At 44.5% G+C, this 144,179-nt stretch overlaps 2 protein-coding genes across 3 annotated transcripts; both read right to left on the bottom strand.

The window, feature by feature from the left end:
• Positions 1-30,836: 30,836 nt before the first annotated feature.
• sicily (NADH dehydrogenase (ubiquinone) complex I, assembly factor 6 homolog sicily) lies at positions 30,837-50,624 on the bottom strand. Its single transcript, XM_077647987.1, has 9 exons — positions 50,390-50,624; positions 50,216-50,315; positions 50,039-50,119; positions 49,881-49,979; positions 40,736-40,838; positions 37,836-37,969; positions 36,870-36,965; positions 32,917-32,973; positions 30,837-30,969 (listed from the first exon to the last, which is right to left on the bottom strand). Exons 1-9 carry the CDS (start codon positions 50,551-50,553, stop codon positions 30,841-30,843), a joined length of 963 nt encoding a protein of 320 aa, XP_077504113.1. The 5' UTR covers positions 50,554-50,624; the 3' UTR covers positions 30,837-30,840.
• Positions 50,625-61,535: 10,911 nt separating this feature from the next.
• On the bottom strand, positions 61,536-128,073 carry S1P (membrane-bound transcription factor site-1 protease). 2 transcript variants are annotated; one of them, XM_077647986.1, is made up of 24 exons: positions 127,878-128,073; positions 125,033-125,184; positions 124,625-124,733; positions 124,376-124,452; positions 120,553-120,670; positions 119,850-119,960; positions 119,635-119,744; positions 118,434-118,550; positions 114,813-114,880; positions 114,608-114,710; positions 111,322-111,398; positions 108,462-108,536; positions 104,840-105,149; positions 101,312-101,494; positions 93,935-94,011; positions 93,726-93,821; positions 93,249-93,328; positions 93,104-93,139; positions 90,362-90,643; positions 87,597-87,674; positions 81,133-81,276; positions 74,285-74,407; positions 71,202-71,328; positions 61,536-69,696 (listed from the first exon to the last, which is right to left on the bottom strand). In XM_077647986.1, exons 1-24 carry the CDS (start codon positions 127,942-127,944, stop codon positions 69,318-69,320), a joined length of 3,099 nt encoding a protein of 1,032 aa, XP_077504112.1. In that variant the 5' UTR covers positions 127,945-128,073; the 3' UTR covers positions 61,536-69,317. The 2 variants fall into 2 exon arrangements, with proteins under 2 accessions (XP_077504112.1, XP_077504111.1); XM_077647985.1 differs by lacking the exon at positions 127,878-128,073 and adding an exon at positions 127,174-127,310.
• Positions 128,074-144,179: the final 16,106 nt, after the last annotated feature.

The following is a 144,179-nucleotide window of genomic DNA, read 5'->3' as shown; positions in this document are numbered from 1 at the left end:
ATGCCTTCTCTTACATTTTCTTCAGCAGGAATTTCGTCACTAATTGAAAACATTAAACTTTCATCCTTTGCAGGAACCGACAATATCAACGCTAAAACACTGATTAATACCAAAGATATATGTTCATCTCTGTTGTGCTTGTTATTCGCTCAGTCACTCTTCACAGGTCAACTGCCCATAGACTGGAAAATTGGGAAGGTCGTTCCAGTCTACAAATCAGGTAACAAGAACTCGCCACTTAATTACCGTCCCATCTCTCTAACTAGTATTCCCTGCAAAACCATGGAGCACGTCATCTATACCCATATCATGGCATTCCTTGATTCGAACAACTTTTTTCAACCTGCTCAGCACGGGTTTCGCCAGGGTTACTCCTGCGAGACCCAACTTGCTACGTTCATTCATACCCCATAAACGCCTACTGATAAAACTTTCCCAGTTAAATTTGCACCCCCATATTTTGAAGTGGATTGAAAAGTTTTTAACTAATCGTTCGCAGTTTGCCTCCGTTAACAATAAGAACTCTCACTCACTCCTAGTAACGTCGGGCGTTCCATGGGGATCTGTGGTTGGCCCACTACTGTTTCTCATATACATTAATGATCTGCCTTCAAATGAAACATCTAACATGCGCATGTTCGCTGACGACTGTGTACTTTACCGTGCTATTCTCACCACTGCTGACCAATCTTCTCTTCAAAATGATCTCAATGCTGTTCAGGAGTGGTGTAATAAGTGGCTAATGGAACTTAACCCACGTAAATGTAATCTTTTGTCCATTAGCCGGCGCCGTAATCCTCTAATTTTCTCTTACGAAATATCAGAAGTTCCCGTACAACTAGTTCAGTCATACAAGTACCTAGGCATAACAATTTCTAGCGATCTTTCTTGGAGCTTGCATGTTACTAACTTAATATCGTCAACAAACAAGACGCTAGGTTTCCTCAAGCGCCATCTTCACCATGCTCCGCAACATGTAAAGTTATTAGCTTACAAATCATTCGTCAGGTCCAAACTAGAATTTGCATCACCCATTTGGAATCCTCATCAAGCTTAGCTCATCAATGCCATCGAATCTGTTCAAAATCGCGCTGCTCGCTTCATTCATTCATCGTACTCTTATGACATCAGCGTTTCCTCCTTAAAAACAGCATCCGGATTATCACCCTTATCGCTCCGCCGTCGCATTGCCAGCCTGTCTTTATTTCACAAATTCTTCCACAGCCCTATGCACCTTATATTCTTCCCCCAGCACGCATATCTCATCGCACCAGCCATCACCTACAAGTTGCCCGTCCACGCTCACGCACCGTCACTTTTTCTAATTCCTTCTTTCCTCGTGCAGCCGCAGATTGGAACGGCCTTCCAAACAACGTTGCCATCATCACTTGCCCAAGTCTTTTCGCTGAAAATGTAAAAACTTTCCTGTTATTGTGAATGTGTGCTTTTAATTGTTGCCACCCCTTATGTAACACCCCTCTTTTGGGGCCTTTAAGGTAATAAAATGAAATGAAATGAAATGAAAATTTGTCCGCACATAAAAAAACATGCTCAAGCGCTCTACACAGCCAGCCCATGAACGCAGCCCCTGTACGCACGAGCAGTGGCTTTCCCGCACAGCTTAAAACATGATGGCGGACCTTCGCGCAACTCCGCTCCTTGCAGGAGCATATACAGGAACACTATATGTGGCCACAAATCGGCAAGCTTGACGTCACGAATTCAACCGGTAACGCGAAATATGTGTTAACTCATGTACTTGCGAGCTCCGTTTAAAAAGAGCTAGCTCCCGCGGCGGTCTAATGCGGCGAAGATAATTTCCAGAGGCCCGACTATTCGAGAGCACTTTATAAATGAAATTCTCATGAGCTGAGTTTACAGTCCGAGTCGCCATACTCAAGGGATAGTTCGCGGCCTGTTTAGTGCAGCACGGCTCGATCGCCTCCTTTGAGCAGCCGTGGGGACAGCGGAACTCATGTGGCGAAATTCCGCATTAAGACAGCGGCGCCACGATACCAGGTGCAGGGCTCGTGAAGGTGCGCTTCTCGCAATGAAAACAAATTGTTAATAGAATTTCATTCATTTAAGCCTTTCATCTGGGCTATGAAGCACGACGTAGTGAAGTGCTTCAGATCAATTTCAACTATCTTCGGTTAAATAACGCGCACCACTGAAATTTTATTACACGAGCGCTTTTGCATTTCGCCTCCATCGAAATGCGGCCGCTCCTACATCGCGAACTTGTGCTCATCAGCAAACGAACCGATCCCTCGAGCCACTGTGGCGGGTGTAAGCAGTGGCTCCGCCGAATCCGACTGCGCAGCAGTTCGAAGCCAGCCCGAGTCGCAGACACTAGACGCAGAGCTGGCCGTGGAAGTTGCACCATCAACGTCGCCACAAAAAACGTCCCTATGGCATAGTTGCCCTCATGCATCGCTAGCGGTTTATCTTAAACCCACCGTCATAAGTTTATGGAACGCGAGCTTGGCGGAAAAATTTATCTCTTTGCATCCAGGACACATTGTTCGACGTTTAACGGTGTACTGTGTAACTTGCACGCTCGGAATTAGGGCGCATATATACATTCAAGTCTCCGTGCAAAGACAGCGATGAAATTAAGTTTGCTCGCTAGTATTTCTTCGCAAATAAGTGTTAGTGTGGGAATCTGAGCAAGTACAAACACGTGCATTGCGCTTTATATTTGCCCACTTCTGGAGAGAACAGTCAGTCTCTCCATTGTACGGCAAAGCAAACTTACAGCTTCTCTGTTTGGCGGAAGCACAAGCAGTTAATCCTTCTTTTGCAGCATTTAGAAGTGAAACAGTTTGTATTGACAAACAAAATTATATTATGGAGTTCACATCGCGCATAACACAAAATAAACACACTCGGCATGTCAGAGAATTCATTATTGCTAAATATTGCTTTAAATATTAGTTTTTTTCTCGCTGACCGCCTGAATGCAATAAGCTACCTGCTTATGTTTCTGCAGCATCTCAAAATAAATTTTCGTCTCTGCTTTACAATCATTTATGTAGCATATAACATATTTTGGTTGTTGAATTGGTTTGCAATGGTTTGCTTTTAAGGAGTAAGCCTTACTTGCCCATGAAGCGAAAACCCGCGTGCGTGTGTGCGTGGGTGCGTGTGTGTGTGTGTGCGCGCGTGTGTGTGTGTGTGCGTGTGTGTGTGCGTGTGTGCGTGTATGTGTGTGCATGTGTGTGTGTGTGTGCGCGCGTGCGTGTGTGTGTGTGTGTGTGTGTGTGTGTGTGTGTGTGTGTGTGTGTGTGTGTGTGTGTGTGTGTGTGTGTGTGTGTGTGTGTGTGTGTGTGTGTGTGTGTGTGTGTGTGTGTGTGTGTGTGTGTGTGTGTGTGTGTGTGTGTGTGAAAGAATGATAACACTCGATGGTACCCATAAAAGATGGTGTCCTCATGTAACCTAACGAGTGGCGGTTAAATTAATGATTGGTCGCGCGAGGTTGCTGTCATCGTATGGCTGTGGCGCACCGCTGAACCGCTGCACCAATGCGCCAGGAGTGGTATGTGGACTCCCAGGGATCTACGAATGTCAAGTAGAGAAAAAACAATTCTGCAAATATGGGCATTAACCCATTAGCTATCGCGTCATACCCTTAAGGTGGAGCGCCGGCCGCGGTACGGCGGCAACTGCCGTCATGAACTTAGCGCGCGGATCAGAAGGGGTGCGGCGGTGTCGCGGAGGCGGCGGCTACATAGAGCCATGCAGAGGTATAATTGCCAGCTGCGTGGCATCGGGTTACAACACGCCTCAGCGCGCCGCGCCTGCGTTCACAAAGTGAGCGATCCTTCTCATTTCTCACACGTAAGCAGTCTTCTACCGATATTTTTTTAAGAGCGTGAGCTCTTATTCATCACGTTTTCGATTTCTTACCACCTCCCTTCGGCGCGAAATTTTCGAAGTCCGAGGAATTCAAAATGGCGGCCCCCATAGTAAATCGATATAGCAACCCAATTGGTGATGTCATTAGTATATCGGATTGGTGATTGATTGGTGACTAATTTTGTGACGTCATAATTAACTAGTCACGTGGCTGTTTAATCGGTTATAACTCAGTAATTAATGAGGTCATCATAAAACTAATTAGACTGAGTAAAACACGTTAGACACGAAAATTAACTAATGAAGTTAAAATTTAGTTACGGTTAGGCTTATATTTAATTGCTTATAATTAACCGATAACGTCATCATCTAACTAATGGCATATTAGTAACGGGCTCGATGAGTAGAACATGTTAGACACCAATATCGCCTAATTAGGTTAATATTTAGTTATGGTTAGGCTTAACATGACGGTTGTGACGTCAGCACTCGACAGCTCACAATTTCATACCTCATGGCGACCTGGCAGCTACCGCCATGAGGTAAGGAAAAATGGCCCTCTAAACAGTCGAAAAACTTTTTCGGCCCAAATTGGTAAAAAAATATCCGACCTCAAGGCGGTAGCCGCCCGCTCGCAATGAGGTACGGAAAAGTAGCCTAATAACGTGGTAATACATCGCATGGACGATAGATGGCGCTACCAAACAGCTAACGCTCGTTACTTCAACATCTTCCAAATGGTTGCGGCATATTTTTTTTTTCCACTGCGAATGGATTTTCATCACTCCTGTATACCTTAGTCCTGGAAATAACTTGTAGCATGTGGTAAATGAAGATGACGAGAAAGGTGCACGTCGACTGCACGGTGATGCTCTGTTCAAGGCAGACTGCGAGTCTGAGGAGGAGGGAGCAAGGAAGGAGGGAAAGAAGGAAGGTTGGAAGCGAGTGAGTGAGTGAGTGAGTGGGGAAGGGAGGAAGGAAGGAACATTTATTCCACGGTGCAAGAATACTCAGGTGTTGACACTGCGCCCGCTGGAGCGTCCCGATTATGTTCGCCCGCGGCGGAGCGCGCCTTGCAGTTCGGCTGCAAGCCTACAGATGGCGCCGATGTCAGCGGGCCCAGTCGAGCGGTTCTGGAGTCTTGAGATTCCGCTGCCAAAGCTCGATTTTCGCTTTGGTGGCGTGAATTGAATTCAAAACGCTAAGGAAATTCGGTGCTTGAAATTAAAATCAGTAGTGTGGCGGTCTTGAAAGTTCGTTTGCATGAAATTATCTTGTGTAAAGCAGTTGATGATATGGACTCGGTCGAGCAGCACTCGAAGCTCATTCACGTTTCGCTTCCTCGCTCAATTCATGTTTCATTCGATATAATCATAGATATAAACACAATAAATATAAGTGGGAGTCCTCGTGCCGTTTTCCGCTGACAAGGGCAGAAAATTATTGCACCGGAAAGTTTTTGCTTCAAGCTTATTGTTGCTTCTTCACTCTATATGAAGACCGTTCAAACACTGTTTCGCTGAGTCGGCTAATTTTCAAGATTCAGCGCACTAGTATAGCGCGGCTATTTACGACTCAAGTTTTGGGTAAAAACTTTCTCACGCCGGAAATGTATCAGACGGGATGAAAGGGCTCGTCGGATCATGGACCATAACCCACCACGAAAGCTTGAGAAAACGGCATTTTTATCCCGATGCAAATTATCATAGAACGGGCATAATCTTCAACAAGCTCCTTTCCGCTGGAGGCTAAATGGCGAGGCGGTGTATTTTTTGAAGCACCATCAAGTGCCAGATATGGCATCAGAGTGGCAGAGTCTGAGTAAAGATGCTGTCGCTTAACCGCTGGCTCCAAGGCTGTTTCCGGATCTGCCGGCATCACAGCAGGCAAGGAAGCTTGGAGAGGCTGCATCGCACCGTTGTCGTCGACTTTCGGCCGACGTCGCTTGGATGCTTGCGTAGGAGGTTTCCTCTTCCGAGGTGGCTCTCTATGTCTCTCTGGCCGCGTGAGATACTTAGGACAGTTCGGAAATAAGGTACGAACTGCATCTCTGGAAAGCACAGGCCTATTTTCCGCGTCAAGTAGCACTCTTCCATCGAGCTCCGCATAATATGCCCGGGATATCGCGTCCTTTGCAAAATGCTTGGCGCAGACGTGGTCAGTGGGCATTAACGTCCGGTCTGCCCATGGAAATCGCACGGCGCCACTTCTCCAAACGAACATTGTCGGACGGAGCTTTGAATAATTGCACACACTCCGCACGTGTCCGGTGTCCCGAATTGCAGTTCGGCATGAAGCACTTTCTTCCCATTGCGCAGCACTCAGCGCAGAACTCACCTGCTGTGGGCTACTCTGCCGACGATAGCCAAACACAAGGTCTTGGTGCAAATTAAAAGAACTTGTTGAAAACAGCACAGCAGTGCAGCCGCACACTCCGAAATGTGACAAAAACACGTGCGCAGTGCCGCGCCACGCCGTACCGAGCCGCCCAGCGTGGGCCCGCCTTTCGCAGCGCCCTCTAAGTTAGCGACCGGTTTCCATGACAACCCTTCCCCCTTTCCCCGAACACATTGTGGCGCGAGCGGGGCGCTCTCGCGCGTGGCGGAGGGAGAGTGTCAACACCTCAGTATGTTATTCTTACACCGTGACTTATTCAAAGAGGGTGTAGGTAGGGTCCTCAGTCAAAGACCCTACTGCTCTGGCCGACGCTGTGGAGACGGTGATGAGCACCTCCTGTGCTTCCAGGGTGGCTTGCAGCAGTCGCACCTCGAGGAGCTCGAGGATGCGGGATCGCGACGATGGAGGCGAAACGCAAGGCGTGCATACTGTGCGGTGTCAGTGCACAACCCCCATGCGGTCGAAACAAATCTGCAGCCCTACACTCGGTGTCCATCATAGCCCATGTCGCTTTGGGACATTGAAACACATACACCCTACCATACATATTGCCGCGAATATTTGCAGTGTGTTCGTTTTTCAAATCTGCCGCCACATCACTTTATCGCGTTGTTTGCTACGCAAGACGCGGCAAGATTTATCTCGATTGATCGCAGCCAGACAGAGCTGATTCTACGTTGTTCCGGAATGTTCTAGTAGCTTTGCGCTCTTTATCTCGAAAGTTCGCTATCAGCTTTAAATTGAGCACGGCCGACAGCGGCCGCCATTCTGTTCGACGACCGCCGAGCACGCTTGTCGCTTCGCCGCCGCCGAGTGATTCAGTCCATTTTGGGTGCAAGTCAGCCCAATAAACAGTTCTTTTAGAAGACCCTTTCGTCCGTCTTCATCGCTGCTTCGACTGCCGTCACCACTACGTGACATCTGGTGGAGGTGCGGGGTAGCCTTCCATGTTCCGGACGCCCCCTTCAAGTCGTGAAGCCAGCCCTGAGCGCTTCGCACCCGAGGACAAGCCAGCAGCTCAGCGAGCCAGCCGACGTCTCCAGGGAGAGGAGCCTGAGTTCGGGAAACTGCCGGACCGCACAAGACAGCGAAAAGACGCGGCTACGAGCACCGCAACTGCGCCGAAGATGTCGACACCGATCATACTGCAGCAGCCGCGGGTGCCGCCAACTTTCAATGGATCCCTAGGCGAAGACCCTGAAGAATGGTTGGATCAATTTGAGCGCGTGGCGTCATTCAACAAGTGGGATGATGCGGCAAAAATTGGACACGTGTTCTTCTCATTGGATGGCTCCGCACGCACGTGGTACGAAAACTACGAGTCGTCTCTTACATGGGAGCTATTCCAGAGAGAACTATTGCAGGTATTCACCAGTGTCGTGAGGAAAGAAAGAGCCGAACGACTCCTCGAGTCCAGGATCCAGCTTCCGAATGAGCCCGTCCGCGGTTACGTCGAGGAGATGAAGCGCCTATTTTGCCGCGCCGACCCCGGGATGACCGAGGAAAAGAAAGTTCAGTTTTTAATGCGCGGCGTAAAAGAACAACTCTTTGCAAGCCTCGTCCGCCAGCCGCCAAAAACAGTCGAGGAATTCATGCAAGAAGCCTGCACGATTGAGAAGACCCTCGACGTCCGAGCTCGGCAGTACAATCGTCCTTCCTCTGCCTGTGCAATCCGTTCGGACACGCCGGCCACCACCAGCGACAGCTTGCGGGAAGTTATCCGCGAAATCGTCCGAGAGGAGCTACGCCGATTACTGCCATCCTCCCCACAGCCACAAGCATCGACTCTGATGGACGTGGTACGGGAAGAAGTGCAACAGGCACTTGGCACCCCGACGGCCACGAAACCACAGGCCATGACCTACGCCGCTGCAGTAAGGACTGCCCAGCCCCAACGACAACCCCCACGTCCTCCCCGAGATGAGCCACTTGTTCCACAACGCCGCCTCCCAGCCCCCGCCCGCCCAGCCTATGACCGACGCTCAAGCCCCAGGAAATGCGACGCCTGGAGGACTTCCGTCAACCGGCCGTTGTGCTTCCATTGCGGTGCGGCCGGCCATATTCTTCGTCACTGCCCGTACCGACGTATCGGTCTTCGAGGATTTGCCATTAACGCCCCACGACCACGCTTCGGGCAACGTCCGCAGGAAATCGACGAGTACCTGCGTCGAGAAGAGTACACCCCGAACCGCTTTTCACGCTCACCATCGCCGTCAACCTCGCGCTTTGCGTCGCCACGCCGCAGCTACGCAGCCGCGGTACGAGGAAGGTCTCCCAGCCCCCGTAGGGGAAACTGAAGGCAGCAACCTCTGGAGGTGAGGTTGCTCAAGAGCGAAACGCCGAAGATCCTCCACCGACCACGCCCCATGAAGACGCTGCACCCGCGACGCCGCATGAAGAACCGGCACTCGCTGCACCGACGCCGCACACAATGAGAACCCCGACCACGACGCAGGCTGCCTTGAAAACGACGCCGCCACCCAGAAGAGCTACGACCACACGCCCCACACGCGACTCGCATACGCGACGAAGCCGTGACCCGACGCCAAGAACGACGTGCAATGCAAGAGCCAGGACCTCTGACTTAGAAGTGACTATCGACGGCCGGAAAGTTACCGCTCTAGTCGACACAGGAGCCGATTACTCGGTGATGAATGGAACATTCGCTGCGCAGCTGAAAAAAGTCACAACGGCTTGGGACGGCCCACAAATTCGCACCGCAGGGGGCCACCTCATTACGCCATCAGGACGATGCACAGCGCGAGTGACTGTCAAAGGACATACCTATCCTGCGACCTTTGTTGTGCTACCGCAATGCTCCCGCGAAGTGATCTTGGGTATGGATTTCCTTAATGAGCATCAGGCGATCATCGACCTGCGATCCAAGCTGATCACGCTTTCGCCGGACGAAGCCATCGCTTCGATGAAAACTCGGGAAAATCACGTTGCCCTGAGTGTCCTGGAGGAAGAAGTGAGCGTCCCACCCCGATCAAGCGTTAGCCTGACCGTAGGCGCCACGAAAGCCATTAACGCTGAAGCCATCTTCGAGGGCAACATGCAGTTGCTCCTAGACCGAGGAATCAGCATCGCAAGAGGCATCGCACATTTGCTCAATGGCCAGGCCGAAGTACTGCTGACTAACTTCAGCGAAGAATACCGTCACATTAACACAGGAACGACGATTGCTTTCTTCGACGAAATATCTGACGTACGAGACTCCTTCGCCCTCTCCGACCCCTCCGCAGAAAATTCGCCTGACCAAGAGAACTCGCCCACTTTCGACATCAACCCAGCCCTGCACCGGAACAGACAAGACCAGATCCGGAATCTGCTTCAAAGCTACAGTGAGTGTTTTTCGACATTGCCGAAGGTGCGACAGACGCCAATTGCCAAGCATCGCATTATAACGGATCAACACGTCCGACCTCTCCGTCAAAGCCCCTACCGTGTGTCACCACGAGAACGATAAGCCATCCGGGACCAAGTCGAAGAAATGCTTCGCGACGACGTCATCCAGCCTTCAAACAGCCCATATGGGTGGCACCGGTTGTTCTAGTGAGAAAGACGGCTCACTTCGATTCTGCGTGGATGACCGCCGCTTGAACAACATAACAAAGAAGGACGTCTACCCCCTCCCCCGCATCGACGACACACTGGACCGCCTCTGCAACGCCAAATATTTCTCATCGATGGACCTCAAGAGCGGCTACTGGCAAATTGAGGTCGACGAAAGATATCGCGAGAAGACAGCATTCTTCACTCAGGATGGGCTCTAAGGTGGCAGACTGGGCATGTTGGTGATTCATAATGGAAATGTACAGCGCAAATACAGACAAGGACACAAGAAAGAATGACATGGAACACACGAGCGCTGTTTGAGTTTGGTCTCTGTTCCGCACCAGCGAAGTTTCAGCGAGTAATGGATACAGTGCTGGCAGGCCTGAAGTGGAAAATTTGTCTGGTATATTTAGATGACGTCGTTGTCTTCGCCTCGAACTTTGAAGAGCACCTCAAAAGACTTCGAACAGTACTAGACGCAATCAAGTCGTCTGGCCTAACCTTGAAAGCAGAGAAATGCCACTTTGCTTACGAAGAGCTGCTGTTTCTAGGCCACATCTTTAGCAAGGAAGGAGTACGCCCAGACCCGCAGAAAACAGCTGCTATTGAACAGTTTCCACCGCCGGCCGATAAGAAAGCAGTGCGCAGATTTCTCGGACTGTGCGCATACTACCGACGATTTGTGAAAAACTTTTTGCGCATCGCCGAGCCCCTGACAAAACTGACGAAGGCAGACGTGCCGTTTAAATGGGAAGCGCCGCAAGCAGAAGCCTTCAAGGAACTTCAGCGTCGATTACAGTCCCTACCGATCCTTGCGCATTTTGATGAAAACGCCGATACTGAAGTTCATACCGACGCAAGCAGCGTGGGACTAGGCGCCGTCCTCGTCCAGAAAAGCGACAGGCTGGAGAAAGTCATCGCATACGCTAGCCGTTCCCTTTCCAAGGCCGAGGCAAACTATTCGACAACAGAGAAGGAGTGCCTTGCCATCATCTGGGCTACGTCAAAATTCCGCCCCTACCTCGCGTGGTGGTCAGCGACCACCACGCGCTCTGCTGGCTTGCCAATTTGAAAGACCCCTCAGGCCGTCTCGCTCGATGGAGTCTGCGTCTCCAGGAGTTTGACGTCACCGTCGTTTACAAGTCCGGACGCAAGCACTCTGACGCCGATTGCCTCTCACGGGCCCCTGTAGATGCACCGCCGCCGGACGACGATGAGGACGCCTTCCTGGGACCCATCAGCCCCAGCTCTTTTGCTCAGCAGCAACGCTCGAACCCCGACCTAAAACGCCTCATCGAGTACCTGGAAGGCAAGGTTTCTTCACCCCCCGCTTCATTCAAGCGAGGACTGTCTTCCTTCTGTGTGCAGAATTAATGAGGTCCTTGTGAAGAACTGCAGCGAGCGAAACAGCCTACCTCCTTGTTGTACCTGCTTGTCTCCGCAAAGAAGTTCTACACACTTCACACGACGAGCCGACAGGTGGACATCTCGGGTTTACTCGCACCCTCCGCCGCATTCAAGACAAGTATTATTGGCCCCGACTGCCTGCCGATGTCGCACACTATGTGAAAACCTACCGAGATTGTCAGCGACGAAAGACTCCTCCCACACGACCAGCAGGATTTCTGTGCCCCATTGAACCTCCCTCAAGGCCCTTCCAGCAGATTGGCATGGACTTGCTTGGCCCTTTTCCAACGTCAACATCTGGAAATAAGTAGATCATCATAGCGACCGACTACCAGACCCGCTACGCCGAGGCGAAAGCCCTACCGAACGGAACAGCAGCAGAAGTCGCCAAATTTTTCGTGGAGTGCATTCTTCTTCGACACGGCGCCCCCGATGCGCTCATCACGGACAGAGGAACAGCATTCACGGCGGAACTAACGCAAGCCATCCTGCGCGACAGCCAAACCAGCCACCGGAGGACAACTGCATACCATCCGCAGACCAACGGACTGACCGAGCGCCTGAACAAAACCATCGCCGATATGCTCGCTATGTATGTCGATGCCGAACACAACACCTGGGATGTCATCCTGCCGTACGTCGTCTTCTCCTACAACACCGCAGTGCAAGAGACCACCCAGATGACGCCTTTTAGGCTCGTCCATGGCAGGGAGGCCACGACCACGCTAGACGCCATGCTGCCCAACGTTACAGAAGAAGAGAACGTCGACGTTGCCACCTACATTCAACGCGCAGAAGAAGCTCGAATGCTTGCCGAATTACGGATCAAAGATCAGCAGCGATCCGACGCCAGACGCTACAACCTACGAAGACGCAATGCGGAATACAAGCCAGGAGACCAAGTCTGGGTGTGGACGCCCATTCGCCGCCGTGGATTGAGTGAAAAGCTTTTGCGCCGCTATTTCGGCCCGTACAAGGTTCTTCGTCGGCTGGGTGAACTGGATTATGAAGTCATCCCTGACTCAATGACTGCATCCCAGTGACGCCGCGTACGACCAGAAGTTGTCCATGTAGTCCGTCTGAAGCCGTATTATGCGCGCTAAAGGCCGCTGCATTTCCATGCTCTATTTTCGCAAGATCCGTTTTTTTTTCCTTACTAGTCGCATTATTTGTTTTAATGCATCGGGTCGATGCATCTTTGAGAGGGGAGTAATGCCGCGAATATTTGCAGTGTGTTCGTTTTTCAAATCTGCCGCACCATCACTTTATCGCTTTGTTTGCTACGCAAGACGCGACAAGATTTATCTCGATTGATCGCAGCCAGGCAGAGCTGATTCTACGTTGTTCCGGAATGTTCTAGTAGCTTTGCACTCTTTATCTCGAAAGTTCGCTATCAGCTTTAAATTGAGCGCGGCCGACAGCGGCCGGCATTCTGTTCGACGACCGCCGAACACGCTTGTCGCTTCGCCGCCGCCGAGTGATTCAGTCCATTTTGGGTGCAAGTCAGCCCAATAAACAGTTCTTTTAGAAGACCCTTTCGTCCGTCTTCATCGCTGCTTCGACTGCCGTCACCACTACGTGACAATATGGAAAGTTTCGCCAGCGGCAAGATCATAGAGCTTTGTCTGGCGCTAGAACGCTGGGAGCGACAGCGAAATTTGTTTGCAACAGCCCAGAGAGGAGGCGTTTCGACATCTCTCTCGCCTGATAAAAAGGTCTATATGCTATAAGAGTGGAGCATGGGGAGAAATAACTTTGTTCATAGACTAAGCCTTTTCTGTTACTTTTAATTTAGGACTCTGATTATACGGCGTTGCGCTGTGATCGCGCTCAAGCGTGAACAGCGCACGCGCCTATGAAGCGAAGCGGAGAAGGAAGCGTTATTTAGCAATACGACCGTTGACTGAAAAGGTAAGGTGACGTTAGTCTCAGCTATATTCTTCCCAAAAGCGCTGCGGAGTTTTAGGCACACTACCTGAACAGAAATCGCGAGGCCTAAAAGTGCTTAACCACCGCTGCTTTGTGTTCATGGAGTGCTAAATCCCACACAAAAGGGACCTATGCAGGCGCGGTCAAATTTCGCAACGCAGCCATTGGCGACGAAAAGCAGACGCCTTTCGCTCACACACAATCCTGCTCATTGAAACAATCGTCCTAAATTTCACAGCTTGACGTGCATTTGCCAATGCGGGGAGGTGATTCGAAGGGCTGCGGTAACTTTAGACGCGCCGATCTGTCCGGCGTCTGCACGCTGCTGTGAAGCGTAACGTGATGCCTTGAGTGAGCAGGATGGGATAAGCAAAAGATCGTCATGTGCGAGAAGTTCCCCTGGAAAAGTTCGCAGAACGTACGGCCAGCGGAGACTCACGTTGTTTAGCCCACAGTCTTCAGACTGCCGCGTTTGAACCCTTGTTCAAATGTAAAGGTTCAGGGAATCCGAAACATTTTTTCGAGTGGGTGTGTGTGTGTGTGGGGGGGGGGGGGGGGGGGGGGCAGGTCTTCTAGTTTTTTTAGATGTTTATTTATTCCATGCTTTATTTAAAAGGTTATTTAATTTTATTTACTTTTTGTTTATATTTTCAAACTTCGCTGTTCAAAAGTGCATTTGTAATGCGATTAAAACGAATTGAAATTGGCAACTTTATATATATAAAGATGTACACAGGAGGAGTGATCGACTGCATTAAAAAAGTTTGTTCGTACTGTTTCAATGCTAATAATCATGCTCATGAACAGAGCTCAGTCAATAATTTCTATTGGGGCATGATTGGTTTAGGTTACTGAAATTAAACGTTTTAAGACTGGGTATGGAGCCAACGAGCTCAGCCCCACTGTGCTTTACATTTATAACATCCTAAAATTGAACTCAGGAATCTGATCTGAGTGCAAGAAGTTGGAGACGGGGGGGGGGGGGGGGGGCAACCGCCCCCTTGCCCCAGTGTTCTGGAGTCCCTGTAAAGGTTAGAGAAGGCTGCACGTTTCTTATATAGCCGTGTGGCTGCGCTCAACTAGCTTTTGTTGTATTTATTCACCTGTATAAAGACATTTTCCAGCTAGGGACACATTACTCTCAACACGCTTGATTAATATCGTTCAAGCTTCAAGGTGTTGACAAGTTTGGACGTGTCTTGCCATCAAGAAGTCTTGCTTGGGAAAGCAACTGTCGCGGTGATGCAGTGTCCAAAGGCTCAGATCCTGTATAGACGTCTCTTCACCTACCAAATTCATAATAAAACAAAAATATTAGAGGGGACACAAGTTCTGCCTTACGGATATGACGCGACAGCGTTAATGGGTGAATGCCCATATATGCGGAATGGACATTCTCGACTTTACATTCGTAGATCTCTGGGAGTCTTCATACCACTCCTGGTGCAGTGGTGCAGCGCTTAAGCGATGCGCCACTCCCTGCGATGGCAGGTGCTGCCACCGGTGGGGCTTGTGCGACCCTGGTTGCAACCTTTCGCGACTAATCAATAACAGCCACTTGACGCGGTGGTCAGTATGCTCACAATCCGGTGGGCAGGTTGTGTAGCAGCTAACTGGTCACGTGTCCTAGGTGGCCCACCAAGGTTGCTTCGGGGATTTTTCGCTCACAACGCCGACGACGACGCCGGATTTCTTGCAGAACGGGAGCCTTAACGCTATCGCATTAATAATAATAATTTATTGAGCATTCTTTGCTGGTGGCCCGGGCATGCATGGGTAGCAAGAACGCATCACTGCCGATACCATGAACGCTTGCTGACCCTGACCTGGGGCCTAGTATGATGAAATGTGGGATGAAGCGAAAGGGAGACGAAAGATTATGGTAGCCGCTCAGCAGCCTTCACAACAGTTGAGATATATCACAGGCTTGAGGGGGTAAGGACCGGGCGATGATGGCAAGCAAACGTCGCCACAGCACGGAGGAGCGAGTAAGACTCATGACGCACTATCGTAAGCAAAAGACCCTCTTCCACGTGTGCCGAACTATGCCGCACTGCATGCGGGAGCCACCTGATGAAGCAGTCTTGGTGTCGAGACCCATGCCCGCATGCAGTGAGGCGTTGTTCGGCACGCGCGTGGGGTTGTTGCTCACGATAGTACAGGGCATGCAAGAAGCGGTTGTACTAAGTAGCCAGTCAGGCGGTTGGGCCGTGGGCCATGAATTTGCACTTGCTGACCTGGTGCAATCAAGCAGCAAAAAAGACGCATTGTGACGCTGGTACACGAGAAGAGACAGCCTGCCAGGATGAACGTCAGAGAAGGGCCGCAGATGAAATCTGAGTATGGGAGACGTTGCTTTGTGGTGTACTCCGGCGATAGAATGCATATGCAGCGCGACGCTGGATCCTGACAAGGCTGATATCAAAAGAAGCAGAGTTTGGTAGCCAGACTGCACAACAGTACTCAAGGATGGGAAGCACAAGGAAAATGTAAAGCCCCCGGAATGCAGTGGGAGGGCCGTGAGGAGGGTCTGGATTGGGCAAGTGTGCGGTATACTTGAGAAGAAAAATTGGCAGGGGTTGAACGTAGTTAAACCGAGTAGACGTGCTAAAGCATATGTTCATTCTTCAACTGGAGGGGACACTTCAGCTCCGCCTTAAGGATGACGCGATATCTTTAGTGAGTTAATGACCACATATGCAGTCCTCATACCACTACCATCGCAGTGGCGAAGCGGCGCAGCGGTTAAGCGATGCAGGTGGCTGTTTCTATCAAAGCCGCCAGTAGAGATTTTGCGACCCATGTTGCCCTTCCGGAACGACCCCTAGCGCAGCTGGCGCGACGATCCTCCGAATTTACCCGAGTTACTCGGGTAAGCTCGAGTAGTAATTCAGGTAGATAAGCAACGGCACAAGATCGAGAGAACGTACGTGACAAGAGGTGACAAGATTCTTGATCGGTGTCGGTGAGCGCATGAGTGCTTTCACACTAAAAAGACAAGCGTGCGTCCAGCTCAACGCCGAGCACTGTCATGGTGGGGATGCAACGAAAGGGCTGGCTTCCAAGGGTCAACATTGGCGACTTGTGGCGAGGGCGGCGCAGGGTTGAAAAAGTCATTGCAGAGGACCTGCTGATGTTTATGGGCAACTGGTTTAGCCGTGCCCAGGAGTGAGAGGTGTTGAGATCGATCGAAAGAGCCGGAAGGCTATAAAGTTGTGTAACCTTTGTTTACAGCTTCTGTAAACACTTCTGTGTCCACTTCTGTGTCGTCCGTGTCCTTTTTGCGCTATGTTTTCTAAGTAGAGAATGACCTTCTGCATATATGGGAATCAACCCATTCCGCTATCGTGTCATATCCTTAGGGTGGAGCTTAAGCGATCCCTCCAATTTTTTTGTTAGTCAGTTCCCCTGTTATATGCTCCGACGCAGCACAATGCACTATAAGTAAATAAATAAATATTACCGGCGGCCACCATGGCCAATGACCCCGCGATTATACGAAAAGACGAAGGGCTCACGAGGCCAAAAGATCGAAGTGCACAAATTGCTCATGTACGAGAAGTGGTGTCAGTGGCCCAATAAGTTCGTGTTAAAACAAATAAATTTCTTTTTTTAGGTTACTGCGTTCAAAGTGCAGAACATTGCAACGTGTCGGCAAGGCTATGATTCAGGTGATCCTTGAGCCACGCCCGCTCGACCTCCCGTGGTAAAGAGCTTGTTCTGTACTTCCTGCTTCCCCCTCACCCCGTGCATGTTGCCCTCCCTCGTCCTCACCTCACCGCTTGCGACTAGACTGATGAGGGTGAGGACGGCCCACGTCAGGGCACTACTAGAGGAAAGCATCCGGGCACTCGCTCGTACTTCGCACTGCGATGAGGAGGTTACGAGCTGAAGAGGCGCTAAGATGGCTAGCCCTAAAGGCGCGGTAACTGTCGTGCGAAGCCCTCCACATCTCATTTGGTCGTGTTTTGCGTTGCGAGGAGGAAGTGGTTATGAAGAGAGAAAAGACGGAGTGACTGCCGCGCGAAGCACAAATTGCGCACTCGTGTACGCGGACCTCGGTCGCTCTTACGAGCATACGCGATGTCAAGCGACGTCAATCACCACCCATCACTCCGTGACGCACATGTCACGTGACCTTTCACCAGTTTTGGCTGGAGCAGCGAGCACTGCAGCGTGGACGGGACAGAGCACGTCACGTGGCAGGTGCACCATGGAGTGGCGCGCAGTAATGGATGTCACTTCGCGGCGCGCTTTCCGAAAAGGGCGCGCGGCGGCCGAAATTTGTTGAGCCACAGTGCCGAGGGAAGGCGCGTTTTCGAAATTCGAAAAAGTGATATGGCTGTTACTAACGGCCGGCTACAAATCTCCAGTTTCAGTTATGCATCTAACTGTAATAGTTAAAAAGTTACTATTTGAAATCAGTTACAACTCAAGAACGAAGATGCGAATGCCCGTGAAAGGAGGCCTTTCAGCCAGTGGCATCAAAGAGTTGTCATGATGTCGCAATTAATCCACTTAAACCGTTGTTAATCCACCTGCATTCCCCCTGATGTCATGGTAAGGCGCAAGAGGAATAAAGGAATGCAGACACCAAATTTTTGGTTGGCGCATTCTCTGTAATAAATGTTGTGTATTGCCCCACACTGTAAACAAGAATCAACCAAAATGGGAGTTTAAATGGCTGGCGTCATACTTTCAACTCCATGTGTGGAAACATTTACTCTATCCTTATGGAGCAAGGATGTGGTAAATGACCTCTTTTACTCCCCGCACTGAATGACGGGGCATAAAGGATTCTGTTCTATTTTTAAATGGCGTTTCTTGGTCTCAATATTCCGCAAGTCTCCATTGGAGTAAAAAAAAACATTTTGCGCCATCCGTGCCGCCACCTAGCGTCTAGTCTGCTTCTGGTCAGTCCTCTGATAATGGCGGTGACACGACCACTTGGTTACCATCGTCGCTTAATCTTTCTCACTTCTGCTCCTTCACGGGCGCCTGCCGCGGAACAAGATATCGGCTTGTCACCGTTTTCCGCTACAATAAGCTACATAAACTGCCCTTGTGAAGCCTCCAGTGCTCTTACCATACCTGACCTTCCTTTGTTAGTGTAGCCACCCCGTTAGGGCCCCGCTTAGGCCTAATTCTCAGAGCTTTTTTTCTGTGAGGTTATCGCGGTGTGCAGCAGATTATAGTGTATTGCATGAACATTGAACTGTGAAATAACATAGTTTAAACGCCGAGATCTTGATTTGGCTGATGAGGCTACATTTTTCCTCAGTTATATTGAAATGCCAAGCCTAAAAGAAGTGAATATGAAAGTAAACGCTGCCATACCAATCTACCTTCAGGGGTGTCTTCATTTTCAACTTATTCTGCTCTTGTTTTTAGTCAAATATAGCGTGGTGCACGTCCGTGAAAACTGCTCCGCGACTATTTTTCAGTTTTTTGTAGCGATAGCTACATTACTCTAGCATTTCTAGTCTTCAGTGCGGAGCAGCTGCCGGCGAAACCGAGTGGGGGTGGGGGTGGAGAGGGGGGAGAGGGTGGATCACATCCAGGGACGAAGATGAAGGAACGTCCAGCGAAACGGAGCGGCGAAAAACTGAATGAAATACGACTGAGCGAGTTCCACTCGGGCAGCTACTGCCCGTTTCGTCTCATCGACGTGAAGGTTTCACTCGGCCGCCGATTGCTGGTGCGTCAGCGACGGCATAAATTTATCGGTCAGCCCACCGAGCAGAGTCGCCGACGCAGCGCCTGGTCCATGTCGCGCATCACCATTCATAGCACGTCACGCTGCTTTGCTGTGATGTCACTCATATTTGCTGATATCGTTGCTAATTAGTTATCACTCTATATATATATATATATATATAATATCGCGCTGGCGATGGGTCCAGATCGTGAGAATGAGCATTTATGGCCTCTTTGGAGCTGATTTAATACATATTTTAAGCTTTTGTTGCATCCAATAGTTTGCCGTGGGTGACCTTACATAAAGCCCATAACAACCTTTTAATATCTTTAAAATTTGGTGTCTCAACGCATTTAAAGCATTTGTCAGAAATCTGATCGAAGTGCAGTCTGAGACAAGGAGTGCGCTGCCCCTTCTTAAGAAATGTAGGGGGGGGGGGGGACCGCCCCCCTTTCAATGAACTGATTTGCACGCGCTCCAGTCTCCCACAGAAAGCTGTTTGCACAATTCCCCACATTGCGATGTCGCGAGCCGACAGGCGCTTACCTGCAGGCGCACGGAAGTGCTACAGTGAATACAGCAGGTAGAAACCAATTGGAGGGGACACTTTCGTTATTAATTCCCATATATGCAGAATCGGTCATTATGTACTTTGCATTCATAGATTCTTGGGAGTCCTGATATAGCATCCTGCCGCGGTTAAACGATGCGCCACCGCACTGCAATGGAAGGTGCTGCCCCCGGTGGGCCTTGTGCGACCCAGGTTACTCTTTCCGAGCGACCATTAATTTGACGGCCACCTGCCACGGTGGGCAGGTTGTGATGACGCCGCAAGGTCGCGTGACCTTAGTGGCCCACATGCCTCCTAGGTTACTTCTCTGGAGATTTTTCGTGGATTTTTCGCTCAGGGTCAACGACGCCGACGATGACGCCAGATTTTCTGCGACATGAGCTCCTTAACGCGGTCATGTTAACAGCAGGAAGGCTCATAGGACGGTTATCACTATGTAAAGAGAGATTCAGCGACAGCTGTGGAGGTATTTTCATTGCACAATATACTTAGGTGAAGATATTGACAGCGACATGCATATAAGAGGATTATAGAACTCATTTCAGTTTTCGCTACTACTACTACTACCCAGACGACGCAAACCAAGCTAACGGCTGTCGATGCAGTATTGTGAAACCCAGGCTATGGGCCTTTAATAGCTGTAACTAAAATGAAATACGCTATTATTACCCTGCGACTGCGCATCCCACCGCTTTAGCGATACCTTTCTCATTCCACGGTAACCCTCCTCCTTCTTCCATTGCATGGTAACAACCGCCCCGGATAGTTCCTGTAGACACCTCCTTTCAGTTACGCACTAGTTATACTAATCCTACTACAACACTGTAAAACACATAATACAGGTCTTTAATAGCTGCTGAACTCAAATTAAGTACACTACTACTACCTTTCACTGCACATTCATCCAATCTGGCGAACCTTCCTCATTCCACAGCAACAACCCTCTGGATGGTTCCCAAGGACACCTCCCTCTGCATACGCAATACTACCATTACTCCTACTACAATTCTGTTAAACCCAGGGTACAGGCCTTTAATAGCTGCCATTTTCAATTGAAATGCACTACTACTACCCTTCCATTGCGCATTCCTCCACTTTAACCAACCTTCCTCATTCCACAGTAACGACCCTCTTGATGGTTCCTGTGGACTCTTCCCTCCGGTTATGCACCAGTACATGTCCTTCTACAATGCTGCAAAACCCCAGAGTACAGGGCTCTAATAGCTATCGCTATAAAATGAAACACACTAGTCCTACCCTCGTCCTGCGCATTCCTCCGCACTAGCCAAACCTTTCATTTCACAGTAACGCTACTCCTTTTTCCACAGTAACACTCTGGATGGTTCCCTTGGCCACTTTCCTTCAGTTATGCACCAGCACCATTACTTTCTACAATGCCACAAAACCCAGAGTATAGGCCTATAAAATGACACTACTACCACCTTCCGACTGCGCATTCCTCCTCACTTGCCATACCTCCCTCATTCCACGGCAACCTTCCACCCTTTTCCATAGTAACAACCCTCCAAATGGTTCCCGTGGACACTTCCCTCCATTATGCCTTCCTACCACTACTTTACTACAATGCTGCGAAGCACAGGGCATGGGTTTTTAATAGCTGTCGCTTTAAAATGAAAGACACTACTGCTACCATCCAACTCCGCATTCCTCCGCTCTAGCCAAACCTTCAATTGACATTAACCAGGCCTCCTCCTTTTTCCATGGTAACAATCCTGATGGTTCCTGTAGACACTTCCCTCCGGTTATACACTACTATACCAGTATTCCTACTACAATGCAGTGAAACCCAGAGTACAAGGATTTAATAGCAAACGCTATAAAATGATATACACTACTACCCTCCCGCTGCACATTCTTCCGCTCTTAAACTTCCCTCCATTATGCACTACTACCACTACTTCTACTACAATGCTGCGAAGCACAGGGCATGGGTTTTTAATAGCTGTCGCTTTTAAGACACTACTGCTACCATCCAACTCCGCATTCCTCCATTCTAGCCAAACCTTCAATTGACATTAACCAGGCCTCCTCCTTTTTCCATGGTAACAATCCTGATGGTTCCTGTACACTTCCCTCCGATTATACACTACTATACCAGTATTCCCACTACAATGCAGTGAAACCCAGAGTACAAGGATTTAATAGCAAACGCTATAAAATGATATACACTACTACCCTCCCGCTGCACATTCTTCCGCTCTTAAACCTTTCCACTCTGCATTATATGGCTCTGCCCTCTACATACCTCCCGTGGACGCTTCTCTCTGGTTATGCACTACTACCACTATACCTGCTACAATGCCGCGAAACTCAGGGTACTGGGCTTTACTAGCTGTTGTTATAAAAGGAAATACTACCACTATCCACCGACTGCACATTCAACTGCACTTGCCATACCTGTCTCACTCCACGATAACCCTCCTCCTTTTTCCACGGCAATAAGCATACGGATGATCCCCATGGCAACCTCTGCGGCTATGCACCACAACCACCGTTACTAGTACTATGTCGCAAAACACATGGTACGGGCCTTTTAACAGCTGTCACTAGAATATCCGAAAGTGATTTTATCTACCCACAGAGGAAGAGATACTGGAAGGATTTTAACTCCTAGGCGATCCTTTGTGGATCGTTTGAATGTGTCAGCAGTCATCTTCATTATATCCAATCTCAATCTTAACGAACACATTTTTAATTGGATATACAGTTTTCTCACTAATCGGCAGCAGTTTGTTTTTGCTAATAAATGTTCATCTTATTCCTCTCATATCTGGGGTACCTCAGGGCACAGTCTTGGGCCCCCTTCTTTTTCTCATATGTATTAATGATCTGCCTGCTAACATGTTCTAACATTCGCATATTCGCTGATTGCGTTATCTACCAGCCTATTACTCACAACAATGACATTTTGCTTCTTCAGTCTGGCATTCAGCACGCACTAACCTGGTGTAATACATGGCTAATGTCCTTAAATGTGAAAAAAACATCTCTGCTATCATTCCGCCCACGTCATTCACAATCATCTTCAAGATATCTAATCGAGAATGCAGAAATCGCTTCAGTATCAACTTACAAGTATTTAGGCATCCATTTGACACCTGATCTAAATTGGTCCTTTCATATATCTCAGGTTGCTAACCAGGCAAATCGCGTCCTTGGTTACTTTCGACGAACCCTGTGACTAGCACCCCCATCAGTGAAATCCCGTGCTTATTTAACTTATCCGTCCCAAATTAGAATATGCACGCACGATATGGGACCCTCATCAAAATAACCTTTCCACTACTCTCGAATCTGTACAAAATCGCTCAGCTCGTTTCATTTTCTCAGCCTGTTCTTCTCATCTAAGTGTAACTGAACTAAAACGCAATGCTCATCTCACAACTTTAGCGAACCGAAAAATTTCCAGACTGTGTCTGTTTCATAAGTTCTATTATAATCCATTTCTGAACTCCATTATCAGCCCCGCACATCGCATCTCCAATCGCACAAACCGCGGGAAGGCCGTCTACCCTCCCCTGCCCGCACTTCTGTGCATGTCATCATTTTTCGTTCATACAGCAAGGGACTGGAATGACCTGCCAAACGCCATAATGGATCAGATCGACTCGTCATTCACATCATCCATAGAAGAAATGTACTGCTGTATATTCCACTCCCTCATGTAATACCCCTTCAATGGGGCCTTTGAGGTACTAATAATAAAATAATAATAATATCCGAGGTGCCATACTAAGGTTTGTTATATTTGAGGTAGTATCCCAAGTTCGCTCGTAGTCAGGCAAGAAGGTTGCCACCTGCCCACCGTGGCAGGTAGGTCGCCTGCCACTGGCTACTAGACAGTGCTCACCATTTGCACTTGCACAGACCCTTCTAATGCTGATGCATTGAAATGAAATACACTACTTCTACCCTCCGTCTACGCATTCCTCCCTCATTCCGCGTTAACCCTCCTATTTTTTAATTACAACCCTCCAGATGGTTCCCATGGCAACCACCCTCAGGTTACAAGATACTACAACTACTAATTATATGCCACGAAACCCAGGGTACAGGCCTTTAACAGCTGCCGTTGAAATGAAATACACTTCCAATACCCTCCAACTGGGAATTCCTCCGCTCTCGCCATACCTTTCTCATTCCACAGTAACTTTTTTTTTTCTAGAGTAACAACCCTCCAGATAGTTCTCGCGGACACCTCCATCCGGTTACGCATTACTACCACTACGACTAATACAATGGCATGCAACCCTGGATACCGGCCTTTAAGAGCTGCCACTGCAATATGAAATACACTTCTACTATAATCGGATACAACTAAATAACGAAGCAGCTTTCCCCATCAAAAGACGCCCTTCCAGCCAATGGCATTGGCCAATTCTCATCAGCCTGCTAATAGCGCGACAATGCAGGGAGTGACAGGCGAACGGGGAGTCCCCTCCTTCCATGGTTGGGGACACTCCCTTCCCTGCACTGTCACGCCGCTCCTTGCATCGTCAGGCTAGCAGGTTTACGAGAATCTGCAGACCTCATTGGCTAAAGGGGGTCCTTTATTTCACTCGAGTTGTATCGGACTACACTACCCTCTGACTGTGCATTCTTCCGCTCTCACCATACCTTCTTCATTCTACGGTAATCCCCCTCCTCTTTTCAAGGTAACAACCATCCAGATTCTACCCTGGCAACCACCCTCTGGTTACGCACTACTACTGCTACTGAAAAGGACTCGAAACCCAGGAAACAGGCCTTTAATAGCTCTTGCTATTAGATGAAATACACTCCTGCTATATACCTTCTCATTCTTTGGCTCTTACCATGTCTTCGTTATACCATAGTGACCCTCCTCCTGACCCTTTTTGCAAAGTAAAATCCTTCCAGATTCTTCCCGTGGCAACCACCCCCTGGTTATGCACTACCACTACTATTAGTATGACCTTAACTCAGGGAATGGGCATTTAATAGCCCATTCGACTACAGTAGAGTACAACTCGACTACAGTAGAGTACAACTCAAGAATGCCGTAGCAAATACGCCTCAAAGGAGATCCTACAGCTAACGCTGTTGACTGGTTGTCATGATGTCGTAGATAATCCCATTTCAAAGTGGCACCTGCCAGCCTCCTTTGACGTCATGCTAGATTAGCCATGACATCCTGACAAACGTTTCACGCCCCTGGCTGGATGGCCTCTTTCGAAGGGCATTCGCTGCTTCATTCATGTGTTGTATCTGACTACAGCTGGCCAGGAGCCCTTTAAAAGAAATTATGGTCGATAAGTGTAGTTACGCCAAATGCGAATTAGGTATGCTAGCAGTTCAGTTTTTGTGTTGTTTCCGGTGTTCAGATCCAGTGTTCACAGATGGCAGTTGTTTGGATAACGATAACGGGTTAGTGTCCATATATGTGGAGTTGGTCATTCTCTACATTCATAGATCGCTAGGAGTCTGCGTGCCACTGCTGGCGCAGTGGTACAGCGGTCAAGTGATCTGCCACTGCCCTCGTATGGAAGGTGCTGCCATCAGTGGGGCTTGGGTTGCTTGGTTGACATAGTGGGGAGATCAGCAGCCTGCCACAATACTGGCTTCAAATAAACACAAACACACAATGGCTAAATGTGGGGAATGGCCACTATAAGTGCTAGTGCACTAAAAAAACAAACCACAGTTACGTGCATGTATAGATTATCTCAAGCATGCGAAGCAAACAAACACTGGGCTAGGGAACTATAGCTGAATACAACTTAAGTCTGCAGTTAAGCTCTGCCCACATCAGGACCGCCATACAGAATTCGTCCGCAACAAAACGTAGTCCATTGTTAAAAGACTATAGACACTTAATTTTTGGTTGCGTTATCTTCTTTGCAATGATGCATATAATACACTGCTATATAAGGATCACCATGGCATATTTTCCTACAACTCCTAAATAATTTATGATCCAATTTCTTCTCTCACTTGCTTCAGTTTCAACAACTTAGCGATGGCTATGATGTCAAAGGTTAGTATAGATCACATGAGGTGAGGAAATACTACATTTATGCTTCGCTGCTTCGTAGTTTTAATTCACTACAATGCTAAAGCCAGCTTGCCTCAAAAGACTGAATCATAACAAGTGAAGAAGCAGCGATTATACTGATGTTTTCTTCATGCCTTACATAACCTATACTGACCTTTGATGCCACAGCCATCACTCGACTATTGAAACCAAAACAGGTGAGAGAAGAATTATAAATTTAGTGGCCGCAAGCCAATACCACATGGCAATCTATGTATACTAATGCCTAACACATCATTACAAAGAAGAACACTAGCAACCGAAATCTGACGTCAATACTCCTTTGAAGCTTTCCCTGTTACCTGGGTTACCTGATAAAGAAGGTAATAAGGTGAAACTAAAAGCTCAAGAATTTTGATGCCTCGGGCTTAACTTCCTTTACTGGTCTGATTAATCAGTGGAATGATCCAGACCATGGCCCATTGTTACCAACAGCTGTTTCTTTACGTTGTTTGGTTTTGGTTTATGGGGGTTTAACGTCCCAAAGCGACTCAGGCTAAGAGGGACGTCGTAGTGAAGGGCTCCGGAAAATTCGACCATCTAGGGTTCTTTAACATGCACTGACATCGCACAATACACAGGCCTCTAGAATTAAGCCTCCATCAAAATTTGACTGCCGCGGCCGGGATCATTGTATTCTACTGGCCACTTAATCATACTAGTCGAGAAACTCACACCACAAGGTCCACGTATAAAAATCCAGCACTCATTGGTCCAGAAATCAGAGGTTAGTTGATCCGCGCTGGGAGCAGGGACTCCAGAACTTTTTTTTTAGTGGATGGAAAAAGGAGGGGGTGGGGGGGCATGACTGTTTTTTTCACATTACCACTTAAGCCCGCACTCTGCGATTTCGGTGATCTTTGTCTAAAGCCTGCTTGCCTCTTGAAGCAACCTGTGTGGCCCTCCTAGGTGGCAGGTGGACAACCTTAGTGACATGACCTTGCAATATCATCACAACCTGCCAACCGGATTGTGCGCAAACTGCCCACCGTGGCAGCTCAATTAATGAGTAGTCGCACAAGGTTGCTCGGGAAAAACAACTTGGGTCCCACAAGCCCCATAGGTAGCATTGCCTGCCATCACAGGGCAGTGGCGCATCGCTTAGCTGCTGTACCACTGCGCCAAGAGTGGTACAAGGACTCCTGGCGATCTATGAATATAAAAAATAGAATGGCTAATTCTGCGTACACAGGCATTAACCAATTAATGCTATCGCATCATACCCTTACAGCAGAGCTCAAGTGTCCCCTCCAGTTTTAGTGCGCTAGCAATAAGGAATCTTTGCGTGAAGCCTGCTTGACCTTGAAAACTGAGCTACACACTGAAACCAAAGTGAAAACAAAAGTGCTAGGGCACCCGATTTGCTTATGTCCTACATTCTTGGTGAAAAATTTTGAATATTGGAAAATTGTAACATACTGTTATGGAAATATTGAAGGTAATGATCCATTCTTTCGATGAGTAGCAAAACCTTTCTTTTAAATTTTTTCCATCACTCACAAACGAGCAGTTAAGACTGCCATAGAAAACCAATGGAGAACGCTTCTGACAATAGCAAAAATGTTAATACGAAAAAAATTCAAGCCTGTCGATGAGAGATCTATGGATATAATGATTGTTATAGTGAAATCTTACAATATATGGAAAAAATTGGCGGTGGTTTAGCTCTGGTTAAACCTGGAGTGACGCGATTGCTACAGCTGGCCGAGTGGAACTTGCTCAGTTGAAGTGCAAAGTCGGTCATTCGCCGCTCCGTTTCGCTGGGCATTCCTGCTTCATCTTCGTCCCACTTGACACGGCGCATGCGCACAGCTGTTGCAGCTCGGTTTCGCCGGCGCGCCGCCGGCAGCAGCAGCTGTTCTGCACTACATGACCAACCACATGACCAACTACATGACGTGACAAGCCACGTGACCAGCCACAGCGCCGCTATGCCGGCAGCTGCTCCACACCACGTGACCAACCACGTGACCAACCACGTGACCGGGGTGGCGCCGCCACGCTGAAGGCTCGAAATGCTACCGTAATGTAGCTATCGCTACAAAATTGTGCTCAAACTCTTTCCAGTTCAAAAATGCTTCTGTCCAGAATTGTTGGGTATGTTTCGCCTAGCCATAATAAACCATCTATCATTTTTTATTTATTGACGAAACATTTATTCAATTTTAGATATATATTTTATTATGTGCTGCTTAAGGTTATTTGTTTAATTCATATATAACTTGTATTGAAATGGGCAGCTTTATAAAGATGCATGAATGAGAAGTGATTGACTGCATTAAAAAGGTCTGCGAATAGTCTTTTTCGTTACTGCTAATCATGCTCATGAAAGGGGTTCAGCCAATGAACGGCTTCTTTGGGACATGACTGGTTCAGGTTACTCAAACGAAAAGCAAAAACTTGAAGACTGGCTACATGAAGCCAACTAGCTCAGCCACACTGTGCTTTATATTAACAACATCCTATGGTAGGACACAACTTAAAAAAACAGTGGTTGGTATCTATGGGCCACAGTCCGTGGCATCCTGTATTACTCTGCTGATCAATTACAGCAGTGAACTAAATAGTGTTTAATGCAACAGCGTTAAAGGCCCCGTTCCACAGAAAATCCGGTGTCGGCGTTGTGAGTATAAAATCACGTGCATGGCTCTGGCAGGTGGTACCCTGAGAGCAGCCTAGGAGGCAGGTGGCAGTTAAATTAATGATTGGTCACTCGGAAAGATCTGGGTTGCACAAGGTCCACCGTTAGAAGAACCTTCCATCGCAGGGCAGTGGCGTATCATTTTACTGCTGAACCACTGCACCAGGAGGGGTATGAGGACTCCCAGGGACCTATGAATGCAAAGTAGAGAGTGACCTTCTGCATATATGGGAATTAACCCATCACACTATCGCGTCATACCCTTAATGCGGAGCTTAAGTATCCCCTTAAATTTTTTGCTCCTGTCTTGAAGCTGGCCACAGGTTGTGGGCACGTAATCGCACAACAGCACACACTTTTAGTCGGATATACACAGCGGGTAACAACTGCTCATGCGCAGAACGCTATGCACCTCAATGCGACTTGCTGGCATATGCATGCTACAAACCACAGCATGCACACTACAGACACATTACGGGCCATGTTGACAACTTAAGGGCATGCTGCTCGACCACTTTAGAAGAAATGCGTGTTGCCACTGCATTCTTCAACGCGGTAGCTGGCTCCAAATGGTGGCATTCGCTTTTATTTCATACACTCTAGTCCACATGTCAAGGTATGAGTGATAACTACCCCTTGTTTTTAGATAATTTGGTAATTTCAAGACCTTAAGTTTAGCTACATGCAGCGTACTTTACCATAGTGACGACACCCGGCAAAGCAGTTCTCCAGCTTTTCGTCAGCTTTTACATTTTCTTTTATTTGCATAGTTTGCATATAAAAAAAAAAAAAGGTTGGAGCCACCTTTATCATCAATAAATGCAGAAAAAATTTCTTCAACCCACCGCCGATGTGCTTTGACATCTTGTCACTGGACAGCACCACTGTGTGTACGTCCACATAAGATACGCTATGGCACAGCAGACTATAGCTGTGATGGCTGCACCATTTACACTGAACACAACATAGTGAGTGAGTGATGCGCATGCAAGCTTAAAAATCAAGGTGAAAGGTCTGGTCAACACAAGTGTTGCAATTCGCTCATGCAGGACAACAATTGGCACACAGAGGCTGATGCACTGGGAACACTAGTATATACCGACACAGGCAAGGGTCAATGGTGGCTAGCTCCATGATCTCTTTGCAAGTTCTATAAGTTGCTTGCTAACCTTCATTCTGATGCACCCTTTCACACCAGCAAGGACTCTGCTGCAGTTGTCACAGGTGGGTTGTAGCAATAACACCAACAAAGCCTTATCTATCCAACTCAGCATGGACTTCAGAACCGGAGGGAACATTCCAGAGGGGGAAGCGCCCCCCGTCTCTAAGTGCTTGCACTCAGACCAGATTTCAGACAAACACTTAAATTCTAGGACCTTATTAATGCAAAGCATAGCGGGGCTGAGCTAGTTTGCTTGGTAGCCAGCCGTAAAGCATTTCATTTGAATAACCTAAACCATCTGAATAACCTAAAGAGGTGTCATTACAGCATACTGCTCTGGGACCTCTTTCTGTATGATCAATCAGTGTATGTATTCCTTTCTCATGTATTTTAAGAAATAAACTAAACTTCTAACTTCAAAATCCTGTCCCAACAGACGTCGCTGATTGACATGACCTCTGTTCATGAACATGGTTAGCAGAACTGGAAAATACTGTGCACAGATTTTTATAATGCACTCAATCACTCCTCGTGTGTACATCTTTAAAAAGCTGCTCATTTCAACTTAGGTTTTATATGCCTTAACATACACAACTCTGAGCAGTACAAAACAAAAGAATATAAACAAATAAATTCTATTTAAACCATGGAATAAATAAATTAAAAAAACAAGGTTTGAACAAAGCAAAGTTCCGAAGCCTCCTGCAACTCAGTACTAGCTCGTTTCGCGTGCCAAAGACGAGCTAGACAGATCAACCAATTTTGACTTGTCCTTTTAACAAAAGGAAAGAAGTAGCCTCTTGGCACACATTTTGCCAGGCAAAAAGGATTTTAAAATGGGGACTCACATGAAAAATGGCCAGCACAATGATATGGCTCAGAAAGAGGCTTTCTGGTAAAAATAGAGATGACTATCATGAACAGAATGTCAAAATTGTATACCAAGTGGGTGAGACACAAACTTTATACGCCATACATACTCGCACGAAACTGAGTTCAAGGAAGACACGTGAGCGTATGTGCATGTAAACATTTCTAATTGACTTACCCACCTTTGTGCCTATCTTGGTACTATGGTTTAATGCATAAGTTGAAATAGGTATTAAACACTCAAGCAGGTGAAACTTACATTCAGTATAAAGCTGAATTCAGACATATTACAACTGCAATCAAAATTTGTGCAAAAGCTGCCTTCAGCTATCAGGTGAAATACAAACATTTCCATTTAAGCAGTACATACTTTGAATCAGAAAGACAACAGCAGAATATGAACCAAAGGAGTAAATCACAGGTCTAGCTATTAATTTGTATCTAGTATCTCAGTCACGATAGCTCTGCATACCAAAGCCATGGCACCAGTCACTAATGGGATATACTAAAGAGAGAACGGGATTGAAAAGTAGGCCCTAGACTTGCTAATGCCAGTTGCAGTTTCCAAAACACTGCAACATTTTTGCAGACTGGGAACTGATATTGCATAAGAAAGGAATGACTGAAGAGAGATAGCCAATGACAATAAACAGGCTACACAACCTAGCCTAAGGGCCTAAAAACTTCGTTTTACTTTGTGCCACCATAAGGATAATGGGAGCAGGCCATTGCGTAAATGCAGCCGTCCATCAAACACATTGAAATCAGCTTGACGCAGCTTTTCCAAATATGCACCAGAAGCCACCTGCAAGTAGTCACAACACAAAGAGCAGGGTACTGATGAGTCTTAATGTCACTAACAGTAAAAATACATAATAAAGATTGGAAGAAATGTATTCACCAGCTTGAGAAATGTTGGCACCAAGCAAGTTTTTAAGATACTATAAAAAACCGTTACCACATAGCAATTGCTTCACAGCAGTTTATAGTAGGAAGACTAATATCACTGAAAAATTAATACAACTCTTCTGTTCAATGCTTAAGCAGGTCTGTTCTATCAGTGCTTACCACATACAGTTGCCTGCAAAAACTTATGGACCAATCAAAAGAAAGCTCATCAAAATGAATGTATGCACCACCTGTCAGCTTGGTGTTTCATATCAAGGTCCACTGTTGCCCTGATAGCTCACTTCTAGTGCTTAAAAAAAATAAAAATAACAGCCCTCTTCAGCATTCTAAACTATGCTGTTTTGCCAAGGCTGCACAATAAGCTCCATTATGTTGCAAGCTTCGGCATGCATGCTGCTAAGCTGGCGATCGCATCACAACATAGTTATACATGTCAAAGCTAGGGACTCATGCAGCTCCCATTGCAAAGCCAAGGCAAAAGCACACAACACAGGGTAAGCTGCTTTGACAGCTTAGCTCTCTGGTATAATCCTGATCACATGCAGGAATCACGTAGACGCACCCCGTGCGAGCTCAGAAAAATGCCCAGCCACGCAAGCACAGGTCTTAAAAGCAGATGCAGCAATGACAGATGGCACAAATATGCATTTTGCTATGTGCCTAAATAGCCTACAAACTTTTACAGGCCACTAAAGTTTCGAATGATATGTTAAGAAAAAAAAGGTGGAAATAAAACTAACACCAAAGTGAGAGAGAAAAAAGAAAATGATAAAGTGTATTGTTGCAATAAAATGAGAGGAACATAGATTATAGAGTTGACAGGAGCTGATTACAGTCTGGCTGAAATTCAGATCAGGAAAAAGGCTTCAGCAGGCATACAAGGCACAAGACAGATAGCCAAACATTCATCAGAATGGAGGGAATATCAAGGGAAGGAAAATGTATTCGAGGGCAGCAAATTCTCAGGAGGAAAGTTAGATTAGGAAAGGTGCTGCAATAGGTTAGAGAGTTAGGAAAACTAGTGGAATATGGTCGTTACGGCTGGCTAAATCTTGAGTGGCCTTCATTCTGCAGTAGCCTTAACTCAGACAATAATGATAATGATGATGAAATGTCTTATGACAGCCCTACACTTTGCAGAGTGAAACTAGGTAGTTGTTGTGATAACCTCAACATCAGAGCTCATGGAGGATCAAAAGCAGCTCATTGAAATCTTTCTGTGAAGCAAACGGGTTGAATGTAAGTCTCCATGACCATTCCTGCTATTCTAGTTTATGAACAAGCTCACATGCCTCCATCCAAACGCATATTTGAGAGCCCCTGCAACCTTTAACTGCAACTGTTGCTATGTGCCAAAAGTCTAAATTTGCTAGTGGTACATACTACAAAGTTAGCTGTTTAGATAAGTTAATAAAAGAACTACTAGCACAAGCTGACTGCAAGCCACCTGAGCTTTGTTAGACAATGTATGTGTCTTTTTTTGCAGTAAACAAAAGAAACAATGTGACCAAATTTTAATAGTGAAGAGCTGCTGCATTGTGGCATTCCACTATCATAGCATGAAGCACATGATATGATATCAGTAAATGTCATGATACAATGTCACTAGATGTCATGATATGATGTCAGTAGATGTCATACCATGTGCCTAGTCAAAACAATAATTTGACAAGGCCTTAAAGTAATATATAAAGATGTATAACTTGTGCAGAGTCACTGTTCTAGTACCCAGCTTTTTCTTGAGCTCAATGACTTAGTCTGCAGTGTAAATGAAGAACATCACAATGAGATAGCAACAGCATCACATGCTAAAATTTCTCACATGCTCAAACAGGTAACTTACCGCTGGCAAATAGACTGCCCTTACAGAACTTGGTGTGTCCTTCTCCAAACTGCGAGCCTAAAAGAGCACAGAAAAGTGTTGACTGGAATTACACCCGAAGCTACCAACTGTTGTGTTGATCAGAGAAAATCAGAAAAAAATTCCCTCGGCCTAACCACCTACTTGTTTGAGCTCAAATTTCGAACAAAGGTGGCATTTGCCGGTCAAATTTGTTTTATATTACGTCTGGATGGGGTACTTACCTGATTCAGTCAGAATTAATGAAAAAAGAGAAAGACACTTACGACTGCTTACGTGTGAAACGGCGCAAGCCCGCCACTCACTTTGTGAATGCACTCGCTGCGCTATGATGTAACCCGATGACACACAACTGGAAATTCTACCTCTGCATGGCTCCAAGCAGAACTTCGTGAAGGCAGTCACTGCCGCACCGTGGCCCGCGCTCCGCCTTAAGGCTAGACGCGAGAGCTAATGAGTTAATACCCATATATGCAGAATTGGCCCTTCTCTACTTAACATTCATAGATCCCTGGGAGTCCTCATACCACTCCTGGCGCAATGGTGCAGCAGTTAAATGGTGCACTGGGATGGCAGGTCCTGCCACGGTAGAATTTGTGGAATCCAGGCCGCTCTTCCCAAGCCACTGCCCTGGGATGGCAGGTGCTGCCACTGGTGAAATTTGTGCGATCCAGGTGGCTGTTCCCGAGCAACCTCGCACAACCAATCATCACTAATTTAACCGCCACCTGCCAGGTTGCATGAGGATGCTATCTTTTATTGGTACCATCGAGTGTTAACACACACAAACACACATACGCACATTTTTTCACTCAACGGGGCAAGTAAGGCTTGCTCCTTAAAATCTTCACTGTCTGCTGTGACGGCGGACCAAAAGAGCAAGTTTTCACAGCAATGGTACCAGTAGCGCCGTCTGTGCCCACCGGAGGAACGAGTGCTCAGCCGTTACCCACTGTTGCGGCGGTGGGGAAACGCAATGGGGAGAATGTGGTTTGAAAGTGCTTTCTCAAATACTGTATTAAAATTGGGCGCAGAAAACACTGCATGCGACTGCCCCCCTCCCAGCACCTTGCGTTCCTTGAATGCATTTCTCTGCAGCCTCAGTCCTCATTTGTCGGGAAAGCTCGTGAAGGCGCTACCGGCATCATTATTGCAAAATCTTGCTGTTTTGGTTCTTCATCACCACAAGTGATGGAGATTTCCAATTAATTTTGACCGAATCAGGCAAGTACTCCACTCACATGTAATATAAAACAAGACTGACCACCAAATGCCACCCCTGTGTGAAATTTTAGCCCGAAGAAGCAGACCGTTAAACTGAGAGAATTTTTTCAGTTTTCTCTGATCGACGCAACAGTCGGTATGCTATGAAGTTATTAGCGGCTAGCCCTTTCCAGGCAAAGACGTAATCCTGCCTAAAGAAGCTGTTTACATCAAGTCAGTGTGTGTTAATGCAACTCCTCATGACACAGATAGTGACAAACATGTTCTCTGTGTACTGGCAAGGACCCATGCACCCATTGTGTACATCCTAAGAGCTCCCATAGTCACTACTAGGAGACAACTGTGCTGAAATTACAAAACAATGTGTTCTGAAACACCAGGGTGGGAAGAACAGGCTGCACTAATTTTAGACATGCAAGCAACTGAGGGACAAATTTCCAATCATGACAAAAGTTCATGCAAGAAAAAAGTCCTAGTATTACACCAAGTGGTCACTGAACACACGCATACCAACTAATTGAAAGAACCTGCCCTCCGTAGCATCTTAAAACCACGAGAGACAAAAGTGCTGATGGAATGCTCATGAATGCTACTAGCACCAAATACAACAGTGCAGCTTATTGTGATATTTCCTTGGTTCAGCACTGCAACAGAAATGAACCAAAGGTATGCTGTGAGTACGCTATCATCCTGGGGTTTGACGGCAGTGGAGCTGCAAATGCACCTCTGCATGTCAGTGAATTTCCAAAGACAGTGCAGATTGTGTGCTCAGCACGGTATAACAGGTGACAAAAATTGAAGGGAACACTTAAGCATTGCCTTAAGAGCGTGACGATAGCGGTAATAGTTTAATGCCTATATGTGTGAAATTTATCGTTCTCTACTTAACATTCATAAGTCCCTAGGAGTCCTCATACCACTCCTGGCACTGTAGTGCAGCAGTTAAGCGATGCACCAATGCCCTGTGATTCCAGGTTCTGCCATCAGTGAGGCTTGTGCGACCCAGGCTGAGCTCCCCGAGCAACCGCTCGCAACCAATCATTAATTTAAAAGCCACCTGCCACGGTGATGAGTTTGCTCACAATCCGGTGGGCAGGTTGTGATGATACCACACGGTCACATGACTTAGATGGTCCACCTAGGTTGAGTCTCTGGGGATTTTTCGCTCACAACACTGATGATGATGACACCACTGAATTTTCTGCAGAACGGGAGTCTTAATTCTGTCGCATTAAAAGGCTAAAGCACAGCTGTCACACCAGCTGGCACTTTTCAGTTTTTACTGAACTTTTGAGCTGGCACAGTTATCTACAGATTCTGGCACTGGATTAGCCGCTGAAAGGACACATGATAACATGAGAAATATAAGCCAGGATAACATGAGCTGAAATGACTGGTACAAACATCTATACCCTACCTGTCTCAGTCCTACCTATCAATTTCACCAGGTGCATTGCACTCTCTTTGTGCTCCTGTGTGTAAAAACTAAGTCGCAAGCAAATTAGCAATTCTTATTTTAACTGTTTCCTTGAATGCAAGCCACCATAAGAAATGACTGTGCCATCAAGTTTTATTTGTCACTGTATGCATAGGACTTCTAATCTTCAATATCTAGAAGGTTAAAATTTGGCAATGTTTCTTACACCGAAAATCAGGCAGAGTTTTTCCAGAAACTGCCCAATAATTATATATTTTATATGCTAGTTTTCCCAACAAAAAGCCCTAACAAGAATATTTCATTAAAAGAAAGCCAGGATATGACTACCACTAAAAATTTTTTCCTTCCTATAATTTGCCACAGTTCTTTAATTGTGTACATGACCACACTTAATGGCAGCAATTCCACATTATGTAATAGCATCCAACACAGCAGCTGCCCTGTGGAATGCACAACAGCATTACAGCAGAGCATTGTGAGCATGCAGCAGCACCTAATACAGTGATGCCGGTTACACAACAGGTCGATACCCGAATTCTGGAGGCTCACCGCTATAAGGTACTTTTCAAACTTCTCCTGCGATGCAGTCACGCATTAGGTGTGGGTGACAACTCGCAAGGACAAAGAGAGGTTTACAATGACCAATAACCAAATGAGGAGACATTTCAGAAATGGCTTGATGACAGCTGCTAGTTTTTACACTCAACTTTTAACAGTTAACACTAGAAACTACATTCTTTGATAGGCTTTTTGGGACTGAAAATAAGGCTAAAATATGCTATTTTCAATCTTGTCACTTAAATATCTCTGACAACTTTTCCTATCTACTTTGAAATTTTGCCTTAAAAGGGTGTAAATGAGTCAAGGCACTCACAAAAACTGCCAAAGGCAATATATGTGCGCAGTTTTGTATATACAGTGTTTTATTTATTGTTAATATTTGCAGCTGTCACTTACGCGCAGTTGTATTTCAAATTGTGCCTGGACACATTGTGCCTGTATCTTATAAATAGCGCACATATCTTCCCTATCCTTTCTTGCTATCGCTACCCTTGGTCCTTCTCCTTGCAATCTTCTCCCTATCCATTTTATAACCGCCAGCCACAGCTCGAGTGCTTAAACTATTAGATAGTAATTGCCGTGGCCAGCAACATCTTTTCCTCCCGTTTTTATTGTTTTGTATTGTAATAAAACCATCACTACACAACACAACAAAAATTCTTCAAAACAGCAGAAAAGAAATGAGGTAATGGTAAGCAAAAGCAATCTATACCTTGACTAAATGTTGATGAGCTGTAGAAGCAATGTCATACACCACTTCCTTTAAGTCTCCTTTCCCACGTGCAACTGACTCCTGAGACACCTTGTGCTACATGAAAAAACAGGGGCAACAAGAACAGCCGGCAATCATTCTAAAAAAAGAAAACTGACATATAAGTAGGGAAGCATTCCCAAGAACGTAATGTGTACACCCCAAACAGGATTGCAAGTTATTAAACAAGCAAAGCTAATACAGTAAAACCAGCAAAAAAAAAACTACATAAAAGCTAGTTTAAAAGTTCTTCATTTTTCTTTATATTACAGAACGCTGCACATTGTTAAATATGCAATAGTGCCTATTCCAGCAAAAAAAGTACAGCCAGATTTCACTACCTGCAGAAACGTGGAGGCTAACAAAAAGGGTTCAGCTTAAGCTAAGAACAACGCAGCGAGCCATAGAAAGAAAAATGATAGGTGTAACGTTAAGAGACCGGGAATGGGCAGAGTGGGTGAGGGAACAAACGCGGGTTAATGACATCATAGTCGAAATCAAGAGGAAGAAATGGGCTTGGGCAGGTTATGTAATGCGAAGGCAAGATAACCGCTGGTCCTTAAGGGTAACGGAGTCGGAGTGGATTCCAAGAGAAGGCAAGGGTATCAGGGGGTGGCAGAAGGTTAGGTAGGCGGGTGAGATTAAGAAGTTTGCAGGCATAGAGTGGGCGCAGCTGGCAAAGGACAGGGTTAATTGGAGAGACATGGGAGAGGCCTTTGCCCTGCAGTGGGTGTGGTCAGGCTGACGATGATGATGACGATGATGATGATGGCACATAAAAATGCCTCAGGGCTATACTTTATTGGTAAAATGTTATTCTAGATAAGAGATCTGTCTCATCACTAATGATGCACAACACCACATGAATTTTGGAGTGGCTGAGCATATAATGCATTTAAATACTACATTTATAAAGGCAGGCCTTACCTTGGCCATGAGCTCCGATGGGACATAAACACGGCCTCTTGAAGCATTAAAGGGGATACCTCTGATCAGGTTTGTTATTCCCTGAAGCTTCCCAATGTGGCTGGCAACATGGTCACATGCTACACTCTGCACACCTAAACAAGAAAGCCAACAGCAAATAAATATCCTAACTTGCAACCCACCTAGCCAATGGGAGGCAATTCACTGACGGCAAAATTCATAATACTCTGAGCATATTTGTCAAATACTTCAGTAGCACAGTAAGAATGACCAATAAATTTACTTTTAGTCGGCACCTCCTTGGACAAAGCTAATTCCAAGCCAGAATACTGCACAAGAATAGAAAACTGGATGAGATGGCACATGGTTATGAATGCTGACACCAGCAAAAAAAAGGACACACAAAAATAAAGTAAAGCTGAGTCCAGCATTGTCCTGTTCACTTCTTTCACTTATAATGTGTGTTTTAACTAGTAATGAACTTGCCATTTGAGTGAAATCTTGCAAGATAAAAAGTTTCAATTACTTTTGCATTTAAATGTACAGCAAGACATTGTATAAGCATTTATAATAAAATTTTGTCTGTTAATAAAACACTTGCGCTTTTATGATGTCATATCTGCCATGCCTCTCAACATAATAAGTTAGCATACAAATCTCTTGTCAGATCAAAGTTAGAATATGCATCGCCCATCAAGTCTATCTTATAAATGCATTTGAATCACTAAACAGAGCGGTCAGATTCATTCACTCTTCATATTCATAAGACATCAGTGCGTCATCTTTCAAAGTAGAATGCAGTTTATTACATCTCTCAGTTCGCTGCCATATTGCCTGCCTTTGTTTAGTTCATAAGTTTCTCCATAGTTCACTTACCTATGCACCCTACACTGTCCCGCCAGCCCCACTTATCGCACAACACATGTCATCCATTTCAAGTTTCCAAACCACCCACCCACACTGTCACCTTTCTCGCCTCAATTTTTGCCCATGTTGCTTCAAACTAGAACGAACACTCCAATGACAGCACTAGCATCACGTCTTTATCCACTTTTGCCGAAAATGTTACAGGTCACCTTTCATTGTGCTAACACTTCATCATCATGTTGGTTCCCACCCCTTATATAAAACCCATCACCAGGTCTTTAAGGCGATAAAATTAAATGAAATACAGATGTAGCCATAGTACCGAACTTTCAGACATACTTGAAAAAAAAATGCATGGTATACCTTCAAACTAAAATATACAGTCGAGCCCACCTGTACCGGCTGCAGATATAATGAATGCTCAGTTATTATGAACAAGTGGTGTGCTACCGTCAGAATATGCATTAGGGCAATGGCAATTCACCTCAGATACGTAAAACAGGTGCGATACATAGAGCACAGCAAACAAGGAGGCACTGTAAACTCGCCCCTCGAAGTTGAAAAACTCGCGCTTCCGGCAAATGCAGATATCTATCTAATGCAGGAACAATTTTGATCAGTGCTTTAGACTAACAATGGCTCGTGCACAAGCATGTCATTTTAAAGTTACTTTCTTGTTTTACTAAATAAAAATGGCGGTGATGATGACGACGAATTTTTATGGTGCAAGGGCATCTGTGGCCAAAGAGCGCCATGGCCCAAGGTATTTTCCGCCTGCATAAGGTGGGGTGAAAGACCCATTTCCAAAGCATCTCACCCTAAATAAGCTGAGAACCAGGCCAGGGGAAAGCTTGTACCCATTGTAACACCAGTGGGTACCAGGGAGCACATCGAACTCCGCACCTTATGCATGTGAGGCAGCGACTGTTCAAACGATTAAGCCACTGGTTCAATTGAAAACTGTGGCATTCCCTATAAGGCAATTATAAAAATACATCTGAACAGCACTGAACATATTTTGTGCTTTTGAATGAAGTTTCATGGGCAAAAAATTTTCAACTAGTTTGCAACACTGTCATCATCACGCCATTTAGCACTCTCATCATTATGCCATTCATCACCTCCAAAAATAACAGCACCAACAAACATGGTGCATTGGGCACTTAATGCCCTTTCTTGTGTATGTGGGTCATGGGTATATGTCAGATTTAGATGCACTGAAATTCAAGAAATATTACTGCTTTAGGGCTTCAATGACAGTTTGTGCAGTTACTACCTCCAATTCAGTGTTTGTCACTAAGGACGACTGCAAATAACAGGAAAAAATGATGGTCGGTTTGCTTTGTTAGGCCAAATGCGAATTAGGTGCGCTAGCAGTTCGGTTGTCACTTCGGTTCTGGTGTTCAGGTCCAGTGTTCACGAACGGCAGTTGTTCGGATAGCGATAAAGGATTAACGTCCATATATGTGGAATTGGTCATTCTCTACGTTCATAGATCCCTGGGAGTCTTCCTACCACTCCTGGCGCAGTGGTGCAGTGGTCAAGTGATGTGCCACTGCCCTTCTATGGCAGGCGCTGCAATCGGTGGAACTTGGGTTGCTTCGGTTGCTCACTTGCTGAAGTGGTGGGCAGGTGAGCAGCCTGCCACAAAACCAGCTTCAGACAAACAGACAGACAAGCAGACAAACACACAACACCTAAATGTGGGGAATGGCCACCATAAGTGCTAGTGCACTAAAATAAGAAGGTACACTGTAACTATGAGGAATCGTTATCATAAAAACTTCACTGCTGTTTGTTCAATTCCCCAAGGCAGCAGTGTCGTAGCCAGGGTGCATTCAGGTGTCAGAAGAGCCTGCAATACTTGCATGGTACCCTCATTTCCCTGCCACCTCCTCTCCATCAGGCACTTGCTAATATTCAATTAACTAGATGACACAAGACCAGTGGGTATACCTCTAGTTAAGGAGCTGTGGCAAAACACCCTTCCTAACCCATCCCAAAGAAAGTTAGGTTGTCAATAGGATGCTTACCCATACTTTGAAGGATAAGATATAAAGTAGACGAGACGCTTTTTTCAGCATATTCTTCAAGGTCACTCACAGTGTTATGAGGCTTATCCCCAAGAATGCTTTCCTGAAAAAGAAAAAAAAAAGACTGAATTTCAAGCAGGAACACTTTCACAATGCAGAGAACTAGAAATATGAACAGAATATTTACAAATGGCCCCACTAGTAAACGTTATTTTGAGACATCCATGAAATGTCCACATAACCAATCTTCATCAAACATTGTCTAGTAGACATTATTGTGACACAAGTTTTGCAGTATAATCAGATTGTCACTCAATGTATAGGGTTGTCCATTTCTAGTCTCCACACACGAGTGGTGTTGCTGCGTTCTTCGAACGAGTACGCCTGACATGGCCACGCATCGAAGCAAAGTGGCGCAGGCATAGAGAGACCTACAGCTGGTGCTTCTCGTCGGCTTCCACTTTCCTTTGATGTACACACTTTGATGTACAACGGACACACTTGCGCTCTGAAGAGCTCAGCCGTGCAGCTCGCATGTTTAAGCTAGAAGTGGACGACCCTGTAAATAGCAGAGGTATAATTAGATGACCTTCTGTGAACACTCACAACCTGACAAATTTTCAACACAAAGCTGCTTGGTTCCAAGACAAAGCTCGTCAAGCGGTCGTAATGCCTGCTGCCCTCAGTTCTTTTTGTAAAGAAAACTAAAATAAAAGTGATCGATCAACTGGTCAGTAGGTCGGTCAATTAGTCAACTGATTGACCAACCGACTGACTCACAGATATAACCTATACACCTCCTTCATGCCGTGACATCGCGAAGATGTGGCGCTGATCAGAGGTGGGCAACCTCATGAGGTCGACCTCAACCTCAAAATGACCTCAACCTCATGTTGTGAGGTGAGGTTAGGTTGAGGTGAGGCCGGCGACGGCTCGAAATTTTGTGAGTGAGGTCCGCAAATCAGACCTCAACCTCACGCGTGAGTTTGAGGTTGAGTGAGGTCGAAATTTTGAGGTCGAGACTTTTTGCAGTTGCCGCAGCTTACTCCGACGAGTGCCGCTTCTGAAGCGGAGTTGGAGCGCACCACAGCAGTGTTCATGCAATGACCCTTGGTGTTTGGTTTCCCCTGTTTTGGACAACTGGATGCCGCAGTCCACTCTTAGCTTTTGCTGCTGTGCTGTAATGTCCATTCAGCCCGAGCCTACAGGAGGACGCACCCCTCTAGTATTCCTGGAAGGAGTGGCACTGTCACGGCATGCCACTCTCCCTCCCCCTTCCTCCGTTGGCGTAGCAGCCGTAGCTGCCTGCCAGTGGGCTCAAAGCCCATAACTCACGTTGATCCGCAGTAGCTTTGTCTGATGCCGCAAACAAACAAGTTCAGTCCAACAAGCACGCAATTAATTCGTCGCAGCGCGGATGGCCCAAAGCAAGACTGCTTCGTGTTCATGCTCGTTGCCGGCGCTGACGTCATGGCTCTTGCCTTGCAGTCGAGTAAAGGGGATCCTGCTGTACATTACACGGTGACATAACAGAAACTGGAGTAGTCGGCACAGGTGAGAGAATGGGATTCAGGCAGTTCCTAACACGGACACCTGCTGATTTGATGAAAAAAGCATGAAGTCAGAAAAACCTGTATAACACCGTCGAAGCTTATGATTGGTGCTTTCCCCTTTTGAATCTCACACTACTTCTGTATATTCCCATTCCGTAATGCAAGCAGATGCAAATTTTATTTCACTTTTATATCCTTCCGAATAACCTCTTTCGTCTCCTGTTCCTTGTTCCTTCTCGGAAATTCGCATATTATGCCGAAACACCGCAGCACAAGGCGAACGTACCAGCATAGTGGTGTTATAGCGGTAAAAAAAAGCAAAACTTTAATGAATGTATGATGATGTGGTAGCTGATTCCTTTTCCTTTTTTTTTTAACTAAGATGTGTGAATAGAACTGATTACGTGCGGGCGCTGTGCTGCCGAGTTCCTGTTTCAAACCTTCTAATATGACGTTTAATGGGGGCACACTTCTGTTCGCTTCTGTTTTTAGTCTGCGATTTGTTTGTAAGTTCGTAACCATTCCCTTTGTTGTTGTTTTTCCTTTTCTCGCATGGGATCAGTTTGGTTGGGGGCCTGCCTTGCAGATGACCAGGCACTACCCACACCATTATCCTTCCTTTAACTATTTTGCCGAGACCCGTTCACCTTAAATGGCTTCGCGGAATGCTCGTGCAGTGCTCGCAGGTAAAAAACGTCGAGGATGCCGGCGTACCATTGATTAGTTCAGTTTTGAAGGAAAACAAATGACTGGCACAAAGCAGCTTGTCTCGAACTGGTTGACAAAATGGTACCCAGAATTTTGTTCAGGCGTATGAGTATTTAGACGGTGTTTCTTTTTGTCCCTGCGGGCGGGGGGGGGGGGGGGGGGGGGGGGGGGCTGGAAAGAAGATTTCGCTGCGGCGAAATATGAGCGGATGGAGAGCCATGGTGCTCTTGACAGAGAGAGCGGCTCACGCTGCCCAATTTAGGCCAGTTGTTTGGCCCGCGTGATTTCAATAGTTGGCACAGTGTTCGAAGACGTAATCTAGCTCGTTCTTGCAAAGTGCTGCAGGATCATCGAGTCATCGGAGAATTCCCAGGATTTCGAAACCATTACCATTACCACCTGGAGGGAAGTGGCAGAAATGGGGGAGGGTCTTGACCTCCCAAGAGCATCAACATTTATTTATTTATTCATACTGTTAACCTTTACTGAGGGTCATGACAGAGAGGGAATGAACAATACTTAGAAAAGCAATAACACCTACTAAAAAATTCAAATATAACAAACTAAAATAACGAACAGATTGAGTTGGAATTACATAAACACCATCTCAAAAAAGCTGCTAAGCTGGTACAATGCATAGAAAGCAAAAATGCACATGCAAAGTAATAGGACGCGATGAACAGGCAGCAACATGTTCGCATTCATTAAAGTATTGGTCGTGAGTTGTCTGAAATCCTGTATTTATCTATTCATACAATATCATCCTTAATTATTGGCTGCAGGTATTCCTGTTTTCCCGCAGAATTACTGTTTTCGGTTGCTGGGTAACGTACAATATTTAATCAACATTCTGGCAACTTTTAATTTGGTAGCGGTATATCAGACTTCCCCAGGCTCATAAAGAACACTACTATCATTATCATCATTATTGCCCCCATATCGAGGGTCAGCGGCATGTATCGTTGCATGATCGTTGCAGTATGTCATACATGGGAGCTAGTGTGTTTACCTGCTGGACAATCCGAATGTCATTAATGTGGACCGGGTTGTGGGCACTCTTTGTAATGCGTCATGCACGCATGTGTACGAATGTGAATCCACATGGACCTTGAAATGGGGGCGAAAGGGGGTGGGTGGGGACCTGGCATGATGTGACATTACATCATTCTCACGTGACTGGTGTGACGTCACACTGCATCGTCGTCACGTGATTACGTTTGACGTCACATTACATCCTTGTCATGTGACCTGGTATGCCGTCACTCATACGATGTCATTACTAACTATACTAAGTAGTCTTAGCATTACATAATTGCATCAATCTGTATTAATTACATATATTAATTAGTGTATGTTACTCAATATTAATTAACGATATGACATCATCATCTTCGCTGCGTGACTCGTAGGCTCGCAATGTCACATGGTGCTGTTTCTTGCGGACACTTTTTTCCGGATATGATCGTGAAACAGCCATCTAATGCTTTCGCATTAATAAAAGAATCTGCTCGCTTCTATAAAGACATAAATGCGACACGCTTCAACTAGGTGTACACAGTTGCAGGAAGTTAAGTGTTTTTGAAGGCAGCATACAAAGGACTGAAAAGAGAGTTTGCTGGGTGGCGAAATTTGCAGCTACACTGAGTCCTCTCGCTATTCCTGACAGATCTAGAGAATCGGAATATACTGATAGGCGTCTGCATAGCCGTCACATTGGAAAGTACATCGGCAACCAGTTTCTTTACATTCGCTAACTATTCTAAAGTCTAAGAATGCCTTCCCCCCCTCACAATTTCTGGTAGATGGCGTAGAAGGTCTGTGTTTGTCAATTGCCAGTTCGTGCGTGAACAAGCGAGAGGCTTCCAATACGAATGTTCCAATACGAATGTTCCAATGTTCCAATACGAACAAGTATACGCGAAGCAGGTTGCTGAATATTGACAGTGATAAGCTTACAATAGTTAGTGAAGCAAACTTAATGAAAAAATACCCTCAGACGTACTGGTGGCAACTGCATAAGGGACACCCCTGTCCACAGGCCATAAACTCTACAAGGATTCATCCCAGATTATAAGCTTCTCCTATTGCGTGTACATCATTAGTGTCTGTACACACTTTATTAAATAATTACAGACCGCTATTGTTATAACTAGTCCTCACAATAGTACCATCATCATTCTAGCTTTCCTGTCTCACAGAATTCTCAGAATTGTTTTGAACTGAAAAACTTCCTAGTCACTTTTTGTTTTGTTTGTTTTCTGAGGTCGAGCAGCCGTGAGGTTGAGGTGAGGTTGAGTGAGGCCACTAGTGGCCTCAGGAGAAGTGAGGTGAGGGCGTCCAGGAGACCTCAATCTGATGAGGTTGAGGTTGAGTGAACTCGGCAAATTTTTTTTGAGGTCGAGGTGAGGTCAAGATTTTTGAGGTCAGATGCCCACCTCTGGCGCTGACATCAGTAGCGACTTTCACACAGTAGGCAAAACAAGATCTGCCTTCCCGTGCCTCCGCAGCTACTGGCGGAACTGCGTGGCTGCATCATGCCCGCGTGCTGCAAAGGAGCGTGTATTGAGCAGCTGCGTCACTGTGGGATGCACATAGTGGCAGAAAAGGGAAATTAAGTAAGCCTCGATAGGTTTCTCGTAGATAAATACCCCAGTAGGCAATAGGCCGCAGTAGAAAAGCACAAAGCCATGGGTCTTGACGCAGTCTATCTCTGGCTGTATGTGGCTAAGAGATTGTAACACGGAAGCTGTTATGCTCTTTCTAAGATACATCAGCATAGTATGCTTAAAACTGCGCAAAAAAAGAAAAGATTTAGCGGTGATCATAGCTGTCGCCCAGAGCACTGGTGCACACAAGGCACCGACCAGCTCGCTCGCGATTAAGGAATGCTCTCTTTTTGTTGGTAGCATAGCATATTTTAAAGTGTGTGGAAGATATGCAATTATACAAGGTCACGTTCACGTCATTCAATATTTACTTGACACAACATTTATTTGTCTGACAGACATAACAATACAGCTTAGGGGGAAGTCTGCTAAACTGCGTCATTCTTTTGTGTCACGTGGGTACGGTTATAACCGCTTACTTTATTGTGTGCGAAAAGCAATGTAAGCACATATAGCTGCTTTCATTTCATGAGGTATCATACGTTGTTTCAAAAAGTGGTGAGTGATTGCAAACTTCTTTGCAAGGAATAGCCATGGGCAAGTACTGTCTGAATTGCAGCGTGCTTTTGTCTCTGTTTTTGCCATCACATGACAGTGGTGGGAAAATATCATAAAGCTCACGAAAACAACTGCGAGCATGTCTAGCTGCGTCCATCTCACGTAATTTGCAGGCGAGTGGTTATTTTTCAACCAGAGCCACTGCATCTTTCAATCTAACAGAAAATGTTGAGTAAAACACTGTAGCGAAATATCAGGGATTAAAACTGATTAAGTGCAGCATTAGCTAGCAACATACAGCCCAGCAGGTGTATCAGTAGACGGCGAGGGCATATATATGCTCAGACCAGACGATGCCACAGTTTCTCGTAACAATTTGACTGAAGTAAGAATGCGCCGGCTAGTGCAGAGTGTCATGGACTGGTTATTGTATTCAATAGCTAGCATATAAATCAATGGTTGAAGTGCTTTCTTTATTTACTATCTACCACATATACGACACACACTGCCGAAGTATTCACAGAATACGCTTTACATTGTCAACGCAAGCCCATGCACTTCTTACAAAATTACTAAGTACAACGCACCAAACACTTTTGTTATTCAAAGAAGCTAAAAACGCACTTGAAAGCCTCCTGAACCAGTGCTCAGGGCCTATCTGCCACGCCTCACCCTGGCCTTTTGCCTATTGCGAGCTCACTAGCGACTGCAGCACCACCTCGTTTGTTTGCAAACATGCAGGAGGTCTATACTGTACACTGGCTTGGCAGTCTGCGTAAACAGAAATGTGCTCTTTACACTGGAAGAAGCCTCATGGTTGGGCGACCAATTGCAATGTTTTTTTCTGAGCAGATTTGTTACAGTACCGAATTCATTGACATGAGTTCGCCACAAAGACAGCGAAGTCGATTAACATATGGTTCTTCTGACAGAAGTTCAAAAGGGGTTATTACTGGCCAAAAAAGACTCGCAACAGAGAACTGCACAAGACAAGGGCTGGACAAACAACTGAAATTTGTAATAAAAACAGACAGCTGAGTCATTATCATATTTCATTTGATCATTACCCTGTGATGATGGATATGTAAAATAAATACAGCTGAATGCATCTTTGCTCACAGGTGAGCACCACTGGCTCTAATTGGAGGGTCACATACGAGCTTAGTATATGAGCTTGTAGAAAGTGCATTTTGTGAACATGTACTAAGTGTTTAGAATGGAAGCAGGATGTTTGGTGTGTGGTGTCATGAAGAATTAGCATGCAGGAGAGAAGGAGTCAAATGCTGGGTATGCATGACACCTCCATGGCATTTCTCCTCATAAAGATATAATACATTAAATGATCAAAATAAACTAAATGCAGCAGCAAGAGCTGCATATGCCAGCACACCAGCAAGGAGGTGTAATATGGGCTGCATTATCCCGAAACATCCTCCTTACCACAAGAGTCTGAGAGAGCACTAGACAGATTTTTGGGGTGGCAGCTGCCTTGCAACTACAGTTGGCACTGCCACCGGCCATGTACGCTTCCTTGGTCAATCTGACTGCTATGAAAGCTTGTGCACCTAATTCCTATCATGTTAACTTAGCCTGGAACCGTTAATGGTTGACGCCGATAAACTTGCTTTCCTTAACCTTTTGCTTGCCACAGTCTAAAACTGGAACATAAGAAACTCAACTTTTTATTTCCCTTCAAAATACACCCTTCTTCCAAATTTTTTAATTCCCATGCTGTACGCTGATTGCAGAAAACATTGCAAATATAACATTTATTATCGATTAACTTAAAGAGTTGCAATTATCACTGATAAATGCATATATTTTGGGCCTTGTCACAACCGATTGTGGAGAGCCCTTTCACAAGAAAAAAAAATGTAAAAATGAACAAAACAGTACAAATGTTATGACAAATAGTTGGCAATTTCGCGAAATAAAAATAAAGAACTAAAGCCTCTGTACCTTTCACTGGCAGCGAGTTTTATGAAAATGCCCCTTTTTTGGAACACTGGCATTTGGCAGTAGCAAAATTCAAAGACAGGCGATACTCCTATCGTGGAGTCTTTCTCATTATGCCGGCTGGCGTAGATGCTGTCCAGTTTGGCCTTTCAAATATCTGGTCACAGATCTGCGAATGATATCAGGGAGTGCATTCATGGGCAGCGTCCCAAGCGCATGCTCCATATGTTAAAGCTGCTGTCATGTCTTCAGGCTATCACCTCCTGGCTACGTGCGGCACCTGAGAGGCATTTAGAAGCATCTGGAGCGTCTCACGACCACGCACTTCACCCGATAATAGCAAAGAATGCACAGAGCGAGAGGTGGGGTGCATGCAGTGTGGTCATGCACCACCCCTACTGCGCATCCCATCAGGAGACAACGAAGGCAGTGGAGGCATGTGCAGAGGGTGGTCGCGTGATCCCAGAACGGAGCCACGCATAGGCCATCGTGGGAAGTGCAAACCATAGCTATGCTGTAAAACCTGTTGCTCAAGGAATGCTATTCTGCCTACCATGGCTTCTGAAATGCTGAATGCGATACAGCTCACAAGGTGACAGAAAACATTAGTTATACATTGTGATTTTCTCCATAATTTGCTCTCTGTAATTTGCAAACACATTGCAGGCAGCTATAGGGCTGTCTTCAGAAAATAAAATCTGTTTCAGACGACATGCATTCTGTATAGACCTTTGCATCAGGCAAGGGAATTGTCAAAACTCTTCCTCACCGGACTGTCGGAAACTGGTTCCACTGCCATTTCTAACTTCTACTGTACTGGTGTGAGGTGCACCTAAATGTCTAGCGAATAATATGGCAGCGCCCAGGGAGCCCTTATTGCAAAAAGCTATAAGGTGAAACAACTATGTTCCAAAAATGGAACATGGGAAAAAACATGCTTACTCATGGTAAATATGGCTAGCTTTTTGCACAGTTACGTCAGAAAGCATATCTGAATTGTCAATATATAAATTTTTGCCTTTGAAACATGTTTCACTGTGCAGCGCTTAAAAGGTTAAGGCTTGACATAGACAACCACCCCCGCCACTTGCCAAGGTGTCAGCACTTGACCAAGTGAATCTCCATTGTTCCCTGTAGTCCTTACAATCCTTTTACGTTGTGTGACCTATTCTGATTTCCAATGTTTTATGTGGTTGTGTTACTTATGCTTGCTTGTTTATCTGACCACCAAAGAAGCCTGTACATTCAACTGGAATCACTCCACCCTGAAGTCAAGTAAAAAAATTTCTACCAACTGTACTTTGTACAATTGTCATTCTTCACTGTACAGGAAGTGCAGCCTCATATATCCACTCTGCAAGGTGTACACGAGTTGATTCGGTAGTATCCTTCTGATATTATCATGAATGCGCCTGTAAATGCTCAGCACCCTGAGGCAAAAAGGTCATCCCTTAAACATCCAGCAAACTGTGGACATGCAGACAATATCTGTAAATTAAATACCTAAGAAGCTACATTTTACAAATATCCCGTTGTCTGGAAAGGTCCTTCGGGCTTCACTAGCAGCTAGAGCAAGTAAATACCTTGTATTGCATTGCCAAAAATACACGTACATACTCGGTATTTTGCTTTGTTATGCATGAAAGGAACCTCCATTAGGTATCAGTGATGTGCTTACTGCCTGTGTAACGCTATGTGAGAGCAGGTTTTAAGTTGCAATGTAATTTACTACAGCTGTTACTACAAAGAAAATTATTTACGTACCCGTGAATCTATCATTCTGTTCATCCACTGTCGTGACAACTGTTTCGAATGAACCAGCACGCTCAGCTCCTGTGCAACGGGGTGCTCAGGAGGGCTTCCCTGTAAACGTAAATACAGTGTCCAGTTCAAGCCAAGTAACTCGAAAGACGGCGTGCCACCTTGTAAACCCTCTCGACGGCATCTTTCCAAAAGTGGATCCGCATCAAACCTATGTCCGCTCTCGAAACAACGTCTCTGATCTGCGTGAAAACAGTAATGAGACGAGCTTAACAGTACATGGCACCTTTAGGAAAAAGAAAACACCGCAATAAACAAACGGGCAACAAGTCCCTCACCTGGGCGAGCTCAACGTTGAACGCCCGGATAGCGAAGGCACTCCTTCGCACGCCAGCCGGCAACAGTAAAGAGCAGAGGTAGTTCTCATAATCGTACTGCCTAGAAAGCAAAGTGTCGTTGCGGTGTAATCCAAAGAAAGGGTGCAGTTGCAATGATGCAGCAATGTTACTTACTTCACTAGATCTGTGCAGTACGCAGCTGGAGACGTTCCTCGCTTCGCTGTAGACGATTTGAATAATCTGGACATCGATAAACACGTGCGAAGTCGCCTCTGACAGACACATTCCGTCTGTAAGCTTCCAAGCCGAGCTGCAGTTTTCAAATTGTACCAAAACATACTATTCAATCACGTAACGTGAACGCCTTGGCGGCACGATTGAAGACGAAACTCAAGTTTCGTCTCAACTTGCCTTGGCTCGCCTTCGCGCTTCTTTTCTTGACAGGCTTGAGTACTTAAAGGAGTATAGACACCTAATTGTGGCGGTATGTTTTCTTCTTTAAAATATTGCGAAAGACACGACACTACTACGCATGAATCACTATATGATATTCGCCTATAACTGCTAAATAATTTATAATCAAATTTTTTTTGTCGTGATGTTTCGGTTTTGTTTCCAACAGACGAACGATGGTTGTGACGCTGTTAGAGCGTTGTCACGTGAGGCATAGAAAAACGTCCATAAAATCGCTGCTTTATTGTTTTTATTTACTCCAGTGCTGAAGCCAACTTTCCTCAAGAGCCAGAATGACAATGATTGTGGAAGCAGTGATTAAATTGCAGTTTTTTTGTCTCACGCGACCTGTAATTACATTGACGTCACAGTCCTCATTCGGCTGTTGAAACCGAAACCGAAATAGCACGAAAAAGAAATGCGATTATAAATTTTTGGCGCTCGGCAACTGAGCCGCCGGTGTACCCGGGTTCGAACCCGACCACGGCGGCCGGTTTCATAGAGGCTAAACGCAAAGGCGCCCGTGTGCTGTGCGATGTCAGTGCACGTTAAAGATCAAAAATGAAAATTGGTTTTTGGGGGAAGGAAATGGCCCAGTACCCGGCTGACACCTGAACCACGCCGTAAAGGTAGGGATAAAGGAGGGAGTGAAAGAAGGAAGGAAGAAAGAGGTGACGTAGTGGAGAGCTCCGGAATAATTTGGACCACCTGGGGATCATTAACGCGGATACCTGAACCGCACCGTAAGGGAAGGGATAATTAAAGGAGGGAGTAGAAAGAAGAAAGGAATTAAGATGTGCCGCAGTGGAGGGCTCCGGAATAATTTCGACCACCTGGGGATCTTTAACGTGCACTGACATCGCACAGTACACGGGTGCCTTAGCGCTTCGCCTCCATCGAAACGCAACCGCCTCTTCGATGGAGGCGAAGCGCTAAGGCGCCTGTCTGCTGTTCCTTAATCCCTTCCCTTGCGGTGCGGTTCAGCTAGGTGTCCGCCGATATGTTCGACACATACCGCGCCATTTCCTTTCCTTAAAAACCAATTTTCCAATTTCTGGATCTTTAACGTGCACTGCAGCATCGCACAGCACAAGGGCGCCGCGTAGCGCCCAGGTGGTCGAAATTACTCCGGAGCCCTTCACTACGGCACCTCTTTCTTCTCTCAGTCCCTCCTTTACCTTACTGCTCGGTTCAGGTGTCCGCCGAGACGTGAGACAGATATACTGCATGCGCTATTTCCTTTTCACAACAACCAATTTTCCACATTATTTAGCTGCTGTAGGAGAATACCAGGTGGTAATAGAAGTATAATAATGCCTTACGCATCATTACAAACAAGAAAACACGCACCCAAAATCTTGGTGTCTATACTCCTTTAAAGCACAGTTGCTACGTGTTACGTTAGAGTTTTTTTTAGCACCAGCGTCCAATGAACACGGTAACGGCAAATGTGGCCAGGCGAGCCTCCATGGGATAACGGCAGAACGGCGATCATTTTTGACGTACGGCTTTCCGGCTCTAAAGCGCGCGGACGTGAAAAGATGTTCTAAATGTTACCCAAGGAACTCTATGTAAAAGAACACAAACAATTAATTAAGGCATTGACTTCCAACTGATTTTATCGAGACTTTGCCACTATAGACTAGTTGTGGCAAACAATCTCAACAAAAAAAAAACATTGACAAGAACCCTGCGTGTGGCACTTATGAAGGACTGTGCGCATTTCGTCATGTATTCCCTCTCGGATAGTGCTATTGAGGCGGTGCTTTTCCTCCATACTTACGCGTTTGTCTTGGTGTTTGTGAATTTCGTGGGCTTCGATTACTCCTCTTGTCGCGTATGTTTTCTTCTTTTTTCTGCAGTCTCTGCAGTGAATGACCGAGGCCACAGAGGTGCTCACATCGTTTTGTGTTACAGTCACTGAGGCATCTCTGTGTAAATCCAAGGAGCTGTGCAACGTTGTTGCACAATACTTGATAAAAACGAGATATATTCGGGAGTTTGAGTGCAGATGCGTGCCATCTACGCTCCCATGAAACACATAACTTGTATAAAACGTCTTCAAACAACTCCGAACATCTATAGCAGCGTCTAACTCTAGATTGAAATGCTTAAAAAACATCTCAGCAACGGAAATTTATCCACAGATGTTTTAAAAACATACTGACAAAAAAGAGGGTTATTCACAAACGTTCTAAAACCATACGACAAAAGAGATTTACTCACAAACGTTTTGAAAACTTCTCTAAATATACGTTTTCCACGCAACGTTTTAAAAATTTCTCTGACAAGAAGTTTACTTGGAAACATATGCAGGTATGAAACTTAAGTGTAAGAGAAGTTTGGACGGCGTCCCCTGCAAAACAAGCATCCTGCTACTTCCAGTTTTAACGCCAGGCAATTTAGTTTTTTTTTATTGCACACTTATATAATAAACTATGGCAGAGACTGATGAAGTGGGTTTTCTTGCCTCATTCGCATGTGTATTTATATAAGCTGCAAAGGGCAGCTGCCTGCCCTTTGCAGTTCAACCTATACTGCACATATCTGAGCAAACAAAATCTGCAGCTATAAAAAAAGCATGAGCACCATACCTAATGAAATAGCCCAGTAAAAAAAAACCAATGGGTCCAGTTGGGCATACCATTCGATTCCAACTGGAACCAGTTGGACCCAATTGGTCAGCGCCAGTTGGGCTCATATGAATCCAACTGGGTAGTCCATTTGGTTCCCCTAGTTCCAGTTGGGAATTCCAATTGGTTCTGCGTTTCCAACTGGATTACCCAACTGGTTTGTGAGGTTCCAATTGATTTTGGCACTCCCAGTTGTATCAGCCAACTGGAACCATTTGAAGAAACCAATTTGGGGCTTCCAGTTGGAACCAAGAAAACCAATTGGCAGCTGATCTCCCAACTGGAAGCTCCAGTTGGTTTCAACTGGGCGATCCAATTGTAAAATCCGTGTGTAAGTCAATGATGTCTGTAATTCTGTATATATATTTACTGGCTATAAAACAGAACACTAGGCTAATTAGGTTCTTGTAAAACAGATAATAGCAGCTTAATCTCTTGAATTCTTTTCATCACTTCCACCACCACTGCGGGCATTCTTAAATAAGATAACTTCGCTTAATATGTTCACCCGCCATTGGCTTCAGCTAGATGGTATACATAAGTGACTGCAAAAGTGTGCTCTGTGGATATACGTTGAGAACTTGAGTTGGTATAGTGTTTGACTTTATGTGTGTAATGCACGCTTGTTGGTCTCTCTTGATTTTCATAACGATATGTATTTATAATTTCAGTTCCCTTGTAGAAATGTTGGTAGTAGTCTCACAGTAGTCATAGAAGAAAGGCCAATCAGTTCCAATGCAATTCTAATTTTTTTTCGCTGACCAATTCAAACCATTTGAGTTGAATACCCAATGGGCACTGAAACTTCCTTGGATGTCCTGTGGATGTTTGGGACATCCAATAGAGTCCCAGAGCCCATTGGGAAGGTATGCCAATTGAGTTCAATTGGTGGGCCATGCAATTATTTCTAATTGGAAGCACCAGTTGGGCTCAATTGGTCGAGCCCAATGGGTGCCGAAAACACATTTGGTTTTCGACCCATTGGTTTCAACTGGAAATTTTCCAACGGAACCCATTTGTTTTTGTTTTTTTTACTGGGATCCCCCTGGTTGATTTTAGAGGGTTCTAAATATATAGCATACTGATCTTGAGTCTATAGGCTCCATGAGCCATTTCCAAAAAATAAAAATGTCTAAATATGTTTTTAACGAGTTCTTACGAAGTTTTCTAGATCTTTTTTCGCAGAACATTAGCAGGCATATTAACAGCTCTTTTTGCCTCATTTTCTACAGAACATATGAAAATAAATTTCTTCTAGACATTACTGTATACTTTTGTAGATGTTTGTTACACATTGCGTAGCCCTTCTTGTGTTTCGTGGGTTAGCTGTTGTAATAAAGTATTTCTCTCTCTACCCTTGTGCTGATGTGACAAATATATAATCATTTCAATGTCTATTTCAATAAACAATCGGAATGCAAAATCTTATTTCAGCAAGAAAAGCAGCTGTTTCAGATGGGCCCGAGTAGCACATGACACTCCCGCCACAGCAGCAGCGCTAGATAGGTGCTGCACTGATAAATTTCTCACTGTGGCTGGGTAAGATTTTTTCACTGACCCTAGCATGGTTAGAGTAACTTTAGTGGGCAGGGCTCTGACCGCAGCGCTAATTTTGGCATCATGACGCGGGAAAGCAGTTTGCTCCCGAAAGGTGGATTCACACGATGAACCACATCGCAATGTGCTCTTGTGGACCAGCATGACGTGACCTTAACGTCACTGATTTCCACTGCTCCGCTTCAATCCGCAAGCAGTGATTTACGATATGGCCAGGAGGCCTTTTCACACTTCGGATCACAGTGGGTGCTTCGGATTCCGTGCTGGATCCTTAGCCGTAACTCTCAATGCATTAGCAGCAAAACTTTTTGTTTGTGGTTGAGTCGAAATACATATAGCGCGAACAAGTGCGAAAGACGGTCTGCTTAAGTGGCTGTAGTTCCGCATTGACAGCTGCTGTGAACGCTTGTGACCGTTCCCAATGGGTGATCTACTTGCCGAATTTTGCAACATTCACCAAAGCTTTTGGCGAGGAACCTGAAGCAGTAAGATTACTGTGGTCTCACTATCCACACATCAAAACACACCAGGCTGTTACTCATTAAAAATATAATCCATTTTGCCCCGAATGTCTTCAAAAGTGCCAACTGCATGCATGTTTTAAATAAAGACAACAAACTTTTCCACCTTCTTTAAGGTGGAAAAATAGGTTGTCTTTCCTTCCTGCCAACGTGTGCAGCTACTTGTCGAGCGTTGTGGTGCTATAGTCAGAAGCAACTCAAGAACGAAGCGGCAGATATACCCCTCAAAGACGGCTCCAGCCAATGGCGTCGACTGCTTTTCATGACAGCGCGGTTAATTCGATTAAACAGTGGTTGTTCCCCATTCATCTGCCAACCCCTGCGATTTCATGCTACCATGGTCCAAGGGGATCGGTCAAGGGGGAAACGGAGAATTGGTAATGGGGGTAAATTGATCGACCGAAGTGATTGGCTGGAGGGGCTACTTTGAGAAGAATTTGCTGCTTCATTCTTGAGTTGTATCCGACTATAGCTTTTGCCTTGTGTTTAAGTAGTGCACATTCGATACAGCATACTTACTTTCTGTTAAGGACAAGCTCCCCCCCCCCCTTTTTTTTATAGTGCTCAGCCTTCAAACACATCGCAACATTAGCACCGTAGATACCAACAGGCCGCAAGTATTTTGGTGTATTTTTCACGTCCGCCTTACGAGAAAGATTCCAAATTCTTTGACATGAAGAGAGCAGTCGAGCCTCCTGGTGGCAGGAATGGAGTACCTAATCCTCCAGCAGTCGCACGCAGCAGCTCTTAAAGGCCTGCAAATCATCGGCCTACGCAGGCGACACGATGCTGAAAAGAACGGCAGCCATTAAGAAAATCGCAGATGCCTTTCAGCAACAAGACGACGCTGCTGTACACTTTGCGAAGTGCATAGCAGCCCTGATGCGCTTTGTTTCCTGGTGACCTTATCAGATGCACACTACTGCAATGCAAATACAAGCTCTAAAGAAGTAGAATAAGAAACGGTCTTAGCTTTTCTGATGGCAGATAAAAAGAATTTTACACTATCAAGAGACACTGTGCCTGTACTCGACACAGGTGCAGTTCAACTCGCCTTTCACTCCCATCCCCCTTTTTAATTCGATCCACAATATATACTTGTGCCAATCAACCTTGTTTTATTTATAAGGCACCTCTAATAATAATGAGCTGTAAACATCTCGCCTTAATGTAAATTTAAAGATACATCTTTCATGAAACTCGGTGACTTAATTCACTCCAATGAGAAGCATGTCAGCTGGTTGCATGCATTATACTAGCGCCGCTGCTGACAGCCGTCCGTTGCCTTGGTCGATCTGATGCTGAATCATAGTTTTCTAACTATTCTTCTTTTTTATTCTTCGCTTGCATTTAGTAGCGCCTGTGCACACTCCGAAACTATATGCTTCTAATTCTGAAACTACAAGGCTATTGTCTGCTCACCACAATTTCCATGTGGCGAGTGCTAAAATTTATGAAAAAAGACATAGTGTGTCTATTTTATGAGTTAAATTGAGAGATGGATGACTAGATGTTGACTTGAAAATATCACCATGACACCGAAGACTTTCTCGGTGTATGTGCTGGAGGGAAGGGTGGAGTTGTAATGCACAAAGGCCTTGCACACCTGTTCGTAGTTATGCAAAGCACCGCGCTTTTTTGTTGTTCACACTATGAGGGGACAAAGCTTGAGCTCACTAACTGTGAAATTCTGTTGTGCCATCTGTTTTCCTTTTATTGCGAAGGAATATTCTGCGCTAGCACTACTGTTTGCTACCAAGTTTAAATTCTCGAAGTTATACCAAAGGGAGTACTTGTTTTTTGAATAGAAAGTAACTGATTACTGAAAAAAATCACTAGATTATCGAGAACATTACTCCTTGCAAAAAGTAAAAGTAATCAGTGCATTTCAAAATTCATAGAAAATGTAATATATTTAAAGCAGAAAATTGCTTATAATGCATTATGTGCAAGTCTGGTTGCAAGTAGCTGTCATGCAACAACCAGGTTTGCACCCTCCTGCGTGGCAGAAAAAAAGAAGGCATGTATTGCTGTGCAGCAGGCTAAAATGAGAAGATTGGTTTACTGCAGACATTGTACAGTATTTTTTAATGTATTTCCTGTTAAGAATGCCTAATAAATGTTTCCCTGCAAACAGCTGCTCGCTTGTGTACTTGGTCTTGGTTTCCCGAACCAACAGTGCTTATGTAATTTTCAACAACCTTTTATTTCGAGCACTACTGTGAAGGTGGACATCTGGTGGGCTGATAACAACCAAGTTTACCATTATTTCAACAGTATATGTTTACCTGCTTCCTGCTTTTTTGCTGCTACAGTATAATTGCATACTGCAGCTTTGTACTTTGAGGCGAACTCTTTGCTTCATTCAATGTGTGATGTAAGCCATAGTCGTGCAGCCCTGTCATATTGTCATTTTTTCCTTAGATTAACAAATTTCTGTATAATCGCAGTTTTGTACGCAAAAATTTACAACCCTGACCATAAAAAAAAATGCAGTCAAGTGTTGTATCAAACAAAATAAGTGAAGAGGGCAAAAATAGATGCACACTCATTCGCCTCAGTCTTTCTTTGTCCTTTTCCTTTGTAGAGCTTTTGCCCCCTCTTAACCCTTTGTTGAACAAAATTTTACCTGCAGTTGTTAAGCAACTTAAAACTTCGGGAATAATTTACAGTGCATAAGGGAACAAATATGGTCTCATAAAAAAATTGGCTTTATTTGCTGCAGCACACTTAGGAGTTTCTCTTGAGGAGTTACTTTTTTTTTTTCTTTCAGAGCGCAGCTCTTATGCGCCCGTTCTTGGCTTCTGCGTTGTAGTCATTGACATAACCGATTGTCCAAGAAAGAAACACCACAGGAAAATCCCGCAGGGTGGTGAGCAGCATGACACGCGACCTGCAGTACCACTACATGTTGGCATAGTTGGTTTAACACGTCACCTGACAGGTGACAGTTAGTAGCAGAGCAGAATGCCACCTGCCATGGCAAAAGCAGAGGAATGGACAGCTAGAAGGCGGCTGCCACGGGAAGATCCCGAAGGGTGGCAAAACTAAAATATGTGAAGAGCTGCCCTCGAACTTCGCATTACTGGCTATAGTAATCATCTATAAATTTTTAATTACTTTCACAAAGCAATGCTAGGCATGAAGATGCAAATTCAGCTTCTCTTCTGAGCTAATTGAAATAAGATTCTTGTGACGTCATGCTAGATATCACTCGTCGCCTACCTTTGTCAATATGCAACGGCTTGTCAACTGGCTGAATTCAATGGGTATTTTTACTGAAAAAGTGAAAGGAGCAGTCAACGTTTTTTTATGTCAAGAAATTCAAAATACTTTCTCTTACAACAGATGGCAACAGGAAAATCACAACTGGTGTAGTATGTGAGAAAAAAAATATATTTAAGCTACCAATCCTGAGGAATGCTGGGCATTAATAGCTTAATATGCATAACATAGGATTCTAAGGCAGCTGTGGTCATTTTTGTGAGCGCAATAAATAACCAAACATAAAAGGAAGGGGGTCTGATCTATTGGACTATGGCCAAAACATTGAATAGTTAGCAATCACTGCTTGCAAAGAAAATTTTGTGCCAAAAGCATTTCTTGAATGGTGGTGCACATAGTTTACTTGGTAATAATTGTTTTGAACACCTGCACCGAGTATGTATGACTAATGCAGCAAATATTGAATACATTGTGCCCAAATCATGCCCTCAATTCAAAGCTTCTGGGACAGTGCCCTGGGGCCACTTCCATGTGTGCTACCCGTTTAGTGCATGCATTCTAGCCAAAGTAAAATTTCATTGCAGTTGGCCTTTAAGCAACGAGTGAGCGAATCTGGTCCTGAAAGGAGAGGAGCTAGCATCATAATTTGGGAGTTAGGACAATGTTGAAGAATGTAAAGCACGAACTACAGATTGTCTGTGCACAATATTTTAATGCAAAATATTCCCGTCTTTAAACTAACTTAAATATACAATGTAGTCGAGGGTTTGACGGCATACCGTCTGGTCAGGAATCATGGTGATGCAGATTGCTGGTCACTGGCCAAAGTAAAAAGATGAAAAAACGTTTCGGGAGCACTACGGCTCCCTTGTTCACTATGAAGCAATCGGCGCACGGATCCGTTCTTTTGTAGCACCCAATAGCTTTTTTAATGATTTAGCATAGATAGGATGTAGAGTTCCGTCGTTCCTGTTTAATGTGTTAGACGATGTCTGTATGATAAGGGACTCAAGATTCTGCCGTGCTGATGTGTTCTTTTCTGTTGTTAATATCTTTACTTGATTCGTGCGCCGATTGCTTCATAGTGAACAAGGGAGCCGTAGTGCTCCCGAAACGTCTTTTCATCTTTTTACTTTGGCCAGTAAATATACAATATCTTAGTAGGCTAAAGCAGCACAAACTTTAGTGCCATCAACTATTATGTTTCCTTTTTTTATTATTATTACATCTCTTTGCTGAAGGTGGCCAAGTAACAAGCTTGAAAAATACACTTGAACCATCACAGATTGTCCATAGGGCCGCTCAACACAGAACAGAAGAGCAACCTGCAAAGTGAACCACTAAAGTGAGGGCTGTTAGTAAATCATGTTACAAGAGATCAGTAACCATTTCAGGGAAGGGTGCTTAATTTGTAAGCCAGTGAGAATAATGCAAGTCTACAGTGCCTCGACACGGTTAAGTCAGGTCAAGCTGTTTTTATTTACATCAGGGCGATGTAGGTAGGCCTGGTAAATTCTAGCTATCCGAGAAGGCCTAAAGGAGTGTAGACGCCAAATTTTGGTCGTTTTCTTCTTTGCAATGATGCGCAAGGCATTACTATACATGGGTCACCACTTGGTATTAGTATACAACCGCTAAATAGTGTCGGTTTTGGTTTCAACAGCCAAGCAATGGCTATGACGTCAAAGGTCAGTATAGGTCACGAGAGGCATAAAGAAAACTGCACCATAATCATTGCTTTTTCACTCAAGATTCTGGCTATGGAAACAGGCAGCCTTTAGTGTGCAAGTGAATTAAAATGATAAATCAGTGGTCATAAGTTTTTTTCATTGCTTACATTACTGACCCCTGACGTCATAACCAACGCTCAGCTGTTGAAACCGGAACAGGTGAGACGAGACTAACCTATACATTATTTAGTGGTTATAGGCAAATACCACGTAGTGATTCATGAATACTATGTCTTGCACTTCATTACAAAAGAAAATATTCAACCAAAAATATGGTGCTATTCTCCTTTAATTATGTGCTTTTGCAAAAGATAACAACCTAAGAGCTCTCATGGTTCTTAAGCATCCTGCCCCACCTAAGCAGCACCACTGCAGCAATAGCTCTTGTGCAGGTTTCTGAAAGTTTTACCTTGTGTGGCCTTTGACAAGTCATGCCTTAAAGAGGCCGAGTAGCCTCTTGAAGCACTGCTCATCAGTCAGGTCTGCTGAAAACTGCATCTTCTGTAAGGAATTTTGTAAAATTCTTTGTTATAGCAAAATGATCTAACTTCTGTATTCAGCTAGAGCGACATTAACAGATTCAAACAGATAAAACAAGGTTGCAAACTACATTTGCTGTTTTTTAAATTGGCTGTAATACTGTGCGTTATGTGGCATGGTGACCTTCACAGTTAAAGATGGCTGTGTTCATGGAACGAAACTATGACACTATGCCCATACACTAGGTTGGTGCTTGGAGCCCTCCAGAATGGGCCAAGGGAGCAGCTTGAGCTTGTTCAAGACTGTACATGAATAGAATATCATAGCGTGCTTCTTTCTGAAGGAAAACTGCACAAACAAAATGAAAACAGTGGAAGATGAAGCAGACAGGACAGGTGCAAATATTAAAAAAACTCTGGTAGTTGAAAGTTTGTGCAGTTTGCCTTTAGAAAGAAACTATGGACCAATTAACCCAACAAGTTCAGCTGAGTCATGGCACCCTCTTTGTTCTTATCCTTGAACTGTCTTTGTCCTTTTTATGCACACTGCGGATTTTCACCTTTCAGAAGCGCTGCATGGCTCTGCATTTTCAGCGCCATCGTCGGCTAACTCAAGAGATCCTTATTAATTCGGTGCCACACTGCTAGTATAGCTAGCGAGCTAACACAGCTCCTGCCAACATACAGCTAATGAGCTAAAGGAAAAAGTCAAACACTGTGCATAAAAAAAGGAATAGCTTTTATTTTCTGTCAAAGTGGGCCACTGCCAGACACACAGACTTGTCTCAAAGAATGCACATATTATACTGTTAACATAAATAAGTTTTTAAATAACCGCACAGTCACAGTTCCACATGTGGTTGATGCAAGTTCACACTGACATGAACCTCAACATGAACATGATTTACGGAGTCATCAATGGCCATATCAGGCACAAAGTGTCCTGCTTGGTGTTGATCGGAGATGCGCCGGAAAGTTTGAGGCACAGTAGACCAGTCAATTCGGTGATGGCCATTTTCAGCATGTTCAACCGGGTCACGCACCACAGCACCACCTTTCCTCAAAAGTGGCTCAACGTCTTTTGCCACACTGTCTTCTGAAACCACCTGCAGAAGACATGACAGAGTTGTCGGGCCCAGTGCGGCATCAGGTCAGTCCATTACTGAGAGTCTTGTTAGTCTTCCAGAAGGGGTTAATCGAGAAGCATCCCAGTCACCAAGGTGAAGACAGTAGATAGCTGCTATCACTAGAAGCATGGGGGCTAAGCACAAGCGACCACCACTTGTAGTTGGTGGCTCACCTCGGTAAAGTTTGAGAGAGATTACAGGCACACTACACAAACATGAAGGACAACATAGTCCAAGTCTTCAAGTGAAGCAGCTGCAAGGAAGGCACTTCAGTGTACTTTGTTACAACTGACCAACAGTAATAGCATATACACCCTCTCACATACAGGCGACATAACATAGCACGGGTGGTTATGTTCACAAAGCTGTGGGGTGATAAACAGAATTTTTGCCTGGCTATGCAGATAATAAAGCTATCAGTAAAAATCACATGAATATATAGGTACGGCTGAAACAATACTGAGCATGCTTCAGCAACCAAACTCATCTCATGTTTTACCAAGCAAAAACGAGGTTTTTCATTCATGTTTATGCAAGTACTAAGTGTCATTGGTGTGCTTGCACATAAATGCAGCAAAACTTCTTTTTCTCCAAATAAATGTGTGAAGAGGGCAGAGCACTGAACTGTGCTCCGTATTACGGTTGAGTCTGTACCTATAAACAAATAAAAGGACAAAAGTGCAATCCTGAAATTGCAAAGCTGCTACTGAAATTCAAGCCAGCACAGAGGTAGACAGTGAAAAAAATACAGCAACAGAGAGCTGCAACTAGAAAGGAACAATTTTGTTAGCAAAGTACCAGAACCTTTTGCATTAAATGAGCTATAAGAGCCCCCCAAAATTGCATTTCATATCATTTAAACTAAGCATGACCAAACACAACATTAACTACCTGCACCCAGTGACCAAACTTTACGATAAGCTCTTTTTCCAGTAACCCAAACCTTAAAGCACCTCAAGGTCAACCTCTAAAAAGAAACATCAAGGGACAATAAATGTGATAGTATAAAGCAGGCATTCCAAAGCTGGTATACGGACAACAATTTTTTCTTTTTAAGCTTCCTTGGCTCTTTTGACCCTTGCTTCTGAAAGGCCAACCAAATTTTCCGCACAAGCTACATGCAGCAAGGTACTTTTCATACCAAGAAATGCAAGGAAGCATAGTGAAAGACATAAATGTGCAGAAGAAAGATGTGACCGAGGTTAGAAATACTAAAAATCAGAGACAGTCCAAAAGACAACCCAGAGCAGTGATGTCAGCATGGTGATAGTAAAAACTGAATCATTTGATTTCCATCAGCACGATATTTGCAAGTACAACAGCATGCCGCAGGCGATTGCTTGGTCAAAAGCAGGTGAAGCACCATTGCGAACATTGTCAAAACAACTTAGACCTCCATTCTACTAAATGTGTCATGCCACTAACGTAAACCAGCATTTCTAAGAGCTTTGTCTTCTCTTCCTGCCAAACTTGCAGAGTCAGAATATGTCTAGAACTATAGAACAAAACACGGTAACAAAGCAGGGTGCTTGGAGCTAAAGGATCTGAACTCCTTCAGTATCGACTAATTTACACACGCAACCAACAGTTGTTCTGCATGAGTTCACAACAGTGCTGTGTGCCGATAGCATTTGTCTTAGTAACAGTTTGCAACATATAAGGATCTACTGCTAGGTGTGATGAAAAGATATTGCAAACCTGCAAAAATGAAGCTCTGCCCCATAGCATCTGAGAGAAAGTGGCACCACTCAACCACGATAGAAAAATCAACTTCACGACGCAGTATTATTCTTTTTGGAGCCTTCCAAAGAAGAACCAATAAGCTGCACCAGCACAAGGTCAACTGCTGTCACCTGTCACAGGAAGTTCTTACCACATGAGCATTAGACTTCTGATCCCTTCAGGTAATAATACAATCTATGCTACCAAAGGATTGCAAAGGTTTATACTCTGTGGAAAACATGTACTGTAAAAACCGGAATATAGGTCGACCTCCCAACTAACCAATTCTGAAAATGAAAAAAATCTTTTTCAATGAAAAAAGTACCGAAAGTCACCTTTACCTTGAAACAAATGCGGGCTCAACAGGTTGCACAATGGTGACAGCATTTATTTTCATTTAAATGCTGCTCATATGCACACCCGGCCAATTTTTTAACAGTATCGCGCGCTCATCGACCCGTGTGTTTGTCAGCACCTTATCATCACGGCACGAAGCGGCGAAAACAAATGAGGTACGCGCATGTGTACTCATGCGAATACTCTCGCTTCTTTCGCCGCTCAGTGCCGTGATCTCTGCCGCTTTCACGCGGATGCATTCGCAGTCACAGGCAGCGATCTTGCACTCAGCTCCCGGATGAACTGCGCAACCTTTCCTTCCAATTCTGGATACGCTGCGGTCTGCCCACGGAATGATGTTTTCTTCTGTTTGCTCCAAGTTGTAATACGCAGCTTCTGCCTCCACCAGTACCGAATGCTCTTTTCAGATATACTCCAAATTTTCGCTGTGCCGCCAGGTTGCCGTCAGCTTCCGCCTACCCAGTCGAGTCTTTCTTGAAGGCGACGGTGAATTGCCGCCTGGTTCCACTCATTTTGAAACAAAATGTGAAAAAGCAGCCTTTAACCAAAATAGTTTTGTAACAACGGTAACGCAAAATAGAGGTACCACGCCGCGCTGCTGCTAATGGCGATGGTGATGGAGGCTGTTGACTTCAGCCGCCCATTGTTGCAAAACTTCCGTAGTTTTTCTGCCAATGAGCGGTATATAAGGCGGGGGTCTACTTTTCGCCATGGTTTTTTTGAAAAAAAGTTTGACCTATATTCCGGCTTTTACGGTAACTGACTTCAGAAAGTGCCTTCCATTACGCATGGAAAATGATGATGGGAAGACCAGCCCAGCTCCTGTCCCACTTGCCTGGAGCATGTGAAGGATGTAGTGCAATGGTGGAATTTGTCTATCTCTTTGGCTCAGACCAGCTTTTCAACGAGCATGTCCCGACATGTGGACACTGGTTCACCACTTGACACCTTCCCAAAAGTTATTTCAAGCCCAGCAGGCACAACTAAGTGTCACCACCGCACAATGCACTGTTTATGTGCTGAAACAAGTTGATGCAAGCTGCGCACATTTACCACTGTGATAAAAGATATGTTGCTCATAACAGCGCATAATTTACTTTTGAAAATGTTTCCTCAAAAGCAGACCTTTGCAGACCATTCCAACAAATCACAATCTAAAAGCAGCCAATTTCTGGAGGTAATCTGTGCACTGAACATGTCCTTATTACCCATCAGACACATTACAGACTGTTTTCCGATAGCTCCCATTCATTGCATTTGTGTCAAAATACCTTTATTGAGATGTAAACAAATTCAGGCACCGCAAAGGAAACTTTCCGCAGAAATCCCTGAGTGGTTAAACAAAAGAGCAGCTTTACTGTGCAATCTAACCACTGTAAGTCATTGTAGGAACCACCATATAGCCACCTTTGCATCAAGCATACTTCATTGAATTTGGCAAAGAGTTATCTTCAGAAGGAAGGTGGAAGTGGTTTCGCAAAGGCATGTGTTGCTTTTCTATTCGGGCATGCTGATGGAAAAATAAAAGTGCGGCGGGATCCGTTCAGGATTCAAAGTAATGTTAATAGTAAACTTTTCAGCAGAATAAAACAATATTCTAGTATGCGCACAATAGTAAAAAAAAAAATTATAACAAGCTTTATGTCTGTGAAGATCTCCAAACCCACAGCCTCGTGACCCTCTGCTTTAAAAGCACAGAATATCCTGATAAGCAGAAAATTAATGACAGTGGCTACACTGTATTTACCCGTGTAACGATCCCACCTCTTTTCCCAGAAGAAGTGACATCAATTTGTGGGAAGGGTTCACTATGCGGGGAAAAAAAAAAATCTTGCCAGTCTTTTTCTTTGTCAGTTTAAATTTCATATCATACGTCCATCTATCCATGCACGTGCCCACCCACTTGCTTGCTTGCTTGTATGTCCCTCTATCAACAAAAGCGCGGGGTCAACAAGTTGTGTCACTGCATCACCCGCATTCGTGTCACCGGTGTTTGGCATTGTTCTTTTCAGAAGGTGTTTGTTGTATCACAGCGCGATCCGTTGATTTCGTAATATAGTTGACGGCACCAATAATTAATGGCGACGCAACGCAAACATGCTGAACACCGGCCCTGAACATAGGGTGCGCGTTTTTTACGTGAGGTTAGAAAAAAAAAGAATTCTCAATGACAAAAGAGGGGTGGGTGGGTTCATTACACTAGTAACTATGGTATTTGTTGATAAATAAAACATCTTGCACCCACAGCATCAAGATGGTTAGAAATTTACTGTCCACCTCAAAGCGGGACAATGATGGAACCTTCCAATGACAGAACTTACAGCCACTACTCTTCCTCTAGTTTCAATCTGTTTCTAACAAGCGTAAACTACACACCACATATATGTTCCCTTTTGTCCGCGTAGTGTATGACAAATCTGGCCTAATGAGTAGGGTGGAAAGCATAGTAAGTGTTGGTAATGGTTCATGATGGGTACTGTAGCAAAAAAAAAAAATGTGACATGCAGAAAGGCAACAAGAGCTTGTCGTGTGTGCCTTTCTACATGTCTCATCTTTTCTTTGCACTTCAGTACCCCTTTATATGATTAGTGCTATTAAAATATGCAGACTGCATGTTGACCTTCCAATGAAACAGCCTTGCAATGCCAAAGCATATTGGCATATGTCCTAGAGTTTGTGCATGCACATATCCCACATGCAGAAAAATGTCATTAATTTGGACTCTAAGGGGCCAAAAATATGTCCAAATTATCAAAAAATCGAATCACTGCATGGCCCCATAGCTCCCAAAAGCTGTTCGCATCATATAACTTCATTAAATTCATTTGGTGGAAACGTGCGCAACAGCTGTCTACTTTTGAGATAAAAACTGAAGCAATGACAATTTATTACAGTTTCACAGTACTGCAAGCACACTGCATACACATTTGTGTACACTGTGTGTGAGCCCAACTGTGTCCGAATTAACGAGCTTCTTGCACCACAGACTTACATGGTTGTTGGCCATTACATGCACGTCAGAGCTGCATGGGCAAAAGTGCACCATGTGATTCTGGCTAAAGGAGGGCTATTTGGATGACAGCTTGCCCTGCTGATCAAATCTCAACACAGCCACCGATGAGAGCTTGTTATAATTAACTGTTGTGAGCCCAACTGTGTCTGAACTGACAGGCCTACAGCAGCATAAACTTCCATAAGGCCACACTGACAGTCCGAGTTATCCAGATTTCTGAATTAATAGGGTCAAATTATGGAGACTTACTTCTAATTTGAGCCAAACTACAGAAAAAAGCCTGGTGCACTTGGGTGCTATGAAATTGAAGCAGCTATGCAGGCAGCTGCCCAGAGCGACAAGGAGTAGTGTTCTCTAATTGGTAAAGACTACTAAGCAGCCAGTTTCTAAAAAGCACAAGATAAAAAGAAAGCTTTAAATAAAAGTTGTACAGCACCAAAAGAAGCTCAAAACTGCACAAGTTTCGAAAAGATAACCCTGTTTTTTGAATGTTTCTTCTGTGGTGTGGATAGTTTGGGAGACCCTAGACGTAGTAGACTCGGGCTGCTTGCATGCACAAATAGCAATTGCAACTATGCCAGCTTAGTGGATCATGGCAAACAGTCAATCAGCAAGCACTGCCTGGTACAGGCCATTTAAAATGAATTCAGGAGCTGCAAACAACTTGAAATTTCCTGTTCTGTTCAGAGTGCGCAAAAAACTCTTCATAACAAAGCTGCTATTATGCGAGTATTGTACCATGGGTGGTGACTTGTCATGGTTTAAAGCTTATGTAGTTCAGAGATTAAAAAGTTGTCTTTACAAATTAATTATGTAAGGTACTGCTGCTTGTGCAAGGTCACTCCAGCAGTGGCATGTTAGCATGATAGTGACAAAACTGAATCGGCTTTTAAGAATCTCAGCTCAAGTTATGTGGGACACTGTGCATTTAATTTCTTAAACAAATAATAGCTGCTGTTTGCTCCAAGCAGCCACTGTAATAAGAATGCAGCTTCACCTTTTGAAAGGACGCAGCTTGTGGGTCTCTGACAATGAATGAAATGAGCCTACAGGACCTTAGACTCACTGTTTTATGACTCATCCAGTCAACAGCACAGTAGTAATTTACTGGCAGTTCTTGTATTTCTTTTCCTCATTAGTCTCTTGTTCCAACTTCATGCCTCACATAGTTCATAAAATTTTCTTTCACTATGACCTTTCTAAATAGCAATAAATTACCTTATTTGTCGAAGCTGTTACTATGCTTTCTGTTCAAACACTCACCATGTGCCGGTGCAATCACAAGTGACCTTATAATGCCTTGCATAAAACACACATTCAAGACACTGATAACAAAATGGTAATGACCAAAATCATAGAGTTGATCAGGCACAGAACAAAGCCTTACTGTTTCCAGTGATTTGGACTAGTTTACATTATGCTGTTCAGCAGCCTAGTGTTCATTGATCTGGATTAGAACGAAGCCTTAAGGTTTACTTCACACTGTCTTAGTTTAAACATAAAGCTGTTCAGCAAATTTACTAAGGATAAATGGCCAGGATAACTTATACAGGCTTTCATAGGATTTAAATCATTGTAATACGAACAAAAGATATGATTTGAAAATAAATTTGAAATTATCAGCAGAGCTAAGAAAGGAACTAATTCAGCTTTGCGCATTATATCACAAAAAGCAGGGAAATGAGAAATCATGTACACAGTAAAAATGCTTTCACAGTGAACTGTAATAAAACTACAGCTTAGATACAGTAAGCAATATCAAAAGTAAAGGCTTGCTAGAGCATCAATGTTCATAAACACTGAATGCTTCTCAAAGTAACAGGCAATGAAGTCAGTATGGAATTTCTATGTTCTCCCGAACTGCTAATCTTTTGCTAAAAAACACTGGTTTCATTCAAGCAGGTCAAATTGAACAATGAAAGCATTTAGCGAGTGACTTCAAGATTGTTTAACTTTTGTTTAGTGCCCATATTCACTCAAGAGGACACAAATGTTGCAAAGATGAATTAAAAAGAGAACCAGAAATGCAAAAGCTTTCTCTTAATACTGAGTGCATTGATTTGGGCTCAGCTAATAAGTAGCAGTCAAGATTTAATTGTCTGCTTCAGTATAGATGCAACACCCTATTCCAGTTTACTGTTGCTTGCTACAGCTCGAAACACTGGTTTCAGGTTCCTTGTGGTAATAAGTGCACGAACGCTCGGAAGGAAATGGATATATACTATACACCAACAAATGACTTTCGTGCACCAAGATAGGCAGAACAGCTGCCACAGGGTTATTAATCACACCCCCCGAAGCAACTTGCTAATGGGCAGTGAAAGGATTCGCCGGCGTGCACGACCCTTGCGGCCCTGTGCTCTGCGAGTGGCTGCTCTGTGGCAGCATCGACGGTACAGCAGCCAGCCAAAGACTGCAGCCGTGAGTGCCCCAAAGCCAAGCACTGTGCGCCGCTGCTCCAGGGCCAGACGCACAGGAGAGAAATACTCAGAGGCGCTCACAGCCTGTCTGCTGTCATCCTCGTCCGGCTGCAGAGCCCAGCCACCCCAGCGCTGTTTCAGGGCCGGGAAGGCCAGCTCGTCAGCCACGTCAACCATGCCTCCTGCACCAGCTCCCAAGGGCAGCGGCTCAACTGAGAGTAGCTTCTGAGACTTCCAAAGGATGCTGCAATGCACCAAAAAGGAACGAATGACTGTATTTATACTAACGAACTTAAATCAACTTCAGCTCAACCAGTGCCACACAAATCTGTATTACTGAAACAAGGCTGCTGTTCTTTCCACTTAGAGTGCAAACACTCAAACCAAAGAATTCCGAGGCATGCGATGCCATCCATGCAAACAAAATACAGTAGACAAGCGATAGCCCAACATGTCCACATCACTTAGCCTAGCATGTCTACATATGAACATTCCCAAGCAGGATATTCAGTGCCTAAGAGCCCTGCACCAACATTGGTACTGTTCTAAGAGAGAAAATATAAGCATTGTTGTCTCTCTTTTTGTTCCATCATAGGCAGACTTCTAGGCTTCAGACTTTTAAATATACAGTAACCTATCTCTTGTGGTCAGCATTCATCTTCCTTGCCCATCATAAGTTCCACCTCAACTATGCACGCTTCTGTCACACACTCGATTTCCCTTGTCCTGAAACCTAGACTATGTTTTCTTGTCGTTTTATTTTTGTTGTTTTTTGGCCCCCTTTTCTTCTCTTGCTTATACAAGGTGCAAAAAAGGAATACTCCATAGTACTATCAGTAGAAGGCAAGACATAAACTAGGATTCAAACCACGTTTCCATTCAAGCTGTTCTGCCAGTAGACAATGGTTCACAAATGGCGATAACCTTCTCCCTGCACCTCACGAAAAACCATTAATACACTGAGAGAGAATGCAAGCCAATAGCCGCTTTTTATCAATCCAACATTTAAATGAGTGACAGATAATTTCCTTTGTACAGAAATAAACAGTGCTTTCATGATAAAGAAGTTGGCGTATCTAGGCTTACAAAATGCCCTGCAAACTTTCATATTAAACATTCCAATTCAAGAGCCAGCAAAACTGCAGGATAGGTGCATAGCGTGGCCTCACTATGTAATATCTGAACATTATTACCATGTCTTTGTCAAGACTGAAAAGCAATGCCTTGCAACTTCCTTCTTCTAGCAACCACAGACTGAGACTGTTTCAACCAGTATGCTGACCATAGGAAACTTGAGTCAGGAATACTGCATGACATACAGACTCTTCCTTTTTTGAAAACATTTTCACTGACCTCAGACCTTAACGCTGTCCACAATGAGCACTTTACTACTTCTCCATGGACAGCAAGACAAGCTGTGCAAATGAGGTATTCTGCTCTCTTTAATGACCTTTCAACCACAAGACCAGTTACAACAATGCCAACAAAGGTGAAAGCATAGGTCTGCAGGCCACAGGAACAGCATCACATCATTCAATCCACATGGTCAGTGCACTTTAGAGGCCCCTACTATTGGCTTAAAAATGGTAGCATCAATGTTAAACATTTTCATGAACCCTTTGTGCCAGCAGTAATTACAGCCTTCATTACAACATTACAATCTTAAAATACACGGGCTGATTTGGGTTACTAGATGTCAGACCAGCTAACAAGAGAAAATACCAAAAATCATTGCGACAGGGTCATCACCTGGGTGCAGATTCATTGAGCGGCTGAGGCACTGCCCAGTTCAGTGTTTGGCATGGAGGCAATGCCCGCAGTTCTGGTGCCCCGGGATGGTTCTGGAAGACCTTGGAGTACCGGTACAATCGATTTCCTGAGAAACATAAACAAAGCTTCTTTAGCTCTGCATCCTTTTCCTGCGTTTCGTCCTTTAAAATTTACCAGCCCAAAGGAATACACAAGTGTGAGAAGAGTACGATTCCCTTAGGCTACTGTAATGAGTGGAAAAACAAGCATCCCATTTCATGACTAAGAGCACAAAAGTAATATATATGACATTACAAAAAACCAGCAAGGAATAATCTTATAACAACGTAGCAAGATGTTACCATCAATGCTAGCAAGAAGATACTAGGAAGAAAAAACGAACACTTCTTTTTACATAAAGGAAGTATGATATGCACACTGAAATGAAGCCACAGGGCAGTTAGAAAATATTGTTCACATTTTTCTGCAACACTATTTTCTGCATTAGCTCTTCCACAGACAAAAATAAGTTGTGTTCATGGCAACTTTCACCTTCAGTAACATATTAAAAATTGCATGGAGCCAAGTTTGGCGTATGAAGTAGGAAAAAAAAAAATCCATTCTATCCAGGAATTGTACTGAAAAAGCCATGCGCTACCACTAATGAAGGCCTGTTTTAATGCATTTAGTTTAGCTCACAGCAGTTCTGTTTTCTTACCTCATGTACTGTACTTACACGATTGTAAGTAGACCTATTTTTCAAAATTTAAAAATCCGAAGTGGGGGGTGTCGACTTAAAATCGAAACCAAAGCATCGCACCACAAATAAAGGCGAGACAAACGAAATATCAGGCATGCTACAGCGTGGTTGCACTTTTGCTGCGCGGCTCCGTCGCATCGCTCTTGGCACTGGCCTTGAGCAGCTGCTATGTCAACGCGCAGAACCAGCATCCCCACCCCGTGTGAGGCGGCCGATGGTGGTTGTCGATAAACAGAAAAACGGCACCAGCCTACTCCCGACACGTGGCTGCAGATTGCGTCTGCTGATAAGCAGTGACTGCCCGATAACGCACTCATGTTCTACTCTTATTAGGCGTCGTCCAAGTTTTTTTTCTTTACTTTAAACAGCGCACTCGGTGCTCAAGGGAGCGTTGATAGTTGATGGAAGCGCCGCTGTTCCAACCGCGGTGGCACTGCCACTCGGAACTGCAGCGGCGCCGGGGAGTGTCGGTAGCCGACAGAAGAGCCGACACCACTCGCGCTTTTCTCTTTGGCTCTGATGCACTGGACTACTGCCAGCCACGTTTCATAAGTTTTTAATGTAGTTCCTCGTCATTTGTGCTCCGGGTCCGGTAAGAGACCGGTGCTCGTTCACGGCTACATTCAAGATGGCTGTCATTCTTTATGCCAAAGAAACGAATTGCGCTCCGGGCCGCAAGTTCGACATTCGCAGCAGGTGATACAGGTGTGGCAGCTGCAGCGAGGCAAAATTTTCAGCTGTTCCACGCGATGTCATGAAGTGGCTGTTTGTGAGAGCGGGATTTCGCTGCACGATAATGTTAGAACGACGAGCTGTGGGACCGCAGCAGCAATTACGATGGCGCAAGTGTGGATGAGTAGTCCAGTGACTTTCCGTTTTGGAATGTGCCCACGGGCACTCCCACGCACGGTAGCCGATTGAGGCTGGCGATAAGCGGAGGACGCAGGACAGTGCTGTCGCGTTCTATTTTGAAAGGTCAAACAAAAACGACCTCCAAGTTATTTTTATTTTTTTTTTTCAGAAATGTGATGTGGGGGGTGGTTGACTTACATTCGAGTGGACTTACAATCGTGTAACTACGGTACGCATTGGACAGTCCTGCTCACAGGCGATGCTTCCGGGCACTTCTTTTAGCTCAGTGCTTTGTGCATGTTTAAGTGGGTATGTGAAATTTCTTGGTGTGATTTTTATTGGTGTCTACTATACTTGCTACCATTCAAATGCTAACCAGGTGATTGTTACAGGCCATGTCATTAATATTCACAATATTTTCTTTCATTTGTTGCAGTAACAGGGACACCTGATCTTCTGTCATCCTCGACGTCCTTGAATACAGTGCAGTATTTGTGTGAAACAGATACACACACACATGGCATCACATGATCACATACACTTCCTACAAAAGCTTCATGTGTTCACTCAGCAATTTCTTTAATTACACCCTCCATTTCAGGTTAACATGCTGCTTGAGTTTCTGGTTCACAATCTTCCCACCGCTGCCTTTGTTCACTGCACACCAACAAACTATACGTGACAACAATGCTGGGGTTTCGTCCCCTGCTCTGTAAGGCCTCAAAGTTGCTCATTTTGCATGCACTCCCTACATTTGCACACATACTTCTCAAAATGTTCCCAATCATGCCTTTTTTTTTTCTTTAACACGACCTCATATATTTTGACAGAACTTGAGCAACAGCACTGCAAGTTCATTATATCTGGACTGGCCAGAAATAGGAAAAAGCCTGCTTGATGCAATTTAGCACAACATAGTAACTGCACTTAACTTTGCACTGTCCAGAAAAACAAAAACTGCTTTTGCAATCATATGACATATATAGACAAAGAATAACCCTCTCCCCATACATAAACAAAAATAAGAAGTTGGCACTGTAATCGGACTGCATAATGTTTGTGCCGTGCTGCTACTGCTACTGAGTAGTGCAAAGTGTAAATGCACATCGTGGCATAACAATCTCATGCAAACTTGGAGCTCAGAGAAGGCTACAATAGTGGTGATAAGGCAGCAGCAGTTTGCTAAGTGCATTCGCTTGCAAACGATTTGGTGTCTAGCCTAATACACATAACTAGAAAAAATCTTAATCAAATAACAATTACATCAGCATTGTAAATCCATTTATTTGATGTGCAAACCCTTTATAGCATGCTGTAATGCACAACCATCATCAATCAGTGTTCTACACTATTACTAGGTCACTTTGAGTCAGCTTGCTTTTCTGCAAACAAATCTCTTTTGAAGCTTAGGAAGCAGTAATCCAGGTATTTTTAATGCTTTTGAATTATTATGCAAGACAAAATACTGCACCTTCCATTCGTTTCGGAAGCAAGGGATCACTGGGGAGTGTAGCGGCATTGGTGGTTTCAAAAAAAGGTGTAATCAGACCCGTTGTTGAGTATTGCACCAATGCATGCAACAGCCAGTAGCAATCTGTGCAAGAGCAAACAGAAACATCATTCAATATTCAGAATGTCCAAAAAACTGCGGCAAGCATTTAAATACAAACACTCCAAAATAAGAAATCAGACTGGGGCACTGAGATAGCCGTTTATTCAGAGTAAGATGCACGTCGCCTTCTGGGAAACCTTCAGATTCTCAGCTTATATGTGATTAGCTAATTAACGTGCACACTTCTGCAACTTCTAAGCAGTCATTTTTCTTCTGAACTCAACTTTAAAACCAAGGCATGTTCTTACTTGCCTAAAACACATTCTCACCGCCTGCGTGCAGTGCTAGCCCAACAAGATGCAGTAAATACCAACCTGCACTAACTGTCCAGGCTTCCCCAATGCTATATAAAGTTCATATCAGGGCCTACTAAAGAATTTATTCAGCTACTCCCAAACCAGTAAATCCAATGTGCTCTGCAATGCGGAGGGTGCGGTTAAATGTTTACTCTCAATTTTAAATCACCACAAGGTTCTTAAAACTGCGAAATCAAGCATACAATATATATGTTTCTAGGTGCCCCATCATGTTTGTTACGGTTCGTTTTCTTCTCATTCCTTTTCACATGATGAAACAGTGCTGGCTAATAAACACTGTACTCTGCCACTGAGAAAATGCTAGCGCCAGTAAGAAGACGAGCAGCTGCGATTCTGCTGCTGCTTCTTCAATGCATCTTTTACATTCTTGGCAAGTGATTTCATTGAAGCAAAGCTGGAGAAGGGTTGGCTGCTAACCAAAGCACGTCCTGTGTAAGGAATTGGTACATTTCAATCAGCTCGACAAGCTAAATTGTTGGGCGAGTTGGTTTCGATATTCCATGACTACAGTGCAACAAACAGTAGAAGAAGGACAGAGGCAGGGACACAACACAGCGCTGACTCACAACTGAAATCTTTAGTATTAGCTGCCAGCCGGAATAAGTACCCGACTGGCAGCCAGAAATGAAAACCAATGCACACAAGTCACAAAAAAAAAAAAAACTCGAAATAAAGCACACGCGTGTCAGCATTCGCAGTCGAGGTATCGTTTTTCTTTTTCTGGCAGCGATACGGAGGGTTCGCTTATACATTCTTCCGGGAGCCTTGCTATCATGTGTGCTTCTTTAATTTCTCTTGTCAGCGAGTCACTGTTCCTACCTATCACAACGCACTCGTTGTACAATGGCTTGCTGGCATCGATGTCACCTTCGGCATCATCGTCATCATCATTTTAGCAGTTTCTGCAGTGTTTGGCTACGTGCCCTACTATGGGGCCACGTGTGACAGTATAATCATGCTCCTTTAATCTTTCGTCGATACATCGGCCGGTTTGGCCGATGTAATGCTTCCAACATCATAGCGGCAAAGAGTCTGAATGCCACCCAGTACCCTTAAGATAACATTTCCCTCAGCCGGACATGGTAGAAGGATAGGCAAGTTACTCCGAGCAGAATAGCAGCGGCAGGTGCGTGTGTACAGGGAGCACCTCAAGCTTCGGGTGTAACTCTCTTCGGGACCAGTTCACCCATGGAAACAATGGCATCAGGTGTCACGGTGCATAGATCGCACCACAGAGTTCCTATGGCAGCAAACTATTCTCAGACTTCGTGCGCTTCTGCCGAAGAAGAGCCCACCAACCGGGCAACAAATCCACACTGCGGAGAACATTTCTTTCTCTGGGAACATCAAACAAGTCCTGAGCCCGGGGCCCAAGTTTGCGGTTGAGCCAAGGAAATCCAGAGCAGAGCTCTTGGCCATGGTGAGGCAAGTCTCTAGGCAGGCCGGAAAAACTGAGGCGGAACGGTGCATGTCTGAAGGTGTAGACGTACTAACTAGGTACAGGTGTTCCGGGAAGAAGCTACCTTTGCAGAAGATGGTTAAGTGGCTGAAAGATAACTGCTACTCATCGTTATCTGCTGATAAAGATAGTGGCTTTGTTGTTCTGGACAAGGATGCGTATGTGCCGAACGCATCAGATACTGTTAATGCCGTGTTTGACAAATGCAACAGTGTGTCAATGGCTAAGGTGAAGACTAAGGCGAAAAGACTTCTGAATAGGCTAAATTTGACCAAGCTAGCAAGTGTGATAGATACTAGTAGCCACAACGTTTGCCTGCAGATGTTTTTCACAGCAAAAACCCACGAGCCAGGGTGGCCGTTTTGTGTAATAATTTCTGAAACTGGAACATGGCAGTAGCATGTCGCGAAATTTTTGCAAAAAAAACTGAAGGTTTTAACATTTGATAACCCTTTCAGGGTGAAAAGTTCAGCCAAAGTAATAGCGTTTCTAAAATGCAATTACAATAAGAAACTTTGGGGATTTTCTACTGATCTGAAAGACCTTTACTACACTATTCCTCAGGCTGAAATTATGTCTTCTGTTAGTCACCTCATTGACCAGTATGGAGCCGTTGCATTCCAGAATGAGTGTGGGATTTCCACAGGCAGCTTTCTCGAACAGCTATCTTGTTATGTAGAGTCTACTTTTGATGAATGGAATGGGGATGTATACATTCAAAAAGATGGAATCTGTTTTGGTTCATGTCTTGCACCCATCCTTATTGACATGTTCCTGGCTTTGCGCGACCAAATATTGAACGAGCGGTTCGAAGGGTCCCACGTTTGTGGCATTTTTAGGTTTGTAAACGCTACTTCGTGTTTTTAGAATGTGACAACCTCGAATTCGAGCAGCAGTTCCTTCATGTTTCTTTAGCGTTCTCCGAGTGCCTGAAACTGATGATTTTAACACACGAAGTACCACTTAATGATTTATCACGTTTTTAGATCTCTCACTTCCATTCACTTCATTCCATGTATGTTGGGCTTTTGAGCCCCGTGGTCAAAAACCCATCCTGCCATATTCATCAGCCCATTCGAAGCTTGTGAAAAGAGCAATTGTGCATTCAGTTTTTAACAATGTTTTAAAGATATCATGTGAGCACAGGTTGGAGCAAAGTTTCCACAACCAAGTAGATCGGTTGACACAGGCCGGTTACCATTCAGAAGTATTGGTTTCAGTCGCAGAAAAACTGCAGAAAAAGTTGAGGTCTGATGTCAATAGCAAAATTAAAAAGGACAAAAAGAAAAAAGTTGCCGTTGTGCCATATCTGCATCAGGTCTCGCACAACCTGAAGAGAATTGGAAAGCATGTGGGAGTTGTTGTGTTTTCGGCACCTATTCGTTTGTCCAGCCTGGTGAAGAAAGTTAATTTGGCCAACAGTGAACAACGCGGCTGCTTGAAAAGGCATGCAAAACAATCTGTCCCCTACCAGGAGGGAGTCATCTACTCTTTGCCGCTATGATGTGGGAAGCATTACATCGGCCAAACTGGCCAATGTATCAACGAAAGATTAAAGGAGCATGATAATAATGTCACACGTGGCCCCATAGTAGGCCACGTAGCCAAACACTGCAAAAACTGCTAAAGTGATGATGATGATGACGCCGAAGATGATATCGATGCCAGCAAGCCATTGTACAACGAGTGCGTTTGTGATAGTTAGGAACCATGACTCGCTGACAAGAGAAATTATAGAAGCACACATGATAGCAAGGCTCCCGGAAGAATGTATAAGCGGACCCTCTTTATCGCTGTCAGAAAAAGAAAAACGATACCTCGACCGCGAATGCTGACACGCGTGTGCTTTATTTCGAGTTTTTTTTTTATATTTGTGACTTGTGTGCATTGCTTCCCATTTCTGGCCGCCAGTTGGGTACTTACTCCGGCTGGCAGCTAATAAAGATTTCAGTTGTGAGTCAGCGCTGTGTTGTGTCCCTGCCTGTGTATTTCTTCTATGTTGCATTCGTTGCGCTGTAGTCATGGAACATTTCAATCAAGAGAAGCACTTTTACAGTGCTTGAAAGCATACATCACAAACAAGGTTTACTGCTTAAACTAACAGTGCGAAGACTGCAAGTATGAACCCCTTCCAGCTGGTGCTCATTTATAATGATACTATATTCCACACCTAAGTCATTGCTATGACCATGACATCAACCGATTATGTGCTGACGACTACCGTTTTTTTCCGGTGTATAAACTGCGGTTTTTCATTCAGAATTTTTCAGCAGTGCATCTAACACAATGATGTGACTTATATAGAGTTAAAAATGATGCACCACTGCATGTCATCTTTTGCCACACCTGGTAACTACGTTTCAAAACGAAATTAGCGTTAACAGAGGAATAAATTTCATAACTCTTAAAATGCTATCTTAAGGGTAGAATCGCACAATCTTGCCACGGCCGGATTGTTGCCTCAGTGCGCCGACAGCCACTGAGAGCCATCACAGCGTGGCTGCTATGCGCTCGCGGGTCATACAATGAAGTGCAGCACCACGTGGCATGCCACTGCGTTGTGCCACGGTGCAGTCAACTACTGGCTGTGAACCTTACTAGCAGAAATCCTCTTGTTTTAGAGATGCAGCGCGCATGAAAGCGGCCTGGCAGAAAAGGCAAAGTTGCAGCCTGCATGCACTGCTATGTCTGTTTCGCAGCAACCATTTTCATCGTTCTCAATTTTCGTTAGACTCTAGAAACTGCGTATCTTAGGTCACAGGGGACAAGAAAAAAGCGCATGACATAAACATTGGGCTTGAAACCAGCCAGCGCTACCACAATATGTAGAGCGCGGTGCGCGCGCTGAGGCATCAAAGGTGCGGTTTCGTACTCATGCCTTAAGTTTGCGACAGAATTTGTGCTTTGTCTTCAGGCATTGCGAAGGAGTGCAGAAGGCAAATGGTCCCACTCATGCTACAGTTAAAGGATGCTGCTGTAGTGCTCGTTTCACGGGCCATCTTGTTATTGCTCCTCCAATAATCCCTCCTGATGCAGCGCCTTCTCTATTTTTACAGTGCCAGCCAGATACAGCCTATCCAACCGTCCAAGGCCCTCTCCTATCCTTCTTTCCTACTGTTCCCTGTCGGCTAGCCTTCATGCCTGCTCTAAGTCTGTGGGAGAGAGTACCACCCGAGTAGCGCCACATGGCAAAAAGTGGGCAAAGTCATTTTTTTTCTTATGTTCTCTCTTTCTTAGCGAGGCGGCACTCTACATCCCTGATGTTCATCAGGCTGCCTGTCAAGTAATGACTCATCATACAGCACGCCATGCTTGGCGCTGCTCACCGTGGCACTCCTTACGTGGTGTTGCTACAGGCACTGAAAGGTCTGTTATTGGTAATTAATTTTATCAGTATTTACCCTTATTGCTAGTTATTAATAAAAAACACAAGATGCATGAAACACTTTCGAAACGTGTGCGAAACGTGCGTAGCATTGCGCTGTACCCGTGTCCTCCGCAACTCTTTGCTTGCCGGTGTGGCTTTGCTCACCGACAATCTGCTTTTGTTTTGTGCAATCTGGCACGCCACTATGCATTTGGCAGGCACGATTCTGCTATGCCAATGCCCAACGCACGTTCAGCGCTCAGTGTTGTGCTCTACTCGTGCCCTCCGCAACCCTTTGCTCACCGACGGAGCTTTGTGAACGTGATGGAAAAACCGCCGCGCCGCAGAAGGAGAGACAGCTAATCAAGAAGGGGTAGGAGGGAAAAATCTGACAGACACATGATTCAGGAGCGGGACAGAGCAGCCGCAGAACGCTATCAGGGCGCGCTCAGATGCAAGCGTGACTCGAGCAGTTGTACCAATTAGTAGCGCCACATTGCAGCAACTAACTGAACCGAGGCATGTGAAACGCTCCCATTGTGAAGCGAGCTATGTGGCTGGCATTGTTAGAAAAGAGGAGGCACTGGCTGATGCCACCCTCCAGTAAGGAAGTATCACGGACACCCTACAATGCTTCATGACAGCATTCAGCTCCTTTGTCAAGTGAGCATTAAGAAAAACTGCGATATTAGAATTTTTCACAGAATGCAATTATGCAAATAATTGTAAACAAGGCATTGCAAAAATTGCAAACAACTGCAAACAAGGAAAAGTCTACAAAATGAAGTTTATTACTACTTACTACTATTACATGATTCCCCTTCCCTTATTTAATTCCTGACCTTCCAGCTATATTAAATTATGCTGATAATAGGCGAAGAAAACATTTGCTTGTAATGTCTCTGTTTCATTTCATTGCGTGTTCTGGAAAAGTTTTAGTCTTTAGTTTGAACTACTTGCACTGATATTCAAAATAATTAGAAAATATTTTATTTGATTTGCAACCAATTTTTATCATTCGTATTTAGTCTGCAATCAAAAATTTATATTCCCACCACCTCTACTTTATACCTTTTATCGGAATTTTGAAGTAGTTTCAAGATATTCATAAAAAATTTGGCAGTGACTTAAGACTGCTTTTGTGTGAGAATGCGAAAGCATTAAAGTGCTGAGTCATGCTACATTGCACAATGATTATGAGTCATGACTATGACTATGAGGCATGGCTATGCATAATTTGTGCAAACTCTATACACCTTAAATAATGTTACTTGTAAGGTACTGAGTCATGATACGTCACAGAACGACTATGAGTCATGACAATGATTGTAAGTCATGACTTCCATAGCTCATAGGATTTTACATTTCATAATTCATGACTACATGTTTGCTTAAATGTGTTGTGACATCATACACCAGCTTACTGCGTCATCTGAATTTCGTGCCATATACAGTGGCGGATGGGTTTAATTCTAATAGAACATATAATGGTTTTGAATTAAAAATTTTACACGAGTGTCTGGTGACGGCAAAAACTTGCTTAAAATAAGGCAAAATTTAGAACCTTTCTGGATGTGGGTAGTGTCAATACAGTTAGAGTCCCCGTAGATGGCAATGCGTCCAGAGGATTTGGAACTGCCAGTCTGTACCAAACCAAGAATAGGCACCCCTTCCACACGATCTGCTTTTTTCTCCAATACTTCTTGGCCTGGAATGAAACAAAAAATAGCACTCAATCATCCACTTGCTGGTCATACCTTCAGCATTTCACAAATACCTAAAATTGTCTTGTTCTAAGATAACGAAATAGGCAAACCCAGACAGTTTGACCGGAGCTACACATAACTAGATTTTTCAGCATAAAGTTCAGCAGGTATAGTTATTGACATTAAATCAATTTCAAGGGAGTGAAAACTTGCTAAAATGTGCCATGAGACTATGGTGGAAATGAAAAGATCTTGATTAATACTGCAACAAGAATCGAGCACAGCAGTACCGAAGAAAGGAGGGTTTATAATTTCTGTCTGCAAATTGAAAATCACATAAAACAAGCTAAAGCGCCACCCTGCGGTGAAACCTTGCCGTTATTATTGTATTCCACCACGTGACCACATCTCAGCAAATTATGACTTACATGTTGTTAAGTGTAGACTATTTTTTGTTTCAGAACTGTTCGTAATATTTTATTATAGTTTACACTCTCCCCAGTGCACCCTCCAATGAAAAGAAACGCTCTCTTCGCATTGCTGATGAAATGCTTCCTTTCGTTACTACTGACCAATGAGTCGCTCAAAGCAAATAAAAAACAAGTGGTCAGTTTTTTTTTACATTACATTTGTGTGGGGTATAGTGGGCACCTCCCCACCCTTTCCTTCACCAGTAATCTCTGCAGCAGCAAAGCTACCAAAGTACGTTCAAAACCATCTAACTGCAGCAGAGCCGCCTGGGACCGAGAATAAGAAAAAATAGGAGAACCTCGATGAAACCTATCTCAAGGGGTTGCAAAATCACTTGTATCATCCAGAATGAACAAATTCCACATGCAGAAGTACAAGAAATGTATTCACGAACATCTGTTTGCAGGCGAGTGGATTTATTTATGGTCATGCACCACTGCTCTTGCGCCGCTGATGTGTGGATCGTGCGTCGCCATTCACTCGCTGCCCTGGTGTACGTACCATACAAGTGGTGATTGCAATGCTGGTGATATGCAGACAGCATTTAATACTAAAGGGTGTGGTTGCAGCTTGTGTGTTAATTCAGGGTTCGCACAGGCCAATGAAATCCTTGAAAATCCTTGATTTTTATGAAAAACTATTTCACGGACCTTTGAAACCCCATTAAGGGGTACTTGCCTGATTTGGCCAGAATTGTTGAATCTTTGTCTGTGGCGGCGACAAACCAAAACAAGCTTTCGCAGCAATGGTACTGGCAAAGCTATCTCGTGCCTGCTGGAGGAATGAATGCTATATCACTAGCCTCCACGGTAGAATGTCCGTTCTTGCAGCTGGCGCAAGACCGCACTACTGGTACCACTGCTGTGAGAGCATGCTGTTTTGGTCCACCGTTGCCACAAACGATAGGAATTTTTGATTAATTCTGACCAAATTGGGCAAGTACTCCACCTAAACGTAGCATAAAACAAAACAGACCCGCCAAATGCTACCTCTCTGCGAAATTTGAGTGCGAACAAGCGATCAGTTAGGCCAAGATAATTTTTTTTAAACTTTCTTTGAGCAATGCAAAGGTCAGTAGATGGCACCACAGTGTTTTGCATTTCTTGGTTAAAGTGATAACCACACCCCAGCAAAACTGTTAATGTGGCATATGCCACAGTTTCGTAACAACTTTGAGCACGGAAACAAACATGGACACTACGCTATATACTAAAACTGTTCAACACTGTCTGGTGGTCAAGAATATGTCACACGGTATCTAGCAAGCTACATTTTTCGAAATCCATGACTTTTCCATGTTTTCCCCGACTATCCAGTCAGAATTCCGTGGCCACCGAAGAGGTGGAAAACATAATGGCCAATGATAATGGACAGTATACGTGAAGTACCTGCAAAAAAAAAAAAAAGAATATTCTCTAAAACTGCAAAAGCTGCTGCACTAAAGACAGATTTGCTTTTCCTATTTAAGGGAGAAAGCTTTTTTTTTTCTTACTAAAGGAAATCCATCTTTAAGCTGTGACTCATGAAGCAACCATTGCTTCTTCTCTTCCAGCTCGTCAAATGAAGATAGATATTCTCTTCTTTTTCTTCTGAGCATTTTCAGTAAGGACGTCTGATTATCAAAATTTTGGTTTTGAAGCGAGCAAGCATTATTTAATAACACCTGGTTGCAAATAATATTAAACATTTTCAAATAGTTCAAATGTCAACAGAGGTAAGTTATTAAAAAGAAATGTGGTTTCACGAAAAACCGCAAGCAAAAGAAAGATTTATTGCACACAAGTATTTTACTCCTCATCATCATTTATCTTATCCTTTACACTTATTTGGCATCACATAATGGAGGAGTTTAATCATGTAGCATTGGTTGAAGTCATACAAAGCATAACTGTGTTCAGAGGAAAAGGTCTAATATGACAAATTCCAGAAATTCTAGGAAAAACTCAAACCAAAATTTTGATAGAATAAAACTGGAGGGGACACTCAAGCTCCACCTTGAGGGTATACGACGTGATAGAGGTAATGGGTTAATACCTATATATGTGGAATTCGTCATTCTCTACTTTACATTCATACACTGCTGGGAGTCCTCATGCAGTGCAGTGGCTAAGTGATGCACCACTGCCCTGCGATGGCAGATACTACCACCAGTGGGGTTTATGAGACCCAGGTTGCTCAACTTCTTGTGATCAATAATTAATTTAACTGCCGCCTGCCATGGTGGGCAGTTTGCTGACAATGCGTTAGGCAGGCTGTGACGACACACCAGGTCATGTGACCTAGACGGCCTACCCGCCAACTAGGTTGCATCTTGAGAGACTTTTTTCGTGGATTTTTCGCCCACAGCCAAAGACGACACCGGCTTTTCTATGACACGGAATTCTTAACGCTGTCGCATTAATAATATGACAATGTCTCAATGCTCACATAACAAGGGAGCCACTGAATGCTGTCATAAAACATTGTGAGCTATCCACCATGTTCTGCAAGTAGTACCATTCTTCTTCTCATCATAGTTCAGATACAAAAAAAGGGACATTTCCTGCTATTGCCTGATATGGACAGATGTCCTAGCACTGGCAGATTGGTGTAAAACTTGATTTGGAGAGGCATGACAATGTGCATTAGTGTGAAATACAAGATGGCTCACAAAATGGATGAACAGTGGCAGCTCGGACTACAGCTCAAGCGAGGCCTTTAGAAAGGTGATCCCTTCTATGCCCCCCCTGACACCGCAAGGCACAGTTCCAACTGTGGAATGGCACTCCAAACATGGAATTCTGAAGAGATATAGTAGTCCGCTTAGTACTCGTGCTTCGATTAAGGCTACCACGTTTTAACCTGAATCAACGCAGCTATTTGGGCTGCAGTTTTTTGCTTCTAAGCACACCAACAGCACCTGACTGATCTAAGCCCTTAGCTTTGGGAGTTCATTAAAATTGCGCCCACAGGTTTTCGTGCCGCTTCAATGGTTTTTCAAAAGACTAGATTGGTTGTCATGTCCAATGGCGTTAAGCATGCTTTCACAAAAGCGACAGAAAGGTTCATTCTAACTTTCAGGAAATCTAAATGACATCGTAGCATTTGATGTACGGAGTGTCATGCGCCAAATACTACGATGTCAAATACATGCCATGCTGCCAGGGATTCTTCTTTTAGGCTTTCAACACAGCACTCTGTGTACTCAGATACCCCTTTGAACAGCAGCACTATTGCGGGACAAGCAAAAGATGACTTTTTACAAAAAGTGGCAGCTTTTTGTGACCTTCTCAACATAGCTCAAACCACAGAGCATATAGCCTGCATTTGTTTCATTTCTGCACGGCCTACAAGACTGGCAAGACATGGACAGCAAACATTCTAAAACGATGTTCTTGGAGCATGCAATTTTGATGCCATGTTAGAGCAGCATAACGCTTAACATGAGAAAACCAAAACTGTGTAAATTCAATGCTCTACTGGGTCTGACTTGTTTCATGGCAGATGCTTTTGAATTTAGAATAAATTTCCTAATCTGCCTAACTCGAAACTTAGTGACCAGTGAGACAACCTACACAGAACAAACTGCATATACAGTGCTGACATCATCAACGAGAAAAAGACAGCTAAAATTAATGTGGACATGATTTCACACCTCACACACGTGCAAAGTAAAACCAATTTGCGTGGACCATGTACTGGGCGCTCGCTGTACTGTCACAATCAGTGCAAGCCATTGTATTAATTTCAGTTGCTGTTTCACCCCGACTTGGCCAAATTTTTAATGGTATTCCTGGCATTTCCCCGATTTTTCCAGGTGCCCAAAATTTTCCTGTCAATTCAAGGGTTTCCGTGTCGCTAGACACCCAGTGTCAGTTTTTACTTGATCACTTTATCCGGCGCGCAATCACTATTGTGCTTACTGATCATGGTTTTCAGCATCGAATACAAGAAAGACTGCATCCACTGACTGAGAAATTCTTGGTAAATATCTTTTACAGTGTGTCTGTGACAGCAGTGGTGGTGGATGTGGTGACAACGGTGAAAGCTTTCGTCCTGGTGTCTGCTCTTTTTACACAACACTGCTATAATGCAAGGAAGCCACCCAAGCTAATGTTTGACCTGCCACCATCGAGTGCTGCAGTGCTTTGCGGGAAAGCCAAACTAGCTGACATTGGCCGCTTGTTTTTTTTTGCGGCCTTTGCAATTGCCGCGAGCGGCTTCGAAACGGTGACAAAACTACTGAAAAGGTCTCTTCCAGTTGCTGTTGTTTCGCTGATTAAATTTTGCCTCTCCAGTGCAAGTTTCTGAAGAAATTTTATATACAAATTGGCTACATTGAACCCTTTTAGGTTTTTATCTATTTGACATAAGGAGATACCACTGTATTACCTTTTGTAATTTTCATTTGGGTAGATCATCATCAACGATATGGCGGATATAGTACTTTGTCGTTCTGCAGTTTTTTTCTGCTTCTTTAAAAAAAAATTTAGTTCAAACTGATAATGTAGAAAAGTACATTTATTAAGCTATATTTTGATACATTACATAGTTCTCTTGAAAATTTTTTACTCAGTGTGACAAATTTATGTGGAACACACTTTGAAAATGGCCTTTTTTCATGAAGTGTCAGAAAAAAAATTCCTAGTGTGAAAAGTTTTTGAGTTAAAAATTAAAACTTTTTGTGGCTACTTAACAAATAAATTTGAAACATTTTGTATGTTCCATAATATTTTTAAAGTATTTCCCGAAGACATATTGTCTTGTCACTACAATTTTTTTTCTAAATTTTCAACATTTTTATGTGTACGCCGATTTTTTCTGCAATATTCACACAAAGTATTTGTGTTGAAATAAATGTCTTTAGAAAGAACATTGTGTTGCCATCATTTTCATGCAAATTTTGCCTTCTTACACCTCAAATATTTTGCAGGAAAAATTGCCTCAGACCTATCAAAAACAATCATTTTTCTTGTGGTAGCGAAAGAGCTGAGCACTTGTGTCATGTCTCCATTAAAAGAACAGTATTTTGTGCATTTCTAAAGCAATAACAGTGTTGAATGACAAGTAAGTTTCATGCAGAAAAGAGGACAGGTCTTCACCTCAAAATGAGGTATCAAGAATGCACTAATACAAAGTAGCTACCCAGCTCATGAAATGTTCAAAAAGACAAAGGCACTTTTGTAGTCAATTTTTGTTGCAATGTGTTAAATGGAATGTGCCAACACAATTTCAACATCAGCACTACTCTACTAGTAGTCAACGTAAGGCACTCTGTAAGATACTGTACCAGATGCTTAATGAGTTTGCCTCAGAAAATGGTTATCAGCTTTAGCTTGCCCTTATGCTCGTTGCAATGCATATGCATCAGCAGCTGCCAAGGGCACTTGGTATACAGCTTCAGCACACAGAAGCATACACATGTATAAACAGCTGGTAGTGAAAGTTTGCGTCACGTGGGTGTGCGGAAAAAAATTGTCTTGGCATAGTCACAAAAGTATTTTGTGTGCCTGCAAGTACTACAAGGGGATGCGCAAGTGCCATCTGCACCCCAGCCACCAGGCGGCTGGGTTGCAAGGCACTACTAGGAACAAATTTATTCTCAGACGCAACCTTCCCAGATTTAAACTTGTATACCTGTTCAGATTCACTTTTACCGGACACTAGTAACATAGAATCAATTACATCCATAATATATGACGTATTGCTCACTGCAGAACATACAACTTAACTTCAGAGCAGTAAAACACAAGCACACCATTTCCTTCTATAAGCAATCTTGCACAGCTGTACAAATTTACAGTTCTACACACTTACAAAGTTTATCTGTTATAAGAGCAAGGTAAGCAAGACAGGCAAACACCACTCAAACCTTGATTGGTGAGTGTTCTCCGAATCAGCAGACCATTCTCTGGGAATTTGATTATACTTGTGCCGGAGGCATAGTACACTGCAGAACAAAAAGAAATGAGCATATAATCAAAAGGCACTAGGACAGTTGCTCAGCACGCAGAACACTTACACACATGGTGCTTTTGCGACTGAAATGATTTACAGCTGAGCCCATGCAATTATAATCAAACTCAATGGAACAGCAAAAAAATTTCATTTGTGAAATATACAACATGTGACATAAATTTATAAAGTGCTATTTGAAATACCCATGTGACAGACAGATGCCTCTAGATTACAGCCCCTAAGAGCTCTGCTGCATGCTGGAGCAAACCTGAATCATAACATCTTAACAGAAAGTTCAAATGTATCCTTCCACTCAGCCTTGTCTAAAATGCGCACCACTATGGGGCACTCCGCTTATACTTTACACCATGCATGCACTTGTCACTCGCTTTTTTCCCTTATCTCTGTTGTCTCATTTGAGATGCAAAAATAATAGCGCATAAAGGCAGACAAGCACAAGTAAGAGACGCAGGACAAGCGTCTCCTCCACAAGTTGTCTCCTACACATTTCTGCTGCATATTTTTATGGCCCTGATGGAGCTGCTGGAAGACTTTCTCAAGGTCATACAGCTTATCAAGTTTCGCAGTAGCCTGAAACAGGCTTCCACATAAGATTTAACTATGAGACCAACGAGAGGAGTGCTCAAATAAGGAAGACTCATTTGAGTATGATGGGTAGGTTTACAAATATGGTGATATTTTTATCTTCAGAGCTTTATTAAAGATATGATGATGGTGGTCATGTGGATGCTACCTTCACATAAGGCTTAGCTGACACAAGGTAAGAATACTGCTATCACGATTATCTGACAAATTAGACAAATTTTGTAAAATAAATTTCTAGTTATTGATTTTATTCTGCATGTTGCAATCACAATCCAAAAGACTTCACTGATTAAGAACTCATCAAGCTTACAGAGTTGCTGAAGTGATATTCATAGGCCAATTCCCTGCTTTTTCCCTAACTGATTATGAAATGGAAGTGCTGCCCACAACAGTGTATCAGGAACTGACAAGCTTGCGAAGATACTTGCTCATGACTGCACAGCTGCACAGCACTGTGACCAACTGTGAGTGCAGCAAACAGGGGTACATGGGCGGCACATCTGCGATATTTCATTGCCCTGTGAAGGTCAGTGGCATGCTGTTGGCTGCCTTTCTTAGTAAGCAAGCAGTGCCAATGTGCCAGTGATCTTCACAGAGAAATGAAACAAAAGCACATGTTGCCTACTGTAGCAATAACAGTACAACTCTAGCATTCATGTTGATGATTTCTAAGACCTACTAGTATTTATGCCAAAGGCTGCAAGGCATAACTGGTTGGGTCTGGAGAGGCTTTCAGTTATGAGAACATAACAACAGCAGCTGTCTGTATTTGCAAAAGAGCTCGTTGCTAGACAACCAGCCCAACAACCAAAGACTAGGTATCCATGGTGTTTCCAAGTTTGCAACACACCAAGCATTGGCCATGACCAACTTTCCCCCGCAAACCAAATGACTGCTGCAACTTCATATAAGAGTCCTTGTTTTCAGTAGAGATGTATTATAAAATACTGGGAGACTGCTATTTATAATACACTTTGAACACTCCTCCCTTGCATAAGTCTGAGTCACAACTAAAGAAACAAGAATTTATCAGCAGAAACAGCAATATATATACCATCGCGCTCAATATGAGCTGCAATGCATAAGGTGAAGTACGAGCTCAGTTCTCCAAGCAGTGTGAGCCCAGTGGTACTGAATATTGGTACAGTTAGCCATCGATGTAAGTTACAAACTACACTGAATGTGCAAATTTGGTACTCCATGTGAAGGCACATCGATTTACTATAAAATGAAAACGTCAGTTGGTTCACTGCATACATGTTGTAAGTCACACTAAGCGCAACAATACATGGTGCTTATAAGACTCCTTTACTCTACCATGCGTCCCTCATAGCCTCAGTCGCTTTGGGACGTTAAGCCCCATAAAACCAATCTTTACTCTACCATTCTTTCTTACCACTGTGCACTAAAATGCACTCACACCAGCACGCATAAATTAAAATGCTGTCTTGAATACTATCGCTCTCACTTCTTTTTCTCTTTTTGGGAGCATGGCCACTATAGGGAGTGAAAAACGTCAAATAAGAACCCAGTTTTAATACTCACACGACATTTTTTATGCAACAGTTCATGAATACAGCATATATGCCACCCTAACTTGCTGTCATCCTGTCACCTGCATTGAGTAGCACAAACCCTAGGGACTGCATAGATGACACCACAAATATGGTGCACCAATCTTTGTTTTACTGACTAAATTTGCAAACAAAATTTTTCTACTAAGCTTCCCTCTGAATGTCAATGCCATATTAACAGTGACTGTAAAAGAAAAATTTTATGTTTTCAAACTTTTAACACCTTTTGATAACCTACACCTACGTTAATGCATACCAGTAGCACAAAATGTGATAGCCAGGCACGTGCATCCCACAGAAATTATAATGCCAAGTCTGCAACAACAACAAATACTAGACTGGTGCTGAGAAAGATGACTGCAGGTCAATAAAGAAAACACAACCCCATTCATAATGAGAACATCATATTTTACACATTCAGTTGCAGTGTTCACAATGCAAAATATGGATATTCATGCTTCTGTTGCAGGCTGCCGTAAAATGGTGAAGGATGGCTCACTTTTGTGGTCTCCAATGGTAAATTCACCCTCATATACATTATCCCCAAGGCCAATGTTCCAAGGAGTGAGCAAGTCGTTGATGGCTGGCACATTTGAGCCTCCTGTATCAGGCATCCACCATTGACGTGTGTTCTCATCAAAAAATTTTATCTTGCGCATTACAGACACGTTGTACCAGTCTGCAAACACCACCAGGGACAGCCCAGCCTCTACATCACGGTGCAACTTGGCCAGCTCCTCAGGGAAATATTCCTCTTCAAGGTCAACAAGCAACAAAGTTCCTGGAATACATTAAAACACCCTGCCTCAGATTTTGTTATACTATTCATAATGAAGAATGCCTCCCACCATTGCCTCTAAAATGCCATATGCGTGCCTCAGGAAAACTGCTTCATGAGAACCTGCACGTTCTGAGTTAATCTTACTGTAGTTTAAAACGACTTTTCGAACTTGATGCAAAAGCATAATAAAAACAGAGTAGCAATAAAGTGCAAGCCTACCTCCGCGCCATTAACAATGGCAACCAAATTTTCCCTTTCTTTACTGCATATATCAAATTAGATCAGTCTGATAAATGGAGTGAAACAGCTCATTCAACATATTTGTGGCCATTTCTGAAAGAGTAATGCCACTCTATGTACACCTGAAAAATTGTACTTCAGCACCGATATAGTTTGGATGTTTTTTTTGCCATGACCAAGATCTCATGGCTTAAACCACTAAGAGCTGCCATTATAAAGGGCCTTATTCACTGCAGTAAGAAATGAGTTAGTGAAGTTCTACGTGCCAAAGCAATACTGGAGCCGAGGCACACCACAGTGATCAACTAGATTAATTTCAGTCACCAGCAGTACTGCAGACCAATTTAGCATGTTACCTCCATCAAAATGTGGTTTATTTGGCTGAATTTGAACTTGTGAGCTAGTGTTCAGCAGCCGAACATTACAGCCGTAAATGCCCCAATGGCAGGTGCCAACACACTCTATTTACCACAGATACTATTAATAGGTTTAAAATTGTGCAAAAGTAAAAAAGGTCAAAACAAGATGTCAAGGTTACAGCATTAACATCACACACTGAAGATGTCCAAAATAACTAAAAAAAAAACAGTTAACATGACTTTTATGATCTATTTGCAATTTATCCTAAGTGCATAGTTGGAAAAAGCAGAAGGCATTTTCCTTAGTCCTAAACAAGAACTACCACTTACAGTAATATCTCAATGATGCGAATATCACGGGGATCGCGAAAGAGCTCGTATCATTCGATATTTTGTATGGTCCAAAATAAACAAAACCCGCATGCAGAAGCATAACAAAAGCCAAAGCCATAAGTAGCAATAATACCTAATATGTTGCAATAGCAATAACACAAATCAGTTTACAGCTGATGAGATTTATTTACGGCCATGTGGTTACAGCTCACTATTCACTACGCACATAGTGCAACTGGCTGGCGATCGTGACTTTGGCGATGTGCGGGCCGCGTGCCCACACTCACTGCTCCCTACGCATACAGGTCACTGGTGATTGTGGAGTTGGCGATGTGCAGGCCACACACCGCCGCTCACTGCTCGCGATGCGTACTGCACAATTAGTGATCATGGCGTCGATGATGTATGGGTCGCGCTCAGTGCTCGAGAGTGCAGTTGTGGCTCGCGCATTCATATAATCCGTAGTGGCACAAGAAAAACCTCAGAACATCCAAAATTCTGCACACTGCATACAATGCAGTCTGGTCAGGGAGTTTCACGGATCCGTATCATCCTGAAATTCACATCAACCGTGTTCGTATCATCGAGATTCTACTGTACATAAGTTCATATTTGCTCTTTCAGACGCTGCTTTCAAATGCTTCATAAATTTGAAGTAGCTGTAAACAGTACAACAGAATCTCGATGATATGACCACGGTTGATATGAATTTCAGGATAACATGAATGTGAATAATTTTCTCACCAGAGTGTATTGAGTACAATGTGCAGAATTTCAAACGTTCCAAACACCCGTGCGCCACTATGGATGGTATGAATATGCGAGCTGCTACTTCACCCTCGAGCACTGTGCGTTACCCACACATTGCCAACGCCACGAGCGCCAGTAGTATGGTGTGCACCGCGAGCAAGTGAGCGGTGGCGCACAGTCTGCACATCGCAGATGGCCTGATCGCCAGTAACATGGTATGCCCGACAAGTTAAGAGACCGCTGATGACATGAGTGAACAAGTGGCTCGCGGCCTGCGGATCACCGACGTTGCGATCACTATTCGTGTGGCATACACCACAAGTGATCGGCGGCGCACAGCTTGTACATTGCTGGCGTTGCAATCACCAGTTGCGCAACACATGACGTGAGCAGTAGTGGCAAGGCCATAAATAAATTCAATCAGCTGTAAATAGATTTGCGTGAATGCATATTCTGTGTTTCTGCATACAGATTTTGTTTGTTTTGGATGATATGAATACTCTTTACGACCCTATGAGATTCATATCGGGATTCCACTGTATACAAATGAAGGCATAATGAGTCCCCAAAGTCAGAAGGTGCTGGATAAAATCAATTTTCTCCACAAATACTTCCCAACACAAAAAGGCAAGCACCATTTTCAAAGAAAGTCCTGAAATTATATAACCACACGAAAGGGAAGAAAAGGGTTAGCACTTATGCCAGTGGACATATCCTTAAAATGAAGAAAACATTAATGGCAACTTCCAACTATGCAAGTATGCCTCAAAGTACATACCATAGTTTTGTGCATCAAAACAAGTGAACGGGAAACCTGCAGATGGAGAACAAAAAGTTAGTTTATGGTGCCTGTTTTCTCAGGACACAAAACTTTATTTAGCTTCTTTGCAAAGCAGTAATATAAAATAAAATACACTACTCACCAAGAACTTCAATATAGTACCCATGATTTCGTAAATGTTGGTACATATCCTTAAAGTTTGTGTGGATGTGGTCTCCACTCCTATAAATACAAAGCAAACTCTAGATCAAGTTTAAATTCATGTGTCAGCAAAAGCTTAGGCATTTTAAATAATGAGTAAAGATAGCATGCGTATTTTTTTTTGAGATCACATTCCTTTCAATCAAAAAGCTTCCTCCTGCACTCCCTCCATCATTCGCTTTCATAACAAATATTTAAAAACACCAAATACTACAAAAAATATGGCAATTCTATCTGACCGCTCTAGTGTGAGCAACACGGAAAGTTTGTTCCACTGTTATCAAGTGTTACTCAAGCTGTGAAGATAACAAGCCATACAACATTGCCTTGGCATTTACAAGGCAATATTCTTCCAGTTTAGTGGATCAATATGTCAGCGTTTGAGCTAATCAAGTGTCTAGTACACAAGCGATCTTACCAATCTAATGGGTCAGTTTTGATCTTGAGATTGTCTCTAGGAAAATAGCCAGGTGGATAGCGTAAATTGTGATACTGATCCCACAGGATGCGTTTGCTAAAAAAAGACAGAAGAAGCAAAAGTCAAATGCATAATTTGTTTCTACATATTCACTCATCCACAAATGTAAATGTCAACATAGATGAAAAGAAAAAGAAGAAAAAATTTACCTGCGAGGTGGGGTAGGAATAATCTTTGCCTTAATAGGCAACTTTAGGTTTGATCGTCGTGGTTCCGTTTCTCCTTCCTAAAATAAGACCAATAGAATTCATAATCATTTTGGTAAGCAATGACAAAGAAAATAAACACCGTGCAGCAGCAGTGAGAAAATGAAAAGAAATTAAAATGGCCAACAAACAGCAGTTCAGTGTGTAAAATAAAACAAATATTACAACAAAAGCTCAGGAAAAATGAAGAAAAAGAGAAAAAAAAAGACATTTCCACTTTGGAGCCACATTAGCACCAGGATTTCACTCAACAGTACATCTATTTATTTCTGAAAATTTAGGAACATATAGATGTTCTAAACCCAAATACACACATCATTTGTCATCAAATAGCCTGAAGTTTTTAAAATGCCCATATTTTGCGCATATCAAGTGAAACCAAAGCAGACATTTTGGAGTGCACTAGTAACAGTGTGAGGTCAATGGTGTAAGAAGCTACCAAGGGTCAGCTGATCACCAGCCAGTGCATGCCCTACAGTTGGAGCCAATAAAATTAGCAGCTGTTTTTCCTCCTGCCTCTGAAGTTTCATTATGTTGGCTGTGAGTAGCATGCTGCATGTGTGTGTTTACATTATGAGCAAAATGCCATTAATTTCATGGACACATGGATGATACAGCACTGGAGAATTGTAAGTGCTCAATATACAGGTAATCTTGTTACAACGGATCCGGTTACAGCAGATATTCAGATATAACATACCAATCTTCCATGTTTGATTGATATTCCCATCTTTGCTTTAAACTGAACTTCGTTTACTGCCGATTTGGCTACAATGTACATTCAGATAGAACGGACTCAATTTGGAAACCATTAAGCTAGTTCGGGCTTTGTTACAGCGGACTTTTCAGCAGTGAATGTTCAACTTCCAAGTATTCTTTGGTAAGTCTTAGTGACACATGCGTCAATAGCAGCAGCAGCTATGAGAGTGGAGGCTATTTTGCTATTACCGCGAATTTTCGTGCATGAATGGTCTCCGAATAAAAGTTGCCCGCTGCACAAATCGCGGGCCTTGCAAAAAAGACACTAAGTATAAGTCGATACGTGCGTACTGACTTAGGTTGAGTGTCAGTAAGCTACTGCTGCGCGGGGTGGAGAGGCTCCCCTCCTCATCCTGCAGCCGTAGGTTGCCGAGGAAAGACACAGTCTACAGTGCGCTCCTTGGCAAGTAGTTCTCTGCGAACTTTTGCCCGCTCGCCTTTCATTCACTGACCTCCTGCACAGTCGCCAACATTTCTCTGAGTGTTTTAATTCCCACAAGACGTTAACAGCATGACACTCACGTGGGTTAGGACTTCACAAAGCAATTTTAACGCAAGTGACAATGTAATTGTATGGGCATCTGTTCGGGACTAACGGATATGAAGACGATAAAACAGAGTACCTTCCAATACACGTGTATTATGACATCGCGACTGATTATGCTGGCGAGTGGCAAAATGAAACAACCGAAACGCCTTCAGCCACCAACGGCCCTGTGGGTCCTGTGGCTATAGTTTCGATTCCGGCGCAACACACGCTTTCACAAAGTTTTCACTGGGGCTACCCATCGCTCATTAAGGAAAACAACTGCCAGTGCTAGCGCGTTACGTAGGCAGCAATAGCCCGCAGTTTGAAATCCATGGCACAACTGCCTGCATCACAAGCATTAGAGGAACCCGGTGCAGTGGCCTGGAGCATCTAACGTGGCCTGGAGCATCTACCGTGGCCCATCCAATGAAATGCGGTCACCGTGGCTGTGATTTGATCCTGCAACGGTGGGCTCACCAGCCAAATGCCAGATCTGCTAAATTAGTGACGCTATGTAAAGAATTTTAAGTACACAAGGGGCAAGCTACTACCCACAGAAAGGCTGAATCTGTCTTTGACCCTGCAAATGTAGCACAAATACCATATTTACTCGCGTATAACCCGCCCCTGCATATAACCCGCACCCCTAACTTTGAACTCCACGAAAAAAGAAAAAAAAACCTCGCGTATAACTTGCATGTTTTACTGGAAAAAAAAAAATGAGCGCTAGAAAGATACAACTGCAAACCCAGTGATCATTTAGTTTCCAGAACATTTATTCAAACGACCACCACCACATCACTGGTTATCTGATTCTCAATAGTCGCCGCTCTCACTGCTGCCATCCAAGGCTTCATCGCCACTCTCAAAGACGTAGTCATCCTCGGAACCATCCAAGCTGTTACTGATGGTGCATTTTTTAAAGCTTTTACGCACCAAGTCGGCCGGTATCACTTTCCATGCATCCATGATCCACTGGCACAGCAATGGAATATAGGGCCTTCGCACGTGTCCCGTCAGTGTGAGGACATAAAGGCCGTCGGCCATCCACTGGGCATACAGCCGCTTCACGTGTGCCCTGAACGGCTTGTTCAGGCACACGTCAAGTGGCTGTAGCATGGACGTCATGCCACCAGGTATCATAACGAGGTCGGTGCCGGTCTTGGCGAGGCGAGCCTTCACCGCATCAGTGCAGTGGCCTCGGAAGGAATCCAATACGAGCATTGAGCATCCAGTATGAGCAGCAGCTCTGCTACCAATTTCTTCAGCAGTGGCTATAATCTTTAGCTTCTCTTTCGCTGTGAAACACTGCCACTGAGTCGCACTCATGATGCCAAAACAAAGCAGGCAAACAGTGGGCACATTCGATATTCAGTCCTGGACTGTCCGGGACTACTTGCGGACTCGAGTCCGGCGTACGTTTTTCTCGGACGGCCCGAAAGCTCCGCCCACCAGTCAGAAAGCTGCCCGCATCACCATAGCAACGCGTTCGTTTTTTGCCTATGGCAACCCGCGGACTACTTGGGGCTGCAAAGAAGGAAGCCAGGCAGCAGACGACAGATGCCCCGAAAGCGAAGCGCCGTGCTGGCAGCCATATTGAGTTAGACTCGGTGCGCATTCTGATTACTTCCCGTGCTCCTGGAGGACGATATCGTGCGTTAAACCTTCACATGAGCTCCTTAGCTACTCTCTAAGCCATTGTAAGGCTTTTTATTCTTTTCATCTTTGTTTTGTTTTCTTGAAATCCACTACACACGGATGCACATTCGGAGATGTGAGCGCATATTGTTTGCTCATGTCGTCAAGAGGTTCTTGCTTCTGAAAGGAGCACAGAGACACGAACGCAGACAGAAGGGACACACACAACGCTTCTATAAAACAGTCCAACAGCTGCGCAGCCAAGATCGCTTAGTAATTGCTCAGGACAACGTTTTGGAAAGGTCACATTTTTGTGACGGTGTGTGCTAGCATTGCGATGGTGTGTCAGCGGCACTGTGTAACCTGTGTGAAAACGTCGATGTGCATGACACCTGTCACTTGAGCATCGTACATCCTTTTCTGTTTGTTTACTTCCGAGTGTGTGGACCTATATGCCTTCAGTAGATATTTTTGTGATGAATTGGTGACCAGACACAGCTTCCACTGTATGTGATGGCGGCTTTTATAAAAGGAGAAGTGTTATTTACACTATAATACTTCCATGCATGATATAATTCACAAAATAAGAGAAAAGAAGGTGTATTGGGTAAAATGAAGAAGAAATGCAAATCATCTGTTTGTATGCATGTGAATAATTGGAAGTTTATTTTGAAAGCTTAACTTCTAATTAAATAATTTGTCACATGTTAGATACTGATTTGGCCTTTTAGATGAATCATTCCACTTAACTATTTTGTCATGTTAAAGTTTTCAGCAGCTGGATGAATGAGTGATTGCCATAATTTCTTCTTTCTGGATCGCCCTTTGCTGTCATTCTGTAACCAGTTTTTTCATACTGTTCCCACAAACTTTGCTATAAATGTCTGCAATGCAGACATACGGCATGCTTGAGTTTAAACTAGTAGCCTGCTGTGCAATAAGCACGTTTCTGATACGAAGCTGTGTTCTCATGAAACAAAACACCGATAATTCTAACTTATACTAATGATAGAGCAGACATAGGAAGGGAAAAGAAGGGCTTGTTATGACATACATGACAGAAGCCAACAGTCACCGAAGCCAAGGAGCATAGCGGATGTATTTTTAATTTGTAGTGTTCATTAATGGGAGATTAACAAGGTAGATATTTAAAGATAATTGATCTTATCTTTAAATATTTACTTTGTTAATCTCCCACAATGAACACCGCAAATAAAAAAAGACATCCCCTATACTCCTTGGTTTTAGCAACTGTTGGGTTCCGTCATGCATACTAAGGATAATATAAGTTAGAATGGAGCAAGTGAGGAGGCCTGCATTACAACGACAACCACAGCGCATGCAAGGATTTGGAAAAGCTGCAAGTAAGTTCAATTATTTTTTTTCTCATCAAAGGCAATTAAGTATGTCAAAATTATTTTGAAGTACATGATCTTAACCAGTTGGAAAATCAATGTAAATTTTGAAATTATATGATCAATCTGGTACTGTTAATTCATTGGGGGCTGAAACCATCAAAACGTACCCAGCCAATACTTCTTCCTTTGATTCCCATGCCAAAGGGCGAATTTGCACAATAAAATCCTGAACGGTTATGCAGTCCTGCATGGATCGATAGAACGAAAAGTTGTACGCTATCGCGAAGTGTGACACATTTTTCTTACTTTCTGTAATACGAACGTTCAAACTCGCCTGCGATGTTGCGTTTGTCACGAATTATTCACACGTGCGTCGGGGTCCGCCGCACCGGTCGAGATCAGTGGCCATCACAGCCGATTGCAGTTTTACCTTCGATGAAAAACCTAGCAGCTAAGAACTTTGATGCAATTGATGTCTCACGAGAGCCACAATACCTGCAAGAACGCCACTAACAATCGGAACGTTGGGGAAGTCTGGCACACTCGCAAGTCAAAACTGATCTTAATATATGTACAATACACCTTCCTCTCCATGCCCGCATATGTGCAGCCCGGAAAACTTGTGGTTCCGGATCAAACGATCGTTCAACGACCTTATGCGCAAGGTTTTTCATACCGTGGTTCGCGGTGCCGTGCACATAAATTGTCTTTTAGGGGTAGGGAAGCTGTTCATGTGGTGGTATTGATAAACAACGTTTATTGCCAATGCACTTAGTCCAGGGCGATTTGCTTGTGTGCTGTGACAAACACCTCCATTGGCTGCGACCACGCAGGCGTCTGCTCGGCTGTGTTGGCGGCGGGTGGTGCACCTCATGCTGACGATACGCTTGGCATTCAGGCATGCCATGCTCTGTTGGCGAGAAGGAGCAAATAATTCGCGCCTCTGCTATCAAGATTAAACATCATATAGACGTCAGGAGATAAACATCCGCGTGACATCGCTGCGAAAGAACTGCGTTACTCCTGCGTCGTGGTGGCCATGGCTTGCATCGTCTGCTAGCAGACGATGCCGGCCTGGTACGGCGGCGTGGTACGGTACAGTAATGGAGGGGGAGCCCGGCTTCGGCAGCGAATCCGCAAGCAGCAAGTAGGTCACGTGACCATGACAGTGTTTTTTGTTAGAGCAGAAGCCGAGAGCTGTCAGCAAGTAATCCGGGACTGGAAAATCGAATGTGCCCAGTGCAAACTGGAGTGTAGTACACGAAACAGTGCCTGACACTAGGCTCAACAACACTGGCTGAAGAAAACATAGCCAATGGCACGGGGAAGAATAAACAGACTATGAATGTGGATTTGGCTATGCCTTTCGTTGGCTCCTCATCAGCTTGACAAGCGTCGATGACGATGGGGATAGCGGACCACATGGGGAGGCCACCATGCATTGCCACCATGCAAGTCGACCCCCCCACCCAAAGAAAAAATTCGCAGATAACCCGCACCCCCACTTTTAAATGCGTTTTTTCAAAATTTGGTGCGGGTTATACGCGAGTAAATACGATAAGTCAGCTCTGGACACAGGTCGCTTTCCCTCCCCGATTCTATGTGTTCATTTTCAATCCCTGGGTTGGCTGAGATCACCTTGAAAAATGGATGCTCAAATGTAATACCCAAACCTAATAGTTGTACAGCTACCTTCTTTTAGAGCTGTTAAGACTGAATAAACAAGGTCTTGTATGTAGCTGCATAAGCCTTGAAGGCCCCTCTGGTTATAACAGAGTCACCTATGGTTATAACAAAAGTGTTTTTAACATTATCTGGATTCTGCAGACTTCTCTTACAAGGGACCGAAATCTTGGACACTACTGGGCCTGTTGTAACAGATTATACTGTAGTAGTGCTTGCTAAAGTGAGCTGACAAGCAGTTTGGTACAGCAGCAAATTTCTGTCAAAGTAGAAAAAGTAATCACAACACTGGATTATCGCCTGTTTAAACATGTTGGAGGAAGGCAGCAAGGGGCTATAAACTGGAACTTCAGGAATACATATTTAGATTTATAGCCACCAGTCCGCTAAGTAAAACAGTGCAGGAGATCAAGTGCTCATTAATTGCATATTTGGTCATCACTGGCTTTCAGACTCAATTTAGGTTGTCTGGATCAAGGACACAGCAGTATGCATTTGGCCACCAGCATTTAAGCTTTTCATTAATGTTGCAAAATGAGGGGAGAGACTAGCTGTCACTAAAGGCCAGCTACAGTGTGCCGGAATGACAAGCCTACTGTAGCTGACCCTTCACAGAGCATTGGTGACCATATCTGCGTCCTGAGAGAATGCATGGTATGACAGGTCTAAGTTGCACAGTGCACTGTAAGTGCCGAACAGAACAGCATGCTTTGCCACACTAATCTTAATGAACTGTAGACTCGCGAGCAGCTGACCTGCATTTTGTGGGGTGTTTAAAATGCAGTGTAGTCTGCTTGCTTTTTGCCAGCACTGAATAGTGGTGCTTTGTTCAGAATGCCACAACAAATGCCGTTTAAGCAAGGCACAATGAAACCATGCCCATGGCTCATTAAAGAGAAAAGTGAAAACTTCTAGCGTCACTTCTGGCAGCTTGTTCTCTGCCATGCATACTGCCGACGTTGATAACAGCAAGCCTTATCTGGCACTGTCTTTTTCATCAATTTTAATAGCCACTGTGCGATTTTTACACACACCATATACTACACTGGGTATAACATTTAAATATTCCTAGAACAGTTTACAACTTCATTTGCGGAGATGAAATTTGGGCAGAGTTGCCATTTAAATGAGTAAAACGAAAGAAATTAAAACGAAAAGATATTAAGCGAAACAGATTGTGCACTACACTACAGGAGAGAAAGCAGTCTTCACAGGGCATTAGCACAGCAAAGAGCACATTATTTGCAGAGCCTCTGGTTCATATTATTTTATTCACTGCTGCTTGTAAGAAGAATTGAGAAATACCAGTATGATGAGAAGAAGGATGCCCAAAAGCACAGAAATCTTACTTACCCCCGGAGAGGACTCAACAGTGAGAGACACATGGCCCTGGGCAATGCCCTCCCACTGTGCAGCCTCTGCAGTCACCACAAAGTGGATGGACAGGAATCCTGACCAGGGCCATAACACCTCTGGATAGCCAAATGCCAGCTCCAAGTAGTGACCATGCTCCGGAACATATGGGTGCCATTCCGGCTGGACAACAGAAAGGGCCTGTTAGACTGACCAGTGCTCTGACACATGCGCTGTTCAGAATAGAAGACCATTGACCAAAGCAAGAACGCTGGCTTTCATGCTTTGGGGCATGCAAGGAGCATGCTTGCAACAGTGCATAGATTTGAATAGTGTTAAGATGACTGCCACTTCAGTGAAATTTCGGCTAAAATGATGAAAGGAACATTGAGGACAACTCTATGTTGTAATGTATTGCGCCATATAAAGAGGGCGCCACACACCCGGCAGAGATAGACTGTACTCCGTGAAACATGAAACCAGTGTACTGGAAACAATGGAGCCAAGAGAGATGAAAACAAAGACAGCTGTGCACTGAGGCCAGAGTTTGTACTGATGCAGGCATGCTAAATAAACCAGTTGAATTCGATATAAAGTGCGTCGTCCCTTTGGAATCACCCAGAAGGCACTAGACATACAATTTTTGTCCTTTGTAAAAATTGATTGTTTGGCTCTTGGTGGCTATGTTATGTTATGTTTGTTCAGCAGCAAAAGGCACAAATTGATGCCAAGAAAATATTATTTAAAATTTAAATGTGTTCCCCCCCCTCCCTCTCAATTTAATCTTGTGACATCATGACTGAAAAGGACTTTATGACCACAATTTGATTGTGAATGGTGGCACTGCCTAGCCACAGAGATCTGTGTAAAAATTGGTCTTGACGTCATCGTAGTTCGCTTGCGGAAATGGCCGATGGCAGCGATGCCTGTAGGTAATTTTCTGACCTTTTCTAGCTTACAAAAGCTCCTTTATCAATGAAAGTAGCCTCTCTGTAATTTGCATGCAGTAATCTATTGATACAGAACAACTTCAATTTGTCCTCTGCATCTGTTTAACCTGTAATATGTGATGTCAAGGGAGCTGAAAATTAGTTTGATAGTCAAGAAATCCCATTTTACTGAGGAAGCCTTTCTTAGACAATTCGACTGCTCCCTTATATCAACTAATTCTCAACATTAAAATGAACTCTGGCTATATCTTGACCCTACCATCAGTGGCCCATTGGAGCCAGAAAAGATTCCTGCCACAACAAACATGCTTACACATCCCATTCTATCTAATTCTGTGTGGAGCAAAGCTAAAATCTTTCCCTTGCTTTATAAAGTGAAACTTGCAAAGGAACTTCACATATTAAAAATCACTTATTGTAAATTACTGCTTGTATAGAATGCATTAAGGATTGCAATGACATTTTGGTCCTGGTTCAAAATGTAAACAAAATGTATAATATATATTTCATATCCAAATCCAAACTGGCACAAAAATTATACAGAAAAAATAAAACGGTGCAAATGCTGTACAGGCAACTAAGCACTAGAATGAAAAGGATGCCAGTAAAACCAAGGTTCCACAAAGGAAAAAGAAAACTTCACATAAACCATATGAATGTTGCCACGATAGTGAATCGCTGCTGAATATCTGAAAATTGTCCAATAATCAGAAAATTTTGAATATTCAAAAACTCTCAAATATCAGTTTACACGAATATGAACCGAATAACAAACATATTCCTTTCATATTCGAAATTTTGAATATTTGCACACCCCTAGATTTATAGCAAACTGCATTCGCTAAATAAAGTCAGAATTAATGTATGTCGATATCGCCGAAATTCGTAACACAAACATATTAAAAAGTTAGATATAGCCAGTAATTCACAATAGCCATGTTTGTTATATTGAGGTCTAACTACATATTGTAATAACCCACGCATAATACCATTTTTTCTTTTCCCAGATTTCAGCATGGCGAATTTCTGCTTGGTATTAACTCTCGAATATCAGTTTACACGAATATGAACCGAATAACAAACATATTCCTTTCATATTCGAAATTTTGAATATTTGCACACCCCTAGATTTATCGCAAACTGCATTCGATAAATAAAGTAAGAATTAATGTATGTCGATATCGCCGAAATTCGTAGCACAAACATATTAAAAACAGTTAGATATAGCCAGTAATTCACAACAGCCATGTTTGTTATATTGAGGTTTAACTACATATTGTAATAACCCACGCATAATACCATTTTTTCTTTTCCCAGATTACAGAATGGCGAATTTCTGCTTGGTATTATATGCGAATTAAAACTATTTTCAGCCCAAATCCACAGTTTTGGTTTCGTTAATACCCAGTGCTATCACCATCAGGCTTTCAGCGAGAGGCAGCTATATCTAGCGGCAGCGTCAGTTGGTGGTTTCGATTTTGACGCCATTTCACCACACTGGCCTTGCGATGCCCACGCCTAGCCATGCATATCCACGGCATCCGAAGCAGGACGATCACAATGTTAGGGTTGCGAAAGTAGTACTTGGCTGCTTTTAAAAGGAAAGTAGTTGTAGCTGCTGAACGCATCAGCATTGAGTCATGCGCTGCTACGTGGATTGGATAAGGCAGGAAAAGCCTGCAGCTACTGCTGCCAGGCGGCTGTAACAGGCCTTTCTAGCCACGCTCTGCAGTTGGAACGCAGATGCCTGTGCCAGCATTTCCAAGGAGCCCATTGGTTGCACTTCCAAGAAATGCAAGATATTGAACACGTTCTACAATACCGAAGGTGAGTTTCTATGGAAAGAGATCTCTGACAAAGTACTCTCGGAAGACAGCACACCCAACGATGGCAACCACTAAAGCGTGAAATGCAGTGCAAATTCATGCTTTCAATGAGCTTTCCTGCCTTATACACAGATCAAAACTTTTTTTTTTTAATTTTTCCATATTATATGTGGATCCATGTTATAAGCAGGTTTTCACAGTACCACTAACAGCCTTTGCTTCTTTTTCTTTGACAAATGTGAACATCAATTTGAGAAAAACCTTCAATTTGACACTACTCTAACTCGTAGTTCTCTCCTTGAAGAGCTTGTTTTCTTCAGCAATCCTTCTCACATGCCACACGTGACAGCCCACAGGGCACGTGACCTGTTGGCTTACACAACTACTTCCAACAAACACCAATCAAATCAAATACAAGGCAAGAGAAAAATGGAGGGAGGGGAGGGAGTGTTACCTGAGAATGGCTATCACCTGAAGTAAATTTGCACTAAATGACATTAACAAAATACAGTACAACTGGCAAATTCAAGGGTTACAGATGTGTGGCGAATTTAACATGGAATGCGAAAGCATAGGCATAGTGAACGGCACAAAAACACTGACCACAGAAGACACAAATACATGACATACAGCACTGTGCCCCATATTTGTGTGCCTTTACTCAAGTTTTTATGCTGTTCACTTGAGCATGAAAAAATTGCCGTATAAAGAAAAAAAAGACAGGATGAGCCTTCAAAACGTGCACTACTCACCTTACCAACAATGCGGCCTGACACACCCATGCCATTGAGAATTGTGATATTGGCAATGATAGGCAAGGCACCATGGTAAAGCGGTTGGGTGCAGTAGGGCCACATGTAAGGGCACTCGCTCAGGTCCAGGTAGCTGGGGCTTAGTGTTGCTTGAGGACGGTAGTTGACCAGAGTCCGGTAAGCTTCGAGGAGCTGCAGCTTGCCCCAGCCTTGTTCAAACATGGGGAAACCCTGCAGTCGGCCAGCCGACGCCATCAAAGCCTGCTTCACACTTGCTGGGTTCAGAGCTGATCCCAGGTGCAGAGCTCCACTGCAACACAATATCATTCATTACTTAAAAGCTCGTTAAACTGTGAACTCCAGAAGGCCACACAAAGTCTGGACACCAAACAAGTCCAGTCAGAGTGCAGTTGCACAAAAGCTAAAGCTAAAAAGCAATAAAGCTTGGCATATAGTGATGCTTCTGCCTGCCACCGAGCTCAATGCATCATGGCTTCAACGGAAAGTGGCACCAGCTCTTAGGCGCCCATTCCTGGCTTGTGCATTGCAGCCGTCATCAGCGTAACTGGCAGAGCTACAGCGAAGCAGACAGCACAGCAAACTAGTGGAGTTATAGCAAAGTGAAGAGCAGCGAACCTGCAGAGCTACAGCAAAGCAAACAACAAGATGAAAGTAGGGCAATAACGAAGGGGAGGTGAAAACGAAAGGCGGAGGAGGGGATAGCATTGGAAAATAGAAAGGCAGAAGTGTAAGGTAGAAAGTAGAGGAAGAGGGTGCGGCATGCGTTTACAAATAGCCGTCATGCACAGAACATGCACCGCAACCACCTGCGCACAAGCGACTGCAGTGGATGCAGTAGCAGGTAGATACCCCTGCAACACCTCCACTTCAGGTGGCATACATTGGAGAGTTTATGAAAAACGACAAATTGCCTTGCGCAAAGATTGTGGGCCCCTTAACTGTTACACTGGTGTGTGGCTTATTACCGTATATATGCGTGTAATGGCCGCATTCATGTAATAGCCACACCCCTAACTTGGTAAAAAAAGTCAGAAAAAATATATTTTTAAAAATTACCCGTATATTAGCCGCACGAACGATTTCAGGACATTTGGAGTCAGTATCTACTGTGGGGTGCAAGAGTTTCAGAATTTTTTAAACTTACTGCCGGTATAAGGAGTGCAAAAATTACGCACAGTGCAATCTTTGACATCAATAATAGCCAAGAATAGCAGTGCCACCTGTTCGCGCTTCTCGTTTTATCGCGTTCACCAGTTGTGTGCAATGTCGGAATCAGAACATATCGATCCTCCCTGTTTCTGTGCTCGTGTGTTTGCTAGTTCACCGCTAGCATCGCTTAAGGATGAGGAAATACGTGAGGTGTACTTCTAACTTTAAACTGAAAGTGAAGGGACCTCGCAAAAGAAGAAGAAAAAAGAGCGGCTGGACGAAAGTTCAGGGTTGACAAAAAATATGTGCCACCAGAAAACACCGACTGGTCGAGTGAAGAGAGCATCCCTCGTGGATGTGTGCTACTGGATCCTTGAAGCGTCAGCCGCAGTTTCCTTCAAGACTGTGAGGAAAAGCTTTAAAGTCATGGGAATCTCCAACAAGCTGGGTGGGATGAAGGATGACCTTATCTCTGACAGGGACGCGTTTGATGTCCCCACGAGCTCAGAGGAGGAGAACGAAGGTTAGTGTTCTAACAAGCTCGTGAAAGTGATAAACTTTTTTTTTCTCCCTCTTCTGCCAACACGTGCGAGTACTTTAGTTTAATAAAGGCAAGTACCGCCAAAGTATTTTTGTTCTCATTTTCTCCGTGTAATGGCCGCATCCCCAATTTTGACCCCAAATCTTGGGGAAAAAAAACCTGCGGCCATTACATGCATGTACACGGTGTGGTCGAATCACAGTAAGATCTACCACAAAACTGCTAGTCGCGACTTGAGTCAGCCATGCATCGGCAGTCGAACAGTCAACTAGCAAATGCATGGACGTCTATGCAGGCTGTTTGTGAAGTCCATGAGGGCCACGTGCTTCATGGCCAGCTCCAAACGAAGACGCGTTCTTTGTGGCTTCAGCATTCTTCCTTGAAACAATGAGACAAGCACATTGCAATGTGTTCTCTCAGGTAGCAGGAAACATGGGAGAGGATGGCACAACCGGGCAAGAGCTGCATCACGCCACACTACACCAATGAGAAGCATTCATTCACTGTGATAGTTCAGAGGCCTTGTGTAAAAAAGCGGCAATGCTTCGCATGTACTATTAAGAGTAGCATAAGTGTCATCCAAGTTATCTGCCTCGATATATTGCAAAATCAAGCTGCACTCAAATTTCGCATTAGGGATTTAATGTAATTGTTGATCAGTTTTTTTTCTATGTTCCCTGCAATTTTTTGAGAACAGTGCCCCCTTTATTCCCTCTCCACATGTAGGGTGACCAAGCAGGCAATGCCTTGTTAACCTCCCTGCCTTCCCTCTCTTCCGTTTCTCTTCCCCTCTTGCCATGTTTGCCCCTTGGAAAGCTTTCCTGTGCTGTGCAAGCCTCAATTTGTTAATTAGTCAATTAACTCAGTCTTGCAGATAAACCTATAGCGAACTCTGTACAAGGTGTTCAAGATACTCCAGGTCAGGTCTAGAGTCCTTCGAAGTGCTAAAAACGCTCAGCAGTACTATAGTGCATGGCACTCTGAACCACTGGAGTTATCTCTGTCTAAATTTACAGAGGACAGGGTTAATTGGAGAGACATGGGAGAGGCCTTTGCCCCGCAGTGGGTGTAGTAATCATGGGTGTTAATTTGGTCATTTACTCAGTTTCTTTCACTTTGTTAATTACCTCCACAATCACATTGTAAATAGCTTTTTGCTAACTTAAAGGGACACCGAGGGCAACTCCATCATGTTTTTGTTCTTAATAGCTGGGCCCTTCACGACTGTACTGACATTTGTTCAGTTAAAAAAGATGCATTCATTGTTGAGAAGTTTGGAGTTAGCTGGAACCTTTTTTCCCACCACTTCGATTCTAACTCATGACGATGATGATGTGAAATATTGTGGGTTTGCTTCACTTATTTTTCCATGTTAAGCTTTATTTTTTGGCCTTCGTTGCACAACAACAGGGCACTAGTGATAGGGAAGCAAAGTTACCTTAGCATTCGGGCGAGTAATCCAGCGTTTCCTGTTATACTGAACAAAAACCTCACCTGGCGTCATCACAGTCAACTTATGGAAATGGCTGTTGGTGATGGCCTGCCATTAATTTCTTGCTATTTTCTAGCTTATAAGAACTCTGTTTTCTGTGAAAGTAGCCTCTTTGTAGAAATCTATTAATTAAAAGCAGTAATTCATTAGTCTAGGCCAATTTCAATCTGCCCTCAGTGTCCCCTTAAGAGCCCACAACCTGCACCAGCATTAGTGCACAACCCACAGTATGGCAAAAGCAAACTGCACAAAAGCAGCAACTGTCACTGATACTAATGTGTTACATACAAACTGAAGGAATGTTTTACTCATCAAACAATTTACTGGTTGGTGAACACACAATTTCTCCATGACATGAGTACTACTGAAGAAAAGAAAGAGACTTGCAAGCACAACCACACATGATATGTTTGCCTCACCTCATCAGAAGTGTCACAGCTCCAGCAACCACTGGCGAAGCAACACTGGTTCCCGACAATGACCGACATGATCCCCTGTTTAAATGTGAAGAAAAGTGCATAGACTAAATAATGAAATCCTGCAAAGATTTCACAGCAACAGCCGCATGAAAGACTTTCTCCAGTATAAATGGCATTGGCATGGGCATAGGCATAATATGTTGCAACTGAAAATTCACACCAACTGACCAAAGCAAATGTTGACCAAAGAGAACGGTGAACGCTCAGACAGACATGTGGATTCAGTCACCAAGAATAGGTCAGCGAACCTTCTACTAACTGTGTTGCTAAGATAAGTAGATCATAAAGTGAGAAAGCAACACAAAGTGCACTTAAAGTCGGCAAGTCGCAAAAACTTTATTTAGCACAGCAGCTGAAGATGCAATCACATTTTATCAGTTAATAAGACACACAAAGTGTCCGAACCAAACACGCCTCTCTATCTCTTGTTTCCTCAAGAAAACTTGAAAGAAGGAATCCACAGATGCCAATGTGGTATCAATCAGAGCAGTGCCTCTATGCCCCTTCTGAACCCTCTCTCTTGCTCCATTGTGCCAACCACAATGTCAATAATGTTAGTGCATCATTCCGCACTTTGGAATATTGCCCACAAAATATTTCAAAGCGTTTCTGCAGGAAAATAATGGACCACTTTAATAAATTGGGGTTCACCAAGCGTTATGTCATACAGTAGAACTCCACTGTTTTGTTCCCGGGGGCCGAGTTTTCCCAGCTGTTACGTCTTCGTGAGCCAGTCTTGTTCTAGCGCCCATAAAAATCTATGCAATACAATACAAACTCGGCTGCTATGTCGCAATTATGGCAGTCTTCCCTCATGATACATCACAAAATGCGCCCTCGCAATGGTGCTTTACCTCATGTTGGCACTTTAACAGCCCATGTTCAGCGCGTGTGGAACGGCGACGACACGCCGGCCAAAGCAGGACTCCATTGTTGCTTGACCGCCACCGCATAAGGCGGCTTCCGGTGCGCTGAGCTCGTGCCAGCACCACGCACGCTTACGGGCAGCGCAAATTTTTCTGCGCCTGTTTGTGTAGTTCCATCACAGCTGCAACACTAGCGCGGATGACCAAAGGTGCAAAAACGAAACTATACTGCAACAGACAGCACGTGAGCTGCACTGTGGTTGCGTGGATTGGTTTTGTTTCTCTCATTTGTGCTTTTCTTGTCACCTGCAGCTTAAAAGACACAATTTCTAGGTCCCATGAGCAGGGGTTATGCAGGATTATGTAATCCTCCCTCCTCGCCGCTGCCTAACCTTCCACCGACAGCCGCTCAGGCAGATGGCGAGCCATCACAGGGTGTTTAGGAAATTCTGCATGATCATGACAGCCACAAAACTTCGTGGATTCCAGAGAAGCAAGTTGAGCCTTACAAGAAAAACTTAAAAAGCGACAGGCAATGGTGTACTATTATTTCACGTGCTGCATTTGGCTACTATGTTTCCCGGATGGTAGGTTTTTTTTCGTGGTCCCATGAAAAACATAAGAGCAGGGTTCTACTGTATTAACCACAGGTAGGTTACCTGTGAGGAAGGATAGGAAAGTTTATAAATTTTAGCTCAAGAGACCTCTAGAATGCAAAGCATCCCATAGGTTATAAAAAAATTTTAAAAATGTCAGTTGCACTGACAGAACAATTGGCAACAAACGCACTTAAATATCCATGACAAAAGAAGCGCGAAAACAAGACGACCGACAAAGACAGAACACACACCGTGGTGCGTGTTCTGTCTTCATTTGTCGTCTTGTTTTCACGCTAACTTTGATACCGACTCGGCCAAATTTCCACCCTTGGCACTTAAAGAGCACATGAAACACACCTTGGTCAATCACAAGGAATGCTGAAAAACTGGCAAGGTAACTCAGAGTTATGGCCCTGTGAAAGAGTTTTTCCTGCAAACAAAACAAATGCTGAGACATTAAAGATATAAGATATAACTTTTGCTGTTTCCTCCAATCGAATTCTCTTCTCCCCTTTCTTTTGACTTGCGCCTCTAGAAGTGATGCCCCACCTACCGTTATTATATCTGGCTGCCATTGCCCATAGCAACCCTCCTATTTTACACAAACTCTTTTCAATTGCAGTTTGTATGAAATAAGTAAATGCGGGACGTGTAAGACAGGTTGAAAGTTTTTTTCTATAGTTTGTCCTAAGGAATTAAATGCATTTGCACGAGACTTTGAATAATCTTAAATACAGATTTCACAGTACCAAGATCTCAGCGATCAGCCAACAGTAGAGGCATACAGGCACCCACGTGCTGAGGTCATGCAGTGGGTGGGGTGTCTACCCCTGCCACTGACTGCTAGCCGACCATATGCTGCAGGCGGAAATTCCCAGTGCTAGAAAAAAGCTCATTTGGCACTCCTCTTGTGACCCCCATGCAATGTATTGGACAGTGTAATTTGTCTGAGTTATTCATGGTGATATACTCAACATTCTAAATGTGTGTTTCACATTCAGAAGGTGTTTTAGGATCCTTAAAAAGCACACATTACTGAGCCAGTAAGCCTCATTAATGCTAGCAGAAGTGTTTACCCACAAAAACATGAACAGTGAACATCTGGGAGTTATCTGCTACAGGTTGCCTTCTTGCTCTCCTGCATGTAAGTGTTGGCATGTGACTGCTGCACCTGGCATACATCTGTGCTTTGCATTTCATTGTGTATATGCTTAGTGGGCAAACTTAAACAGTATCCACTTGACGATAAGGATATTGCTAAACATGTTACAAGTTTTGTGAACAGAAACTGAACTTTATTCAAAAAGTATGCAGATGAGAAAAAAGTTGACTTACGAAACAGCAGACCCTCGAACGGAGGAGCCGTATGTCACAATGTCGGGCTTAAGACGGCCATAGCCACCAGGAAGCTCCTATGAAGCAAAATAAGATAATTTAGCAAATTTTGCCCAGCAGCACATACCTTATAAATGCCTGTAAGGGCCGCACCCTGTCTTCCTGAAGGAATTATTAAAAAAAAGATCGGTGTAAGGGCCGCACCCAAACTTTCCACAGTCCATAGGGGAATAACCTTCGTAATGCACGCACCGTGGCCTCCGCGATCGGCTCCAGCCGCGAGCAACAGCGCGCTTGATCGCGGAGGCCACGCACGCGCACGGGAGCTTCCAGGTGCTGCCCATGGATGGCGCTCGATACGCTCATCATCACCATCGTCAACTTTTTCCTCCGCCATGAGCGCCCGCTATCCATACCGAAGTGGGAGGAGGAGGAGGAGAGAGATTTTAATGAAACAGGAGAGGTCTGCCAGGGTTGTTGACCTGGCATGCTACTCCAGGTGAGGGGTGTGTGCCATTAAGCCTGAAGACATCATCATCATCATTGGCATCAGTATCACCAGCTCTAGCTTTTTGTGGCTGTCGAAAGCACGCGTGTTGTGGTAGCGTGTTAGTTCACTGCAGTTGTGGCTTTCGTGTGCTGCCGCCGAGCGTGGCAAGTTTAGCCCGATGGGCAAGCAACTTAACAGCTACTTGGCTAGGAGTTTGCTCTCGAGCACGACAAGCGTGCGGCAGGCAGATGTGGCCGCGAAGTGCGTCCGACGATGGTGCAACCATAATGACGCATTGAGGAACACAAGCTGCAAAAAGAGAGCTTTCCAAGGAAAGCCATGCAAGTTTCCTGAACAGAAAGAAGAGCTGCTTTGTTATGAGATAGAAGTGCAGAAAAACGCCTATGCGGTGACAGCGGACATGCTGCGCGACTTCTTGTGGAATGAGCGTGCACCAGAGCACAGCGCCAGCTCGGAGTTGGAAGACTCTGCGAGTGACAACTAAATGTAGAATTAATGCCGCTCATTCCCCGATTGGTGTGTCTTTACTTAACTTTTTTTTTTCGCACGTAGCATGTATGGGCCGCACCCTGGGAAATGGCCCTTGAATCTGGAAATAAAGGGCAGCCCTTACACGCGTTTATACGGTACATTCACCATTTCTGCTAAGTGCCGTAATTCCCGATGTACAGACTGTTCCGCAAATAAACTGTTCTGTAGAATGTTCCTCAGAGCTAAACTGGTGAGTTGTTCGAGCTCAAATTTCGCACAGAAATGGCATTTGGTTGGCAGAATTGTTTTTTACCGTATTTCTTTTGGGGTACTTGCCTGAATCAGTAAAAAGTCGGATATTTGCATTGTCTCTGGCGACAAGGAAACGAAACAGGCCGCTCTCTCGGCGACTGCACCGGTGGCACCATCTTGTTGGTCGACCATGGAGATTAGGCAAACGAGGGTTTTTTTTTGCGGGAGGTCTGAAGACTCTTTGCAACTGCCTTAACAATAATCACAAAAAGCTTAGTTTGGCCAACACTGCACTACGTTTGAAGTCTTTTGTGGAACAGCACCTTCAAACCTCCCGCAAAACACTACCCCACCTCCTTTTCCAAACCTTCACGGCCGACGAACGAGATTGTGCCACCAGTGCAATCGCTGAAAAAGTGGCCTGTTTCGTTTCATTGTCGATGCAGACAATGAGAATATCCAACTTTTTCTTATTGATTCAGGCAAGTACTCCAAACAAATGTGGTATAAAACAATTCTGCCGACCAAATGCCATGTCTGTGCGAAATCTGAGCTCGAACAATTCACCGGTTCAGCTGAGAGATGCATTCTATGGCGCGCGCTTTACTGCGGAACACGCTGTACAGTCCACAAAATAAATGTTTAAAAGCTGAAATTTTGTGCTTTGTGGACTACCTACAGGAGTGGGCTAGTATCATACTCATTTTTTTAGAGTCAAACTTTCACTGAGCTTCTGTTGCTAGCATAAAGTTGACTAGTTTTACTTGTATTTACTAGCACTAACTGTCACCTTGATTTCAAAGAATGCTGTTACTTGTCCTTGAAATGAAAATCATGAGGCTAATCACAGGTGCTTGATTGACATAATGCACATACAGCTCGGAGTTTCTCTCTACAGGCAGGAAGATGGTGAAGCCAGTGCTTACAGGAAAACAGTTGCAGTGCCTCCAAAAAGAACAGTGTTCACCGTGCTGCACCTTTTTGGTACTGCAATTAACATTTTGATACATGTGCACCCAGTGGACTATATTTATATACCAGCAGAGCTAAATCTAATACTAAACATTTTTCCTTCATCAGACAGAGCTGAGCCCTGCAAACCATACAATGGGTGCAGATTACAGTCCATAAATTATCGTATTATAATGCTGCGAGCAAAGAACGGAAGTGTTATCACTGACAATGCATTGCCTAGAGAAAGATGCAGACAAAATCACCTTATACGAGCATAGTTTTTGAGGTAATAAACAATTAATGAACTTTAAAGCTGCTACAGATACATAAAAATTTTAAGCACCAAATTGTCAAGTCCCCAAAAAATGCAAAATAGCATAACTTCAAAAAATTAATTTGGTGTGAACATTCTTTGGATATTGTGAATGAAGTGCACAAAACAAACACCAGAGGAGCAAAAGAATGCGGCTGCTTACGTGCGGCAATACCTGCAACTAATTGAGTCTGCCACCACAGCAGCCAGTAAAAAAGCACTTCCAAGTGCAGGATGGTAAAAAAAATGTTTCTAGTAAGGGTGCCAATACAAAAATTATGCCACGGCAGATACTTATAAATTAAGCCCCGCAACTCAGAAACCTCAGTACTCAATCAAGTAACCATAAAAACATACTGCTGTTGCACTAAGCGACCACCAACAACAATGGTTCAGTTTCATGAATGTGTCACCATTACAAAAGCTTTTGTCAAGCCCTTTGTGTGTGTAATACAGCAAACATTTTGCAATAAAAAAAAATAGTGCTGAAGAATTTTCCATGAAATGAAACAAACTGTCTTGTTTCCAGTTTTAAAAGTTTAAGTTCAATGTTCTTTTCAGTGAACGCCCTAAACTGTTATAACCTCTTTGAAAGGCTTTGACATAAGTTTAGGCAAAGTCTGCTTCACTAAAACTTCCTCAAACATAACACATAATCAACACAAGTTTAGCAATTATTTCATGGTGCATGCATTTTATTTTTACACTGGCACTAACTGATGTTTAACAGTTCACAGAGTGCAGGAGACTAAAAAGTTATTTTGTGTACCAAAAGGCTTACTTACCCATGTTGTCATTCCTCGTGATGAAAAGCGTGCAATTTGATCCTCAAAGTTGATTCCACCTACACCAATCACATCCATCTGGTCAGCTGGGTTATTAAGGGTGCTGGAGAGCATAAGAAATCATGAACAAAGTCAACTATTTTATATTTAGAACTGAAACACACGAGCAAATTGAGTGAAAAATTTTAGAATGCAGAAACCTTACCCATATAAAGGGCCATCATTGCCAATAGCAGAAATCATGATGACATTGTTTGCAGTCAACTCCCAAACCTGTGTCAGAAGAATGAAAAATTTCACTGTCAGTAATTCTGCAGGCTCAAATCACAAGGAACAGGTAGCAAGTGAACCTATTATAGAACGGAAGGTTAGTAAAGTTTATGGTTAATGTGCCTAACACATGACCACAATGTGCAACAATACTACGCCGCATACCAATGTTGCTTTCTCGCTTTCACAAACACACATACAGATACACAGACACATGCTTGCATGCATCTACACACACACACACTTTTTTTTTAAAGTTACGCCTATGACAGTAAAAAAAACTACTATATTGTATAACATGGAATCAGCTGAACAGAGTTATAGCCCCCAGATACACTGCAGTCAAATTTCCATTAAAAAAAAAATAGAAGCTGCGCAGAATGTTGGTAAGGCTGTTTAACAACGAAGCTGTTCTTGGACGATGCTTTCATGGGACAAGGCATAGTAATGCAGGCGCAGCGATGTGTAGAGAGCATAGCATAGCGAGGGGGAGAACAAGCGCCAAGCACACATGCAGCGTAGTGGGGGGAGGGAGAGCAAGCGCCAAGCACAGGTGCAGCGTAGTGGCCACCAGGCGCAGGTGGGTGGAGCCAAGGTGCAGGTGAGAGCACGCGCGATGTGGAGAGAGCACAGCATACAGACGAGTGTGCTAGGCGGTCGTTTCTCAAATGCTCGGAAAATGGGTAAAGTCGCGCACTCGCACGAAGAAAAAGCCACCCATCGGAAGCGCCAGCGAGAGTTGGCGCGCGAACGGGCATGGCGCCGTCGGGCGAATCCAGAAGCTTGCGTGAGGGATAGCAAAGCCACGCGCAAGCGGAGGGCGGAAGATTTCAAGCTTCGAGCGAGAGAAGCCAAACGCCAGTCAGCTTCGCTGTTAACATCAGCGTTCGCAACATTAAGTCAGTAAAGCTGGGCAAATTTTTCTGACCTCGGAACAAATTTATTCTGACTGAGCAAAATAGTATGCATTTATGGTTGAGAAAACAGTATTTAAATATTTTTCTGCTAATTAATTCAAGCTAATGATGGGCAGAGTGAAAAGGACTGGTTGGCACTGTTTTGAGTGAATGGTTGTGTAGCACAACCTCTAGTATCCACATCCAAAAATCAGTGCCGAGGCACACAGTTTACTTGCGAAATTGACTGCTGATGAGGACACCTGTGCAGTCGTCGACCGATTTTTCGGACTCGGTGGGACCCAGAAAAAGGCCCAAATAATCGAACAGTCGAAAAAATCCATGAGCTTAAAAAATATCTTCTGTCTGCGAAAAACCGGCTTTCAAAATCGCGACCTTTTCTGCTCCCCATGTTCTACTTGCAAGTGATAATACTGGACTGCCTCTGTGCCAGTCATGTTTTCGTCATGGCTGCACCACCTCACATCACAATACCTGACAGTGCGCTGCGGCCGCAGGTCATGCCGCAAACAAATGCCGCACGGAGCAGTCAGTTTCCGCGAAGATCGAGAGAGGTAACCTATGGGATGACGTGAGCAGAAGCGAGCGCTTCCCAATGCATCCCCCCCATCCCTCTCCACCTACATCACACCGGGAGTGGCGTCGTACAAAAGCTGCCCATTTCAATGCAATCACATGCTCTACCTGCATTCAATTCAGCTTTGGTTCACTGCACCACCTGCACCGGCTCATGGTGCGTTGCACCAACGCCCTTGATTCACAGCGCCCTCTGCACCGCCTTCCGCGATTGATTTTGGTGCAGCCTTGGTGCCGCTCTGGTGCAAGGTACCGCAGCACCAGCCGCCAAGGAGGTGAAAAAATGTTGTGCACATGCAGACGGCTTTCAGCAGACGACGCACAGACGACGCTAGCACGCTTGTAAATACTGGAGGTGAACTGAGGGAGGTCTTCACTGTCGTCAACGCGTCCTATGTCATTCTGCGAAAAAATGGCCCTCAAATATACGCGACAGCAGGTAACTTTCTGCGTTTTTTGTTGTACCTGCTACTTGTAACAGCTAGTTAAGACATCCGTGTGCTTGGGAGTTCACACAAAACATTTTTTTTTTTTCAGACGGCGCAGCAATGGTGCGTGGGCTGTTGGCAAAAAACGGGCAGGGCAAATCCGGGTGTGTTTTGCCGGCGCCGGTACCTCTGCCTGCTGCGCGCAGGCAGATGCTGCTGGTTTGGTTCGCCGCTGCCTGGTCATTCTGCTGCGGCTACAGGGATGCCGGGCCTCACGCTAAGCATCGAGGAAGCCCTGTGCTGCTGCCGAAGGAGTGTTTTTTTTTTTAAACTGCTTATAAAAAGCTAAATTAGTGAGGCAGCCGGGCTATCGGCGGTGATTTGTGGGCGCCCTCCCCTAGGCGTCGGAAAATATGCAGGGCCCTGAAGCGCGCCGAAAGTCCTTCAAACGACTCTCTAGAGAGTCTGAAGAGCCTCATGAATTCGAAATTGAAGTAGCAACTACAACCATGCTTCTATAGTACTTCGGAATTCGGCTGCAATCGGTCCAAACAAGTTGCGGTAAAGGACAGCACGGAGTCGGTTTCCTGGTATTCACTGTCAGAACAGCACAGCCACTCCATAACAAGGAAATATGTGATGTCGTCGTCGACGACCATGGCCAACTCCATGGCCGACGCAAGTCTCGTTAGGCATGAAAGCAACCGCACACAAAAAATACACGCGAGAACTCCCGAGAACTGAACCACTGAACACCTCCACTAGAATGTACTAGAACACTCTACCTCCACGGCGAGCAGACGACAAGACCTGCCTGCACGCGCTACACCTGCACCACAGAACTGGTTCTGCACCGCGCTGGCACCAGAGACACTTTTTCAGGATTGGTGCCGTGAACCAGCTCTGAATCGAATGAAGCTTCTTTGTAGGCCATCTCGATGGCAATGCAGAGCGTGCCATTATCTTAAGTGGCAACAATGAAGTACAAATAGCCAAGCCTATCCAAGACAGTCCGTCCGACTGACTTGGTTTAAATCCAAGATGGCGCCTTTTACAACAGCAGAGAACCATTTGGTTGTGACAGTGATGCCCGCTCGCATCTATATTAGGCCGAAAAAAAACAAACTTTCGGTTGAAAAACGATTTTCACAGCACTGCTGGCGTCCGAAAAATCGAACCTTTGAACTTCACAGAGTATGAAATATCGGTCGTGAAAATGTACACATTCATATGAGGTGCGTGGCGGTTCTCAGTGAAGTTCGAAATATTGTGCAAATCCGAATTATTGGAGTTCGAAAAATCAGTCGGCTACTGTATTTCGTTTTTTTTTTCTTTTCTAGTTTAAAAAAGCTCCCTTTTCAGTGAGAGTGGCCTCTTTGAGACTAGAACGTGGTACCCTATCAATACAGGCCAACTGCTCTTTGTCCTCAGTGTCTTTATAATGTATGTTAGGCATACACTTACCAGCACATATCAAAGCCCTTGCAAATGAACTACATATCTGCCTTTTGAATCTTGTCTACAAGTGCCATCCATACGACAGCCAGAAAATACCCACTGCAGTAAGTCGACACACCACTTGCATGTAATCTAAGCAAAGAAAGCAAAAGTGGCCAAGAAGACTGAAATTACTACCTTGTCTACAAATGGATGATCCATGAAGTCAGGCCCTCCAATGCTCAGATTAAGCACATTAATTTTTTTCAGGATGGCGTAGTTGAAAGCATCCAAGAACCAAGATGTGTACGACAACTATAATTTACAAAAAAGAACAGGTTTACATTACTAAGTGCAATCAATATGACATCATAAGATGAGCAACAAACACTATTGTGTATGGATGTACCTTCACTCAGCTCACAAATTTTCCCAAGCTATTTAGAACACACCTCAAAAGGAAATGCAACAATACGCCTTTCAGAAGCACAACTGACCACTCTTACTGAAACATAAAATGGTCCACAAATATCTGAAATTTTCAAATAGTGAATCGATTATCCTCCTACTAAATTCACTGAATTAATGAATCAAACATTACATGTTCAAAATTATTCAAAACAAATCAAATATGTTCTCAGGTTTTCAAATATTTTTTGAATAACTGACACGAAGTTTAAATAAAGCATGCCACAGTTTTCTTAGAGGACTGTTTAAAAATAGGGGTCCACTCCGAAGACAAGAGCATGCTGCCACAATCGGTTTGAGCAGCAAAGGGGGCTCAGCACTGCAACACTGTACACTCGTGTGGCGGTGTACATAATGTTTGTACATGGCCTCAAAGATCTGGCAATGCAGCAGGGCTCAGGCAGGTTCAGCAAACTCTGACCTGATGCCTAATCTCGGAATCCATGACCCATGCGCAGCTCTCGCCCATCTCATCTACTGAGATGTGGCGCTAGTTATTCGCTGCAATCACCATTAGCAAAGGGTAAAGTTTGATGTGAAGGTCATAAAGTTAACATACTAACTTCGTGTTGTGTAGCCCCTAGTGGAGTTCAGTGTTATGTCTTTTGACAGCCATGGCTACAACTCCATAGGTTACAGCGCCATACTTAAGTGCAGCTGGTAGCACTTAGTTATTTTGCATGATTCTTTGTTTTGTGCAAAAATTCATACAAGTAGCAAATACTATTCGTAAAAATAGTCAATTTGAATTTGATTCAGTTTTGAAAAACTACTATTCGCACACCCCTATCCACAACTCAATGTGGTAAAGTTCAATTACTAGCAAAAAAGAAAAAGTAGCAAAAACAGCCATGCAGCAATTAAGACTAAAAGGCAACCAACTGAATTTGTAACTTCTAATGCGCAAGCAGCTAGAACACAGTACACTTGCCTGGTCCTTATTGAAGACACGATACACATGCAGCTCTGACTCAGGTGCAAAGCCTAGGCAGTCGCGGCTGCTTGCAATGACGCCAGCAACAAAAGTACCATGGCCTAAACCTGCAAGCACATTTAATATGAGATCCTCATAGTTCCACTTGACACCACTACACACAATTATTTGGTAGCACTGCATGTACAAAGGGCTACTTAGTGAAAACATACCATCATCAAGCATCTTTTCGTTCGTCCAATTGGTCCGCTCTTTGACTTTCTTAAAATGAGGGTGATTCTTCGGAAGCCCAGTGTCAAACACTGCTACCTTCACCTTGGCCCCTTAAGATAAAAAGAAAAGGGGAAAGATGTAAATGATAAGCTTCTTAATTAGCATTCATAGTATGTGAAGAAGAGTTGCTTACCACTACAGAGGCATACCTGAAACAAAGGTTCACATTTGTACAACCTTCAAGTGTAAATCACTGGACTCTTACAAGCCAAAGCAATGTTGTGGGCTGCGAGATAAGCTGTGACGAAGGGACCTGGATTAAATTTGCACACTGGGGTTTACTTCAATAACATGCACTGAAACATGAGTATGCTGGTGTTTTTTCACTTCACCTCTGTTGAAATATGGCCCCTGTGGCTATGACTGAATTGTAAACTCATGCTCAGCTTCCAAACTCCATAGCCGCTGAACCACCGTGGTGGGTAGAAGCCCTGTGCTGCCTACTAGAACAGATCCCGTCTACCACGTACCAGTATAAATATTTTGGAAATATAAAACTTACACCAGTTGTAGTAAGCCAGTTGAATGATGGCTATCAGTAATATTTTTATAGTGGCAATCCATTAACTGACACAAGCCAGTGCACACAACAAATGTTTAACCTGCTGTAACACAGTCTGGCTACAGATTAAAACTGCATACCTCTGATTCCAAGATTCCAGAGGACATCAGCTTGAAGAGCCTTTGTGATCTGCCTGGGAATGACACGCATAAGCTTGCGCTGTGGGCTGCGCTCTGGTTCGTGTGCAAATGCACTTTCCTGTGCACCAAAAAAACAAAAATGCCCACTGCATATACACACAACACAAAAAGAATCTGCACATACACAAGCAAAATGCTGGGCGAAACTGCTGCAGCAATGAATTCCCACCGACCACCCACAGACGCCCCTAAACTCTGTCAAGGACATTTTCCTCATCAACTACTTCGTCTTCCTATTCTTTTCAGCTCGCCTGGATAACATGCACATTCTATTCTCTGCACACTTATGAAAACATGGGTGGTCTTTATTGTTATACAGGTAAGCTGTGCAGTGGTGGGTGAAAAAAATCTAGAAAACTAGAGAAAATATAGGCATGCAGCACTATGACTGTCACACTTACATGCCAAGTGATGTCAATAGTTCATTTAACATGAACCTTTCCTTGCGTGAAAAACTTTTGACAGTCCTCAGCTGCTCTCACTTCACTCTCAAATTATGCTAGCAATATGCAGCCCTTTCCCTGCACAACATGTAGTGATCATGCAGAATAAAATGCTACCCGGACATGTCCTTTTGTGCTTTGTCACTTCATTTCGAGCAGCCTTCACTGTGTTTTGTTCTCAGTTTGAATGCACAGAAAGCCACAACTAAACATTTGTTTGTTAGCAAAATTTTCTAAAAAAAAATCAGAAAGGAACTTTACACACATAAGTCTTCTCCAAGTGAGAATGAATGACTAACAAGTGGAGGGCTCCAAATCAACTTTTATCGCCTGGCGTTCATTAACATACACTGAAATCTCAGTACATGGGCATTTCTGCATTTTGCCTCCACCAAAATGTGGCCTCCACAGCCAGATCAAACCCACCAACTCATGCACAGCAGTCAAATGTCACAACCATGGAGCCAAAGCGGCAAGTCATTCATGTAAGCCTTTCATGTGACAGGCAATATAGCATACGGCACTTGGCATCAATTTCTAACCAATGCCGAGCTCTAAACACTATAACTCAATTTCTACACCTAGAACTGTTTTTAGAACTTAACCATTTTCTTTTTCTCCTCACATATGAGTGCATGGAAAGTGATATTTAAACTCAAAATAAATTCCAATCGAATAGTACCAAGTACACAGTGGTGAAAAAATTTCAGTGTTTAATCAAAGTTGATAAAACCCAAAATATGACGTATAAAGTGCTCATAGGAGGTCATACTTAAAAGAATGCCCACAAATATTCTTTTGCGTAGAATATATAGACGAGATAAATCACTGGAACCAATGATGTCCAGCTAAAGACCTCTTACATCAAAGTCAAAATGTGGATCAACTGTCAGAGACATTATGCAGGCCTTACTCAGTATTTTTGCGCACAATTCTTTCCCCAGCATGGTACATAATGAAGCAAATAGACACTTATTTTCTGGGCTCAAAATGCTATGTTATCTAGTAACACATGTTGCACCTTGATTTTTTTGTCATAATGCCAATTTCCTAGACATTGCCTCAGCTAGATGCGAAACATCATGAAGCAATTTCTTGCTTCTATTACACAGTACAGCCTCCTATTTTTTCATGTCTTCAAAAAGATCCATGATCCCAGAAACTGGCTCGTTTAAGTACCTCCATGTAGTCTGCAAGATGGCAGCATAGGGTTGCTTGGCAAGAAAAAGTCCGTATAGAACTTTTATATACTGGAATTTATGCAAAGTGCAGTTTCATCAGACATGTCTCCAGAAAAGATGCATCTGTGCGTGCGCTGCTTGCCTCATGCAAGTGCACAAAAAAAGCCAGCCGAACTGACCAGGTGATGTAATCACTGCAAATTAAGATCAGCATGTCAAACAGGTGACAGCATTGGTGTAACATTAACACTGTATGAGCAAGACACTAAGTACCACAGCACGTGCAGAAATTGATAAACAGTTCAAAAATGAAGGAATATTAAATAAAGGACATCTTGCGCGGTGCATTTTTACATATTATGCACCAGGATTAGACCAGCTAATTTTTACTGCTGAGTGCCATGTCCTATGACACACCATTTCTTCCCCAGCATAGAAAAGGAAAAAAAAAGAATACATGATGTGCTCACATGAAGACTGACAGGCCAAAACTGTGCAGGCAGATCAGTGTAATACTGTCATGCACTGACATTTTGAATGACTCAAGGCACCAATGCAGGCTGCTCTCTCTTTTTGGCATGTCAGACAGGATCCAAATTACCATGTATAAATTCAATGGGCATGACCATTAGCCAAGACATTTTTGCACCCATAATTGTCCATTCTAATGCCTCAGGTGCAAAAGCATACTTCAGATTTACTGGTCATTATTTGATCTCAATTTTAAACTAAAATATCTGCACACATCCACTTTAAGGTAACTGCAATACATACGTAAGGAGTGATAAAATGAACTTTCAACAAAAACTCCACTCCATTTGAGAAAGGAACGAGTCAACGGTACAAATTCTTCAGTTCCCAAATGCATTTTTGTAAAAGACAAAATCTTTTGGCCTGAACAAGCGTCATATTTTTGTGCGCTTTTGCACATTTTCTGAGATGCACATTTGCACATGCACATTTTCTGAGATGTGTGTGCATCAGCCCACTACGTGTCATATATATGTAAAAGCCAAAAAGTTTGCCATCTGCCATTTTTCACAAATACCACAAACCAGTTGAGACAAAAGAAAGGTCAAGGTGCTAAGTGTATTTCTTGTCTTTTCTACACTGGCTAGCATACTTGGCAACCAGAATTTTAAAAATTCCTCCACGCCAATTAATGGCCTATTCAGGGGCAAACACAGCACACAAAGTAGCATATTATGGCCTAGATTCTTTGAGAAGTAATTTAACATTGACACTTGCTTGGATTTTCAGGAATTAATAAGAAACTGCTGTCAGCTATGAGTACAGTTTTCGCAGAGGGGAGCCGTGCAGTGGATCCACCAGGCTATGCCAGCTGCCAGATGGCAAAGCAACCAATGTTCTGGCCCGGTGAATAGACAAGTTGCACAGTTGCTTTGATAATTACTGACACATTTTCTCAGTGTTTCTTAGCAAGAGAAGTGATGAATACTTCTAGTGACTTGTAATTTCAATGAGCAGGCAAAACGGCATCTTCAAAGCTACCCACAACTTGCTCGTCCACTGAGCCAAGCCATCGGTTGCTTCATTAGGCAAGCGGAGGAGTCTAATGGATCAGCTGCTCGGCTAGCCTGTTCAAAAACGTGCTCGCAGTTGGCAGCAGTTTTTCATCATTTACAGGCAATCCAGCCAAGTGGCAACGCTGAATTACGTCTAAAAAAACGCAGACTAAAATGCTACTTTGCATGAGATGTTTGATCCCGAATGGACCAGTAGTTGTCGTAAAGAAAATTTTTTAAAATCCCACAGCAAAAATATGCATGTATGTGTATTGTCCTCTCTGGTTTTTGGTGTTGCAATGCGAGAAATACATGAAAATCACTAGCCTCACAGTATGTCCAAACCAGTCTGGATATTGCATATTACGCTTTTCTGTCCAAAATTATTCAGGCTGGCTTCAAGAGGATAATGCAAGTGCAATGCCTTTCTTTTAAATTACTCGTTTTTTCCTTTTTTGTGTATGTGGAACAACAATATAGACAACTGCCCTTTTAACCCAGCTTACAGAAAAATAGAAAAGTTTGTGAATATAATAGCAGGTACATGCATTCATAATCACTGCTCTTACAGCTTGTACCACACTTTTAACAATAGAAAACACTCAGAACATACCCAAGCAAGGCTATTTCTTGTTGAAAATGGGCGTGATGAGTGCCAACATGAAAAATCCTTGCAATGTGCTTCAGAGGCTACGAAGAAAATGACAACATTCAGAACAAAGGAATATATTCATATGCCAAAATTATAAGTCAAAACAGAAAGTCATGTGAAGTGAATAAAAGTTAAGCAACGACCTCAACTTGACATTACACTAGGCCTTTCAAATGTTGCTTAAAAATGAAAAGGACAAAAAGTACTTGCCATTCAGAAACTTGAGAGTACGAGTTACACTCCTTTGTGGTGTAACATACTTGACCAGTGGATGGTCCTTAAGAGCTGCCAGCCCTTCTTCAACAGTTCCTTCAAGTAGCTACAAGTAGGACAAAGCAATGCACTTTTTTTACTTTACCATTACATCTTCAGCTACCCAACTTTTGAATGTTGAAATTATGACCAGGACATTACAATAACTTTTGCACAAATGCAGTCACTAAAAACACAGTGATCAATGTGGCGATTACACTCATCCTTCAAAGCGCGTAGATGAGATTTCATAGAAACAAGTTCCAAAAAAAAGGGAGGAAAACTTATCTGATGAAAATTTACTCAGTGGTGGAAATAAACATTCAATGAAAAAAAAAAGGGGCATGCAATCAAGCTTCCACATACCTTGATAAGTTCGAAGTCGCTGGGAAAGTCAGCTGCCGCATTCTCGCGAGGCAGCCGCTCCCAGTTACCAATACCCGATGCTCTGAGGGCTGCATCGATGAACTTGTCTCGAGCATTTCTCCGGTAATAGTGCTTGAATGTGACAATGTACTCTAGAATCCATAAAAGGCCTCATGTGTAAATCAAACAAAACCAACAAAACAATTGCAAGCTTGTTAATAAACACAGCTCAGCACAACTGGCTAAACAAAACTCATGCCCCTTGCACAGCACACAGAAGAGTTCATCATTATTAGAAAATCTTCTCAAAATCATCGCATACATTACATGGTCACCTAGCTTTTCTGGGACTACATTATCTATTCCAAAGGTTTGCAGATGTTGGACCCACAAAAAATGCTAACTGTAGTCTACTGTGACAAAGGAGACCTGAACTGAATGGTGCAATCTGAACTTATACTTTTGGCTCATGCATCACACCCATTGTTATCATGGTACCTATCAAGGATGAGCAGCAATTCACACTTTGTGGGCCTGGCATTCCACAAATTTTTCATGCTAATAGCACATATAGGACAAGCAAAATATTCAATTCATATCTGTACTTTCAACTCACAAGATGATCTTTTTGAAAGTTTGCTTTAGTAAATTAAATTTTGGACAGCAAAAATACAACTCTAATTTGGTAAACATTTATAAGAATTACAAGAAATAAGAATTGTGAATTGTGGGGTTTAACGTCCTGAAGCATCACATGAGCTATGAGGGACGCTGTAGTGGAGGTCTCCAGCTTAATTTAGACCACCTGGGGCCCTAGAACATTCGCTGACATCACACAGCAAATGGGCGTTATGTATTCCACTTCCATCAAAATATGGCTGCCGCAGTCATATTCTGGATAAGCTAAACAGACAAAACTGAGACTGGTATGAAGCTGTAAAAATTACATGGTAACGTTTAAATATGTGATTAACTATACTTTATCTCAACACAGTACTTTTGCTCTTCTCATTTGCTCTTCCCTTTAACAGAATTTAGCCACTGAAAAGTAATGAAATTCCAACAAAAAGACCACTGTCCTGTTAAATCAATACAAATGATATCTCACTTCTTAGAATTATGAAGAATTAAAACTAGGGGTTGAACTTTTTGGCACAAACTGAGAAAAAAAAAAAGGAGGATAAAGGTACACCGAATTCACTTTTCAAAATTCAGTTTTAGCTGAAAAAGGTCAGTATTCATGGCATGCAAAGCATAGCTAGCCAGCTGTTAATTACAAGCTAAACTCCGTCAAAGTTCAAAATTAACTTGAAAATTAACTAAGCAGGGAAGCCAGGGGCATAATGCAACTGTGGTATTGTTGAAAAAGCAGCACAGCTGTCTGATTTGAGGTACTGCTTTACTAGTTTACACGCCTCTGCAGACTGGGAAGCAGCACCTCCTCACCTCCTGCTAGCTGAGCAGTTTGTTCACTGTCACCACCCACTTACACATGTGCAATTACAGGTGCATGTAATCATGTAACTGACGCAAAACAGGAAATGGGCATCACAGAAAACTATCATGCTCTAGCTACTGCGACGACCGAGTGGCAATTCCATCACTGCCCACAACACGCAGACCATGTGACGTCCTGCCCTCTCGCTCAACCCAGCGAAACAATCCAACAATAATGTGTGTAAGCCCAAGCCCATTTCTTCCTCTTGATTTTGACTAGGATGTCATTAACCCGCGTCTGTTCCCTCACCCACTTTGCCCGCTTCTGGTATCTTAACATTACACCTATCATTTTTCTTTCCATGGCTTGCTGCGTTGCCCTTAACTTAAGCTGAACCCTTTAGCCTCCACGTTTCTGCCCCGTAGGTGAGTACCAGAAAGATACAGCTGTTGCACACTTTTCACTTGAGGAATGGCAATGTACAAGTTAACACACACCGAAGGTGCTAAAGGGGACTTGAAATTCTGTTGACATTGTTAGCATTCTGTGAAGCAAATACAGTTTTGCTGCTAAAAGTTCACAACATGCCACTATGTATGACACAGCATTCCCATTTCAATAGTATTCAAGTTACACCTACAGCAAGGTCAGACCGCTGCATTACTTCTGCAAAGTTTGAAAGCAGGCGCAAATTAGACCATACCGTTTCGCACAACTGAGGTGGAGTACTGCAGGAGAACCCTTTTCTCAGCATGGCTGACATTGCACATTGAGTCTGCTAGTTGGGCTTTCAAACCGCTCATCGCTCCAGTTGGAGCACAAAGTGACCACAAAACAGGCAACCAGGAGAGAAAAAGAGGACTTCTCCTGCGCTTCCAGTGCGTCTAATGCTTAAAGGATCAGAGAATTGGGCAGTCATTTCGTCATTTTGTCATAAGTGCTAGCTGCTTCATTTGCTAAGGCAATGTACAAAGCACTCAGGCCAGACTAAAAGAACAGATAGTACAGTGCCTTTCACAAATGATGCCCGCAAATACGGGGTTATCAAGGCCACAAATGCAACAAATACTGTTCTTGGATGTCTGCACATGTCCATAATGTACACAGTGTATCACCTCTCCATCAAGACTACACTTGAGTGGATGCAAAGACATGTGCATTCAATGAGCAAAGGGTAACACTGTCAAGAGAATGTCAAGTCCCCTTTAGCACCTTCGGTGTATGTTAGCTTGCACATTGCCATTAAACAAAGATACTACATTTGGTGAGTTGAACTCAAGTTCATAACATGCCACTATGTACGACACAGCATTCATACTTCAATAGTATTCAAGTTACTCCTACAGCAAGGTCAGACCGCTGCATTACTTCTGCAAAGTTTGAAAGCAGGCGCAAACAAGATCATACCGTTTCGCACAACTGAGGTGGAGTACTGCAGGAGAACCCTTTGCTCAGCATGGATGACATTGCACATCGAGTCTGCTAGTTGGGCTTTTAAACCGCTCACCGCTCCAGTCGGAGCACAGAGTAACCACAAAACAGGCAGCCACAACAGAAAAAGAGGATTTCTCCTGCGCTTCCAGTGTGCCTAATGCATCTAATGCTTGTAAAAGGATCAGAGAATTGGGCAGTCATTTCGTCACAAGTGCTAGCTGCTTCATTTGCTAAGGCAATGTATAAAGCACTCAGGCCAGACTAAAAGAACAGCAAGTACAGTGCCTTTCACAAATGATGCCCGCAAGGCCACAAATGCAACAAATACTGTTCTTGGATGTCTGCACAGGTCCATAATGTACACAGTGTATCACCTCTCCATCAAGACTACACTTGAGTGGATGCAAAGACATGTGCATTCAATGTGCAAAGGGTAACGCTGTCAAGAGAATGTCAGGTCCCCTTTAGCACCTTCGGTGTGTGTTAACTTCTACATTGCCATTAAATAAAGACACTACATTTGGTGAGTTGAACTCAAGTTCATAACATGCCACTATGTACGACACAACATTCATATTTCAATAGTATTCAAGTTACTCCTACAGCAAGGTCAGACCGCTGCATTACTTCCGCAAAGTTTGAAAGCAGGCGCAAACAAGACCATACCGTTTCGCACAACTGAGGTGGAGTACTGCAGGAGAACCCTTTGCTCAGCATGGATGACATTGCACATCGAGTCTGCTAGTTGGGCTTCTAAACCGCTCACCGCTCCAGTCGGAGCACAGAGTAACCACAAAACAGGCAGCCAGGACAGAAAAAGAGGACTTCTCCTGCGCTTCCAGCGTGTCCTCAGCTTCATGGTGTCGCAGCGATGAACGCAATCGGCGTTTCTTGCAGCTGCTCACTTCGACATCAACAAGCATATTCAGCTAATGTGACAATCGCATCCACGCACGTGCAATGTGGGAACTGAAAATGAACGAAAAAAAAAAATATGTGAACGCCTACGATCACACATGGGCGCCTAACAGTTTGCTTAACACTGCATACGAAATTTTGTCGCAAGAAACCGGCATGTCATCACCTTTGGTGTGCAAAAACTTAATTATAACATGCGATCTTTCTGTGCTTCATGAGAGATAAACCAATAAGACATGCTAAACACATCACGAACGCTCAACAGCAGCAAGGTAGAGCCCCAACTACCTGATGATGTTTCGTCTTTGTCCCTCTATACACCATGAACTAAACGAAAGCATCTGTGATGGCTTGCAAGCTGCTGGTTTAATTCCATGCATTGCAAGATCAGAAATCAATCACAGACATGCTCCCACAACTGCCCTAATTTGACGCCTTCGCAAACACAGCACCCGAACGGCCATTTTTAAAGATGACTCCTAGCTGAACATGGTTGCCAAAAGAGATCGGTCAAATAGTCAAACCGCCAAACTTGCACGTCCAGCAACGCTACTTCCAAGCAGTTACACTTTTACCAATGAAAACGATGGCTTATTTTGTGAGTTTCCACCGTATATGGGCATGAGCAAGCAGTGTTTGTACAAGCAGTACAGCGGTGCTAGGCAGTCTCGAATGTCCGCGTTTGCTGACTTGTGGAAACAAAAGCGCCCCACGAAGCACAAGAAGGGCTACGCAACGTGTAACAAATAATGTCTAGAAGAAATCTATTTTCCGATGTTCTGCAGACAATGAGGCAAAAAGAAGTGTTATATCCCTTCTAATGCTCCGCCAAAAAAGATCTAGAAAACTTCTTCGCAAGAACACAACACGCTAGACGAATTGACTGAGGCCCATCGTAGAATGCAAGAGCTCAGGCTCACTAGAACCAATGCGGGTAGAGCAATCCTAGAAAGGCTCGAAATAAACGCGGAACCGCTTAACGCGGATACTCGAAAAATCCCGTCCAACCTCCGAAGGACAATCACGGTAAAACCCTTACCGAAAAATATGCACCCCGTCCATCACGAAGGAAGACGCAAGGCCAGAGCAAAGGCCCTAGCTAAGAAACTTGAGGGCCGACAGGACGTAGTCTACGTAGACGCGGCAGCTTACCCAACACCCGAGAAAGCATTCACGATAGCCGCGGTGACCGAGGAAGGCCAACTCATAGCAGACGCGACAGTACACACCAACACTTCAGAAATAGCCGAAGAAGCGGCAATCACCTTGGCGTTGACAAACCCGCGAGCAGAAGTGATTGTCAGCGATTCAAAAGCAGCCATTGGCAATTTCGCCAAGGGCAGAATATCTCCCATCTCCTTGGGAATTCTCAGGAATTACCCGAAAGACAGGACAACATGGAATTGGTTTGGGTACCGGCTCACTCGTCAAACCCGGGGAACGAGGCAGCCCACGATAAAGCTCGAGGATCTATTGGCCGAGCTGTGGACGCTATCTCGGACGTCGAAATGACGAGAGACCGCCTTAATCCTACCACGAGATTACTCGGCATTACAGGCTAGAAAGGCTAACCTTCCCTGCTCCGCATAAAAGCCTAAACAAAGAACAGGAGGTACTGTGGAGACAACTTCAAACAAAAACTCTCCCTAATCCAGCTGTCCTAAGCCATGTGTACCCGGATAGATTTAAGCCGGAGTACAGCAAATGTGGCGGCAAAGCCACCGTAGACCACATCTTTTGGGACTGTCCGAGAGATCCCACACCAATATCGCTCAAGAGGCTCGCGCTCCCGGGCCCGTGGTAGACCTTGTTGCTCAGCTCCGACCTGGAAACCCAAGTACAGGTGGTGACGAGAGCCGAAGAGGTCGCCGCCAGTCTCCACTGACGGCCACCTAACAAGATCAACAAACCCATTTATAACTCAAGCCGATAATAAACGTTTTCGAATCCAAAAATCGCAAGAACTGGTTAAGAACATAGACATTTTTATTTTTTGGAAATGGCAGCTTGTATGCTAAATATTTAGAACCCTTTAAAAACAACCAGTGAGATTTCATTAGGTTTAGTGCTCATGCTTTTAAAAGCGTTAGCTCTTACTCATCACGTTTCGAGATTTCGTAGTATCTGCTACCACCCTGAGATCACACCGCCATCTGTGGCAGCAACTATTCATCACGTTACGAGATTTCGTGGGGTCCGCTATCGGATGGATGGATGGATGGATGGATGGATGGATGGATGGATGGATGGATGGATGGATGGATGGATGGATGGATACGGCTGAACCCTTTAAATCGGGCGGTGGCTAAAGCCACCTAGCCATGACTTATGAAATTTTACTCTTCTCTTGATTTTAGCCACCAATCAGATAACCTTTGCTTGGTTATTTCTACCAGCTTAAAATCTACTTTCCCTTCACTGTCCTTAAACCGCAATGCCTTGGATAAATCAGCCCCGCTGCATTCCACTGTAGGTTGAAGCCCTTTACAGAAAAGTATCAAGTGTTCAGCCGTTTCCTCCTCCTCTCCGCACGCAACGCACAACGTGTCTATCTCGTGGTACCTGACTCTATATGTCTTAGTCCGCAAAACTTCCTTCCTGGCCTCAAACAACAAAGAGCTTCCCCTACAATTAGCATAGATATTTTCTTTGGCAATTTCCTGCTTAAAAATCCTGTATGTTCCCAGTGCCGATTTCGTCATCATACCTGTTTTCCACAGAGCTCTCTCTGTTTCTTTAACCTTTTTCTTAACCAATAATTGCTGATTTGCCCCCCTACTGCTGTCCAGATATTTGCTTGTCAATTTTATAGTTCGCTTTCTCCATTTCGTATCAACATTCCCTATATACAGGTATCTGAAAACTTTCCTAGCCCACTGGTTTTCCCCCATTTTTCTAAATCGCTCCTCAAATGCTATCTTACTGCTAGCTTCTCTGCTCTCGAACGACGCCCATCCCATATCACCCTGTACCCCCTGATTTGGTGTATTGCCATGTGCTCCCAAAGCTAGCCTCCCTACGCCACGTTGTTTAATTTCTAACCTTGCTTGAACATCTGGTCTCGTGTAGAGGACCGCATTGCCGAAAGTCAGACTAGGAACCGTCACCCCTTTCCAGATCCTTCTTACTAATTCATACCTATTGTAATTCCACAGTGCCCTATTTTTCATGACAGCTGCATTCCTACTAAAAAGAGAAGAAGAAGAAAGGGAATTTTAATGAAAGAAAGGCGGAGAGGTCGGCCGGTGGTAACAGGGCCCTGGCCTGCTACTCCACACAGGGGAAAGGGAAGAGGAGGAAAAGGAAAGTGTGAATGAAGGCTTATGATGGCATAATACAATGAGTTTCACGGGTGATGTCTATGCACACGCACACACACACACACACAACACTGGCTGGCGCTCGCATCGCGGTTACTGGACACACATAAAACTCAAAACTGGTGTCTGCAACACAACACCGACACATGTCATTAACCATGTAGGTTGTGCACAGGCGGTCTCAAACGAGTATCCAGGCCTGTTTCACACAAAAAGTTGAGCAGGGCTTTTGTCACACGCCACCAATCAGAACGTCTCGTCCTTGCGCCCAGAAGAGTTTCCTCAGAGAGAGGGCGAGAGTCCAGGTTTTTCACGGTCGCCTCCAATGTTGTTCTTTCAGAAGTATACTTCGGGCACGCGCAAAGAAGGTGTCCAATAGTCTCTGGTGTGTTGCACTGTGCGCAATTTGGGTGACTTTCGATGCCGATCTTGTGAAGATAGTGTTTGGTGTAGGCAACGCCAAGCCGTAGCCGGTGGAGTAAAGTCCCATGACGTCGCACCACCACAGATGGGAAATGTAATCGTGAGCCAGCGTCAAGCTTACACACGCGGTCCTGTTGATGACTCGGATCATGCCAGTGCGACTGCATTGCCGCCTGCATTAAATGCGCCAACAAGGCTCCAATGTCTGATCTTGAAAAGGCTATCTCAATGAAAGCACCATCACTATGTGCCATCCGGGCCTCGGCGTCAGCACGCTCGTTTCCCGCTATGCCGCAATGGCTCGGTATCCATTGAAACTTTATGATATGGCCGCTGTGGAAAGCCTCAGCTAACAAAAGCACAATCTGTTGAACCAGCTGCTCGCATGCTCTTGGTTTTAGATAAGTTTGTACGACCTGTAATGCCGATCTCGAGTCGCAGAATATAGTCCATTGCTGCGCTGGCTGGTGACCAATATAAAGGACGGCTTCTCGTATGGCTGCCAATTCGGTTGCCGTAGAGGACGTTTTGTGCATGAGCCTGAAACGGTGACATGAGGCATTTCCTGGCACTATCACCGCTGCAGCTGAAGAAGTGGTCGTAACGGATCCGTCCACGAAAACATGCTGGGTGTTAGTATACATAGATGTAATGTATGACAGCGCCAGCTGTTTCAGTCCGACTGTTGGAATGTGCGTTTTCTTTGTTATCCCTGGGATTGTTGTCCGTATAGATGGTTTTGGTACTGCCCAAAGTGGCACCTCCGCAATCTGGTGTGGCGCGTAGTTCGAAGGCAGCGCATTGCGCTGCATCCAAAGGGCTCTGGAAAAGGCGGCATCTGGACGCACCGCACTAATGTTAGTCAGGGGGTGATGACGATGCCTGGTCAGATGCCGCAAATGCACACGAAGTGGCTCCTGTTGGAAATAAATTCGTGCTGGGCAGGCGCGGGCCTCATAAAATGTGCCCCATGTAGAAATTTTACATGGCAAACCCAAGCATACTCTTAAAGCACGAGCCTGCGCGCTTTCAAGCACACGCAGGCCTGATAGTCTGACCCCCGAGAGAACGGGTGCACTGTATCTGAGAAGGCCGACTACCAGCGCCTGGTACACGTGTAGTAAAGATCGCTCAGAGGGACCCCAACATTTTCCTGCCATACACCGCACAATGCTTGCAAAGCTGTCGAGCTTTTTCTTGAGCACAGAAATGTGCTTCGTCCAGGACAGGTCACGGTCTATCGTAACACCTAAGAATTTGTGATGTGTTACGTATGGAACAATTTGCCCATCGATTGTGACCGGATACCACGCCATTATCTTGCGTGTGAAAGCCAATGTTACGCTTTTAGTTGGCGAAAGTTCAAGCCCCTGACGGCGCAAGTACGCAGACGTAATGGACACCGAACGCTGCAATCTTGCTTGCACTTGGGGACGCGTGACACTTGATGTCCAGATGCAAATATCGTCTGCGTAGGCGGATATTGAAACAGTCTTCGGTAGTTGTTTGAAAAGGCCAATGAGCACGAGATTGAACAACGTTGGACTGAGCACTCCTCCCTGAGGAACACCACAAGCAACATGATGATCTGCTGTGTCACCTTCAAGAGTCTCCATGTAGACTGTCCGGTTTGTCAAATAGCTTGCAATCCAATTGTGTAGACGTCCGCCTATACCACATTCTTCGAGTGCATTTAGTACTGCATCATGCTGAACATTATCGAATGCGCCCTTTATGTCGAGGAAAAGAGCAGCAGTCAACCTGTGACGGCGTTTTTCATGTTCTACCGTTGACACGAGATCAATTACACTGTCGATGGCAGACCGGCCTTTGCGGAAACCCGTCATTGTGGAAGGGTATAGCCCATGTTTTTCAAGGAACCATTCTAGACGGGTTAGCACCATACGCTCCATCGTCTTGCCAATACAACTTGCCAGAGCTACTGGTCTGTAGGATGTTAATGTGAGTGGCGATTTCCCTGGTTTGAGCAAGGCCACAATGCGGCTTCTTTTCCACTGCTGTGGTACAGTGGCAGAGGCCCAAGAGTGGTTGAACAATGTTAAGAGGGCTTCCATTACCTGTGGGCCTAGATGACGAAGCGCATTGTATGTTATTCCATCAGGTCCTGGGGATGAAGGATGCGTGCAAGCAGAAAGAGCTGCTTTCAGTTCTTGAATTGTGAAGGGGATGTCCAGTCGATCGTCCATCGTGGGGGGAGCACATCGATGCTGCCGAGGTAAAGAAGCGCTTCCGGCAATTCTCGAGCAGAAATCCTCCGCCACCTCTAGTTCTTGCCGTCTATCATGAAGTGCCAATGCACGGAAAGGGTGTTTCTGCTGGGGAAATGTCGGCAGTGCTCGAACAACGTGCCAGATTGTGGAGAGTGGTTTGCGGGGATCCAATCTGCTGCAAAATGACCGCCACCGTTGTTTGCCTAGGTTCTCCAAATAGCGCTGTATTTGCTTCTGGGCACGTCGAGAGGCCCGGAGATCCGAGACATCCTTTGTCCTCCGGTATTTTCTTTCTGCGCGCCGACGAATCGCCCGAAGCTGCGCGTAGATCACATCCACTGGTGCTGTGGAATTTGGCGCTGAGATATTGCGTGTTGCATCGTGCATGGCCGAAATAATACGCTGTTCCACATCTGTTGGATCAGCGAGTTTCCCACAGGTTTTTTCTAGAACAATGCGGAAAGCACTCCAGTCGGTGCAACGTATTTTGGCATTTGGAAGACGGTGAAACCACCGTAGCTGCACATACGTCGGTATGTGGTCACTTCCATAACTTTCAATATCAGCACACCACGTTGCGAACGATGACAGGCGCCTGGATACAAATGCAAGGTCCAGGCAGCTGCTGTAGGTAGTCCCGCGTAGAAATGTCGGCGTGCCATCATTGAGCAAAACGAGACCTGCATTGTTCATGAACGTGGCGATATCCCGTCCTCGAACGTTCGTAACGGCGCTTCCCCAGCCGTGGTGATGCGCATTGAAATCTCCTACTATTATATGGGGTTCCGAAACGCTGTCAAGTAGCGATTGTAGTCGTAGGGCATCAAATCGACCCCTTGGTGGTATGTAGCCACCTATAATAGAGATTGTGCGCCCATTCAAAGTCACAGTGATTGCTACATACTCATTGCTACTGCCCCCAGGAATTTGATGCCGAACGTAAGTGAGGTCACGACGGACGCATAGTAGTACCTTGCTCAAATGCCCAGCCGCTTCAGAGAGGAAACTTTCATAACCGGACAGTCGAAAAGGAGATGTGATATTAGGCTCACATATTACAAGCACCGGAAATCGGTATTTGAAGATCCTCTGCCTGAGATCTGCTAGGCGGCCTCGCAGACCTCGAGCATTCCATTGTAATACTGCCGATCGAGAGATTCTCTCCTGCAGTGAGGGTGCTGACGACGGTAGAGCCATAATTTTGACTGCTATTAAAGGGTGGCAAGCACCGGTTCAATAGCGTCTAAAATTTGGACAGCAGCCTTAGCAATTGGCGTGTCCACTCCAGCAATTATCAGCCGTAAGGTGCCTATCAGCTGTTTCAGCATCGCCCTGATTTGATCATCTGTTGTCGACACAGCCGGCGGACGCACAGGCGGACGTGTCACAGAGCTTACAGTACGCGATGGTAGAAGTGGCCACTCTGCAGAGTCCTCCTGGGGGGTTGTCAGTCTTGGCTCTTGCGGAGCTGGAGGCAGTGGCTTTTGCGCGGCAGAGCGGTCTCGGTCCTCCTGATGTGTTGACACGTCATTTACTGAGCTCAATTTCTTCTGCCGACTTCGTGTCCTCCTCCTGGAGCGACGTACTGCGATTGCTGCTTCTCGGTGAGTAGAATGGTCTCTCACCATTTTCTTCAAGATCTTCATCTCTGTTTTCACCTTCGGACATTCCCTAGATGTTGCCTCATGAGGACCTTTGCAGTTGGCACAAACTGGAGACTCAATCGTACATGTAGGTCCATCGTGCACGCCACCACAACGCGGACATGTTTTCGTGCTCGTACACGCAGCACTTACATGTCCAATCTTCTGGCATTTTCGGCACTGCACCGGTCGGGGCACATAAGGACGCACTGGGTGCCTCACAAAACCCACTTTCACATGCGATGGTAAAGTAGTACCCTCAAACACTAGTTTGACACACCGTGATTTGCCGAAACGATGGATGTCAGTTATGCGAACAGAACTTGATAGCAGTTGCACCAAGTCCATATCCGTGATCTCTATGTCCACGTGAGAAATCACACCAGCAGTAGTGTTAAGTCCATGAGCGAAGAACGAGCGGACTCGTATGTTGCCAAGGACAGACACGGTCTTCAACTTATCCAGGGTTGCCCGGCTAGAGACATCAACAGAGAGGATATTCCTTCTTGCGTTAATACGCACTTCTTTGACTTGGCCCGGAACCAGTCGTTCAAGAAGAAGAGTCAAAGTCTGCCTGTTGATGGAGTTGAGATTCTCTTCCTCAACAAGCATGTATGAAATTGTGTAAGTGAGAGATTGCTCACTTACATTGGCCTCGTTGGTTGTTTTCTTGCTCACACTGGATTGGTGAGGCATCTTCGCTGGCACAATGGACTTGTTAGCCCGCTTCGTACACACACTGGGCCCACACTCAGTCGGGGTTTTGGAAAGCTTCCTCTTCAGGCGCCGACTCACAATCTCGGTGTAGCCTCCGTCGAACTCCATGTCATCCGAGTCAGAGAAACTGGACGATCCCGGGAGCTCTGAGGGGAGATCCATACTGCATCCAGGCTGATCTGTGCAGTTCACACTGCTAGCCACAGAAGGCAGCAGAGGCGGCGGGTCATCCGCCATCGCCTGGGACGGCGAGGTTGCCTTGAAGGCTACAGAAGCACAAAGTATTTCAAAAAAAACAGGAGCTCGATCAAGAGATGCTGCCGTTCGCAGCGCTCTTCTTCTTCGATATCGCATTCCTACTAGCTTTATTCATTACATATCACCCTGAGACCAAAGCGCCATCTGTGGCAGCAACTAGAAAACAGCACATCATGCATTGAAACTTGTAGCGCCAACTATAATCCATAGATTTTCTTACTATTAACTATAAAGGGAAAGCTGGCGGCGCTGCACCTGCGCCACCATTGGCGCTCAAAGCATCATGGGGCGATGAGCTACTTGGTGCGAGAAACTCGTTTTTTTTTTTCAGGAACAGAGAGTGGCGTTACTGAGATGTACCGTTCTGTTCACGGCGGAGACGACTTTGGCGCAAATGTAGTGCGCAAAAGCCGTAGCAGCGAAAACGCCACAGCACACGACGCCAATAAAAGGTTTTTGGTTTACGAAGTGCCATTACAAAACCTCTCAAAGTGGTGAGGCGACAAATTTTTTTTTTCAGAAACATATTTCTTTTTAAAAGTGCGCTTGTTAGGCACGAAATGTTGGCTTTTGTGCATGGTCTGCAATGCTTGGCCAATAGGAGAGCAAGCCATTGCTTATTTTGAGCAAAATTTGCATTTACATACTTTTCTGCTCGTTTGTTACGATTTATAGACAGGATCATTGAATTATAGGACATTCTTAATTATCGAACAACGTTTGTTTTTTCATTATTCTTTGGCCAAAAGTTACCCGCCGCGGTGGCTCAGCGGTTAGGGCGCTCGGCTACTGATCTGGAGTTCCCGAGTTCGAACCCGACCACGGCGGCTGCGCTTTTATGGAGGAAAAACGCTAAGGCGCCCGTGTGCTGTGCGATGTCAGTGCACGTTAAAGATCCCTAGGTGGTCGAAATTAATCCGGAGTCCTCCACTACGGCACCTCTTTCTTCCTTTCTTCTTTCACTCCCTCCTTTATCCCTTCCCTTAAGGGCGCGGTTCAGGTGTCCAACGATATATGAGACAGATACTGCGCCATTTCCTTTCACCCAAAACCAAATAATATTATTATTATTATTATTATTATTATTATTGGCCAAAAGTTGCAGTTCTGCAGTCGGTAGCTCTCCGCCCCATGATGCTTAGAGCGCCCATGGTGGTCCATGGTGGTCTCGGAAAAGCTGCATGCAAACTCCCATATAGGCGAGGCGCTAGCTTTCTCTCCAGTTAATAGTAAGAAACTCTATGCTGTAATGTATACATGCATTCGTACCGCTATATATACACAAACAAGGGGCACCAATCCCGGGACAGTTGCGTACCTAATTTGGTAGGCAAATAAAACCCTTTGGGTGTTGGTATATAGAAATAAAACCACAATTAAATAATAGGTAAACATTGTATACATGCAATTACTAATTGAAGCGTTACCATATCGCACAGCAAGCCGAATTCTAGGCCCACCTTGACCCCCCGAACGAAGCAAATTCCGTTTAAGACGTATCTTGAAGGGGTGTAACTCGACAACGGGTAGATGTGCATCGTAATTTCTCAGATAGCGCTAGGCTTCGATCGTTCCCGTTTAAAAAACCTCGCTAAAACGTCCCCGAGTAAACTTCTCGTCAGAGAAATTTTTAAGACGTTGCGTGGAAAACATATATTTTAGAGAAGTTTTTAAAATGTTTGTGAATAAACCTCTTTTGTCAGTATGTTTTTCAAACGTTTGTGAATAAACCTCTTTTGTGAGTAGGTTTTTAAATCGTTTGTGGATAAACCTCCATTGCTGAGATGTTTTTTAAACGTTTCAATCTAGAGTTAGACGTTGCTAGATGTTTGGAGTTGTTTGAAGACGTTTTATAGAAGTTATGTGTTTCGCGGGGCTGCTGTGTTGCAGCCGTGTTTATGGTCACTGCAGACACTGAACACAACTCCCACAAATTATTGGAGTTTTAGCGTTTTGCTCCGCCGTACAGTAAACATGGTAACTGCGGCAACTGCTACCGTACGGCAAATGTGCAACTCAAGAACAAGAACGAAGCGGAAGACGCCCCCCAAAAAAGGCCCTCCAGCCAATGACGTCGACTAATTTTCTTGGCCCCGCAGTTAATCCAATTCAGCTGTGCTTATTCACCTTTCATCTGGCAGCCCCCTGCGATTTCACGTTAGCAGGTTCAAGGGGATCCGTCAATGGGGAGAGTCGGTCAACGCCAGTACGGTAAACACGGTAACTCCTACCGTACGCCAGACTAGCCTGGCAACGGTAGCAACTGCATTGTGTTACCGTATTTTGTTGTAACTGTATATAGCACGTATTCAGTAAAAACTGATTCTCAGGTTCTTTCTCTCTCGCTATGTTGACGTTTGTCCGGCAGCAAAAGACGCATTTATCGGCCAGGCATGGGTGTAAAAATCTTCCAGTTGATTCAAACTCGTGACGTCCTTACCGAAATGGAGGGGCTGCCACCGTTTTGAAGTAAATGACGGCATAGCCTTAACCTCTGGGATGCGCGCCCACAAATCGGTGTCGACGCACGCGTTTAGCGGCGACACCTGATTAGTGGTTTGTGAGGAAAGAAAATGGCGCAGTAACTGTCTCGTTTGTTGGTGGGCACCTCAACCGCTCCCTAAGGGAAGGGAGTATAGTGGGAGTGAAACAAGAAAGAAAGAAGTGCCGAGGTGGAGGGCCCCGGAATAATTTCGACCACGTGGTGATCTTTAAAGCGCATTGACATCGCACAGCACACAGGTGCCTTTTGCGTTTCCTCTCCACCGAAGCGCGGCCGCCGCGGTCGGGTTCGAAGCCGGGTTGCCCGGGTACTCCGGCTCAGTAGCCGAGCGCCCTAATCACTGAGCCACCGCGGCGGGTAGTGGCGACACCTGTATTTCATTTTTTGGTGTTAAAAAAACCAAAAGACCACTTTCAACGAAAGCTCCGTTTTCGTTGAAAGACGAGAAATGCGGTACCAGTGTCGCGTTGATGATAAACTTGTTTAGACGGACTCCCATAGAATGGAACCTCAGTCGGGCGCCCTGATAAGTGCTATACAGCGTATGCCGCTTGTAAATAGGCGCTGGAGTTTTCAGTTCAAGCCGAAAAAAAGAAAACAATAAACGCTGGGCGTTATCAATTTCTGAAATGCTCAGCATCCTTCAGACAGAGGTGTGCGCAGGTTTCTTGATAGGGGGGGGGGGGAGCTAATGGCAACGGCCGCTTATGTCTTCTGGGTAGTCCGGCGCATAGGCACAAAATTAGCGCGCTCCCCTCCCCGATTTCGACAGAGGGAGCCACTGCTTCCTCCCCCTCCCTTCTGTGCACGCCTATGCCTTCAGATGTACGGCATGGCTTGCTTGCTACTGCAATACCTCGCCAAGCTTAGTCTACAAGCGTAGCTTCTTCTGCTCTCATACTGCTATCACCTTAACAGTCTTTACTCGGTTAAGGAACATCATGGAATTGCAGCGCTTGTAGATGAGGACACAGAGAGGACACACACACAACTAAAAAAAAACGAGATAAAAAATCAAGCAACTTGACCATCCATTGTCGTGACTGCTCACCCTGCAAAAGCCACCCTCCAAACTTTGCGACTACCAGAATCTTAGAAAAAAACAAGAACCAGCTTACTCGAGAAATAATTGAAGCAGCCATCATTGAAAACTTAAAAGCAGGCTGCGTTAGCGTGCCATCACTAGCCCTCCTAGAGAAACAGATCACATTCCTGTCTGCGTCAGTATGATTGTATTCCATTTCAAGCCACCTTAAACCTTTCCTTACCCCTCTCTGCTCTCATCTGATCACTTTTTGGCCTGCTAATTATTGCCTCATCTATGCCATGTTTTCACCTATTTGTATGCCTCGTTTTTAGCCTTGTTACCGCGTTTGCTGTGTGTATGTTGCTGTGCTCATTTTTCTTGCGATTTTTTCGTGCTGGTTTTCGTCTTTTTGTCGGGATTGAGCACTCCTTGAATGTATTATCAAAAACATGGCTGCTGCAGATTGCTCTCGTCGTATCTGTGTTGTTGGTGCGCTTTCTCGTTAATGTCCTTCCGTTAAATATAAGGCGTGGATCAAACATGTCCAAAATAAAGTTGACAGTTCAGCGCAGTTGTGTGTATGTCCTCTCTGTGTCCTCGTCTGCAAGCGCTGACATTCCATGCATGATATTCGACAAGTACCAACTAGCCCAGCAACATACCCTACATCGGTTAAGGACTTTACGTACGTAAGGACACTATAACAGCTTTCGTAACAGTACCAAACTACCAGGGACTCCGGAACTTTTTTTTGAGTGGGAGGGGGAAGAATACTTCGAACTTATTTTGTTACTTAATTGTTTAATGCTCATATACATAATAAATTTCATATTTTATTATTTTTTATTTTTCAGTATTCAAAGGTTGATGCAAACTGACACGTTGTAGTGATGACACTCCAGCAGTCAGGAAGACAACGAAGAGGCTTTAAGGGGCTGAACCGCGCCCCCTAAGAACTGAATGACTCGGCGGCGGCGATAGCCACAAGCGTGCTCGGCGGTCATCGGACTGAATGCTTGCCACGCTCAATTTAAAGCTGGAAAGAAACCTTCGAGACAAAGAACCAAAAGCAACTACAACAATCTGGAAAAATGTGGAAGCATTTGCACGTGGCCACGGTCAGTGGAGATAAGTCTGGTCGCATCTCACATTACAAAACGAAATGATAAAGCCCCGTGCCGGTGGTTTTGAGGGCGAACGAACAAACGGTGCAAAGATTCACGGCCATATAAAACGAAATGAGAAGCTTTGTAGATGGGGAGCTTTACGCACGAGGAGTGATCAATTGCAATTTGTTTAAATTCTGCTAACATTATCATGTACACGGGTCAGACAGAAAACTTCTGTTTGGACATGACTGGTTTAGGTTACTCATATACGAAATCCTTTACAACTGACTACGAAGCCATAAGTTTTGTCGGGCTAGTTGGTTCATACTGAATGAAAAGGGTAAACTGCGCGAAAGGTTAAGACAAAGAGAAAGGAAAACACACGACACTGCGTAAGTGTCGTATGTGTTCCTTTCTCTTTGTCTTAACCCTTTAGCGCAGTTTACCCTTTTCATTTTTACGAAACCAAGTAGCTCAGCCCCACAGTGCTTTTGCATTAAAAGAGTCCTAGAACTGAAGTCAGAAATCCAGAAATCTGATCCAAGTTCAAGGAGTTGGAGACTGAGGGGGGGGGGGGGAATGTTGGGAGGGGGCGACTGCCCCCTTGCCCCCCGGGGTCGCTGCAAACTACTGTTTACTCGAAACCGTGGACAAGTGTGGCTAAAAGGTGGTGGTGGTGGAAACATTTATTGCCAAATACAGAGGGGGGAAAACCCTCTAACATGGCACGAGGCAACCCTTAAGGGGCTGTCCTTACAGGGCAAAGGACAGCCCTTGGAGGGCTGTGCGCTTCAGGGCGTCGGTAATTATCCGGCGCTGGTCAGCAGCAGCGGAGCTGGCCAGGAGAGTCGCCCAGTATGACTCCGCCGTGGTTGGGGATGGAGGGTGTGGGAAGGTAGGACATGTGAGGAGGACATGAAGGAAGTCTCCTGGTTTCCCGCAGAGCTTACAAGAAGAAAGGCATTGATCGGGGTAGCGGACATGAAGGAGAATAGGGTAGGGAGCAGTTCGGGTCTGGAGTCGGCGCCAGTGGGAGGCCTGGGTTAAGGTTAGGGAGGGAGCCGGCGGTGCGTAAACGCGCCGGGTATCTCGGTAGTAGTTAAGGATATCTTTGAACGTAAGCAGACGCTCCTGGGATGGTGTAGGAGGTCCAACTCTGGCCCGGAAAGTGAGACCTCGGGCGAGGGAGTGGACCTCCTCGTTACCCGGGAGGCCTGCGTGTGCGGGGGTCCAGATAAGGGTTACGGGGTAGGTGGGGTGCCAGAAGCGTAGAAGCCGAGTCGCGGTGCGGGATATCAGGCCTTTGGCGAAATTGGATGGGGCGGATTTTGAGTCGGAGATAATTTTTGTGGCAAAGGTGGAGATGAGAGTGATTGCAATGGCCGCTTCCTCTGCAATTTCCAATGAGTTTGTGGTGACGGATCCTGATGCGATTAGTCGGGCCTGATAATTAGCGACAGCGAGAACCATGAGGGAGCCCGACGAGTACGCTGCCGCGTCCACGTAGGCGACCTCGGAACTGTTTCCGTAGAGCTTGTGCAGGGCTTTGGCGCGGGCTGCCTTGCGTTCTCCATCGTGCTCGGGGTGCATGTTCTTAGGGATTGGAAGGATGATGAGATGGGAGCCTAGGTCTGGAGGTAGGGGAAACCCCTCGGTATGATGGGTGATCGGGGGGGTGCCTAGCTGACAGAGTAGAGTGCGGCCTGCCGCGGTACTCGACAGGTAAGTCAGCTGTGCTATTAGGGTGGCTTCTGCTAGCTCTTCAAAGGTGTTGTGGGTACCAAGGTTGAGAAGCCGGGTAGTAGAGGTGCTGGGGGTGGGCGGAGGGCAACCTTTGTGCAGCTCCTGAGGAGCGCGATGATGCGGTCCCGCTCCTTCTGCTTTATGGGGAGGTAGGGGAATGAGAACGCCGTGCGGCTCGTGATGTAAGCTTGGGTGAGGCGGAGAGTGTTCCGCTCTCGCAGACCCGCGCGCCGGTTCGCCACGCGCCGAATGAGACGAGTGGCTTGCTGGGCTTAGGTCTGGAGAGTTTGGATGGCGTTTCCATGCGCGCCATGGGAGTGTAGGACGAGACCTAGGATGCGAATCTTGGAGACCAGGGAAATGGGGTTGTTTCCTACAGTGAG

Source organism: Amblyomma americanum, chromosome 1 (assembly GCF_052857255.1).
Source record: "Amblyomma americanum isolate KBUSLIRL-KWMA chromosome 1, ASM5285725v1, whole genome shotgun sequence".
NCBI lineage: Eukaryota > Metazoa > Arthropoda > Arachnida > Ixodida > Ixodidae > Amblyomma > Amblyomma americanum.
The sequence above is the reverse complement of the archived record's forward strand: the minus strand, read 5'-3'. Positions and strand labels throughout refer to the sequence as shown.

Bases quoted from the DNA above. Each gene is read 5' to 3' on its own strand.
- sicily (XM_077647987.1), bottom strand. From the start codon at position 50,553: ATGTTTTGGTACAATTTGAAAACTGCAGCTCGGCTTGGAAGCTTACAG. The intron at 50,120-50,215 runs GTGAGGGACTTG...GTTTTCACGCAG, and splicing joins TCAACGTTGAGCTCGCCCAG to ATCAGAGACGTTGTTTCGAG. The intron at 37,970-40,735 runs GTAAGCATCCTA...TTTCTTGTTTAG, and splicing joins TCTTATCCTTCAAAGTATGG to GTGTGCAGAGTGTAGCATGT.
- S1P (XM_077647985.1), bottom strand. From the start codon at position 127,273: ATGAGCGGTTTGAAAGCCCAACTAGCAGACTCAATGTGCAATGTCAGC. The intron at 111,399-114,607 runs GTAAGTAAGCCT...TTTGCTTCATAG, and splicing joins CACGAGGAATGACAACATGG to GAGCTTCCTGGTGGCTATGG. The intron at 101,495-104,839 runs GTGAGTAGTGCA...TCTGTTGTCCAG, and splicing joins CAGGCCGCATTGTTGGTAAG to CCGGAATGGCACCCATATGT.